Source organism: Onychomys torridus, chromosome 8 (genome assembly GCF_903995425.1).
Source record: "Onychomys torridus chromosome 8, mOncTor1.1, whole genome shotgun sequence".
NCBI lineage: Eukaryota > Metazoa > Chordata > Mammalia > Rodentia > Cricetidae > Onychomys > Onychomys torridus.
The window spans coordinates 46,347,417-46,454,023 of record NC_050450.1 but is presented as its reverse complement, the minus strand read 5'-3'; the positions used below and the strand labels follow the sequence as shown (position 1 = coordinate 46,454,023).

The 106,607-nt window shown below is 47.2% G+C and overlaps 4 protein-coding genes and 3 non-coding genes across 11 annotated transcripts; 4 read left to right on the top strand and 3 right to left on the bottom strand.

Moving 5' to 3' along the window:
- Positions 1–8,787: 8,787 nt before the first annotated feature.
- Positions 8,788–8,892, top strand: LOC118590550. Its single transcript, XR_004945834.1, has one exon. It is a non-coding gene; the product is annotated as a small nucleolar RNA U13 (small nucleolar RNA).
- A 27,668-nt stretch (positions 8,893–36,560) lies between these two features.
- Sh3bp5l (SH3 binding domain protein 5 like) lies at positions 36,561–51,467 on the bottom strand. Of its 2 annotated transcripts, none has more exons than XM_036197822.1 (7): positions 51,373–51,467; positions 50,284–50,913; positions 44,000–44,062; positions 43,726–43,854; positions 40,101–40,262; positions 38,842–39,015; positions 36,561–38,360 (listed from the first exon to the last, which is right to left on the bottom strand). In XM_036197822.1, exons 2-7 carry the CDS (start codon positions 50,464–50,466, stop codon positions 37,893–37,895), a joined length of 1,179 nt encoding a protein of 392 aa, XP_036053715.1. In that variant the 5' UTR covers positions 50,467–50,913; positions 51,373–51,467; the 3' UTR covers positions 36,561–37,892. The 2 variants fall into 2 exon arrangements, with proteins under 2 accessions (XP_036053715.1, XP_036053714.1); XM_036197821.1 differs by having other exon boundaries at positions 51,383–51,467.
- A 7,878-nt stretch (positions 51,468–59,345) lies between these two features.
- Positions 59,346–74,124, top strand: Znf672 (zinc finger protein 672). Of its 3 annotated transcripts, none has more exons than XM_036194907.1 (3): positions 59,346–59,404; positions 69,436–69,475; positions 71,488–74,124. In XM_036194907.1, exon 3 carries the CDS (start codon positions 71,707–71,709, stop codon positions 73,114–73,116), a length of 1,410 nt encoding a protein of 469 aa, XP_036050800.1. In that variant the 5' UTR covers positions 59,346–59,404; positions 69,436–69,475; positions 71,488–71,706; the 3' UTR covers positions 73,117–74,124. The 3 variants fall into 3 exon arrangements, with proteins under 3 accessions (XP_036050800.1, XP_036050801.1, XP_036050802.1); XM_036194908.1 differs by having other exon boundaries at positions 59,379–59,438; XM_036194909.1 differs by lacking the exon at positions 59,346–59,404 and adding an exon at positions 59,455–59,968.
- Znf692 (zinc finger protein 692) lies at positions 74,104–82,415 on the bottom strand. 2 transcript variants are annotated; one of them, XM_036194905.1, is made up of 12 exons: positions 82,227–82,415; positions 81,716–81,903; positions 81,470–81,501; positions 80,639–80,902; positions 80,175–80,223; positions 79,948–80,079; positions 79,424–79,642; positions 79,259–79,336; positions 79,103–79,181; positions 77,957–78,071; positions 75,251–75,350; positions 74,104–75,139 (listed from the first exon to the last, which is right to left on the bottom strand). In XM_036194905.1, the coding sequence occupies exons 2-12, from the start codon at positions 81,889–81,891 to the stop codon at positions 74,770–74,772; spliced, it is 1,614 nt and encodes a 537-aa protein (XP_036050798.1). In that variant the 5' UTR covers positions 81,892–81,903; positions 82,227–82,415; the 3' UTR covers positions 74,104–74,769. The 2 variants fall into 2 exon arrangements, with proteins under 2 accessions (XP_036050798.1, XP_036050799.1); XM_036194906.1 differs by having other exon boundaries at positions 79,424–79,639.
- Positions 82,416–86,456: 4,041 nt separating this feature from the next.
- On the top strand, positions 86,457–86,562 carry Trnal-caa. The gene is made up of 2 exons: positions 86,457–86,494; positions 86,517–86,562. It is a non-coding gene; the product is annotated as a tRNA-Leu (tRNA).
- A 221-nt stretch (positions 86,563–86,783) lies between these two features.
- Trnae-cuc lies at positions 86,784–86,855 on the top strand. The gene has a single exon. It is a non-coding gene; the product is annotated as a tRNA-Glu (tRNA).
- Positions 86,856–96,512: 9,657 nt separating this feature from the next.
- LOC118588664 (L-amino-acid oxidase-like) lies at positions 96,513–103,788 on the bottom strand. Its single transcript, XM_036195229.1, has 6 exons — positions 103,507–103,788; positions 102,947–103,059; positions 102,045–102,246; positions 100,908–100,976; positions 98,985–99,121; positions 96,513–97,575 (listed from the first exon to the last, which is right to left on the bottom strand). The coding sequence occupies exons 1-6, from the start codon at positions 103,786–103,788 to the stop codon at positions 96,744–96,746; spliced, it is 1,635 nt and encodes a 544-aa protein (XP_036051122.1). The 3' UTR covers positions 96,513–96,743.
- Positions 103,789–106,607: the final 2,819 nt, after the last annotated feature.

Here is a 106,607-nt window from a genome sequence, read left to right as displayed (position 1 = left end):
CAATCAACTTACAAGGGAAAGAAGATTCATTAATTGCAGCTCATGGATTCAAAGGTGCCAGTCATTTTGACCCTTTGTGGAAGTTCATGACAAAAGAGGTTTGTTCACCTAATGGCAGCCGGGGAACGACAAGGAAAGAGGAGAGTGTCCTGGTGTCCCCCTCAATGAGCTGACTTCCTTCTCCCAGGCCACTTTCCTAAAGGTTCCAGCATCTCACTCTAGAGCCGCAGGCTGATGACCAGGCCACGGGCTTTTGTGGCTTTTTTTTTTTTTTTTTTAAGATTTATTTATTTATTATGTATACAGCATGTTTGACTGCAGGCCAGAAGAGGGCACCAGATCTCATTACAGATGGTTGTGAGTTACCATGTGGTTGCTGGGAATTGAACTCAGGACCTCTGGAAGAGCAATCAGTGCTCTTAACCTCTGAGCCATCTCTCCAGCCCCCTTGTGGCATATTTGAGATCCAAATCCTAACAGAGTCCCAGATTAAAAAGAGTGGCCCAGCTGGGTGTTGGTGGCGCATGCCTTTAATCCCAGAACTCAGGAGGCAGAGGCAGGTGGATCTCTGTGAGTTCGAGGCCAGCCTGGGCTACAAAGCGAGTTCCAGGAAAAGGTGCAAAGCTACACAGAGAAACCCTGTCTCAGGAAAAAAGAAGAGAGAGAGAGAGGGAGGGAGGGAGGGAGGGAAGGAGGGAGGAGGGAGGGAGGGAGGGAGGGAGGAGGGAGGGAGGGAGGGAGGGAGGGAGGGAGGGAGGGAGGAGGAAGGAAGGAAGAAAGAGTGGCTCTGGGTTTTGTGTTCTTCTCACCTCCCTGGGGTTCTGTAGTCCCCTCAACTCCCCTGCCACAGAATCTGTGTCCCCCCCCCCCACCCCTACTCTCCCTGCAGGGGTCCCCTGCACTCACTTTGAAGCTTAAGGTCTTTGCTGCCACCTCCTATGCATTACCAATAAGGCCCTGCTCTGCTCCAAGCCCTTTACATGCACTAATTTGAGTAATGCCTTAGCACCTGGACAAAATTGAGCCCTAGAAGGGAGAACCGATGCACTCAGAATCAAGACCTCACTCCTGAGAGGTGTCGGAGCTGGGGTAAGATGCCGACCCTTCGCCCCCACTCTGTTCAGCCATCCAGCTCATGTGACACACCTCAGAAGCCAGGGCCTGAACACATCCAAGTTCCTGAGTTAGATACAAGTGTCACCAATTTCTCAGTACCTGGCATTCCTTACCTGAAAATCATCTGAATTAAATCTTTGGGCCTTGCTAGGTTTTTACCACATTTGTTAGGATCCTAAGTCATAACGCAAGGAGTTTCTCTTTGCCTGAGTAGCAATGTAGCACAGGAAGCAAACATTTGCACAGAGCCCTCCTTGATCATAATCTTATTCGTGGCAGCCATAGCCAAATGTGGCTCCTTGGGTTAGCGCCATCACGGTAGGTTATGACACATCTGTCCCTCAGCACAGGGACCACTGTTCAGATGGTCAGCAGCCACATGTGCTGAGCAGCTGCTACTAACCATGGCAGACAGAACACTTACATCCTGTGGAGCCCCGGTGAATAGTGCTGCCTCAAGACAGGCCGGTGTCTCCACTCCACAGACATGCAACTTCTGGCCGAAGCAGAAGCAGCCAGGCTCCCCAGTGGGCCCAAAGCAGGACACACTCCAGGGGCTTCCCGCTCTGAAGCTTGGCTGCCCCGTGACAGCTGCCATGGACTGAAGCAGAGCTGACCATTTCTCAGGAAAAACATCCCTCTTCCCACTCCATCCTGTACCACAGATCAAACATACATGCTACCACACAGCACACACAGCCGCATGGCCTCCTGGCTGACTTACTAGGGACTAGTAAAAAAGAAGGGACACCCAGGCAAGGGACAAAGAAACCATATGCTTTTCCCAGTGGCCACACGGTTTAGAACCCCACAGGGCAAATCAAGTATGCCCTGTGTAGCGTATATGACACAGGTGCTCTGCACTCAACTGTGTATTCCTCCACAACAAGACACACCTCTCTAAGGACCCCAACTGCTGGGAAAGACTTGTAGGAAATTGTTACTGTGAAGGAAGAAGGGAGGGAGATAAATGTTGGGGGAAAGCTATCACAGAAGGACATTCACTCCACAGATCACCTCAGCCCCCAGCAACCTGACCATGAGTCTTACTCTCAGATGCAGAGAAGTCAGGACCTGGCTATGGAGAGGCAGAGATGATCCTGAGATGGGACACGAGGCCTGTTAATCACTTCTTTTTGCAAAAAAAAAAAAAAAAACCCCAAGGTCTCATGTAGCCCAGGCTAACCTCAAACCTGTCAAGGATGACCTTTAACTTCCAGTCCTCCTGTCCCTGCCTTCTGAGAGCTGGGATGACAGACATGTGCCACCATACCCAGGTTATGAGGCACTAGGGATTGAACCCAGCACTTCCTACTTCTTAGGCAAGCCCTCTACCAACTGAGCTACATCTCTAGTCCCTTCCCTGACTTACAACAATCTACTATTAAATCTTTCAGCAGCCTGGCTGACAATTGCTGACATCTTCCAGGGAAGCCAGAGCTCAGAGACACAGTGCCACACAGACAACAGAATGCCGAGCAAACACACCCCCGGCCTCAACCTCTATTCCAGCCTGCCCATCCTGAGAACAGGGCAGCAGTGGGTGGCACTGGCAGACAAGAACCTCAAGAACATCCTGAACACTAGCCAGAGCAGGCCTGAGTTCCCCCAATTCCACACCACAGGACTCAGCTTCCCCCAGGATCAGGCTCCAGCCTCACAGTCCCCTCACCTTCTGGGTCCAGTCAGGGACACTATCCCGAGGAAGGTGGATCCTGGCAATGTTGGAGCAGGTGTGGGAAGAGGCCTTATATAGCAGGTGGCTGTATGCTCCAAAAGCCCAGTTGCCTTCTGGGGAGGGGCCTCCTTGTTAGCCATGCCCCAGCTTAGGGCTGTTAGACAGTGCCCTGCCCAACCATAGTGACTAGGCTACTTAACCCTTGGTCCTTATGTAGGTGGTGTTCTCTCTGAGACCTGCAGGAATTGGAAGTACCTGCCTTTCCCACAGTGTATGAGGAGACACAGTGTGTTCCTGGCATCTTCCAGTGTCTGCCATAGTACACTGACTCACTTCCATAGCCTAGAAATAGTATTCTGCAATAATAGCTTGATAAAACAGTCCACTCCCAGGTCTGGCAAAATCCCCATTTATAGATGAGGATCCCAGCTTCAGATGAAAAATGTAACAGGCTTGCCCATGGCAGGTCATTGGGCAGAGCCAAATAGATCACAGGAGGAGCACACCACTCTGAAAAGAGGTTCAAGTCTCTCTGGCAAATGACTTCACCTGGCTAAGTTTCAGAGTCATCCAGCCAAGACAAAGCTAAACTCACTCTGCAGCAGCATGGGATGATGGGTGGGCCATGAAGGGAAACTTGCCCACAGCAGGCTCTACACAGGGATCAGGGCCCCCATCAGGGATTACTGCCTTCTCTGACAACCAGGGCAGCTTCCTGTGATCAATCTGGGCAGCCAGCATTATTAGAGCCCAGGTCAAGTATACTGAGACCCCATCCCACCCCCTTGTATGATACTGTGGCTCTCCTCAGCTTTCTGTTGTCCTACCAATGTAATACACACACACACACACACACACACACACACACACACACACACACTTCCCTAGACACTCCTGAAGCACCCTCCATATGTCAAGCTGGCTCTAGGCATTTGGGAGGGCCTGTGACCTTTACTCTCCTGTTCTCTAGAGAGGAACGCAGAACACAAGTAAATATGATAAACATGCAAAATAGACGAAAAGATCAGGGTCAATGCATCAACCAAATGGGAGTGCAGGACTGATCTTTAAGTAGAAGCATCAGAACCATCTAGCAGAGAAGACACAACCTGAGTCAAGTTACTAGGCAGAGACTCTGGCCAGTCCTCTTCTCTCTGCCCCACCCTCCTTCCGGCTGTTTGATGAGGGAGGTTCCCTGAACGAGAGCAGTCCCCTGTCTCACAGAATCCTGTTGTTGCCAGCCACACTCCCACTTATGCAACAAAATTAGCTAGCATGGTGCAGGATGGGGTGGTGGATACAGGAGAATGATCAAGGATGAGGGCAGATGAGGAGTCCCAAGCATGTAGCTGCCCCAACTGCACATGGAGGACCTTGAAGTGCCCATGAATTTGTTGGACAGTCTGGAGAAGCCCCATCCAGTGTTAGAATGAAGATGGGTACAGGAAAACTAGATTGACCGAAGCCAAGTCTCCTCAAGAGGCTCAGATACCCAGGTGAGAAAGACAAAAGCAACCAAAAAGATATGGTCTGAATCCAGACTTTGCACCTCATGTCACATACGTTACTTATTAACCTTGTTCACTATCTGAGCTCATTGTGTGAAATCCCAGCAATAGCCCTAATAAAAGAGCTGCTGGTTATTGCTCCTGAAACTCACATGCCATTCCACCATGTTCTCCAAGGCCATCCATCAGGAATGTTGGAGGGGGGTTGAGCCTTTGGAGTTACACAGATGATCTCGACCATACTCCCTCATCGATGTCAACACTGAAGGTAACAGCAACCCCTAGATTCAGATGGGCAGCTCTGTACCACTCATCACCACCTTGGGCTTAGTGCCTTTGATGTCCTGAATAGTATAAATGGGTACCACATTTCCTTGGACAGATGAGGAAACTGAGGCCCAAAGAGGTCTTTCCTCTAAACCTTAAGCCAGTTTTCCCTGCATCCCACAGTAGCACTAAGTCTCTCTATCCAAAGGGTTGGAAACACTTACTCCACTTACTGAGATCCTAGGGGTAACATCTCTGTCATCAGTCACCAGAGGCTATAAGAAGCCACCTCCTAAAGCAGACCCTCAGGCTCAGGCTAACTATCTGGGAAGCCCAAGGGCCCAGAAGAAGCCAGTCCTGGTGAGCAACTCAACTTTCACTGGAGCTAAGAATCCCTGAGTGGCTCAGATGCTGGTTTCATCATTTCTGGTGAAGAGGATGAGGTCATCCATTCTTATACCAGGTTCGGCTGAGGAAAGCCTAGCTGGCTCCCAGAAAGCCATACCAGAATGTAAACCTGGAGCAACTAGGGGAAGTGGTTTCCTCTCAGGGTTTCTCTCAGCCTGCAGCATGGATGCAAGTTCCCCAAAGAGTCCCTTTGTAATAAAGTATCAGGGAAGAGAGACCGGAGCTAGACAAGAGGAGTCATCAAGACTCCTTACCCCTCCTGCTCTGTTTGCTTCTGGGAGCTCTCATTGGCTACCTTATTCCTATAGCTGTAATATTAGAATAGGCTAAAAAATCATCAAAATCACTGCCTTCAATGTTCCCCAGCCTAGAGGACACAGTCACTTCACAGAGGACCCAGGTATGTCCTGAAACATAAGCTTTGCCCATGGTCCATGCTCCTCTTTGAGATAATGGTCCTCAGCTTCCGTTAGTGTCTTCCAAATGAGAAAACATCATCACTCACTCCCTAAATTATTCTAAGAATTAAAGGAGAGCATAGGAACATGGTAAAACACTAAGCGGTGAAGAGCAACTGGCTCACAACCATCTGGAACTCCAGTTCTGGTGGATCCAATGCTGTTCCCTGGCCTCCAAGCACACTGCATACCTGTGATGCACTAACACTTATCTACATAAAAAACATTTTTAATCCAGACAGTGGTGACATACACCTTTAATCCCAGCACTCAGGAGGCAGAGGCAGGTGGATCCTGAGTTCAAGGTCAGCCTGGTCTACAGAGCGAGCTCCAGAACAGCTAGGGCTTCACACAGACACCCTGTCTCAAAAAACTAAAAAAAAAAAAAAAAAAAAAAAAAATTGAAAAAATTGAAAAAATAAGTAAATCTCTTAAAAAAGAAAGAGATCATGGGGAAGACATTTGACATACATACATAGAGGTCATAGGGGCCACAGGAGCAGTGACTAGCTCTGTAGGCAGGAGCTCACACCTGAGACACCCTCCTCAGCCTGGAGAACACACACAGTATAATGATCTGGGTGAAGGCCAGCCTCCTACCAGACAAGCAAGCTGAGAAGCTTCCACACTGTTTGAATCTCTGGTTCTTCACTTGAGAGGAAACCGGAAGCTGCAATATCTGATTGGTTGTAAAGATAAAGAGATTTGGGAGGCTGGGCAGTGGTGGCGCACGCTTGTAATCCCAGCACTCGGGAGGCAGAGGCAGGGGATCTCTGTGAGTTCGAGGCCAGCCTGGTCTACAAAGCGAGTTCCAGGAAAGGTGCAAAGCTACACAGAGAAACCCTGTCTCTAAAAAAAAACCAAGAGAGAGAGAGAGAGAGAGAGAGAGAGAGAGAGAGAGAGAGAGAGAGAGATTTGGGAGTTATCTTTATCATTTCTATAAGTTGTGCCAAAGTGCTCACTGATGTCTTGTCCTTTGCACCAGCCCTTCATATAAAGTAAAGCAGTATCAAAAGCAAAACAAACAAACAAAAAGTAAAGAGTGAAACATGTGATGATCTTTGCACAAGACACAGAAGACTGTAAGGCTGGCCTGAGGAAATTTTCAGAGTGCTGTCAGTGACCCAGGCAAACCCACCAACAGAGCCCTTTCTGGTGAGAGTGTGTCTGGGAGCAAATCAGCCAACCATTGCAGGAAAAATCTCAGCATAATCAAAACCCTTGAAGAAGACTGTACTGACAGCTAGGCTATTATGAGCACACACTGATCTTTCAGAAGGCCCAGATCCCACACCCTTGTTAGGCCAGCTCACAGTCACCCCCAGCCCCAAGGGATTTGACAGCCTCTTCTGGCCTCTTTGGTCTCCTGCACACAAATACCTACACCCACACAGACACACACATACGCATAAATAAAAGTTTGCATTTCGGGGGTGGCAGCTCCCTCCTTCTCTTTCTCTAATCATTAACCTTTATTTTTTTTCCCCACACATCCCCACCACCAAGTTTCAAATTTACTCATTTATTCAACAAGACACTAACAGAAAGCCGAAGAAGACAAATCAATTCCCTGCCCTCCCTAGCTTTTTAAAAATGTAATGAAAACCACTACAAGCAGACTACAGACATGTACAGGTCACTGCAAATTACAGTGTTGTCATAGAGTTAAAATAGAGCAAACACAAGAAGTAACAGGGTCGACTCTGCAGACACATGGAATTCCAGCAAGGAAGACCCTTCTGAGAACTGAGAAGAAAGCAGGCAGGGAATTAGAAAGGCAAGATGGGTCCAAAAAGTCTTGTTGGCTTTGGAACGATGTGTCTTGCTTAAGGAATTGAACCAAGTTTACTGCAAGATTACTGGTTCACGAAAGAAACCAGTTTATGGAGAATTTACAGGGCTATGCTCACACCTTCCTCCTGAGCTCATTTTAATATTCTATGTTCTCCCTCCTCATAAGCAGCTTAGATTATGGGTGAAGAGTATTTGAGCTGCTTGCAACATGCTAGAGCAATTTATGGTCTTTGAGTCAATGTTCCTTCCAAGGTTACAATTTCCTTCTCCATAAAATGATGTGTTGGCATCTTTACATACCAATAATAAGCATACACAGAAGAAAATTTAAGAAATTGTATTCATATGCCACCAAAAAAAAATGATAATATACTTAAGGATAAAGTTTACCAAGTGAGTAAAGAACTCTGTGGTGGTTGATATTGGCTGTCAACTTGACAGGTTCTAGAATCACCTAATAGGCAGGCCTCTGGGCATGTCAGTGAGGGAGTTTATAGACTGAGTTAACTAAGGTGCAAAAGTCAACCCTAAATGTGGCTCTCTCTCTCTCTCTCTCTCTCTCTCTCTCTCTCTCTCTCTCTCTCTCTCTCTCTCTCTCCTTCCTGCCCCTGCTGATGCTTGAAGCAGTCCCCCTATATTTTCTTCTAGAAGCTTCATGTCTTACATATAGTCCTGTGATCCATTTTCTTCTGAGACATTCCAAGCCCCTGCCAGCGTGACTGTCCCATTATGATGGACTGTACCCTTGAACGGTGAGCCAAAAGAGAACCTTTACCTCTTCGGTGGCTTTCGTGAGACATTTGTCACAGTAGTGAAGAAAGTAACTAATCCAGACCCCTATAATACAACTATGAAATACCAATGAAAGAAACTAAAAGAAAGCCCAAGGAATGGGTGACCCTGAGTTGGAGGAGCTGATATTGGTAAGATGCCATGATTCGAAACAACTCCAGATGTGATACAAAATGCAATCCCCATCAAAATACCAATGCAACTTCTCAGAGCTCGAGAAGATAATACTAACATTCATATTCAGGCCTAACAGACTCCAAAAAGCCAAATAAGTCTTGGGCAGAAACAAAGTCTGGAAAAATCAGAGCATTTGATTTTAAAACTTAGGGCAAAGCTATAAAAAACAAAATACTACTAGCATAACTATCAACACATAGATCAATGGAGCATGACTGAAACCTTAGAAATAACTCATGCATCTATCCCTGAAAACTGATCTTCAATACAACTGCTAAAATATGAATTGGAGCAAAGATGATCTCTTCAGTAAGTAGTGATAAGAAAGCTGGATATCCACAGGAAAAATGAAAGGAGGCCTTGTCTGCACTCAATTCAAAGCTACCAATGGTAGCTCCCGGACGTCAGCAAAGGCAACTTCTTACTGCATTTATATATCGTGTGTGTGTGTGTGTGTGTGTGTGTGTGTGTGTGTGTGTGTGTGTGAACTCAGGAAGCAAGAACCTTTACCTGCAGAGCCACCTCACCTACCCAAGCAATGACAAACTTCAAAAGCACAGGAAACAAAAGCAAACAATTGACAAGGGGGATCTTTTCTTTGGTGCATAAGCATGGTGCTTGAATGTTCACACCGTTGAGCGGCATATGTCTCCCACAAACCTTGTTAGCACATCGAAACAATACCAGTCTGATGTAGAAAAAAAAAAAGTAAAAATAAAAGTAAAAGAAGAAAATAAAGACAAAAAATAAAATAAAAAATAAAAGTTTGACTAATGGAATTATTTCAAACAGGAAAACAAAGAATGAGAAGACAGTTTACACAAGTAAAGATGTGTAATTTGTTCATCTGAGAAAGAACTTGTGTCCAGAATATACAGGGACTAAAACAGTGAACAGCTGAAAAAGCAACCCAGCCAAAACCAGGCAAATGACCTGAGTACCCTTTTCACAAAAATGCTATATAAACAGCCATGAAGTATTATTTATAAAACACCACAGCATGGCCAACCAAGGAAATGCAAATCAAAACCACAATGAGACATCGCCTCACCCCAGCTGGCATGGAAGACAACCAATGCTAATAACAAATAACAAAACATGTAAGTAATAAATCAACAAATAATAAGACAGACAGCAAACGCTGCCCACCATGAGGAGATGGAAAATTCACATACATTAATGCATTTAGTATGGAAAACTACATGGAGGTTCCTCAGAAAACAAGAAATAAAACTGCCGTGTAACCCAACTGTCTTGCCCCCGGGTACATCTGCCAAGGAAACAAAATGCCAGGTCGTTCAGACTCATTGCAGCACTGTTCAGCCAGTAGACAGTCCCCAGAGCGGTCACTTATGGATGAGTGGATTAGGAAAAGGTGGTGTATATAAACAATGGAGCCGGGCGTTGGCGGCGCACGCCCGTAATCCCAGCACTTAAGAGGCAGAGCCAGGCAGATCTCTGTGAGTTTGAGGCCAGCCTGGGCTACAGAGTGAGTTCCAGGAAAGGCGCAAAGCTACACAGGGAAACCCTGCCTCGAAAAACAAAAAAACAAAAACAAAAACAAACAAACAAACAAAAACAATAGAATGATAGCCATGAAAAAGAACGGAATTCTGAAGTTTGTGGTAACCTAGGTAGACGGCGTTGTATTAAACAAAAGAAGCACCACATGCTCTCATTCATGCGTGGAGCTTACCAAATTGGTTTCATAGAAATGCAGAGTAGCACAAGGCCACACTGATGTCCGTGATCCATGCTGCCACCCGAGATCATGTTGAGGTCCTTGATCAGGGCTGCCACAGGAGACCATGTTGATGTCCATGATCCACGGTGCACTGGGGACCAGGTTAAGGTCCGTGGCCCATGCTGCAGCCCGAGGCCATGTGAACGTGGTCTGTGCTGCTACTGGAAACCATGTGGAAGTCCACAATCTGTGCTGCTGCTGGCTGTTGTAGGCAAGGAAGCCTCTTTCACAGTGCTTTCAATGACTGCAGACTCAGAGTTGAGAATGAGAGGCATTGAAGATAGCTGTGACAGTCTCTCCCCATCCTACCCCACCCCCCAAAGAGAAACAGTCTAGACAGGAAGCCATTGAAAAGAGTTCTTGAAAATCATGAAAGGGATGCTGAAGTGTCGCTCTTCACAGTTGGTGGCTTCTGGTGAGTGGAGGACTCAGTTATCTTTAAGGGGCTGGCCATGCTCCAGTGAGTATATGAGCAGAAGGCAATATAACTTGGATTTGGCAATTTCTTTTTCTCTTTGGGAGGAAGGCAAAAGAGTGGAAGGCTGAGCCTGGGAAGCAAATGTGGTCAGGGTGCAATTTGTGAAGTTCCCCAAATAACCAATAAAAATATTATGTTGGGCCTAGCGGTGGTAGCACATGCCTTTAATCCCAGCACTCAGGAGGCAGAGGTAGGCAGATCTATAAGTTCAAGGCCAGCCTGGTCTACAGAGTGAGTTCCAGGACAGCCAAGGCTACACAGAGAAACTCTGTCTCGAAAAACAAAACAACAACCACAAAAAATTGTGTTGGGAAAAAATAAATAAATAAAAATAAACATACTGGCTATTTAGGAAAAAATAAAGGAAATACAGAGTAGAATATGTGGTGATATTTTATTTGTGCTTTTATGAAGTTTACTTGGAGATCAGAGAAAATAGCAAGCCATTTTAAGTAAACAAGAAGTCAGGCAGCACATACCCTAATCTCTTAGCAGGCAGGATCTCTGTGTGTTCAAGGCTACACTAGGGAACAGAGCCAAGCGTAGTGACACACGCCTTTAATCCCAGTACCAACCATAGAGGCCTGGAGGTCTGTACAGACGGACCAAAAGTGATAGAGCTGTATAGGAAGAGGAAGTGAGGTAGCTGGGCTAAGATATCGAATGAGAGGGCAGAACAACAAGGCAATAAAGGCATGGGTAGACAGAAGTAACTCTCATTTGGAAGCTGCAGAGTTGGTGAGGTAAGGCTGGCTGGTGGCTTTCCCTATTTCCCTGACCTAAGGCTTTCACCCCTATATTTGGCTCCATGCTTTTTATTTTAATAAGACCATTTAGAAATTCATCTACAAGAATATGGGTAACTGAAGCTAGAAAGGGGGCGAAGGAGGTAAGACTAGATAAGTCAGTTTGTAACTACAAAACTCCAGCTAGGTATCGAATCGGTCCTGGAGCATGGTGGCATTTGGGAATATTGGAGTTCATGATTATTGTATATATCAAAATTGCTAAACAAATGGGTTTTAAAGGTTCCCAAAACAAAGAAATGGTCAGAGCTGAAGAGGTAGCTTCAGTGCTTAAGAGCACTTGCTGTTCTTCCAGAGAACCTGGGTTCAGTTCTCATCAGTGGTATGGTAATACACAACCACTTGTAACTCCATCTCTAGGGCATCTGACCACCCTCTTCTGGCCTCTGAGAGTATCACACGGCAGACAGATACACACAAACACATAAATTAAGTAACAGTAACGAAATAAATAATAAATGTTTGAGTTAATGGGCCTTCCTTTGATTTTTTTTTTTTCCTTCAAGACAGGGTTTCTCTGTGTAGCTTTGGCGCCTTTCCTGGAACTCACTCTGTAGCCCAGGCTGGCCTTGAACTCACAGAGATCTGCCTGACTCTGCCTCCTGAGTACTGGGATTAAAGGCGTGTGCCACTACCACCTGGCTCCTTCCTTTGATTGTTACACTTCATATACATACAGCAAAATCTCAATTTGTACAATAAATATATATAGTTATTATGTGTGAACTGACAATAATAAAGAGGAACAGAAAAAGTAAGATCAAAAAATGTAACTATGAGAGAAAACACATAGTAAATTTATGAAGTGGATTGGAAAACAATCAGTTGGCCACAGACTCCACCAAACCTAACCATTGGGACATGTGAGCTGGGCCCAGGAGTCTAACATCCTTTCATGGTGGGTCAAGAACAGTCTTCCCAGGTGAGGAACTCCCCACTGCCAAGAAGACTGGTCTGCATCCAACTGTCCTCTCACTCATCCTCCACCCAGAAGCCACAGACAGAGGACAGATGACAGCCTGCACTGGCACCTGGCCATACCCCAGAGTCAAGGCATCAGAGGCTCCAGAAGGAAGTGAGGGATGGAGTTCTGGGTTCCATGGGATGGCATATGGGTTCCTGGGGAAGTGGGAAGAAGGGAGAGAAGAATGAAGGCTTCATAGAATGAGATAAAGGCAAGAAAGCCTAGAATGAGCAAGGAGAGACAGAGGATTAAAAGAAAGAAGGGCATGGTGATATTTTATTTGTGCTGAAATGTGATTTTATTTGTATGTTAATAAATAAAGTTGCCTGGGGATCAGAGCTAAAAGAAAGCCATTTAGCAGAAGTCCAGTGGTGGTGGCACACGTCCTTAATCTGATCACATGGCAGGCAGAGTCTCTGTGTGGTCAAGGACACAGCCAAGCAGTGACCCAAACCTTTAATCGCAGTACCAACCATAGAGAACTAGAGGTCTGTATAGACAGGCAGTGATGAAGAAATCATGTGGTTGGGTTTAGAGCCAATGAGAAGTCAGAACAGAAAGGCAATAAAAAGACAAGTCACACAGGAGAAGGTCTCTCTCTCTCAGGGGAAGGATGGCAGTGACTGGTAAGCTAAAGGCTATTTGCTAGTGCTCTGATCTCTTGGGCTTTTAACACTGTATTTGGCTCTGTGTTTCTTATTTAATAAGACCGTTTAGAATTTTGTCTACAGGGTGGCTCTAAGCCCTCCCTCATTTCACCATTTCCATGCCACCCAGGATGGGAGCCACATGGGTACCACATCAGAGGCAGGTACATAGCCTGGTCTGTCTCAGAGCAAGACACTGCCCCCAGCCTCTCTGAGGGTGATGACCAATGATGCTGCTGGTTTTATTAGTCTAGGTATGTTATTCTAACAAATCCAGCATCTCCTTTGACATTTCAATCATTTATTTGTCTCTCTCCTCTGAATCCAAATATGGCCACTGAATTTGGATATTGGCTTTGTGTAGACCATACATGCATGACACTAGCATATAAAGCCTTTCAAAGTTGTTTAGTGAGTTTAAAGGCTCTTGAAATGTTCAGAGAAAAAACAAAGGTAAAATAGATAATAGATAGGTAGATAGATAGATAGACAGACAGACAGATAGATGGATGGATGATAGATAGATAGATAGATATAGATAGATAGATGATAGATAGATAGATAGATAGATAGATAGATAGAGATAGATGATAGAGATAGATAGAGAGAGAGATGATAGATAGATAGATAGATAGATAGATAGATAGATAACATTTAATTTGATCATCTCCAGTTGTGTCTGTTTTCCTACATACAACATAACTTCATTTTTCTTTATGGCTAGAAAAGCCTCAATTGTGTGCATACACCACCTTTTCTTACCCATTCCTTTGCTCTGGACACCTAGGTTGGTTCTGTAAAAAGCTGTTGTGGATAAGCTACAGTAAACACTGATGTGCAGGTAGGTGCCTGTGATGTTGAATTCAGGTCCTTAGGGTAGATATGCAGCAGTGCTATAGATAGATCACATGCATCTACTTTTAGTTATTTGAAGAACCTCCATACTGATCGAGTCAAGTCTGTCTCAAAAAGATAAGTATCACATGTATTCTCTCATTTGTGGATCCTAGATTTTACATAAATCATGTGTGTACACATCACATCAAAGTGGAAAGGAGACTGTCTAGGGAACAGGGCGCCTAAGGAGAGGGGAGAGAAATGAGAGAGGGAGGTAATGGTAAGGATGTCATATGCTCAAAGTACTTCATATACTTTTGTGAAAATGGCCTATGTGTTGGCTAATCACAGTTGTCAGTTTGACTGGATATGACCAAGCCACTGAGCACACCTGTGGGGGGATTTTCTTAGATTATTTCAAGCAGGAAGAGCCACACTAATCAGGGCCTCTTGTGTAGCCCAGAATAAAAGACTTTGCTTTTTGCCTGCTTCTCTTCACTCTTGCTGGCAAATCCATCTACTCTGTTGCTGCTGCATACCTCCACCAATGTTAGAAACATCCTCTTCAGCTCCAAAGTAGACTGAAGTCCGGCATCTCTCTGGGAATCCTCCAGCCTCAGTGTCAGATTGGGAGTGTGGAGACATCTGGCCTCGTGGACTGAGCAATTGCCTCTCCAGCATGAGACAGCCATTGTTGGGCTATCTGGGTCCCACCATATAGCCAACCTAATAAATCCCCTTTTAATATATGTAGCTGAAGTTTTCCTGTGTCCCACCTGGCCACAATCAGGACAAATCTCTCTCACCCAACCCGCTGGTCCTGCAGCCATTCAGACCCAAGTAAACACACAGAGGTTTATATTATTTACAAACTGTACAGCCATTACACTTACTGACTAGCTCTTACACTTAAATTAACCTGTAATTATTATTTACGTTTAGCCACGTGGCTTGATACCTTTTCTCAGTTCTGCCTTCACATCTTGCTTCCTCTGTGTCTGACTGGCGACTCCTGACTCAGCCTTTTCTTCCCAGAATTCTGTTTTGTCTGCTTATCCTTCCTATACTTCCTGCCTGGCTACTGGCCAATCATTTTATTTATCAACTAATCAGAGCAACACAATCATAGCATACAGAGCAATATCACCCATCAAATATATATATTCATTTATATTCATTCTATCAGTTCTGTTCCTTTAGATAAACATGACCAACACACCTTATATAACCCAGTATAATAAAATAATAAAACATTACATTTCCAAATGAAGCCAATATTTTAGAAAGTGGATTCCCTTTCTGAAGCATTAATCTTAGGAATCAATGCACAGACCCCCTGTGAAATAAGCAAACTGCTGAAAACCATTTTGAAACCAGCCAAGCAAAATTCTGTAATGAACACGTATTTATTCAGGACGGAGAGATAGCTTAGTGATTAAGAGCACGTATTGCTCTTACAGAGGACTGGGGTTCCGTTCCCAGCACCCACAACTGTCCTTGACTCCAGTTCCAAAGGGTTCTGACACCTTCTGGCTGCCAAGGGCTCCTGCACACAGATACACTCAAGCATACACACATACACAATAAACCAATTAATTTTTTAAAAATGTTTATTCAAGGAGGTCTGACAAAGCATTATAAGAGCAGCAGTGTCTGTAGCCTTGAGCCTATCCCCACCTCACCCTGGCTCCTTCTCATTCTCTGCATGCTACAAGCCTGACTCCAGATGGGCACAGCCAAGATGGCTGCTGCTTCTCCAGCTCCAACCTAGTTGTGGACCAGAAGATGTAGTCCATCCCACATTGCAGAAGCTGAATTCCAGAGAAGTGCAAACAAGACACTCCCTTCTCCCATGTGCATAACACCTGTGTCCAGAACGATGTGTGGATGAATGAATTAAACACACCAATCAAGAGGCACAGACTAGGGCCAGCAAGACGGCTCAGTGAAGGCCTGGAGAGATGAGTCAGTAGGTAAGAGCACTTGCTACTCTTGCAGAGGATCTGGGTTTGTTTCCCAGTACCTATGTTGGGTGGCTCACATCAGCTGCATCCAATACCCTCTTCTGCCCTCCAGGTACACACATGGTGCACATACATGCATGCATTTAAAACACACTTAAAAATAAATATTTAAGATGGCTCAGCCAGTAAAGGCGCTGACTGCCAAACCTGACAACCTGAGTTCAATCCCTGAGACCCACATACCATGGTGTGTGTGTGTGTGTGTGTGTGTGTGTGTGTGTGTGTGTGTGCATGATAATAGCAGTAATAAAGAAGAGGTCATAAATTTGAGAGGGAGTGGTAACAATACAACCTCTCCACCTAAAAATATTTACATGTTAGTCATGTTTCTATTGCTATGAAAAGACACCATGACCAAGGCAACTCCTATTTTAAAAAGCATTTAACTGGGGGCTTACTTACAGTTGCAGAGATGCAGTCCATTATCATCACAGTGCTGGAGAAGTACCTGAAAGCTACATCCTCATCCACAGGCCAAGAGAGAGACAAAGATGCTGGGGCTGGTGTGGGTTTTTTGAAACCTCAAAGCCCAGCTGTACTCTTCCTCCAACAAGACCACACCTACTCAAACAAGGCCATACCTCCTAATCCTTCTAATCCTCCTCAAATAGGGCCACTCCCTAATGCCTGGGCAATCAAATATATGAGCCTATGGCCACTCTCATTGAAACCACCACATAATCCAACCACATACCTCCTAAAAAGAAATGCATTTGATTCGAACATAAGCATCTCTGTGTACATTGAGGTTGATTCAGCTTTTACCCCATTGTGGTTCCTACAGTGTATCAGAGATTAAGAGCTGCCCCTGCAACTTCCCACACCAACTCCTGCCAACAGCACACCCCCATAGTCCCTACTGATTGTAACAAACAGCTGAAGAGGAGGTTGGGCATTTATTACACTGACAGGTCAGGTCTCCTGGCTTTGGGAACACTGTGCCGATCTAGTTAGATGCCAACTAGCAATATTAAGGAAGATTCTAGAGTCCCGAGAAGAGGCAGGGTGGGGACAGTCTCTGCGGCATGGGAAACTGAAGGAAAACTAGTTTCATTTCTCTCTCTAGGAAGAACAAGGTTCTCCTCCACCCTGCCACCGACTTTAAATGGCCCTTGGCAACTCCTCAAAGGCAGGTTCTTCTTGGAGCAGGAAAAGGACAGGCATTGTCAGAGGTCAAAGGGCAAAGGGACGGAGATTTGGGCAGCATGGGGTGGGGTGGCGGTGGTCCTTAAAAGCCAGCCTGATTTTCAGACCTATGGGCCATAAGCTTTGTTTCTGGAAATGCCCATGAACGTGCCCGTGAACCCACACACACACCCTATTCCCTCACTGGTGTGAGGTGAACAGCCCTCCATTTCCCCCCAAACAAAAACACCTGGCTGTTCTCCACCATGTCATTCTGCAGCATCTCATCTCTAGACATTACACAGCAGTTGACCACAGGGATCACCCTGCAGTAATTTACCAGCACTCAAGAAAATGCAAAGAAAAGCATTTCCCCCCAGATTCAGGCTCTGGTTCACTGCACGGTCTTGGAAACACCGCTGGCCTTCTCTGGACCTCAGACTCTTGATCTGTAAGCTGAAATAATTGTCCCAATGGTTCCTATTGACGCTTTCTGTTTTGAGGGAAGATGTGCACAAATTATAACATTCTACTCCTCTTTCAGGGTGGCCCAGAGCTGAGAATTCACAGCCTTTCACTCTCAGGGACTGTCAGTTCAACAAAAAGTCTGGAGACAGGCTGCGGCTGTCACTTGTGCTGACTGTCCCCTCTGCAGGGGAGGTTGACAGTGGGGCAGGAGTATAGGAAACCTTGCACTCTCTGCTTGCTGTTTTTTCATGTACCAACTCCTGGGAAAAGAGAGATGACTCAGTGGCTGAGTATGTCAGGTGGGTCAAAACTGCCTGTAGCTCCAACCCCGGGGCATCTAACACCTACTTCTGGCCTCTGTGAGTACCTGCCTGTGTATACACACACACACACACACACACACACACACACACACACACACACACACACACGAGAGAGAGAGAGAGAGAGAGAGAGAGACAGAGAGACAGAGAGACAGAGAGAGACAGAGAGAGACAGAGACAGAGACAGAGACAGAGAGACAGAGAGACAGAGAGAGAGAGACAGAAAGACAGAAAGAGACAGAGACAGACAGACAGAGACAGAGACAGAGAGACAGACAGAGACAGACAGAGAGACAGAGACAGACAGAGACAGAGACAGAGAGAGAGGCAGAAAGACAGAAAGAGACAGATAGACAGACAGAGACAGAGACAGAGAGACAGACAGGCAAGCACACAAACACTTAAAAATATATCTTTTTAAAAATTAAGTCTTTACAAAAGTTATCACAATACACATGGACACTCAGTTCCTTTCACTTGTCCTTAGACCTTTGCTCTGCAGCAGGAGTCTGGAGAAGAGAAGACGCTGTGTCCCAGGACTCACCACCCTCCCCCAAGAGCCTTCATGGAGTCATAGGTGTTGGCCTGATCCCTTGGCTTCACATGTCCAGGCTCATCCTCAGGAAGAACCCTCCCCATTCCCTGCCTGAGGACATCACGCCATTACCCAGTGCTCATTCTGAAAGACTGTTTGGAGACAGGTAGCCCCAGACCACTGTCCTTTCAAGGATTTTCCTTTGCCCTCTTTGGCTATCTAAGGACAAGGTGGGTCACTAGCAGCTCTACTGGAGTCACCTGCAGAAGCTCAACCAGGTTCTCACTCTGGACACACTCTGCTCATGGAAACACAAGCTAAACATGTGTGGGCAATATTTCCAGGGTTACAGGAAGGACGTGAGCATCACTAGGTTAGACTGAGAGACCTTCCTTAAACGCTTTATTCCAGACCATCCACCCAGTGAAAGGGGTCAGGCTAGTCTTTATACATAAAAAATCAAGAGTAAGAACTTCAAAAACTAATCAAGATTCTGACTCCAAACTACCACTGACCTGCACACCACAGCCTGAACACTACAGCCCTGCACACCACAGCCTACACACCACAACCCTGCACACCACAACATGAACACCACAGCCCTGCACACCACAGCCTGAACACTACAGCCCTGCACACCACAGCCTGCATACCACATCCCTGCACACCACAACCTGAACACCACAACCCTGCACACCACAACCTGAACACCACAGCCTGACACACAGCCACACCCCTGTACACCAAAACCTGAACACTACAGCCCAAATACCACAACCCTGCACACCACAACCTGAACACCACAACCCTGCACACCACAGCCTGAACACTACATCCCTGCACACCACAGCCTGAACACCACAACCCTGCACACCACAGCCTGAACACTACATCCCTGCACACCATAGCCTGAACACCACAACCCTGCACACCACAGCCTGAACACTACATCCCTGCACACCACAGCCTACACACCACAACCCTGTACACCACAACCCTGCACACCACAACCTGAACACCACATCCATGCACACCACAGCCCGAACACCACAACCCTGCACACCACAACCTGAACACCACAGTCCTGCACACCACAACCTGAACACCATAGCCCTACACACCACAACTGCACACTACAAACTAAACACCACAGCCCTGCACAGTACAAGCTGAACACCACAGCCCTGTATTCTACAAGTTGAATGGTGTTCAGACTGTAGTCAACCTGAATATCACAGCCCTGTACATCATAGCCTACATATCACAGCCTGAACTCCACAGCCTGCACACAACAAACTTGCACACCACAACCCTTGCCCAACACCCATCAACACTACTACATGATGGACAGACACAGCTTGGGTCCTCAAGATTTTCTATAGTGGCCCCAACATATGTGCCAACAACTCATGGCATAGTCCACAGGCTCCTGTAGAGAGCGTAAGAAGCATACCATGCTCCCTAGCCCTCCCACATCTAATTTCTGTATGAGTGGCTCTTGCTTACAGTCAACTGCAAGGACTGACAGAAGAGGTTAATCACTAACTGTATTTCTCTCTAGATTTATAATGTAGTTACTATAGTAACCAAGGGCTCCAGCACAGGGAGAGCCAGACGCCTTTGGAAATTCCCAGAAAGAGCCCTGCAATCTAGTTATAATGCCCTAAGTGAAATGGTGCTTCATCGTGGAAGGGTGTGGTAATGGGTGAGGGTAGGTAAGAGACTGCCAGCTCTCGTGGCATAGGCTGTTCTTGAATGGGTTTTGTTGTCTGTGTCCTGCAATAAACCATCACATAAACACACACAAGGATGCAGCTAGTCCACTAAGCCCTCTAGGGAAGCATCTCAACCAGCTTGCTACACATTTCCAATAAGCTAAGAGGCACGTTAAGACAAACACAATAAAAAACAGCTAAGGACAAAACTGAGGAATCCTTCCACTGAAGGGCTTTCAAAGTCATCCCTTCCTACTGTGTGTGCCTCCACTTGAGACCTCCACATACCTGCTGGCTGCTCCATCCTCCTGAATCGCTCTCATTGTGTATTGTGGGTCAGTGCAGCCCATCGTCGAGCCCAGCCTGGAGGAGGGCAAAGACGTGCTGGGGTGAACTCTGACTGCAGTCTAAGGGGTGAGTCAGTCACATGCACCTATTCCAAGAGGAGGCTTGACTAGGAGGAATGGTTGTAGAGTCAAGCATAGTGTCCCCAGGATCTCCAGCTCAGACTTTCAGAAGCCAGTGCTCAAATACAGTATCAAGAGGCCAACTAAGGGTTCTCACAGTGGTAAACAGCACACCAGAGTTCAGGAGTGGCTCCTTGAGATGTGACTGGATCGTGAGAGCTCTGACCTCACCTATGGGTTAACACATTCTTGAATCCATAACTGAACAAATCGATCATTAGCTGATGAGGCCTTTTTGGAGGAAGTGGGACACTTGGGACATGCTTTTGAAGGGTACACTTTGTCCCTAGCACCCTGTTCTTGCAGTCCTGGTTATGTCCTCGATGGGGCGAGCTTTGCTCAGCCACAGCTTTCACCCCGATGCTCCCCCTCCATAGGCCCAAAACAACAGAGCCAAGTAACTGTGTCTCTGAGACCTTGAGCCAGAGTGTGGCGCCTTTTCTTATTATTATTATTTCTCTCGGGTATTTTGTCATAGTGATAGAAAGCTGATGAACAGAGTATTCAGCATTCCTGTCCCCTGTCCACAAAATGTCATGGCTCACCACTGCCACTGTCAATACTTATAAGGACTTCGAAAATACATTTATCAACCCCTCAAGCCTTCCTGGGGGATGCTCAGACTAGAAGGGTTTCATATTTTGGATTTCTTCCTTTTTTGAAGATTCACATATATGATGAGACACCTTAGAAATGGGACCTGATTCTAAATACAAAATGCCCTTATGTTTCATACACATCTTGTACAATTAGGTACACTTAGGCAGCATTCTGCATTTTTTTCATAATTCTGCATGAAACAGAGATTCATGAACACTGACCCCTGAGAGATCAACTGTGGAATTGAATTTACTACTTGAGGTACCACATCAATGTTTATTGATCACTCTGTGCCCATACTAAATGTTTGGTGTTCTATTGGATTGGCAGAAAACCTATGAAATAGATGTTATCTTGGGAGATACAGTGTCTAATTTATGGTAATTTAATGAGAAAAGGTATTTGAGTGGTAGTTGTTGCTTTCAACTGCAATTGAGCTAGACTTTATGAAAGGCATTTTAGGAGGTGGGAAGAAACAGGGTAGGTAACTTAAGAAACCCGTTGAAAATGTAGACACAACTTTCAGGAAGGTCACTGGTGGTGGGGAAGTCAAGCTTGCTCTAAGATACTACTCCTGATATGGAAACTCTGAGGAAAATAAAATCATGTTTCCGGGAAGCAGAGAACAAGGGGACAACAATGGGGGGGGGCGGGGAGGCAGAGCCAAATTTAAAACAATACAAGGAAATTGAAATTGCAGATTCTAGGGATGGGGTGCCCAAGTCATGTCTGGTGAGAGCATGGAGAAAAGATCTCTGTGATATTCTGGTCTTGAGACACATGCATGACTCACTTTCCTTACAGGTCAAGGGTGTCCACGGAGCAATCATCACCTCAAGCCAGTACCAACCTTATCCTTTGTGTAGTTCAAACTCCTCTTTGAGGATGAGAAGTCAGAGGTTCGGAGAAGATGCAAAGCTTGACTGAAGCAAAGTGAGAATCTACTTGTAACCATCCTTGCAGGCATGAAGATAGCACTAAAGAGTTGCTTATACCCTCCCTTTGGCTCTCAGATTATTGAAATCATGGACCCAAGAAATTAGAGTGTCTCTAGGAGTCTCATGCTAGAAGAAAGAAAAAAAATGAATTCTGGTGCCAGACAGAGTGGGACCTGTCCCCCAGAAGGAGGTTTCACATAGTTCTGACTTGTCAGACCACCTTGCAGGAGCTGAGGCAATAATGGGTCAGTGATGGACGAGACCACACCTTAACCAACACTGCTTAGCTATACACACCCTTTGCCCTTTATTTAAACTTAAGCCTCTTATCAGAATATGATATCTTGACATCTCTGTTATTCCCCATATGGCCACATTGACTGAATATCTTTTCTCTGCTTGTCACTATGATTTGTGTCTTTATTGACCTATTAATGATGGATGATCAATTCTCACTTGTTGGGACTACAGGACCCAGCCTCTGACCCTGGGAACTCTGGTAAAGACTCAGGTGTCCTGATTCTCTCATTTACCTACTTTTTTTGCACCAGCTCCTGTCAACATCAGAAGATCCAGAGATGGTCTAGCGTGACTCTTGCTCCAGATCCACTTCCCAGTTCTGAAAGGAATATCATACTCTCAGATCCAGGCAGAGGCTGGGAGCATGGGACCATGCTCCCAGAGTCAGAGGTCCTCCCTGGGGCACATTGTACGGTCCTGTCTCACTGACGTCAAACTTGGTCTAATGATCTACTTTGCCCAATGAAATCTTAGCAGAACTTATATACAGTATATAAAAGCACAAGTGACAGATTCTCATGCTGTTATAGAATTTGGGGATCACAACCTATGCTCCAAATCAGGTCCGGCTGCCAGTCCTCAATAAGTGAATGAAAAGGGCCCAATTAGAAGTGAAAGGCTGAAAAAGGAGATTTATTCAGTGTGGCCACACTGGAAAGAGGAAGAAAGAGATCTAATGAAGTCCTCAAATCTGTCTTTTTAGGTCCTGAAGTAAAATTAAAATTGAAGTAGAAAGCCAAGGATACGCACACCTAAACAGCCCCTGTCAAGATGTGGTTCTGCCCACCACTGGCCCACTACCATCTGGGCTGCAGTCTCATCCTGTAAGGTGGCCGGCCTGACAAGTGGGTGCCGTGTGAAATATCCTTCTGGGAGATGAGTTCCCGCTCTGGCTGGCACCTTTTGTTTCTCCCAGGATGAAATTCCTAGGGTGATCCCTATTTCTGGGTGGTCTATTGTTTCAGTAGGCTCATAGATTGAGGGACATAAATGTCTCTTTAGAATACCTTCATTTCTGCCAGGCCTCTTACATTGCTCTTTTTTTCTTCTCCATGGCAATCAACAATTCTTTTTTGTTGACATTGTTTGGTAGTTTTTTGTTTGGTTGGTTTTTGTCATTTGTTTGTTTGTTTGTTGAGACAGGATCTCTCTACATAGTGCTATCTGTCCCGGAACTCACTATGTCTACCAGACTGGTCTCGAACTTAGAGATCCGCCCGCCTCTGCCTCCTGAGTGCTGGGATTAAAGGCGTGCGCCACCACCGCCTGGCTTTCAATAATTCTTCATGTAGAATACTTTTTTCCTCCCTTTTTGTTTTTTCATTTTGGTTGGTTGAGGTTTTGAAACAGGATATTACTATCCTGGCTGGCTTGGAATTCACAGTGTAAACCATGCTGGCCTTGAACTTGCAACCATCTTCCTACCTCTGACTCTCATGTGCCAGGATTAGAGGCATACATCACTGTCCTCAGTCTCAAATCTTTCCCCTTAATCTAGGTTGAGATGACATGGGACAGAAATGCAACAAGCTCAGATAACGTGTACAAGAAACAAATCTCTGACGTTGTAACTTCTAGGACCTTGGGATGACTTGTTACAGCAGCTTCACATAACCTATGATGACTGGTACACAGAATAATACAGCTATTGTCTCCCCCTTGCTATCCACGCTGCTGGCAACAGCCATGGAGGGGCCATAGTATTGTATTTGCAAAGGGAAGAGGTGTGTTTCTATATTCAAAAGCCTCCAGACTCAGGCTGCAGACCTGCAGTGAAAGGAGCTAAAAAGCAGAGGCAAAGAACAGCAGCACAGCTGCACTCACCGGTGCGGGGCATAAGCCAAGGGCCTGATGCCCTGGGCTATGAAGGAAGGCTTTTCTTAACAAGGGAGCCCTTTAGACATAGGTTAGTCTAGTGAAGGGAGTCACAGCCAATTTCCTCATCCTTAAGAGAAGTGGACAGAGGAAAAGACATTGGTTGGAAGTCTTAATTGTCGTCCTCCTGAGTGAGGAACGTTGTTGGGACTCACTCCTGATACTATGCAGATAGACACAGGCCAATGAAATGCAGAGCTGTGCTGGTGTCGCACTAGCCTGGACTCACTCACCACTTTTTTTGTTTGTTTGTTTTGTTTTGTTTTGTTTGTTTGTTTTTTCGAGACAAGGTTTCTCTTGTAGTAGTTTGGGTGCCTATCCTGGATCTTGCTCTGTTGACCAGGCTGGCCTCGAACTCACAGAGATCCACCTGGCTCTACCTCCCTAGTGCTGGGCGTGCACCACCACCACCCGGCTCACTCACCACTTTTACAGCTCACAGCAGCCTGACACCCAACAGAACAAGATCTTTTGAGCTGTCTAAGGTCTCCCAAGGACAAGGGACAGGTGGCATCTCTCAAGGACAGACCTGTGTCGTGCAAAGATGGAAGAGGAAATAAGACTCTGCAAACATTCAGTCCCTCTTTATGACACCTTGTCATATGCCTGGCACCAACCAAGCCATCTGAATTTGTTCTTCCTGGACATACGCAATGGCCTGGGGGAAAGAAAAAAAAAAACAAATGAGCCGGAGTGTGAGGGACTGGAAGTGGGAGAACTGAGCTAGATGGTTCTGAACTGACAAGCCTCGGTGTGGCCCGTCACAGAATAAACAAGCAACGGTATGGCTTTCTCCTGGCTTCAGGAGCCCCGAGGGCTTGCCAAACCCATGGAGCTACTTAAAAGAGCCCAGACAGGGGAAGATAAAAGCATGTGATTTTCTTACATGAACTCTAGTTCCAGAATGCCTATGAGTGGGACCAGATGACTGGTATAATTCATTCTGGACCAGTGTTAGCTGCTTCTGCCCCAACTCTGTTCCTATCAAGTGCTTCTGTGGAGCTTCTGATTGACCTGTCAGGGCTGGTCTGAGCCTGAGGCCGGGAAAATGCATGAGACTCAGCTGGGCCCACAAACCACTATGGAAGTCCCATTGTCAAGAGCCTGAAAGATGAAGAGATGGTTGTTGGGTGAGGGAAGCCACCAAACAAAGTCTAGGGAGCCTAAACCCGAGCCTCAGAGAGTGCCGCAGCATAGAGGTCCAGGACCAAAGTGCATCCGAAGGGCTGAATTTGCAAATCACGGTGTGGGGAGTCAGATGGACAGGTAGTGGCAGACAGCCTGATGATGGCCTGTGCCTGGTGATGGCAGGCAGCCTGGTGATGGCCTGTGCGTCACGCAGGACATCACTGAAGGTGACCTGGGGAGGCCATGGTTCTAGGGCAGGGCAGGATTGGCAACACCAGGCTGCTTCCTTGAAGTGACCCATCAAGGAAACTCTGGAGAGAGGATGCAGGTGCCTTGGGGACCTGAAAGGAAAGGCTGAAGGGGAGGTTATTCCAGTTGCCTTACTTCCTGCCCCAAAGCTGTGTTTTCCACTCACTGATTCACATTTCCAGAAAGAGCTTCCCAGCTCCGGTATGAGCGCACACACGGTGAGGTGGAGCAGGGTAGGGTGGGGTGGGGTGGGGAACTCATATATATATATATATAAAGGTAGGGTGGAATAAGAAGGGAAAGACACTGAGGTGTGTGGAGAATATGCTCAAAGTACATTATATACTTGAATGCAAATGACCTTTTGTAAACCAGTATAACAAGAAGCCAGGGGAGTGGAGGAAATGGGGAAATTTCCAGGAACAAAGAATGAGCCTACAAATAAAAACATACATAAAAGGTAGCAGGGCTTGAGGGAATAGCTTGAAGAGGACCTGAGTTTAGTTCCCAGCACCCATGGGGCAGCTCCCAACCACTGTACCTCCAGTCCCAGGAGATCCAGTCCGTTTTCTGGACTCCAAGGACATCAGCACACATGTGGTACACACATATACACACTGTAACATCCATGTGCCCACACATCAGCTCACAAATAAATAAACAAAGAAACAAACCATGTGAAAGGAGTACTCATTGACCTCCGGGTCTCTCTACCAAACTCTAGAATCCCATTTATGTGTCCTAGAGACAGGAGAAAGACTCCAACCACAGGAACAGAGTCAGACCCTCTTGGAACGGAAGGTGGGTGTTCCTCTAAAGTACAGACGTCTCTAAAGTACATCCTTCTCTGAAGGATGCTCTAAAGACGGGCAGGGGAACATGGCAGGTTGTAGAGAAAAGTCATTGGGAAGCAAACTGGTAGTAAATTCATGGCAGATAATCACCTCAAATTGATATATTGGAACCCTAATGTGATAGTATTTGGAGGTAGGGTCCTTGGAAGGTAATTAGGTCATGAAGGTGGAACCATTACAAAAGCAACCCCTGGTGAGCACTCTTCCCGTGGGTAGATACACAACAGGAAGTGGATGGTTCGCAACGTGGAAAAGGCCTCACTATAGACTGTCTGTGCAGGCATCTTGCTCTAGAGTTTCCAGTCTCCCGGGCTGTGAAAAATAAACTTCCATTGCTTGTCACCCTGTTGGTATGGTCAGTCTTCAATGTCAGCTTGACAGGGCTTAGAATCACCTAGGAGACACATCTCTGGATTCCAAAAAATAATCCAGGGAGGTTTTTCTGAACAGGAAAGACCACCATACCCACCTATAGGTTCAGGATGACCCCTATCAGGATAATCTCTTTATTTTAATGAACTCACAAATCAAAGCATCACATGGCTAGATTAAGGCAGCTTCTCAAACAAACCCTTGTCCAGTCCCAAATTCCATGCATCTTGGTGAACATTTTCTATACAGTCAGAATGACCGGTCTGAAGCCATGGACTTCCCATAGGGTTTTACACTTTCATTATCAATTACATCTTTAGGCACAAAGAAAGAAAAAAAAAAAAAAAACTAAGAGGATATAGTACAGGGTGTAACCATGATTACCAACAGTCTATAGTAAGGAGTATAATCATGGTTACCAAAAGAATATAATACTGAGCGTAACTATGGTTACAACTAGGTGGACAATAGAGAGGATTTTTTTCTTATTGGAATTGTTTTGACACAGTGTCTCATCTTGCTAAGTAGCTCAGGCTAGCTCAGAACTCACAAGTCTCCTGCCTCAGTGTCCTGAGTACTAGGTATAAGCAACACCTGGTTTAGGCAGGATCTTGAATGTTCCAACACAAAGAGATGACAAATGTCTAAAATGATATATTGCAACTACCCTAAGTGGACCATTACACATTGCATCAAAGTACTGAATGATGGCCACATGATACAAATTACTAACTATTGTTTTGTGTCCATTAAAAATAAAAATAAGGGGGAGATAGGTCTGGAGAGGTGGCTCAGCAGTTCCCAGCCACCTACACAGTGGCTCACCAACTATCCTTAGCTCCAGTTCCAGGAGCTCCAAGGTCCTCTTCTGGCCTCAAAGGGCACCAGACGTGCACACAGTACACATACATACTTGCAGACCAAACACTCATACACACAAAATAAAAGTAATGAAATCTTTAAAACATGAGAATAAAGATGGGGAGGAGCAAACGCTGTCCTCTGGACATGGTATAGCTGTCACACTCTTCAGCTCACTAGAGTTATGGTCAGGTCCCAAGACCTGCACCAGATCAACAACATCAATCCACAGGTTCTCACTGCACTATGGGCTAAATAAACAAATAAATGAGAGACCATAAAGGGGCAGAAATAAATAGAGAGGACATAAAGGAGGCAGGGGGATGACTATGGGGAAGAAAGGGTGAGTTGTATGTGGATATGATCAATGTGTACTCTGGTTCTAGGAGATTTGATGCCATCTTCTGGCTTCTATGGACAGCTACACACATGTACTGCACATACATACTCTCAAGCACACACATAAAATAAAAAGTTAAAAAATTCCCATTGGTGAAGAGGGCTTCTGCACAGGGCACTGACAAGGGAAAAACAGCTTGCTAGGATGCCACAGGGTCAATATTTATACCTGCTGAGCCCCCTTTAATCTGTGTTACTTCTTTTCACAAGTAGTTAAGACAATGTGCAAAGAGCCATGGGCTTGTTTGGAATTCAGTGCGTAAGTTTATGAGCTGTGAGCTCCCTTCCCTATGAGTCACATCTTCATAATCTGTAAAAATGGTGAGTTTCAACATCAGTTATCTTACCTGGGGGAAATGAGATGTGCCTCACCCCACTCATTTATGAAACAGTCCAGGAAACAATTTGCCAGTGGACCCACATACCTCACAAATGAGACCTGTGAGCCAAACCCAGGAGGAAGTCCAATATCCTCTCCTGATACTGTCAGGACAATCTTCCCATGTGAAGTCCAATCATAGTCAAAGAACCGGAAGAGCTTGCTTTCCTCACATGAGGGTGAACAGCATGCTGAGAAGACCATAAGTACTCACCTCTCCTCCCCAGGAAGTGTGTGCTCCACTGCCAAGGAGCCCAACCTAGACCCACCCTCCAACCCCAGAAGGCGTGGACAGGTAACAGCTGTATTTGCACCTGGCCAGATCCCAGGGTCAAGGCATCAGAAACTCCAGAAGAAAAGTGGAGAGGAGGGCTCTCGGTCCCTTGGGATGCCACAGAGGTTCCCCAGGCGGTGGAAAGAAGGAAGAGAAAAAGGAAGACTTCATAGAGGGAGGTGGGGTGGGGAGCTAGGGAAGAGCACAGAGAGACAGAAGGTGAGAAAGAGGAAGGAGGGCTCTGAGTCCTCTCTTCCTCCTGTGCCTCTGTACCACCCGGTGTTGGAGTCACATGGGCTGAGGCTATCAAAGGCAGGTGAATGAGCCTGGTCTGTCTCCCAGCAACACTACCTTCCTATTGCTCCAATGGTAATGGCAGCAAGAACTCCGATCCGACTGCCTCTGCAGAGGCTGTTACACAGAGAAACCCTTACTCAAAAAAAGAAAAAAGAAAAAGAAAGAAAAAAGAAAAAAGAAAGAAGGGAGAAAAGAGATAAAGGAAGGAAGGAAAGAAAGAAAGAAAGAAAGAAAGAAAGAAAGAAAGAAAGAAAGAAAGAAAGAAAGAAAAAAGAAAGGAAGGAAGGAAGGAAGGAAGGAAGGAAGGAAGGAAGGAAGGAAAGAAGGAAGGGAGAAAGAAAAAACCAAGAAAGAGGAAGGAAGGAAATAAATCTAGAAACTTTACAACAGTTCACTTTGTTGTTTTATTTGGTTTGTCGTAAAGGCAAGAGCTAGAATGGAGAATTGTGGAGGACTAGCAAGTCTAAAAACAATAAATAATAAATAAACAGAAAAACCAATGAGGGCAGAAAACAGGGAGTGACTCTCCTGTACCTGCTCCCCAGGCTTCCAGTACCTTCTGAAGCCCTGGGGATAACTTCCTCTGGACTGAGGTGCTATTTTAGGAACTTCGGGTGAATTATCACCATGTGATGTTGGTGGCATAGGAAGTAGAGAGCTGGTTCTCACATCTGATGTTTGTAGGCCTTCACTTTGATCCAGAACCAGTAAAGCCGCTGATCTGTCCAGAGTTCAGCCTGGCTTCAGCACGACTCCAACCCAATTCAAGGCTTTTTTTTTTTTTTTTTTTTTTTTTTTTCTGGTCTCAAATATGTCCATCTGTCTTGTGTAGAACATGAGTGGACTGTTACAAAGTTATCTATGGTTCAAATGTCCTCAAAAATGCTCATAAGGATGAGAGGAATCTGAAGCACTAGCATGACTACTCCACGGCGGTAAAGGCCCTGTTTGCAAAGGTGGGCTCCATGTGTGCCACGGCAGTGTCAGGAGTCTGTGCACACACTTCTCAAGGGGGGTCAGCTGAGTCTGGGGAAACTGTTTTGACCAACAACCAAACAGCCATCTCTGAACTTACACATTGTGCAGATGAAGAGGTGTTTGTTCAAGAAAATCTTCTAGAACATTGTAAGGGCAGCAAGCACCTCCAGCCCTTCGAGTGAGACCCACTTGCTTTATCCCACGCCCTGGGGCAATGTAAACAACTCCAATCGGGTACAGGCAAGCTTGTGGGGTCCCTGTTCCTGGCGGCTCCCAACTGAGGGCTGTGGTGTGTGCGGTCAGAGCTTTTAGAGCAGAGCCTGGCAGGCTGGGCTACCCACCCTGAGCGAAGAGCAGAGAAAGAACAATTCTTTCTCACAACAGCAAGAAGAACAAATAAAGAAATTCAGTGACCTCCCCCTCCACCTCAGATCCATCTTTGGAATCCTAACCTGAGGTTTAGGTCTAGAGGGCCAGGGGTCTGCATTGCTAACATGTCCTGATCATGGTGTGGTCCTGCCCATCACTGTCTCTTGCAAGGTGATCTGACAGTCCTCAGAACTGTGTGGACTCTTCCAGGAGACAAGCTCCCCATCTCTGCCAACATGAGATTCTTTGGGGGAAATGTCAATTCCTTTTCTAGGCTGCAGACTCTGAATCATGTTTAAGATTTGGGTGGTAAATAGGTCTTCTCTTGTGTTCACTGCACCGTGGGTGTTGGAAGTTCATGCCTGAAAAAGCGCATCCCACACAGCACAGACGTCTCACAGCCCGAGAGTCTTCCAGAGAGCAGCAGTGTTTTCTTCATTATTGAGAGAATGGAATGATAGCTTCTGTAGTCAAACCCACATAGATAAGAACTTACATATTTAGTGCCTTGAATTAGCTCTGTACAAGTGGGGGGTGGAAAGTAAGTTTAATGTGTCTAAACCAATAAAGCTGTTATTTTCTCTATAATGCCAACTCAACAAAGAAAGATAGGAGATTTTTTTTAACCAATGACCACACAACCAGCAGAGGGTGGGGCCTGTCTAAAACTCCATTTATCAGTGATTTCCCTGACACCAGATCCATAAACCTCTTGTCTGTCAACAGCTGAAGAATTCAGTGAGCCCTAGGAACAGCCCCACACCTAGGAACCTAAGGCAAGGCAAGATAAGCGAGGGTAATAAAGCTAGTGTGGCTGTGTACTGGCACCTCTGTGCACCATTTATGCTGTAAGTCACTAGGCGCTTCCCTAAGAAGCCTTCTACAATCTAATCACACATATCCTGGGGCTCACTCCCTTTCTGCTGCTGCGCAGACACACCTTGCATTTTCTTAGATTGTTACTAGAGTGTTTATTTATTTTTAGAGTCCAATCAAGCCTGAACCTGACAGCCTCAACAAGCTAGGCTCTGCCACCCAAACTCAATATGTCATTTAAAAAGACAAACGTGAGGCTAAAGAGATGGCTCAGCAGGAGTGTGTGCTGCTTTTCCAGAGGATGTGAGTTCAGTTCCCAGCGCCCACACAGGGCAGCTCACAATTATTACCTGTAACTTCAGTTCCAGGGGATCTGGCGCCCTCTTCTGGCCTCCTCAAGCACACACAGAAACATATACAGAAACAAAAAAATTTAGATAAGCTAAGTGTACTGGATAGATTCATGTTGATTTGACTCAAGCTAAAATCCTCTGAGAGGAGGGGACCGCAAGTAAGAAAATGCCTCATAAGATGGAGCTGTAGGACATTTTCTTAATTAGTGATTGATGGGAGATGGCCCAGCCATTGTTAATGGGGCCATCCCTGGGTCCTGGGTTCTATAAGAAAGAATGTAGGCTGAGCAAGTCATGAGTTGCAGGTCAGTAAGCAGCATTCCTCCATGGTGGCTACATCAGCTAGGGTCTCCAGGTCCCTCCTATGCTCGAGTTGCTGTCGTGACTCCCTCTGATGATGAACTGTGATGTGGAAGCATAAGCCGAACCAAACGTTTCCTCCTCAAGTTTCTTTGGCCATGGTGTTTCATTACAGCAACTGTTACCCTAACTAAGACACTGAGACAGGATAGAAAGATGGAGAAATGGATAGGGATATGGGGAAGAAAAAGAACCCTTCGCTCTAGAATCTGGTTGAAGCTTCCTAAGACAGAAGCACAATTAACATTTACCATGAAGTAGAAGGCACAGAGTTAATATTCCTCTTATATGAAAGTACTTTCAAGTAAGAGTGCTAAAGAACCACTAACTAGGCTTAAGGCCAGAATATGTATGACCTCAGGTCAGGCAGGTCTCACCACTCCCAGACCATTTCTGGCACTCTCACAAAAAATCTTCCATGTTAACTTCGGGCTGTGTCCTGCTGTAAGTCACTCCGTACAGTGTAAACGTTTTTTTCAGGCTGTGCCTTGCCCCGAGAGGGTAAGTAGCTTTTGATTCCATTCTAGGATGATGCACTGGGCAATGAAGCCATCTGTCCAGCTCTGCCCCCACGGCACAGGCTGAGAAATGACTTATTAGACCTGAGAGCAAAAGGGGTGCCACCTATAAATTTATCAGGATGACTGAGACTGTAGATGCACATAGGTACATTAACATCCTACCAGGAGGGCCAGTGCGATGGCTCGGCAGGTAGACACTGGCCGCCAAGCCCGGAGACCTGTGTTCAGTATACTGGATCCACAAGGTAGAAGGAGACAGCCCACTCCTACAGGTTGCCCTTTGACTCCCTACACAGGCTGTGGCGTGTATGCTGCTTCCCTACCCCACCCCCAACACACACGCACACACACACACACACACACACACACACACACACACACACACACACACACACACACCTCATTCATTCACAGTGCTCTTAGTGCTGAGCCATCTCTTTAGCCCCTGGTTTTGGGTTTTGTTTTGTTTGTTTTAAAGATTTATTTGTTTGTTTGTTTGTTTATTATATATACTGCGTTCTGCCTGCATGTCTGCCTGCAGGCCAGAAGAGGGCACCAGATCTCATTATAGATGGCTGTGAGCCCGTATATGGTTGTTGGGGATTGAACTTAGGACCTCTGGAAGAGCAGCCAATGCTCTTAGCTTCTGAGCCATCTCTCCAGCCCCCTTGTTTTTGGGGTTTTTTTGTTTGTTTTTTTTTTTAAAGATTTATTAATTTATTTTCTATGTATCTAAGTTCCAGTTATGAGCTGTCATGCTGGGATCCAAACTTGGGTCCTCTGCAAGAGTAGCCAGTGCTCTTAACCACTACACCATCTCTCTAGCCAGGGTTTTGTTTTTGTTTTTGTTTCTGTTTTTAGCTGAGGATCGAACCCAGGGACTTGCTAGCAAGCGCTCTACCACTGAGCTAAATTCCCAACCCCTTGTTGTTGTTGTTTTAAAGACGAATTCTCCTGCAGCTCAGGTTGACCTCTAACTCACTATGTAGCCCATGCTGATCTTGAACTCTGATCCCCCTGCTTCAGCTTCAGTACGGGGACCTCACACTCAACCTTAAAGGGATGCCTAAGGACAGACTACAGTCCGGCCACCAAGTAAAGATGTCAAAGATACATGAAGTGTAACTGCAGGTTACAAAACTGTGTGATATGAGCCAAATCGAGGCAATTTTTGCATCTGTAGAGAAAATCTGGAAAGACAGGACCCAAATAAACCACACAAAGACATGGCTTTTTGTGAGGATGAGAGATGGGTCACAGAGGAGACTCACGGGTCTTTCACTCTTTATTTCATTTTGTCCTGTTTGGATTTTTTAAGCAGTTGTTACTGTTGTAATCTGAATTCCTAGTATTTTACTAACGTAAAGGCTTAGACAGATTGTGGGTATAGCTCAATGATGGAGCATGGGGTGTATATCAGTGGTGGGGGTGGGGTGTAGCTCAATAGTAGAACATGAATTCAGTAGGTTCAGTACCTAGTACCACAAAAAAGAATATTCAAATGCCTGCAAAACTATTTCTCTCTCAGCTATATTTTTAATCCAAGGTAGCCAGGAAGTTGGCCCTTTTAGTAGCAATATGTAATTTGAATGTTTTTCAAGGTTTATGGGTGAAAAATATCTGTGGTATTTTTTTCCAACAAGTAAACAGTATCTTCTTGTTTCAAAATAAATATGTCTGTTTTCAAAAGAGTGAAAAGGATAGACTGCAGCCTAGACAGAGCATTCACGAGGCAGCAGGTGAGTCTCCCTTCTCTCAACCCCAGGGCCCTGCTCCTTCAATGCACCCTAGGTCTAGAATGTTCTTTCCTATTTAGGAAAGAAACTCATCTTGACAACCCCTTCCTCCAAGTTATACTTCACTATATCAACTGGATGTTTGTTTGTTCTCATACTGTGTGGTGAGCACTACCTGTCAACCCCAGGGAAGGATACACAGCACCACCAGGCATTGCCTCACACAGAAAGCTGAACCTTCAGCAGCTGCTACTACTCCACGCTGGACTTTCTCTGTCTTCCCAGTTCACACCCCTCCCCGCCCCCATTCTCTGCATGACCACATTCACGACCTTTCATCACCCACCAAACGCCCCACAAGGCCTGGTCTTCACTTCGGTAGACTACCTGAGGTTTGCTACCTAGTCCAGCCCTCTCTCCGCACACAGGAACGGGGAACTGGAAGCCGGGGGACTTGCCCATGTGCCCACAGACCATCAGGGCAGAGTCATGTTCAGAATACAAGAGTGGCTTCTGCTTGTTGCATGTAGAGCCTGATGGACAGCCGGAGAATCGCCTCCTGCTCCAAGTTCCAGTCGTTAAGCTGTCAACTACACACAAGAGAAGAAAATGCAACCCCCCTATCACATTTTCTTCACACACGGGGCAGGTGCCTGGATCAAAACTCCTGACGCTGCAGAGACTCAACAAGCGTCATGGGTAATAGTCACTGTAGCATCCATGCTACACACAGCTGCACTGCGATCACATTTTGAGATTTCCCCCAAAGACTGAAGATTTGACCCTGGGGCTGTGTACTGCTCAATATTGATCCCTTAACCACTGTGAAGATCAAGTCGACTGCTGTAGGTTTGGGCTGCAAGAGGAACACACTGCGGAAAAACGCCTTTACAGATGACCAGGTATACGGTGTGTGCTGAGCACAGGGGAGACCGAAGCCCCAGCCCTTCAGTAGAGAAGACACCATATAGAGCTCACCCCAGGGAACATGTGGAATGACAGTGTGGAAATGAGGAGATCTCACAAATGGGTGTGGGTGCCTGGTCAGAGATAAACTGGTTAAGTAAAAAGCACCGTTTCTTAGCAAAGTGGGAGTGCACCTTTAGGGAGGCTTGCTGTGGGGAGCATCTCAGAAGAACTGGGCTTCTCATTTGTAGGAAACACCACTTTCTGACCTTCCAGGTGTCTGCTCATTTACCTTGTCTGGCACGTGACTAAGCCAAGGGACAAACTGCATGGAAACAACCCAAGCATTCTCCTCTGAGGCTCCAATGCACCAGGAGCCTTAAGGACCCTGCCTGTCCCCAGGGACTGGCTAGCACTTTAAAAGCTCATTCCTGAGAACTATAATTATATTATACTAAGTTTGCTAAGAGTCATTTTAGGTGGTGTTTTTTGTTGTTGTTTTGTTAACATAAAAGAGAATATAATCATACAAACACTCCACTAAACTTAACTATAGTAACTATTTCACTACATCCAGCAGAACATCCCCTGCCACACTTTGAATGTAGACAACCAATTTTTAAGTCTATCTACCCAAAGATGCAAGCCATGTGCTCAAGGTACTCCTGATCAGGGAAGGTGGCCTCAAAGGAAGGCCTGAACAGTGCTTGTCAAAAAACACCCTGAATGCTCAGTTGTGCTGGCTCCTGATGGCCCTGGGTATCCAGTGTCCACTGGATCACTGTTCTGCTTGTCCCTCTCACCTCCGGCCTCCACCCTCCCCTTCCCCTCCATCTAAAGCCCTGCCACACCCGCAATTCTTTCTCTCCTGGGCTGACCCATCGCCTCAATCCAGCTCTAAATGAGCATGCCCCAGCTGTAATGGAGACCAAAACCCTTTGATCATGGCTTTGTTTTTGAGACAGGTTTTTTGAGATAGGCTGGCCTCAAACTTACTATGTAGCTGAAGGTGACTCTGAACTTCTGATTCTCCTTCCTTCCCCTGAATGATGGGATTACAAATGTGGCAACATCTGTTACAAGGCACCAGGGAGTGGCAAGGCTCAGCTCCGGCCCAATCTTCCCCTCCAAGGCTCCTGTGGGCCCGACTAACTGGGTGTTTCACAGGTGTCTCCCACCCTTGTCTAAATAAGCTCAGACCTCTCCCACCTATGACCAGGCATGCTGCAACTCAGGAGTCACTATCTACATGACTATGTTGTGATATCGCAGTGGACAGAAACCACTGTCTGGAAATTCAAGATTCAGTGTCATGCCATAGCTAATAATCCAGTGTTCCTACTTTGATGCCTCCCTTCCTTAACGCTTATGTGCAGACGCAGCCAGGATACTATGTGCCACGCCGGCCCTCTAGAGTCTTAGCCTCAACACTGGCGACTCCAACCCTGCAGGCCGTCTGCAGCAAGCCCACCCCCGGCACTCACTACTGCACAAGACAGCCCTCTGGGTACTGGCTCCCCAGCCTTGCCCAGCTAGCTTGTGTGACCACCCCGAAGCTGGTACCTGTTTCCCTCGTTTCGGGTGGTGTGTACGATCTTGACTTCCTGACTGGCCTCAAGACGCTTCTATGTCGCCCTCACCTCTCTTTCAACAGACAGTAGTCATCACGGTTACATAAACTATTTTATTTAAATAAAACCAACTGACCCTTTCCCACACACACCAGCACATGCACTCGCACACTCGTGTCCTCATGTCTGCTCCTCCTCAACAGCCACCTCAAACCCCACAGGTTCTCATTGTGACCATCCTCAAACCTGAAACCTGGGAGAGCCCGTTCCAGACATGGACGCTCTTCTCCCAGCCCTGGGCAAGCACTCTCCCCATCCTCCTGCTGGGGCAGGAGGTCAGCTCTTCCAAGGCACCCAGATCTGGTGTGGTTTCCCTTCACACAACCCAGGAGCACCAGCACCCAGAGCTGCTCTTTGAGGCTGGGACCCCTCACTTCAGGTCAACTCCTCCCACACAAGAAGGGAGGCTTTGCAGCCATCTTAAAGCGCTCCCCAAAGGTTCCTGGAGTAGGTACTATCTGGTGTGAGGAAGAGTGATTGACAGCGATTGAGCACCAAATTCCCTGATGCCACCCTGAAGGAGGGTGCCAAGCTCCAGTTCAACCTCCACCAAAAAAGCAAGCCCAGAGCCACGCATGAGGGAGCGGGTGGGGATGGCAAGGTCTCGGCCTGGAGAATCTCACATCTCTACCCTCCAGCATAGACCCCATCAGGGGCCTACTAGCACCTTGGCAATGATAAGGGCCCAGCCCAACTGGAGACAAACCACACAGACAGGGGCCATTTGGAGTTGGTCCTAATCGCTGCGTTGATGACAGGGTTTGGCTCCCCGACCTGACACTGAATTACAGACACACAGCATAGCAGCTAAGGTCACAAGGAGTGCATTGACAGAAGGTGGTGTCTTCCAGAGGCACGTGGACATTTACACATTGCTCACAGGCAGGCTAGGACAGAAGGACAAGAGCACAGGCTGCTGGGACTCAGCAGCATATCTAGGGCACCCTGGGGAGCTGCCTTCTGGGCAGACAGTGCCAGGAACCAACAGGTGAGGGCCTGTCCAACCACTTGGGCTAGGACACGTGTTCTCCCGTGACCTTCCTATGTCTTCTAGACCAAGTTCCCTGAGGGGAAAAGCTGGACAGATAGAAGTCGGGACAGAAGAGAAAATCACAGAGACTCAGTGCCAGGAGGACAGAGGAGCCGGGCCAGAGCGCAAGCCTTCTGGGTGGGTAAGGCAAAGAGAGAGCTGCCTCCTGAGAGAGGAACGGAGAGAAAGCTAGGGAGACAGGACTGAGACACAGCTGACCTTGCCCAGGGAAGGCTGCAGACCAGATCTGGGGCAGGCAGGACTCAAGAGAGGAAGAGGCCCATGGGGCCCTGATTGCCCAGAGTAGAAGTCAAGCCAGCACACTGGCCACAAAGCTACAGGCTAACACTGCGCTGGTGCCGGCCCCCTCGGACTCCACCATCACTTCCCCGGCGTCCCCTGCTCTGGGGTCCCAGCTCTTGGCCATCTAGACTGGCATGGTCTGAGAGGCCACGCAGGTGCTCCACTGAGTCACACTTCTGCAGGTCAGAGGCCACGGTGCGCAGGCTTAACAGGCTCAGCGTGTCTGTGTCTGGGCCTGGACCAGGCCCAAGGCTGCTGCCCTCCTCCAGGCCCCCGCCCTCTGCCCCTTCAATCCCACTGTCCCCATCCTCAATGCTCTCAGGACCAGCTTCAGCACCCACAGGAGAGGATCGTCGTGGGCCCAGGGGGTGAGGAGGCAAGCCCCGGCGCCGCGCGTGAATCTGCTCGCTGATCTGCTCCAGGTTACGCAGGGCCACTGAGTAGCGGGTCTTGGCCTGTGCTACCTGCTGCTCCAGCTCCGTCACCTTGGCCTTGTGCTCCTGCGGAGGGGACAAGTGACCTGTAAGATGGCTTCTGAACCCACTCAGCACTCTCCCCTAAGGTCAGGCCTCCTATCCGGGCCCCATGCCCTTGGCACCTCTGAACAGCAATGCTTTCTCCAGCCCAACTACACCCTCCGAATGTCCCTCTTGACCTGAGCCCCACCCAGCCTTTCTCCCAGGGCTTCACCCCACTGGCTCTCCCTCCCCCCTTCCTCTCCATTCTTCCTCTCCATCTGGCTGGTTTGCCCCCATTCCCAGCTTCCATCAATTCTTACTTTCCTCATTTACCTGTGCTTCTTGATCAGTGTTCTCTACCAGCACAAACCGCTCGCCCCAGCCTCCCACTCCTGCAGGGTCATTTTGAGCACATGCTAGAGTATTGGTTGGTCTGGCAAGGTTTCACCCTCATCTGTACCCAGTACTGACCGAAGAAGCACACCCATACTCCCTCTCCCTGCCACTCTCCCCACTTAGCTACCTCCAGGATTTGGCTGAACTGGGCCTTGAGCTCAAAGTAGGGGCGGCTCTTGCCAATGGCCCGTCGAAGGGTCTTCTGCAGGGCCTGGACTCGAGCCTCAGCCTGCTGGCATAGCCGAGTCACACGCTGATGTTCACGTTCACCTCGAAGACGCTCTTCCTCTGCCTCGTTTACCTAGCCCAGGTTGGGATAGGGACACACATCAATGAACTGGCATACATACATCCCTGGGATCAGCCCTAGGCGGCCAATATATGCACATTGATCTGGGGGAACCTGAACAGAGATGCCTGCAAACTGCTCCCCCAACCCCGCTGTCTACAAAGTGAGACGGATAGGAATTCAGGGACAGCTAGAGCTTCTTACCATCTCTTTTGGACACAGATCACAAGCACATGCCTCTAAACACTTCTTCCCCACTGTCTTTGCCTGTCGTCATCTATATGACCTACCACTAAGCTTGGCTGATACCACGGGAGGGTGCTACAGCCAGTTCATTCCCTAAGCATGGCTGAACACCCTCAAGTGCACTGCAGTTGTGCAGCCAAATAATCCTGAGGCATTGCCTGTGAAAGCCAGAGGCGTGCTGGGTTCTCCTAGTTTCCACACCCTCCCTATCTGTGTGTAGCCCAGCACAGCATGTAACCAGGAGGCAGGTGAAGGCTTCAGCTGTCTTGTCTCCCCAAACCAGCCAACCTCATAGGTGCTCCCATCCCTATGGCTACCCAACACACCTACACTCACTCATGAGGCCCACAATTGGACAAAGTGTCTTCTCTATGCATTCCAAAAACTGGAAGACACAGTCACTACCCATGAGCTGATACATGCCACAAACAAGCTGCAGGAGGCAGAATGAGTCCATGCCAGGGTGCCCCCATCCCCAGTCTACTTTAGGAGCCTGGAAATGGTACACAAATAAATCTCCAAGACACACTGGCAGAGCATAAGACCAGCAAAGGGAAACTTCCTGGAAACAGGAACAGGGAGTCACAAGGCTGAACCTAACATGTAAGTACTAAATTCGGAGCCACTGCCTGGAAGAAGCTCATGGATCAACCACACCCAGAGGAAACAGGAGAGCAGAGAAGGCATTCTGCAAGAGAAATGTTATCATGGAAGCACTGCAGGTCAAGCAGGGCAGAGGTAGGACAGGTTCCGCCCGAAATGGAACCAAACTGAGGGAAGGCCAGAGTGGGGAAGTGAGAGGAAGGCGTGAGGAGGGGAGCAGTGAAGGGGACCTCCCAGCAGCCCCTTACCTTACAGGTAGCATGGTTGAGCATCTCCTGCCACGTAGGGTCCAGTCGATTTTTGTCAGCCATGACACCCTGCTCAGCCACAAAGACCATCTCCCGGGCAGCGTTGTGCATGCTCACAGCCCTCTCATAGCGCAATGCCGCCTTCTGTGTCTCCTGCTGGGCCTGTGGGGACACAGCCATCAGGATGGGGAGCCCAGAGGGAGCCCAGTCACCCGTGAGACCCCCCCACCAAGGGGTAAGGACAAGAGAAAGAGGAAGGCCCACTTATGATGTCAGCTTCATTTCCCAAACCACACTAAGGACAGATGCCATCAAATCAACATTTTACAGATGAGAAAAAGAAATGTAGAAATGTTCAGAAGAAAGACACTGCCACATGGTAGCCACATGAAATCTAGCCAGACTCACATACACACAACATAAATAAAAACAAATACTTTAAATAAAAACATTTGCACATATCAGGTTATATGTATAGGATGCTTATCAAATTTACATGAATTCCCTGTTTGAGTTTAATTGCCATCTCCAAGATATGTCATTATATACAGGCACATATTCCAAAATCTGGAAAAAAAATCTAAAATTCTTCTTAGCCCCAAGTTAAGATAAAGACTGTCTCTCAGCTCACTGGCTAAGATCAAACAGCATCTGTTACCAGTTTAACATATCCTCTATTCAAAATTAAGATAAGGGATATTCAACCAATACTAGCCAAGCAAAAACCTGGAAGCAACCCCAAGCTTCCAGGTTTACAAGAAACGGACTAAAAGAGCACGTCTTACAAATGGAAACAGCACAGCTGGCCATGGTCACTCAGAAGACAGAGGCAGGCAGATCTCTGTGAGTTCAAGATTGAGGCCAGCCTGGGCTACATAATAAGATCCAGGACAACCAGGACTACATGGAGAGAACCTGTCTCAAAAACAAAAACAAAACAAGAAAGAAAATAGCTATTGAGCTTATATATAATGTATGAGATGGGGCTAGAGTGTGGCTCAGCAGCAAAACACTTCTTAACAACTGAGCCATTCCTTCACCCCACAAAGCACTTCATCACCAGAAGGTGCTGTCTACAGCTTTGGTATTATGTCACAACACAGTGTAACCGACAAGATGAAAGAACAAAGATAGCACATATTATATGACTCCATTTTTGTAAAATATACAACCAAGTAGTTTTTAAAACAAAAAAAAAGCAAAATACAGAAGTAATAGTAAAGGAAAGAATGCATGTTTAGTTGCTTATAGCACACAAAGAAACAGTTCACAGCAACTAACAAGCTGGCTGGTAAAGCTGGAACAACACACTGGGCACAAACAGGGTTAAGCGGCAACATGAGTCAGGAGTCAGTTCAAGGATTTCAGCTCTTCAAATTCTGCACGTATATACTTAAAAAAAAAAAAAAAAAAAGACTTCTCACACCAGGCGGCGGTGGTGCACGCCTTTAGTCTCCGCACTAGGGAGGCAGAGGCAGGCGGATCTCTGTGAGTTCAAGGCCAGCCTGGTCTACAGAGTGAGTTCCAGGACAGGCTCCAAATCTATACAAAAAAACCCTGCCTCAAAAAAAAAAAAAAAAAAAAAAAAAAAAATTAAAAAAAAATCAAACTTCTCATACAACCCCATCGATCTCCTGCATTTCTCTAAAAACAGGAATAGGTTGCACATTTGACAAAGTGAATGGCATAAATTACCAAGTCAAATATTTTGTTATAGAATAAATGAGATTTATAAATAGTATTATTGTAAAAAGACAACTTACCAAATTTGGCAATGTCAATAAAATTGTACAAACTCAAGAAGAAATACTTGCAAAAATTTCTGAGCAAAGAGTTTGTTCATGTGTTTGCTTTCAAATGAATGTTAATTATCAATTTATATTATCTAAAGCTAAATCTATCATATATGCAAATTTAAGAGATATCTGGAGAGCAGAAAATAGGCTGTTAAGAGGAGTAGGAGGAGAACATCGGCTTTTCCCCTTACTACTATGTCTACATTTTGTTTAATTCACACATAGTTAGACGCTCTCTTGTGTCATCAAATTTAAATCTGGTTCAAAAACAAAACTCAGAAAAAATGAAAGTTACTAAGCAGTGGCTCTCAAATGCGAAATCTAAGTGTAAAATGAGTAGTGATAAAATTTTGTAATGAAATTAGAATTACAGACAATAGTATGGTGATAATATATACCTAAGTGGATAATACCATAATATGTATCTAAGTGTAGATACCATATTGGTCATATATTTTGTGATAAACAAAGATCTATTCCCATTAATAACAATAAATATTAATATAATAAATGACAAAAAAAATACAGTAGAATTATTGAGCCAGGTGTGCTGGCCCACACTTTTAATCCCAGTACTCAGGAGGCAGAGGTAAGCAAATCTCTCTGAGTTTGAGGCCATTCTGGACTACACAGAGAATTCCAGGACAGCTAAAGCTACATAGAGAGACCCTGTCTCAAAAACAAGGGAAGGAGGAAGGAGGGAGGGAAGGAGGGAGGAAGGAAGGGAAGGAAGGAAGGAAGGGAAAGGGGAAGGGGAGGGAAGGATGAGACAGAGAGAAACAAGGAAAAACTGTAGGATGTCAGAGTGGATATCCTAAATACACCCTGAATCCTAACTACTTCAACACAGAAGACATCTAAATATCAGCAGGTGGACTGGTGGGTGTTCTTGTCTGGTATTTCCAAGACCCTGGGTTTGATCCCAGCCCACGGAAACAGAGGAGAGGGGAGGGGAGGGGAGGGGAGGGGAGGGGAGTGAAGAGGAAGAGAAGAGAAGGGAAAGGGAAGCATAGAAAGAATGAAGCCATTAGTGAGACTGAACAAAATTTTCTGGACAAGACCCAGGGCTTCCACACAACCATTTCTTGACCATGAGCCCATTTTCTTACATTTTATGTATTTATATGTGCGTGCATGTGCATGCATGTGTCAGCACAAATGCCACACCATGCATGTGGAGGTCAGAGGACAACACACAGGAGTCCATTCTCTCTTTTTACCATGTGGATCCCAGTGAATGAACTCAGGTCGTCAGGCTTGGCAGGAGGTGCCTTTAGCCATCTCACTGGCCCCATGAACCCATTCCCTACAACTGTAAGAACCTCAACTCACAGGCTATTCAGAGCACGCCCATGCCCTTAAGTATGGTGCTTTATTCTCCATTCCAAACAGAGACTGAAGAGTCCAGAGACAGACCCTGCAGGAAGCCCTCCCTGATTGTAGCTCAGACTGCCCTATCACTTAGTTATGTCAAGTAGACACAGCCTAGAGTCACCTGAAAAGGGAATCTCAGCTGAGGAATTGCCCAGATCAGATTGGCCTGTGGGCATGTCTATAAGGCATTATCTTGGTTGTTAATTGATGTAAAAAGGCCCAGCCCACTACAGGTGGCAAATCCTCTGAGCAGGTGGTCCTGGACTAGCTAGCTGAGTATAAGCCTCCAAGTGAGCCATCAAGGAGAGTTCCTCATGGTTCTGTCCTAGTTCTTGCTTGGGTCTCTGCCCTGACTTCCATCAATGATGACTGTGACCCCAAGTGTAAGTCATATAAACCCTTTCTTCCCCTAAGGTCTTATAGTATTTGTAACAGTAGCAGAAACACAGGCACACCTCCTTCGCCAGTCGGCGCGCCTCATAGTAGGGCCGGGCCTTCTCAATACAGCTCCCCAAGTGAGAGCCCTGTGTGTTGAGCTTTCTTGCAGACTCCTGCAGGATCCTTCGATAAGTGGTCCTGGCCTCCTGGAAGGGAAGATAGAAAGTAGGCATATAGGTCTCAGAACCTCATTTCTCAGATACACCCCTCCTCTACCACTGCTCAATCTAGGGAAACACAGACAGACATCTCCAGACACCGACCCAAGGGTGTGAGGAACGAGGCACTCACATCTAGCTGTAGCTCCACCTGGTTGATCTCCTCACTAGCCTGGTTCAGATGCTCCAGCTCCTCCTGCCAAAGAAGGGTGCAAGTTAGAACAGATGCAAGTAGCCTCAAGTGAACTACACTAGGCAGGGAGGAAAATCAGAGCGAAAGTCCCAGCAGACCGGGGAGTGAAGTGAGTCACTTGGAAAAGGGCTAAGAAATGCAGGAGGGACTGTTCCAACAGCACCCTGCCTGGGCCAGAGGACAGTCTCATGAAATCTTCAGTTCCACGTAACTGAGTAGTCAGACCCCCATTGCAAGGAACCCAGTGCAGGGAATGCAGTGCTACCACACACAGAGCAAGTGTCAGTGAGCCTCACTGGTCACCCAGAATGCACCACTTCCTCTTGATGGGGGGAGGTTCCTAGGAGATGACCAGGAACCAGGGCCAGGAGGGCGACTCAGCACATGCTAACTGCATACTTACTGCTCAGTACTTTCAAAAAAATGTGGAACACAGGGCCTGGAAAGATGGCTCAGGGTTTAGACTACTTGCTGCTCTTGCAGAGGTACCAGGTTCAGTTCCCAGCACCCACATGGTAGTGCACAACCATCTGCAATTCCAGCTCCAGGGGATCCAGTGTCCTCTTCTGGCCTCCAAGGGCACTGCATGAACCTGGTCCACATACATATATGCAGGCAAAACACACACATAAAATAAACAAATCTTTAAAAAGAATGTAGAACACAGCGCACACAGAGGTGGTGACTCATATCAGTGAGCAAAAGGCTCTTGGCAACAGTAAACCTGTGTGGGACCGGTCACATGTGCCCCCTAGGCAGCAGGCTCACCCACCTGAGCAGGAGAAGGCCCAGGGCAAGATGCCTGAAGCACCTCTTCCCAGCAAGAAGGCAAAGGAGAGCAAGTGCTCCAAGGAGACAAGCTGAGAGGCAGGAAGAAAGACCAGTGAGATGGGGTACCATAGGAAGTGCAGAAAATAGAGGCCCAATGGCAAAGCGAGTCCCCAGAGCCTAGGGCCACTCAGTCTGTGACGTAAGATGGCAGGTCTGAGCAATGGAAGGGAAGCTTGGAGGGACCACAGAAACAAGTAAAAGCTATTTACTGTGTTACAAGTGGAAGAAAAGGAAAAGACCCCAAGGAAATGCAGGACACAGAAACACGGGGCTTGTTGAATGAGCAAGACCCAAGGGTTCCAAAAGGTTTTTTGACCGGATCCCATCCAATACAGTACAACTTTTCTTATCTATTTTTTTTTAAACTATGAGTATGGGGGAAGGGGTATGCATGTGAGTGCAGATGTCTGCAGAGGCCAGAGGCATCAAATTCCCCTGGAGTTACAGGTGGTTATGGGTCGCCCAACATGGGTGCTGGGAACTTAACTCAGGTCCCTGTAAGAGCAGTACATGCTCTTAATCACTAAGTCATCTCAGAAGCCCCCAGTGCGATGATCTTGTAGTGGCAAGGAGGAATCTCAGGGGAAGTCACTAGATCTAATAGTCTGAATGTCTCACTGGTCCCTGGGCCCGAGAGGAAAACATGGAATCACCCTAGATCTTTCAGTGATGTGGTAGGGAGCTGGGAAAGTGCTGGCCACAAATCATTCTCCCTTGCCTAAGAAAACACATCTAATCCCAGAGCCTGGTGATCTGAAGATACTCCTTAGAGTGCTGGGCTGTGCCAAGGGCTCTACATCTGGAAATGCCTGGGACTTAGCTACAGGTTCTACAGGGCAGGTGCTCAGCTCCAGGCTGTGACTCCACCAGCCCATGAAGTCTGCCTGCTACCTAGCCATGATAGGCATTAGGCAGGAACACCACCATCTTGCCCCACCTGCACAGATGTGATGTCGGCTACTACCATTCCCCTCATTTGGCCCCTCCAGAAACCCAGTGAGGGGGGGCTGGGCTAGAATGAAAGAGCTCACTTATTTCTATAATACAGACACACGTGCACACTTTGAAAAAATACTGAAAAACTCAAAGTACAGGAAATTGCTCCTATGCATCCAATGAAATAAAAAGAATAATACAATGCAGAGACCTACAGTGGAACTAGGAACAAGGACATGAACCTGTGCACAGCCTACCTCAAAAAGAGCCATGAATCTAGCTGACTGTCCTTGATAGGGCCACTCACAGAACAATGCTGTGAACTCACATGGAATGGTTCATTTTCCAAAGGCTATTTTTTAAAACACTTGATCCTCCTAGCTCAGTATCCCTAGTGCTGAGATTAAAAATGTACACCACCACACTCAGCTATCAGCATCACCTTTAAGAGGTAAAAACAGGGCTGGGCATGATGCCTTGTGCTTTTATCCCAGCACTTGGAAGGCAAAGGCAGACAGGTATCTGTGAGCTCAAATATAGGAACTAGCAAATCAATGGCACACCTTGCAATTAAAAAGAGGGTTGGGGATTTAGCTCAGTGGTAGAGTGCTTGCAAGGCCCTGGGTTCGATCCTCAGCTCAAAAAAAAAGCAATTAAAAAGAAAAAAGTTAACGCTGGGCGGTGGCACATGCCTGTAATCCCAGCACTCGGCAGGCAGAGGCAGGTGGATCTCTGTGAGTTCGAGGCCAGCCTGGTCTATAAAGCGAGTTCCAGGGCAGCCCCCAAAGCTACAGAGAAACCCTGTCTCGAAAAACCAAAAAAAAAAAAAAAAAAAAAAAAAGAAAGAAAGAAAGAAAGAAAGAAAGAAAGAAAGAAAAAGTTAAATACCTGCTGCCAACTAAAGTGATACCCATCCGTAACCCCAACACTTGGAAAGCTGAGGCCAAGAGAGCCTAAATTCAAGGTCAGCCTGAACTATAGGGTAAAGCCTGTCTTAAAAGTTGAAGGCAGGGCTGGAGAGACGGCTCAGCGGTTAAGAGCACTGGCTGCTCTTCCAGGGGTCCTAAGTTCAATTCCCAGCAACCACATGGTGGCTCACAACCATCCTTAATGAGATCTGGTGCCCTCTTCTGGCCTGCAGTCATACATGACATATACATAATAAATAAATAAATCTTTTAAAAAAACATGTTCAAGGCTAGCCTGGTCTACAGAGCAAGTTCTAAGACAGCCAGGGCTACATAGAGAAACCCTGTCTCCACCCCCCCCCAAAAAAAAAGGAAAAGAAAGAAAAGAAAAAGCCTGCTGATAGGTCTAACTAGTGCTCACAAGGCTCAAACAGAACAAAGAGAGCCCCCCGCCCCCCCCATCCCCCAGACAGATGGCCATGGTAAGCAGGGAGGAACAGTCAAGCTGAAGCATCATGGCAAAACACAGTGGGAAGCCACTGAGCACCCTAAGTGCTAAGTGCTGTTGTGGACAGTCAGCAACACATTCCATTTGGCCTGTTCCACCAGGAACTCCTGGCACTCAGCGAAAATGGAATTCAGGGAGGACAGGGTCTGAGTCAGCATGCATCATCTGTCAGAAAGCCAGCAGCCAGCAGGAGGATGACCTTCTTGGGGCACTCTGGGTGCATTCCCAGAATGCCAGGCCACTGAGTCAAAGCATGGGTGCTTGACTACAATGTTTCTGCTCCACCCTTGGATGCTCCTGGTCCTCTTCTGCAAACCACCAGAGGCCCAGGCCGATGATGAGTAAATAGGGCCAGGGTAAGGATGACTGTACTTTGAGAGTTAAACCCACAACACTTGAAAATGAGGACACGGGGTTGCAAAGTCACCCTGAAGAATTGGGGGTAAAGCAAGTGTGTCTACATATCTTTAAAAAAATGCATCCATAAAAAGGAAGTAGAGCCAAGCATGGCAGCACCACACCTATAATCCCAGCACTCAGGATGCAGAGGCAGAAGGATCAGGATTTCAAAGTCAGCATGAGCTATATAGTGAGTTCAAGACCATCCTAGACTACATGAAACCCTAACTCATTTAAAATAAAAATAAAAATAAGTAGCAGAGAAAACCAGAGTGGGAGCCTAGCACCAACCCACTTCTGTCCACTAAGACCCTCTTTCCAAAAGCTGGAGGACGTGAGGAACTCCAATGATCCAATGAAACCTTGACGGAGACAGCCTTTTCTGAAGAGGTAAACACATACTACGGGCGGGTATGGGCTAGTCTCCAGTCTACTTCCAGAGATATCCCACCAGATGACGCACATGAGGTACCTGCCTGTCAGCCATGGAAACACAGCCCCACATTAGGGAGCCTCACCCTGAGGATAGGCATTTCCAAAAAATTTTAAAAATTCCAAACCAGATCAGAGGCCTGCCTCTGGGCCGCCCCTTGCCTAGTGGACTAGTCAGCCCTGGGTGTGCTTTCATTTCACATCTTACCCTATTCAGCAGAGTAAATGAAATGTTTTTTAAAACTCCCTAGTGGATTTTGATGGATCTGTTAACGGAGACACATTAAATGCGTTGAGAATCTAGAAAAACAGACACTTCCCTGAAAGAGCTGAAGCACATTTTCAAGACATGTGATACAGACCACTATCAACACTCAAACTCCAAACACATATATCTCATCTCCTCAGCACCCAGAAGAATACAAATACAGAAGGGCAGAATGTTGTGGCCTCCACCTCAAAACTGTGGTATTCCTCACATCAGGCTGCTTTTTCCATATGGTGAGCTCTAAATCCCTGGTGAGGCTGAAGAGCTGACCTGTCTGTGCCTGTGTCATTAAACGAGGCAGACTGGAAGAAGACCTTCCCTCCCTGTGCAGTCTACCACAGTCTGCCAAGTAGACAGCTTATACAGCTTAGCAAGAGAAACGAGGGTCTGGTTTGTCCCTCTAGTACCACACTGCAAGCTCACTGGAGGCAAAGTAGACCTTATGCATCCTCAGGGCATTCCAACACTCCCAGAGCTCATCAGTCAGAACAGTGATGGCAGGAATTTCCCATCAGCACCATGACTACTATAACACAGAACTTCGGTTTTTATTTTCTCTGACTCTGCTTACGTAGAGACTCTGGTGGCACCTCCTGGGCAGTGCAGCACACGTGTGTCTCTTCTTTCTACTGCCTTGGCCTACATGAGTGCTACAAAGGTACACAGAGCAAGAGGCTGGTGGAAGAAGCCAGGAGGGGAGGCTTTTCCAGGGCAGGACAGGGGATATTTCAGGAAGGTATAAGAAGTGCATTATATGCCCTTCCCCTCAAGGAACAGAGAGAGCGCCTTCTTAACCATTTTTAAACTCTACCAAAGAAACGAGCAAATGTATTTGTAAAAGAGAAGAACTCTAGGCTTCTGTAGACAGTGAATGGGAGCTGTGCAACCCAGACAAGTCAGACCCCTCACTTTACAAACTGAAGCTCAAAAAAGTTAACCTCTTAAAAAAAAATCATAACATCATGGGGCTGACGTGGCTTGAATATCTATCCTGATGTTTTGGTTTTTTGGTTTTTTTTTTAATGTATTTTCTCAGTGGAGGACAAGTCTTTAGAATGAGCAAGAGAAGCTGAGTTGTTTTCAATTCAGCACCAAGAAGCACAGCAGAAATAAATTACTGACTCATGCCAGAAAAGAATAGCTCACCAATGCTCCATTAGCCCAAGAGGAGCCTCACACACACACACACACACACACACACACACACACACCCTCAGCCCAACACACCAGGAGCAGCTTTGCTTTCTTTGCAATTCATTGGCATTACCCAGTAAGGTTTGTTGACAGAGAGGCCCAAGAATTCGAGCTCTAGGATGCTCTGGCTATCTCCAGAAGGAGATAAATCACTTCTCCAAATAACAGAACTTCAGAGATGCAACCTAAATAAATAGTATATTTGGGCCCCAAAGACACAGGCACATGCTGGCCATTATCTGCCCGAGAAACTTCGCCTTGGACAGTAGCCTGAAACACTACAGATAATTCAGCTTTACCTAGCCAGCCATCTCTCCTCCACAATCCCAGTCTCCCTCACAGCCACTTCCCTGCTGTCTCTTACACAACCATCTCCCTGTCTTACCAACTAAACTGCTGAGAAGGCAGGAAAAGTGAAGAGATCCCCCCACACACACACACACACACACACACTCAGCCTCAAAACTGCCTCCCAATCTCACTCACCTCCTCTTGCCTCCAGTACATGCAAACTATCTGGGTGACCAGCCCCTCTGCTTATTCAGAAAGAAGAACCATGGTTCTGTGCCCTAAAGTGTACCATCATCCAGCATACCTCAAGCACCCTGGCAGGGTCCCCACTCTGCCATGGGCACTTGTCACGATAAACCGCAATGTTCTGTGGGCATACGTGTTTCCTTCTCCCTCCCAGTCCACTGAGAGTCTGAAAATCTGGGCTTCCCTCCCATCCTCCCACCCGGTGTCTCACCTGTATCCTAGGGTCCAGTTCTTCCTCCTCTCTAGGGGACAATTTGGTCTCACTGCTGTTGCCCCCATCTCCTCCAGGCTCCTCTGCGACGGGACTCCTAGGGACTTCATCCTCTACCATCTCGGGCCGCAGTTCCCCCTGTGGAGTCTCTCGGCCCCCCGGAGTCTTTTTGAAATCAGCCATGCTGGCTGGAAGAGGGCAGAGCCCTATGCACAAGAGAGGGCTGACATGCTGGGACCAGGGCCCCAGCTTGAGGCTTCCTGGGCTTTGGATGTCAAAGAGAAGGGTTTCTCTTCTGAAAGGCAGGGGAAAAAAAAAAAAAAAAAAAGTGGGCACAGGAGGAGCCTCACCCTCGGTTAGAGGCTGAGAGTCGAAGTGTTGGTGAGGTCCCTATAACTAAAGCCTCGTCTGTGCAAAAGTTCTTCACACCCCACCACAGGGAGGAGTCCACCAAGAGACCCCAGCAACAACAGCCCCAAATCAAGGAGCAAAGGGGGCCTGGATCCTGGGCCGAGGCCTTCGAAGAGGAGCACCATTCGGGAGGGTGGAGGCAAGCGCCTCCGGGCTGTGGTGGCAGATGGAGAGAAAGCTGAAGTCCGAGCAGAGGCTAAGAGATGAGCCTCTGGGGAGCTGCAGGAGAAACAAAGGCCAAGTTAGATATGATGTCAGCATCAGAACCTTGGCCAGCAGCCTTTTCCAAGTCCGGGGTCTCCCATAGACACCACTCTACCAACAACACGCATTTGTGTGTCCGACCAGTCCCCACCTCAACTTCTTCCCTCGGGCCTCAGGGACTTTAGGTCCGACGCTGCCCCCGTCCCTGTCCCTCACCCAGCCCCTCCCTAGTCAGCACTCTCCAGACTTCCCTCTGAGCCCCCACCCTCTCATCCACACTCTCTTTCTATTCAGCGGGTCCCCCACCACCCTCTCCCGCTTAGCGACTCTCCTTCTAACCCTCAACCTCGCCTCACCAGTCCTGCGGACCATCTGAGCCCCCAGGCTCCAACCCCACACTCTTCCGCAGTCCCAAGGTCTGAGTCCCAGCCATCCCATGTAACCAAGAGCAAAAATTCCCCTTCCCGGCTTTACCTCAGTTTACCTTGTTGTGCGGGGAGCATCTAGGGAGCAAACAATCTTCCCCCTCCCTCCCCGCAACAAGACTGTCCAACCAAGAACGCCCCGGCGGCAAGGAAACGGAAATACGCCATCACGTAGCAACGCTATCCCTCCCATCCTCGCTGACAAGCCTTGCCCTGTGCAGGCTCAACGCCCGGAGGGCTGGGCTTCAGCGTCCGTACAAGATGGCGCCGCTCTATGTCAACGTTGCCTTTCCTAGCTTCCGGCTCACCCCCACCAAGTCTAAGTGAAATGAATGCGTGAATAATAGATTCCTAGGAAAGCCACAGCGCGTGATGGAGACTTATGGTCCCTCCCGACGAGGGAAGTGCTCGCAGTAGTGTCGTCAGAGAGAGCGGCCATCTTGCTTTACGGCATAGAGACGGTGGCTGTGGACAGTCATTTCCAGGCGGGAACTGGTGTTGTGGACTTCCGGTTTCAGTGGCCTCCGCTCTTTCGGATTTGGGGATTGCTATTAAAAACAAAAGTCGTTGTCCAAAGGTGCTTTCTCTCGATTCAGTGAAACCGGCGGACTCTGGGTCAGGAGAGGTGAGCGAGCCTCTCCCGATGCCTGTAGCCGGTGCCGTCGCTCCCGCTAGGCAGCGAGCCTCACTGGACGCCAGCTGCGCCGTGAACGTCGAGGATCCCAGAGTTTGCTCGCGTTCAGGAGGAGGACGAGGAGGCTCGAACTTCGCCCAGTGCATCACTCCCTACTCCGTAAATGGGTGGTCTGGATGCCCCTGCTACTTAGGCAAGAAGGGCCCGAGGCTAAGAGTTGCAAGGTGGGGTGTTTGGTTGGTACGCTAACCTGACTGCATCAGCCCGGACAAGCTTTTCCCTGCAGAGGAAGCCCGCACCTGGGCCGAGTTCCCTTTGGGTTCTGTCAAACACAGCCCGTGTTTGGTAAAGCGGTTAAGAAAGGAGTCTGTTTCGTCAAGAGCTGCATTCCTGTTTGTGTAAGGGTCTTTAGGTATTTTAAGGGGAATGTGAATGAGGAGGGAGAACGGGGGTTCTGTAGTCAGAGAAGTGAGAGGGATTACAGAGCTGATCACTGTCGATGCTCTAAGGCCAGCGTGTTTGCAGTCGGCAGTGACGTTAGGATTCTGCGCCGTGTTAAAATGTATTCCGTGGTTTGCTAAAGAATGATAAGGAAGACTATATATAAGGATTGTAGAACGAGATATAGGGGCCAGTACACAGTGGGGGAGAGATCGGACTCACCACAGCGTGAACAAAGGGAAATGTGTATATATATTTTATATATATACTTTCCTAGTAACTACATTGCAAAGATATGTATGGCCCTTGGTTCTTTGAGAAGTACACTCCTAAAGTGTAAGAAATATGAACACTACCATAAAGGAACAAAGGAAGGATTCAAAATTCTAGGCCCTTTTTAGTAAGTCTTTAAGAAAAGTAAATTGGGAACCTGTTATTGGCAACCAGGTGTTGCCCAAAATGAACAGTGCGTTTTTCTGGCAGCATTGAGCTTTCTCAAACAGGCATTTCAGTGGAATGTAAAGGGCTGGGCCATCCTAGGGTCAGGACTATTGGTGCTAGAGTCATGGTAGGATTTGGTGTTCTCTCTCTCTCTCTCTCTCTCTCTCAAGACAGTGTTTCTCTGTGTAGCCCGGGATGTCCTAGAACTCACTCTGTCAACCAAGCTGCCTTTGAACTCACAGAGATCCGCCCGCCTCTGCCTCCCAAGTGCTGGGATCAAAGGAGTGCGCCACCACCGCCTGGACAGATTTGGTTATCTCTAAAGTACAGAAGTTTGGACAGAAGCTGCCAAGAGTTCTTCAGTTCTCAATTCTCTCCTTCCATTCTAACCTTGTAAGTAACAGCTTAAGAATTGGGAATGTAGGCTGGAGAGATAGCTCAGAGGTTAAGAGCACTGACAGCTCTTACAGAGATCCTGAGTTCAATTCCCAGCAACCACATACATGGTGGCTCACAACCATCTGTAATGAGATCTGGCGCCCTCTTCTGTATACATAATAAATAAATAAATCTTAAAAAAAAAAAAAAAAGAGTTGGGGATGTAATCTGCTGATGGAGATTTGCTTAGCGTGCCCGAGACCCTTGATTCAACCCTACCACCACCACACCCCTTCAGAAGTAAAATGTAAAAAGGTACGGACTGGGAGACAGCTCCGCAGTTAAAATGCCCCTTCTGCCAAACTTGACAACCTGAGTTCGATCCCTGGGACCCAAACGGTGGAGGAGAAAACTGACTGCATGAGTCAGCACATTCGAGCATATATATATATATATACACACACATGTAAAGAACTGAATTAGTCGTACACACCTGTAATCCCAGCACTGGAGCAGACTAAAGCAGGAAGATTGCCACATTGGGCAACACTGTGATACTGTCTCCAGAAAAAAGTAAAAATGGCATGTGGGAATACAGCTCAGTGGTACAGCACTTGTCTACTGTGGAAGGCTGTAAGTTCTGAGTTCAGTCCCTAGCACTACAAAAGTTGGAAGATTTAGGGGGCTGGAGAGATGTCTCAGAGGTTAAGAGCACTGACTGCTCTTCCAGAGGTCCTGAGTTCAATTCCCAGCACCCACATGGTGGCTCACAACCATCTGTAATGAGATCTGGCACCCTCTTCTGTATACACAATAAATAAATAATTTTTTTTTTTAAAGTTTTAGTTTTAAAGTTCTTTTCAGGTTTTGTTTATTTTATGTGTAGGAGTATTTTGCCTGCATGTATGTATCGGTACCGCATGCATGCCTGGTGCCCTCAGAGGTCAAACGAGGACATTGGCTCTTCTAGAACTGGAGGTAGGGATGTGGTGGGTACAAATTCAGGTCCTCTACAATGGCTCTTAACCACTGAGCCATTGCTCCAGCCCAAGAAAAAGTAGTTGTTATTTGTTATTATTTTATTTGTTGTTGTTGTTTGACACAGGGTCTCACTTTGTAGCTATGGCTGTCCTGGAACTCACAGATCGGCCTGCCTCTGCCCCCTCCCCAAGTGCTGGGATTAAAGGCGTGAGCTACAACACCTGGCCAAAAAAAAAAAAAAAAACCACTAGTTTTTAATGAAGATATTTTAGGGTACATTGTGAGGGAAATAAAAGATGACAACAGGAGTCTGGGCTGATAAAGGCATTAATGTGCTAGCCTGACAACTTGATTTGTTCTTTGAGAGAACTCCAATTCCCAGAAGCCACATGTGGCTCACAACTATCTATAACTCCAGTTCTAGGGGATCTGACACCCTTTTCTGGTCTCTGAGGGCACTGAGTGCATGTGGTACACATGCATATAGACATAAAAAAAATTTTTTTTTTTTTGAGCTGAGGATCAAACCCTGGGCCTTGCGCTTGCTAGGCAAGCGCTCTACCACTGAGCTAAATCCCCAACCCGACATAAATTTTTAAAAATTAAAAAAAATAAATAAAGTTTAAAAGCATTGCTGGGTGGTCACTCAGGAGACAGGCGGATCTCTGTGAGTTCGAGGCCAGCCTGGTCTGCAGAGCGAAATCCAGAAAAGGCACAAAGCTACACAGAGAAACCCTGTCTTGAAAAACCAAAAGAAAATAAAAAAGCATTAAAGAGAGAAGGGCGGGCATAACTGTGTCAGGCCCGAGACAGCAAAAAGGACCCTAGAGGGCTAGCAGCAGCAGTAGCAGGTTGTTGGGAATTTTTTGAGATGGTTTCACTGTACTCCAGGCCTGGAACTGCCATGATCCTCTGCCTCAGCTGTGTAAGCACTGGTATATACATTAGTTTGGGACACAATTCTCCCCCTAACTTTATTATTCGCTTAATTTCATCCTTAAAAACTAAGACATCATGAACTAGTGAAGTTTGTTTCCAAAAGGACTGATCTTTGAATACCTTACCAGCGTTACATCATCACATTGTACCAAATTCATGGCACTTACCTACCTGATTTATTGATGGTTCTTCACAGTTGGTTTACTTACAAAAGTATTAGAAAAGAATTAGTCTTTCTGTTGGAATAAGTGTTTGACACCTTGAAGTTGACTAAACCCTGTAAGCAGCAGGAACCCCAATCATTTTCTATTATTATTATCTAAGAGCTGGAGAGATGGCTCTTCCAGAATGAATTCAGTTCCTTAGTGACCCATGTCAGGAAGCTCACAATTACAGCTTTAGGGGAGTCAGTGCACATACTCATACCCACACACATAGACATAGTTAAAAATAAATGTTTTCCTTTAAATGACTCCTATCTAACTTAATTTTTAAAAGATAATTGTCAAGCCATTAGAATCACTTGTATTGTTGATGTTATTTGTAAATTTTTGCTTCTTTAATTTCCTGAAAACTATTTTGATGTGCTTTCCCATTAATAACGAGATTAATTGAAACTATTCTGTAAAAAACTGAGGTCTGCAATTGAGGATGTCGTTAACCCAGTCTTTCTGTTCTAGTTCTAAATTGTTAGGTTTCACTTTGCTGTGCTTGGTCCTTCCCACCACGAAAAATAATTAGAAGCAGGAGGCAGACACTTGTTTCGCATGTGGAACTGAAATTGAAACACATAATGGAAAACATATTTAGTGATATAGTAACATGATGAATGAAACTAGATTTCACCCTTACACAGTAGTAACAGCAAGCCTTCTGCATTCACAGCTCATGTGATGCAGCTGGTTTTCTGCCATCCCCAGTGAGGGGTGCTCACACTCTTGGGTATGGGATAGGGCATGTGATGTTCTATTTATATTCCATTAGCCAGCCATCTGCAGACACCTTGGCACCAGTAAAAACTTCTGAAAAGTTGAGCATGTAGCTCTGTGATAGAGCACTGCCAAGTATATTTAAGGGTCTGGGTTCCCATCTCAGCCTACTAGGAAAGAGGGATCCCATGATTTGTTAACTCTCCCAAAATCTTTACCCACTCCACTTCCTACAACTCTTGCCCTGCTCCACTCAGCATGCTCAATGGCTAGTATCTAGCCTTTTGTCTTCTCTGGTCCACATCAGACAAGAACTATCATTTGGGGTCACCCAGTAAATACACAACACTAGCAAAAAAGGGAAGGTGTCCAATTTTGATGATTGCTGCTAGCATATATAAACAAGTTTTGCATAATGATTCAAATTATGCAGCACTCTGTTCAGAGTCTTAAAATCATTGGACAGGTCCCAGATTTGCAATCACTAATGAAGCATAGTGGGATATTTGAACACCTAATAAATAATATCTGGTTCAGTGAAAGTAGTTTCAGTTCTCAGGTGTGGTGATATTTGTTGTACCCTAATAAAATTTGCCTGAGGATCAGAGGACAGAATGAGTCACTAGATTAAACATAGAGGTCAGGCAGTGGTGGCACACACCTTTAGTCCCAGAGATCTCACACCTTTGCTAGCAGTATTTTGGGAAGCACACAGGCCTTTAATCCCAGCACTAGGAAGGAGGAAAGTATAGAAGGCGTGCGGAGACAGGAACTAAAGGACTGCCTTTTCAGCTGGACCCCATTCGGCTGAGGACTCAGAGGCTTTCAAACGGGATTTGTGGAGTTGGCAAGGTGAGATGTGGCAATGGCTTGTTCCTTTGTCTCTCTGATCTTTCAGCATTTACCCCACCATCTGGCTCTGGATTTTTATTTTATAAGACCATTTTAAAACTCGAGCAATGGCCGGGCCATGGTGGCACACACCTTTGATCCCAGCACTCGGGAGGCAGAGGCAGGCAATCTCTGTGAGTTCGAGGCCAGCCTGGTCTAAAGAGCAAGATTCAGGACAGGCATCAAAACTACACGGAGGAACCCTGTCTCGAAAAAGAAAGGAAAGAAAGAAAGGAAAGAAAGAAAGAAAGAAAGAATATTCAGTCTTAGGGGCTGGGGATTTAGCTCAGTGGTAGAGTGCTTGCCTAGCAAACCCAAGGCCCTGGGTTCGATCCTCAGCTCAAAAAAAACAAAAAACAAAAAACAAAAAACCTCGAGCAACACTCAGGTGTTCATCAGATTTTGGTTCTAACTTTACTCTTAATTGTGCTTCATGCTTGAAACTAGTTACTCAAATGTAGCTGCTGGCATGAATAAGGTTTGATCCTAAGGTGAGTGATATGCATATCCAGGAAGATAAAACCTATAAAAGTCAAAAATGATCAAATTTTCCTTTGACTTGAATGTCAGATTGCAGCTCTGCATTCCATTGGAAAAATGGCAGGTAATGTGGTAACTGAAAAGAGACAAGGTGTACCAAAATGAAGTTTTCCAGATCTGCTTTTCCTTATAATACAACCCTTGATAAGCACCTAATTTGGCAGTGTGTCTTTGCATACAATGCCTTTCAAGTCATAGTCTTAGGAAACTTGCACGAATTCCCTGCAAATTAAGCAGAGTGCCTCAAGAAAAATGTAGTCATCTGTCTGTCCATTTTTTGCTGAACAGCCATCCTTCATATGCAGTTTGTCTCTGGAGTTCTGTTTAATCTTTACTAACTTTGCTGTGGCAGAGGTAGGTAGATCTCTTGTGAGTTTGGAGCCACACTGGTCTACATTGCCAGTTCCAGGCAAGCCAGGGCTACATACTGAGATCATCCCCAAACAAAACCTACCTGTTCTGCAATCATAGGTTAAAACCTCAATAATCGCTGCTTTTCACTCAAGTTACTACAAGCATATGTAACATCCGGTGGTGCCAGTTACACTGTACCTAAAAGATAACACCCTAGAAACGACCATAAAATTGAACCCATACTTACATACAAAGTCATATTTTTATTTTGTGTGACATTTCAATCTTTGTTGTCTAAAGAGTAAACTGTGAAGTCGTTACAAAATAAGTCACACAGGAGAACAACTTTTAAGCTACACTTTTGTCATTTCAACACAGGGTTTTTCCTAGTTTCATGTCTGATCCTGTAGTAAAACACCCTGACAAAGAGCAACTAAATGGAGCAAGATTTTATTTTAGCGTACAACTCTAGGTTATAGTCCGCTATTGCAGAGGAGTCACAGCATCAGCTGGTTGACCCACATCCAGCTATGAATAGAGGAAATGGATGCCTCTTGCTTTCTCTTAGTCGCCTCTCAACACTTGTACAGTGCAGAAACTCAATTCATGAAATGGTGAAAATGTCTCACAGGTTTGCCCACGGGTCAACCCAATCCATGTAATTCCTAGTTGAGACTGTCTTCTCTGGTTATGTTACATCCCATCGAACTGACAAAACTAACCATCACACAGTCTCAGGTAGCCTATGCTGGCTAGGAATTGCGGAGGCAAGGGATGACTGAATTCTGATCGTCCTGCGTCCACTTGTGGTGTGCTTGGATTTTCAAGTCTGCGTACCACCAGTCCGTTTTATGTGGTGCTGGTAAATAAACTCCCGGCCTTGGCTAGTCTGCCAGCTGAGCTAATTCCCCAGCAGGTTTACGTTTGGGGATTGAGCCGCGTTTCTAGGCGTCCCAGGCTGCGTGCATCCGCGGGTTGGACGCCCTTGCTCTGCAGTGTTGGGAGCCTTCTCCACTCACCCTAGTCTCAACCTGAGGCAGCTGGCCAGCAGAACAGTTGTACCGCTGTCCCTGTTAGTGCTCTTGGGCAGATCATTAATCTATGGGGAAGATTAATCAAGATAGTGGACATCCGGTCTGGCCTCATCGTATAGGAAGACACTACCCTGGGAGCGGATTAGGGCGATTGGCCTCCCTCGGGTGACCTACTCGGGCCCTGACCCGTCTCCAGGTGGCCCTGGGGATGGCGCCCTTTCCTCTGAGTGGCAGGAAGGGGCCCACGTGTGGACATCCAATAGGGGAGGCAGGTTAGTTGAGCATAGCAGGAGGGTGACCCCATCGCCAGGTCGGCGATCTACGTGAACTTCCAACTCAGCCAGGTCAGGTCAATAGTGCGCTTGCGCGGGATCGTTGCACCAAGCAACCAGCCACAGCGAAGTGGTGACCCTGCGGGCAGAGCAGGCCAATCAGCACGCTGTCTTCTGGCCCCGCCCCACGCTGCACCCGCCCCTTCCTCCGCACGCCGAGCCCAGCACCGTCCGCAGGCGCGTTGAGGTGAGCGCGGCTCGGAGCGGCCCTCCGACCACTGGTGAGGGGGCACTGAGGGCCTCAAGGCCGGGCGGGCGGGGCCGCGACCCTCGACGGCCGCCGTCTCCCGTCAACCCGGGGTCGAGCGGCCGGACCGGAGGGCGACGGACGGCGCAGGCGCGGCGGGCCAGTGCGCCTGCGCAGGCCGCTTAGGACGGCGGTGCTGTCCGGCCGCGCGCCCGTGAAGTCGTCCGCCCGACGGAGCGGGTCACGGGCCGCCGACAGCCTCGGGCCTGCAGGGACGGCCTCGGGAGCCCCAGAGGAAGCGGGTGCTGCGCGCCGTGTTGCCATAGTGCCTCCGCGCCCCGCAGTTTCGCGTCACTCGGGGGTCACGGGCGCACGCCTGTGGCTAAGGAAGGGCCGCGTGCGCCTCCGCGGTGGGAAAGGGTTCTGGGGGCCGAACGGGAACGCCACAAAGGCAGCAATGGGATAGGATAGCAGTCGGCCGGTAGGCCCCCGAGTCAGGGTCGGCCTAAATAAGGACAGCCCTGAAGAGTTAAGTCGCGAGTGCCGCACGACTTGAGTTCTCAGGTTAATGACTGCTTTGACCTTTCTCTTTTCGTAGAAAACGATCATGGTTTCCTGAATTGAGTTATCCCAGGCTGTAGGTACAGGTAACCCAAGCCCTGTCCTCAAGGTCGCATAATTAGTCATGGGAGAAGCAGCATTTGGATGCTTGCCTTTCTGCTCCCTCCAAGCAGGTTTGTCAACATAAAACGAAACTCCCCAAAAGGTAACCTGAGATGTAGGCAGGCTACAGCAGAATTGGGGAGATACCTGCTGTAAGTTTTAGATGCTATGTGATTATAGTCTTAGCTTTCAGGTTAGTGGAAGCTAATGGTATAGTTAATGTCTTTCAAAGGCTGTTAGATACAGAGGTGAGAGATAAATGACTATTAAGGATGATTGGAGATGTCGGGGCAATGGTGGTGCATGCCTTTAATCCCAGTACTCTGGATCTCTGAGTCAGAGGTCAGCCTAGTCTACAGAGCGAATTTCAAGTGGAGGGGGGGGGGAGCCAAGATAAATTATCATCCCTACCAGTCTTTCAGCCTCAGAGTAACAGTTGGTTTTTTTGTTTGTTAAAAAACTAAAACCATAAGAAACAAGTTCCTGTATCATGTTACTAGCCACCGTGATCCAGGTAACAAATTGAGGACAGCTTTCAGCCACGTGAGACCTTGTCTCCAAAACCAGTCTGACCTAATGTAAAGGTAGCAGATGAGAAAAACCTGTAAGCAGAGGGGATGAGAAGACTCGTTTTAAGATGTATTCTTATTTATGTGTTTGGATATATATATGCATGAACTCTCTCCTGGAAGTCAGAAGAAAGCATCAAGTCCCCTGGAGCTACAGTTAAAGGCATGTGATCTACCCTATGTGGGTACTCAGAACCAACCAAAGTTTGCTCTTTTGTAAAGAAGAGCAGGCTCTCTTAAAATCACTGAGCCATCTTACCCATGCTATAGGTTTTAGATACTATCTGGTGACATACTTAGCTTCTAAGTTAGCAGAAGATAATAGTCTCCTAAATTGATAGATTCTAAAGGATCTTAGGTCAGATGCAGAGGTGGGTGACAAATAGCTGTTACAAGACCAAAGATGACACAAGATGATTTGGGCTCTCCATCTGCTGCATTCCAAGTCGTCATATTCATGCAAGTTCTACTCACTTTGCATATGTGTGGCTTTTCCAGGGAACTTCATAGGTTTCAATCCCAACTCAGTTATCCAGTGGAAAGTGGCAGGACCATAGAGAACAGATTTGGAAGACCTGGATACTAGACTAATACAGCTACTTGCCACAAAACACATTTTAGTCTGTATGTTGGTGATCCCTTAAGATTTGATCACCTTTTAATGTCATAATTGGATTTGTGTAAGTCATTTGAGTGATATTCACAGTAACAAGGCCTCATATTCTGGACTCATCCCACTGTTAATTGACACATGATTACACATCTTTTTTTTTTTACATGTTATTTATGTCCAATTCATTGATAGTCCCCGAGAAGGTACAAGAGAACTACTAGTCTCTTCTCTCTTGTTTCTAGCCTTCAGTTTTGCCCATTTGTTAGAGAAACAGAGGATAAGCTCTTGCTGTCTATATTTTTTCCCTACCTACATACTAATCTCTATCCTTCCCAGATCTAACAATGGGTTTGTGCTTGGATCATGATCAGACTTGGTTCTTGAGGCAGAAGCATGTGTCACTCCTGTTTTGCCAGCTCCTTGACTATGTCACTCTGCCGTAAACCTTTCTACTCACCGTATTGTCCATGAGGAATGGGGAACTGGCCTCTGCCTGATTTCAGGGGTCAAGGTCACAGAGCAGTGTCTCTCAGCTTCCTAGGGTAGGAAGAACCCAGCAGAAGAGTCACTTTCCCTGGAGAGAGCCACAGTCCACATTACTGCCCCTAGTTGCTGTGCCGTAATTTGAGTTCCATTTCCTGGGCCAGGGCCCTGAGATTAATGTAGCTGAATCTTGGGTGAAGTGTTATTCCTAATTATTATCAATAAAAATTCAGGAATCAGATATCAGGGTAAGAATCTGAAGGATCAGAGAAGCCACCAGGCCTCTCCTACCTGCTCTGGTCCTTCCTCCAAAACGGCTAAGATCCCTCTCTGCCCTGCCTTACTACTAGTACTTTCTGTCTACAGTCCTCCAAAACCTCTGTGGTTAATTTTGGTCATTTAGTGGCTATCTCTGCCCTCAGACTCCAAGCAACTTTGTCAGAACACTATTAGAATATCACAGAATTTTTCTCCTTTTTTTGTCTAAAAAAAACTAAATTAACATAGTAAAACTATATATAATAAGTACAATAACTATATACAAATATATACAGGTTAGAATTACATTAAAAATGTCTAGTCCATTTGAATTTGACAAATTCAGAGAATATGCTCCATTATTCTATTTTGGTGAGTCCAAAGTGTTGTACCTAATTTGCTTTCTATCCTAACTTGTATTACCAAACCAAAACTATCTTTTTATGTCTCAACTTTATACACTTTACACCTCTTTTGTCAGTTTCTTTTCTGAATTTGGTAATAAGAAAAACTATAACTATCTAGTCTTAACTACTGAACTGCATTTCTTTATTATCCTAAATAGTTTATAATAATAACTTTCAAGGACTAGAAATTTACATTTCTCCACCTAGCCATATCACTTCCTGTCTCAGCCTCTCTAGTGCTAGGATTAAAGGTGTGTGTGCCTCCTAAGTGCTAGGATTAAAGATATGTGCCACCATTGCCTGGCCTCTATGGCTAGCTAGTGGCTGGCCTTGCCCTCTGATCTTCAGGTAAGCTTTATTTGTTAGAACATTCACAAAATAACACCACAGCCTCCTAGTGGGCTGACACCTTGAACTTCAGTTGCTACCTGCTGCTCCTCATGGCCACTGGCAGTTCTTTTTGTAAACTGAAGTCTCTTGCTTTTGGGATATTTGTTAATTTCTCCCCCCAAAAAAAATTACTGCAAGCTCTTTGCCAGTGTTCGGTTTCATTCCATAATGAGGAAATTTCAGCATTAGTAAAATTCCTGCTAATTGATGAACTCTTAGTTTTCGTTTCAGAATCAACTCAGAAACCTTTACTTCACGGGTCTTTAATTTTTTACTCTGTGTGGTAAAAATATCTTTTCTAAGATACTCTCTTCTCTCTGCATTTGAATTCCAGGAGGGGAATGCATAGAAGGTAAAATAACCAGAATACAGTCAAGGAGTGGATCCAGATGATCCACATGTGCATCCTGTAATTTCTTTGCTACCAAAGCCAGTTCTCTCTCAGCCTCAGCTGATAATCTTCTTGGACTATTTAAGTCATTATTACCTTGTAAGGTTTGGAATAAATTACTTAGTTCTTGAGTTGTCAATCCAATTGTGGGCCATGGCCAGTTAATATCGCCCAGCAATTTTTGAAGATCATTAAGAGCTCATAATTGATTTCTCCTGATTTGTGCTTTCTGTGGTTGGGTTTTTTATAAACTTATCTTATATCCTAGGTAACTAATAGAATCTCCTCTTTGTACTGTTTCAGGAGCAACAAGGCAAAATTGTCTTTACTTCTTCATTTCATCTAAGGTATCTGCATCTGAATCAGCTAGTAAGATATCACCCATATAATGGTAAATTATAGGTTGAAGAAACAGCCATTTCTAGTGGCTGTTGTGCAAAATATTGACACAAGGTAGGACTATTTAACATTCCTTGTGGGAGAATTTTCCACAGATATCTTTTAGCAGGCTGGGAATTATTGTAAGTAGGTACTGTGAAGGCAAATGTTTCTGTCCTGATCTTGCAAAGATATAGTAAAAAAAAAAAAAAAGCAATCTTTTTTTTTTTTTTAATCTTAAAGACATCTTATGATGAAACAGATGTCTCTTTTTTTTGGATTGTTTGTTTTTTGTTTTTTAAGATTTATTTATTTATTATGTATATAGAAGAGGGCACCAGATCTCATTACAGATGGTTGTGAGCCACCATGTGGCTGCTGGGAATTGAACTCAGGACCTCCGGAAGAGCAGTCGGTACTTTTTAACCTCTGAGCCCTCTCTCCAGCCCAATTTTTTTTTAAAGATTTATTTATTTATTATTTATATAGTGTTCTGTCTGCATGTATGCCTGCAGGCCAGAAGAGGTTACCAGGTCTCATTATAGATGGTTGTGAGTCACCATGTGGGTGCTGGGAATTGGAACTCGGGACCTCTGAAGAGCAGCCTGTGCTCTTAACCCCTGAGCTCTTCAACTCAAATAAAGCAACCTTTTAAATTACTAACTATAATAGACTGTCCTTTAGGAAATAGAAAAAGAGGGGAATTCCAGGCTGTAAAGAGCCCATTGGCTAAATCACCTTATTCATAGCTCTTGGATCTGTTACCATTCTCCATTTTGCAGATTTCGTTTTAATAACAAATATAGGAGAATTACAAAGACTGGTGGATTCTTCAATATGTTGAGCATTTAGCTGTTCCTTTACCAACTTCTAAGGCCTGTAATTCTGATGTAAAAGGCCATTGTTCCACCCAGACAGGTTTATTATCAGTTACCCATTTTAAAGGTAGGGCTTTTGATACCTTTGAAAGATCAGCAGCCATTGTGCCTTATTTATGTACAATCTGAATGGTCAGTGACTATTCTTTATAATGCCTTTTAATATTTTCCCCAGAAACAGGTTAGTTTATGGTTTGTTTCTGAGACTGGAGGAATGTTAATCTGGGTATTCCATTGCTGTAACAGTCATGTCCCATAAATTCTTTGCTGTGTTAGCCACATATGGCTTTAACTTTCCTTGTCTTTCCAGCCCTATACATTCAACCCATCTTGTGCTTTGTTTTACTTGAGATAGAGTTCCAGTTCCTAAAAGCTGAACATTTACCTCCTGAAGTGGCCTATTTGGATGCCAAGATCTTGGTGCAATTGTTGTTACATTTGTCCCTGTGTCTGCCAAACTTTCAATTACAATGCCATTTATTCATGTTTTTAACATTGGTCTTTGCTCATTTATAGAAGTTTGCCAAAATATTTGCTTTATGGTTTCTCCTGAAAATTTTGTTTTATCTTCTAAAGCTGTTCTATCATTCAGAGCAGTATAGTTTTTCATAACAGGCATTAAGTCTTCTAGTTGCTCTCTGGAGGAATGACAGGGAATGACTGAACCACATTTGATACAGGGGACTTCAAGAGGCCCCTAATGGCAAAGGGTTTTATCTTGCCTGTCCTGTGTTGATCTGCATTTATTGGTCCAGTGTCAGCCTTTGCCACACCTTCTGCATATTCTAGAAGGCTAGAGCCTTCTGTTGAGAATCTCTATAGAAAAAAACATTGTTCCTAGGAACTTCTTGCCTGCAATCCCTTTTCGGATGACCTGGTTTACCACAATTAAAACATTTAACCTTTTGATTTTCCTTAAAGTTTTTAGAAGTCACTTCTCCTATATCCAAGTATCATCATAAGCATAAGATATCACTGTATTCAGTGATAATCAGCTGTATTTTCTAATCCATTCATCTGTGGATACTAATCTTGCCTTTTAAGGCCTGATCACCCTTTTACATTCTGAATTAGCAATTTCAAAAGAACTGTTCAATTAATATTCTTCTAACTTCTGGATCTGATGACATTCTATTTACAGCTGAAGTCAATCTTTATTTAAAAAAAACAAAACTGGTGAAGGCTTCTTTGGGGCCTTGTATAATTTTAGTAAATGGCTCAATTCTCTTTCCTGATTGTTCACTCTTATCCTAAGCATTCAAAGCTGCTGTACAGCACAGGGATAAATGTAACCTGTCTTTACACATCAGCATAATGGCCCTCCCCAAGGATTTGATCTTAGGAAATCTCATAACCTTTAACCCTTCCTTGCTATTTGATGGCCCTAGCTTCATCTCTCCACCATGTAGTCCACTGTAACTGAAGACCAGATTCCAATATTGCTGTAGCTAAATCCTTCCAGTCTTAAGGAATAATTCTGTTCCAAGTGGACCATGAATTTAACATCTGCTACACAAAAGGTGAATGCGTACCATGAAACTATTGCTTCCTTAAATCTCTTCAATCTAACATTGCTATAGGTTCCCAGTTAACTTCTGAATAGCCTTGGGGGTGCCTATCATTTGGTGTTCATTCTTGAATGATAACTGGATAAATTAAGGTTATTTTCTAATAACCTTGGTCCGCTCCTCTTCTGTTTCATGATGCCAGAGTATCGTAACTTCTGCTTTAAACTCCTCTGTCGCTGTGTGAATATTTTTCTTAATTCCATTAGTCTGTCTTTATAGAGACTTTATCTTATCGGTAAATTTTTTGTATTTGGCACTGATATCAAACAACTTTTTAGGAATAAAATAAGAATCGCTAAAGTGATAATTGACATTATGTCAATCCCAGCTAAGTTAATTAATTATTCCTTCATTTAATTGTTCAATTTTCAGACCATTCATTGTGGAACTATACAGAGACCTAACTCCATGCATCATAATGTTTCCCATTTTTATCTTTGGGGGAAAATACCTCTTCTCTCCTTTTTAAATTTTTTTTATAACCATTTCCACCCTTTAAGAATTCCCAGGTGTCTCCCCAGTTCTGCGGACGGTGACAGTGAAGTGTGAGGCTGGCTCAAGCTGTGTAGCATACCTGAACACAGGCAGTCCATAACTTGGCTGAGTGCAGCTGCAGCTGCTTCCACATAGTTGTGAGCTGAGAGTATGTGGTAATTGCAACAATAGAAGCCAGAGCTGGTGTCCAGGCAGCTGACCTAGTGTGACAGTAGTCACCTGAGGAGGGGGTCCAGGAGAAGCCCTCAACCCATGGGGAAAGGAGTCAAGGAGCCAGCATCTCAAAGGCGAACACAGGGGAACTTGTGGAAGCAGTACATGTGACGGGCAGGGAATGAGAGCACAGAGCTGCCTGAAGCCAGAGCCAGCTGGTAGTGGGCTGCTAACTCCAGCAGCATTTGGAGCCCAGGCACCTGTGGAGTACGGGGCCTATGGAGACTGTTGTAGACAGTTGTTAAAGTTTTTTTGTGTGTGTATGAAATGCTAGGGATTGCATACCAGGGCCTTATGCATACGATATAACAACCTAGTTAGATCTCTATCCCTAAACCTTGTTGATGAGATTTTCCATATCACTTTCATGCTAAAACTTTTAATAAGTGCATTTGAGCATCATAACACTTTCAAATGCCTTGTAGCTACATGCAGCTCTTAGAAAGCACAGCTCTGAGCAGTTACCCTGAGCTTCATTCGTATACTTAAACTCTGGCTTCGAGATAGATATCATCTATGACTCCTAACTTGGATCTCTCAGCCTACCCCCAAAGTATATTGGTATGGCAGAACAAACCTAGGGAAACTCTCCATTCTGACTGGATTTGTACAGTGGACTGTTAATAAATGTACTAAATTGTGATTAATTTTCATACTCCTCACTTGCAGTTATAAGGTATGCTTGAAAGATACTAAAATAGTATTCAGCAGATAGGACTTGTTGCTCATCCTATGTAATTACCCTTTTACCATTTTTACAAAGCAAAACATATTTGTTATATAACACTTCAAGACTCACCTCAGCTGGCAGGAAGACAGCCACCCCCACCTGATATAGTTTCACTCAGTCTTGGACTAGCCAGCCAGGGTCCTCAAGGCCTGCCTTGCAGTGCTGGGCAGGTGGGCTTCATTATGATAAAGAAATAAGTGGTTGAGAAATGATGGAGATAGGGAAGCAGAATGGTTCATACACTGTGGAAAGATGCAGAAAGGAAGAAATAACGATGGTGAAGAGTGGGCAGATGTTTGAGGCCTGCTTGCTACCTGGGGCCATGGTGAAGACAGTGAGGAGTAATCTGAGGGGGCACATCTGCTCAGCACCCAGGGCCATGGTGATGTCCAGGCCGGGCTGCTGCCAATGGTCGTGTCTGGGTCCCCAGTCTTACAGAAGCCAGGGTCAGTGTTGATGTCCATAGCCCTGTTGCCATTGAGTAACATGTTGATTCCAGTGGGCTGGGCCACCTGGAGCAGTGTTTAGGTCCATAGGCCACGTTGTCACTGGGACCGTGCCAATCTGGGTGGCCTTTACCACCACCTAGGGTCATGGTGACAACTAGACTTCAGGTGCTGCCAAGGACCATGTCTGGATCCATGTTCCTACCACAGCCGAGGTCTGTAGGGATGTCCATGGCCCATGTTCCCACCTATGGTATACAGGGGCCATGCTGCTGCCAGAGCCATCCTGATCTGAGTGGCTGGGGCTACCACTTGGAGCTAGGATGTCAACCAGGCCTAGCTGCTTCCTGGAGCCATGTCTAGGTCCATGGCCCAGCTACAGCTGGGGTCTGTTGAAGTCTGTGACCTAGGTTGCCACTTGGGCCTACACAGTGCCTTTGGCTTCATTGGAGTTGGGGACCACGTCACAGCAGGGGCCATACAGATATAGGTGGCCTGTGTTGTCCCCCAGGGCCATAGTGTCATCTGGTTCCAGGCTACTGCTGAGGGCCATGTCTGGGTCTATGTCCCTACTGCAACCAGGGTCTGTGCTGATGTCCGATGCTCCCCATCAAAGGCCATGCAGACACCTGAGATCAAGGGCCTTGTTGGTGTCTATGGGCCATACTGCCTCTGGGGCAGTGGTAACATCCAGACCCAGCTGCTGCCAAAGACCATGTTAGGATCTGTGGTCCTACCTCGGCTGTGGTCTATCCTGAAGTCCAGGTCCTGTAATGCCACCAAAGGTCACATAGAGGCCCAGGGATGAGGCCACAACCTGAGGCCTTGGTGGTGTCTGGCGGCCACCTGAGTGGCCATTCCTTCCACCCAGAGCCAGGATGTTGATATCTGTGGCCTGTGTCGCCTCAGGAGGGCTTAGGGACTGTTTGAGATGAAATCAGAGGGCCATGCTGAGCCAGCCCCACCCTTCAGTGGCCATGGAAAAGTTAGCCTTGCCCCTCGCTGGACACTACAAGAGAGCACTTGGGAGAGATGGCCCACACCCCTCACCCAAGACAGGTGGCCCCAGTGACCCAGACTGACTAGCTCAGTTACCACCCAGGCCCACAGCTGGGCTTTGGGTTGGCCTACCCTAGCATCTACCCCATTTAGGACCTGCTGGAGCTTGTGGAAGGACTGACCCTGTGGGATGACAGCCACAGGGTCTCCAAGAACATTGCTAGTAAAGCTGATGGGACAGGGGTATACTACGGCACGTCGAAGCCCCCAGTGCCACCAGGATGGACGAAGAGAGATTGGAGAGGCAGGAAAAAGGAAAAGAAAGAAGTTCTTCTGTTTCATTTCTGCTGTTGTTTACGCTTACTTTGTTTTTTCTTTTGTGGGGGGGTGCAGCAGGTGTAAGAAGATGTGGAGGAACTAGGAGGTGAGCAGAATTGGGGTGCATGGTGCGATAAAGAAGCTAAAAATAAATTTTAAAAAAGACTCACTCTCAGATCAGTGATATTTAGATGATTTCTAAGTGTTCTAAGCATTATGATTTTTTTTACAGGTTTCTACCCCAGGAACTTTGGCTCATGTAATGGGATGAGGTAAGGAAGAGATGTGAAAGGGCCAGGCAGCAAGCTTACAACCTCCACTCGTGTCTGTTACACTGAAGAGATGGAATGTTGGGTTTTTTCTTCATCTGCCTTTTGTATGCATGTATGTGTTGTGCATTTAGGTTTCTTTCCTTGGACATGTTCCCTGGGAAGCACTGGCCTAGGAGAGGATGAGCTCCCAGAAGCATGGACTGAGAGATACCAGCCTCTCAGAGTCAGAGTACTACTCTTGGACATTTGAAACCAGGCACTGGATTTTAGTTTCATGAAGCCAAATATTCCTTTAAATGACCAGCACTTGGGAGGTGGAGGCAGGCCAGCCAAGGTAACATAATGAGACCCTAGCTCAAAAATAAAATCAAGAGGTGGCTCAGCAGTTAAGAGTACATACTGCTCTTTCATGAGATCCAAGTTGTTTCCAGCACCCACTTCAAATGTCTCAGAACTACCTGTCACTCCAGTTCCAGAAGATCTGATACCCTCTTCTAGTCTCTGTGGGTACCTGCACTCTCGTGCATATATCCTTACATAGACACATGCATACACATAAAAATGAGATAAATATTTAAGTTTAAAATAGAAGCAAGACCCCTGGAGGATTCAGAGTTAACTACTCTGAAGTCTGCTCTGTGGCTGCAAAAGTGCTTTTCAGGGTTTAAAAACCATCTTTGAGGTGTCTGGGGTCTAGACTAGAACGGGGAACCTACATGAAGTGAAGTGGTATCTCAGGTAAGATGAGTAGCAAATGATGCTTGTGGCGCTAGTCTTTGGTTTTGGTTTTTAAGATTTATGTATCTATTATGTGTACAGTGCTCTGCCTGCATGTATGCCTGCACACCAGAAGAGGGCACCAGATCTCACTACAGATAGTTGTGAGTCACCATGTTGGTGCTGGGAATTAAACCTAGGACCTCTGGAAGGGTAGCCAGTGCTATTAACTGCTGAGCCATCTCTCCAACCTATTTTGATGTTTTAAAAATAACTAAGAAATACCTTCCTCCTCCTGGGTATGGTGATACACCCTTTTAATCCCAGCACTGGGAAAGCAGAGGCAGGTGGTTCTCTGGGCGTTGTGGTGCATCCCTGAAATCCCATCACTCTGGAGGCAGAGGCAGGTTCAGTCATCTCTGTAAGTTTGAGGACAGCCTGGTCTACATATCAGGACAGCCAGAAGTACACAGACAGACCATGCCTCAAAAGTCATAAAAAAAGAAAAAAAAAAAGTCCTTCCTTCAGAAAAAAGACACAAGAACAAAAAGAACATCCCTGGTGATACTTCCACCCATCATGGAGAACCTGCAGATACTGAGTTCTCCCAGGTGTGCTGTTGGCCAAGCATCATCTGCTTGACTCCACTTACATACAGATGTAGAGGCCCAGTCAGGGTTTCTTTCAAGCCAGCCCTTCTGGGCGTTAAGGATAGATTTCCGTTTCCCACAAGAAAATGACTGTTGGCCATTTTGTTTGCTTTTCTTCAGTGATCAAAGAGCGCTCTTAACTAGAGTTGTGTGGTGCTCCATTCCTATAAAAACAGGCTGGCTGACCGCTCACCTGGTTGACTTTACTAGTGACTACTCCCTCAAGTGAGGTATGATCCTTAGGTCACTATGGCTGTGTCACCCATTGAATTGGCAACTGTCCAAACCTATTTTCTGGTAGATAGGGGCTAGCCACCCCCACACCTGGGATGCATTAGGAAGTGACCAAGGAGGGATGCCAGGCAATGAGAACTCCCTAGGAGCTTAAATCACCAGAAAACAGGTTGGACACTTTCTCTCTCCAACAATGTTGAGTGTTCCTAGTTCTGGCAAGGAACTCCACACACTCCTTGGAATTCTAACTGCTTGTTTTCTGGACAGCTGTGATCTGCCCCTCTTGCCTTTCCAAGCATTACAGAGAAACCCTTCTGAATTTCTGGGTCTCATGGCTTTTCTCCCTTGAGAACTAGACTAGTTAATATGTTACAAGCCTAGAGAGTTCAAGGTGCTTTTTTGTGTCCCCAGCCAGAGTTGTTGCAGCCAGTGCTGAACTCAGGGTGACCTCCCTGCAGGGATCACAATGATGAGTCCAGCTGCTGCCTGCCGTTGGAACAGCAGGGACATCTGCTCTTGAAAGAAGAAACCCAAGAATCTGCAGACCAGTTTTCAAGGCCACAGCCTTTTCCCCTCTGGTACTTTCCAGACCTTAAAACTAGAAATTACTGACTGGGAAAGGTGGACATCATGTTCACAGCGCCTGGCGTGGCGGCGGTGGGGGGAAGGCCTTATTCCTGCAGTGAGTGTGGCAAAAGCTTTCGGTACAGTGCAGTGCTGCTGCGCCACGAACGTGCCCATGGTGGTGACAAACGTTTCCGCTGTCTAGAGTGTGGTGAACGCTGTGCTCGAGCCTCAGACTTGCGTGCACACAGGCGGACCCATGCTGGCCAGACCCTCTACGTCTGCAGTGAGTGTGGCCAGAGCTTCAGTCACAACAGCCTGCTGGACCTACACTTGGGGACACACCGAAGGCGTAGTAGCCACACCCGCCCTTGCCGCCTCTGTGGCCGTCGCTTCCCTCACATCCCTGCACTACTGCTGCATCGGGTCCGTCAGCACCCACCTGAGAAGCCCCACCGCTGCCCTCTGTGTGCCCGCTCCTTTCGGCAGAGTGCTCTTCCTTTTCATCTGGCACGGGTGCACCCCCCAGAGACCACCACTGCCACTGCTCCTTCCCCCAGCCCGCTGCACCACTGTACACAGTGCCCACGGGCCTTCCATAGCAGTGCTGGGCTGCGGAACCATTCCCGCATCCACGTCGTCCTCAGCCTCAGCGACCCTGGCGCCGAGGCCCACCAATGTGGTGTGTGTGGTAAGAGTTTCAGCAAGAGTTCCACGCTCACACGACACCTCCAGAGGCACTCCGGGGAGAAGCCCTACAAGTGCCCTGAGTGTGGCAAGGGCTTCCTGGAGAGTGCCACGCTGGTACGGCACCAGCGAACGCACACTGGAGAAAAGCCATATGCATGTAGCGACTGCGGTCGCTGCTTTAGCGAGAGCTCCACACTGCTGCGCCATCAGCGCAGCCACCAGGGTGAACGGCCCCACGTGTGCCCTACTTGCGGCAAGGGCTTTGGACAGCGATATGACCTTGTGGTGCACCAGCGCAGCCACACGGGGGAGAGGCCTTTCCCATGCCCAGAGTGCGGCCGGGGCTTCACAGACCGCTCAGACCTCACCAAACACCTGCGCACACACACTGGGGAAAAGCCTTATCACTGTGAGCTGTGTGGCAAGCGATTCACCTGCATCTCCAACCTCAATGTGCATTTACGCAATCATGCCGGCCATAAACCACATAAGTGCCCAGAGTGTGGCAAGTCCTTCAGTGTTGCTTCCAAGCTTGCACTGCACAGAAAAACACACCTAGGTGAGAGGACAGCAGAGTGCACGGAGTGTGGCAAATTCTTTAGCCATGGCCGATCTCTGTCACAGCACCAGCGTTCCCATAGACGTGCTAGAGCAGCTGCAATAGCAGCCACTACCACCACTGCTGTAGTCACTGAGGTGACAGTAGGTCCTCCCCTTGCCCTCACAGGGCCAACCCAACAGGAGAGATCAGGGCTCTTAGTGTCTCCATTTCAGGAAACTTGCTAAGAGGGCCCCATAAGGTGGCTGGAGGAAAAGGGCAGTTCAGATGGTTTGGAAACCAGACCTACTACTGTTGCATTGTTGCTAGGTACTCACCTAGGTTGCCTTGTCTAAACCAAGATCCCTAACAGCTCTTCCATCATCCATCCTTGTATTCCCTAGCTCAAAGTCCCAGGAGTCAAGGTACCAGTACCACAGCCCTATGCAAGACAGACCAGGTGTTTGTGTTCTATTGCTCCCACTCTGCTCTCCTTTGTTGGTGTTGGGCCTGAGCTCTTCTTTCTTGGCTCTTCAGGCAATGTATTTGGTCAATTAGGTCTCTTGTTTCTTATCTGCCTATTAATCTCTACTGCTTTCTCTTGCTTGAGACGTAGTTGCAGAGGTGAAACATAGGCCATATGGAAGGGTGGAATGGCTCCCTTCACTAAAGGACCAAGATCTGTAGCAAATTACCCCCAGCAAGAAGAGGGAAAACACAAAAGTAGGCAGTCATCAGCCTGGCCATCCACATATGCCCTTTTACAAGATGCCTCTTAGGGCCAGCAAAATGGTTCAGCAGGTAAAGGCACCAGCTAACAACCTGAATTTGATCCCTTGAACCCACACATGTACCATCCATGGCACATGTGCACACACAAAGAACTAATCCTCCCCTCCCCTGACAAATGGCTCTTAGGACAATTTTCTCTAGCCAGGTAAGAAATGTTTGCCTTAGGATACAGCCCAAGACTGTAAAGTCCATAAAGCCCAGTGACACCATGTGAAACAGAATGTTCTTTCCAGATGAAGCTTCAAGGCATGAGGAAACATTCCTAGGAGTCCTGAACAAGGGCAGGATGTAAAGCCTGGAGTTGGTCAATGACTGCTTATAGCTGGTAAAATTGCTATTTGTTTCGGTTTGTGACACCAAGAACCCCTATGTCAAAATGAGTTCCAAGTTCTCATCCCTTTTGGTGGTGGTTTCTTCATTGCTGTGACAAATGCCTGAGAAAATCAACTTAAAGATTTATTTTGGCTCGTGGTTTCAGTAGTGTCATTCCGTTGTCAGCTGGTTCCACTTCTGTGAGCTTGAAGCAAAGCCAAAAGGCATGGGAGGCCACCCACTTCAGGGCAAGGAAATATGGGAAGTATACAGGAACAAGATTACCCTTCAAGGCATTTCCCCAGGACTGTGGCCTCACTACCTAATAGGCCTTCAGCTATGAACTTATCAAAGGACTAACTCCTTGACAAGTCATGATCTACAGTCCAGTTACCTGTCAAAAACCCATCCACTATTAACTAGTTCAGCCGTTTTGCTGCAGGGCTTGGTTCTACACCAGAAGGCCAGACTGCATGGCCCACCACAGGCAAATGCTAGACAAGAGAAGGTCATCTGTCTGCCTCCTGGACCAGCCTGCTCCTAGACCAAGGCAGATGTTATACTCTACAGGAAAGGTCTAGAAAGAAGTTGAGCTTGTGAGCAAGGTTGTCTTATACTACATTCTGGCATAGCTAACATCCTGTTGTCAAAAGATTCCCAGATTGTTAAGTCTGTAGCACCAAAGCATATGTTCTGCCTACACTTGTATAAAATACCATTTATTGTGTCCTTGAGGAAGGCTAAAACAAGGTATCTGGAGCCCAGTTGTGCCATACCTTTAACTTCACTCCTAATACCTAGTTCCTGGGGACCACCGTCTGACTTCTCTCTGCATCCCTAGGGTCTACCACGCCAGGTTGTGAAGAACTGGCTGTTGAGGGGGCAAGATTAGAGTCAGAAGAGGAAAATAGGCCAGCCCCCTCAGGAGATTGCAAGGGTTCAGTGGCAGAGACGCTGGGACTAGACTCAAAAAAGCCAGGTGACTCGTGTGCAGGGAGCAGAGTTGGGTGGCTTTTGCTGCAGTGAGCTGCCACACTGTCTGGCTTCTCAAAGCGTTTGCCACAAAATTCACAGGGAAAGCGCAGGGCAGCTGCCGTCTCTGCATGCTTGCGTCGGTGCCAGTTTAGAGAGGCCTTCTGACGGCAAGTGAACCCACATATCTCACACCTGCAGCCAGAAACAGGAAGAAGCCTTGGTCCACCTTCACCTCCCTGGAGGTTCTGCTGCCCACTTCCTGGCTGCCAGATACCAGCTCCCTCCCTGGCCCCTGGCACTCACTGTAGGGGCTTCTCTCCTGTGTGGATTCGTCTGTGGATGACAAGGTTGCTGCTAGTGCGGAAAGAGCGAGCACAGAATTCACAGATGTAGTCCCGGGTATCTGTAGGCACACAAGGAACATTCAGTCATCTTCAGGCTTTAGCCCACCATCCCCAACAGAAGGTGAGTACTGGGGCTCAGGAGTTTTGGGTCCTCGTAAGCATCTGGACATTCTGTACCTGACTGGTCCTGAAAACTAAGTGAGATAGGCATCTAAAATTACACTCACGTCTCCTTAAGTCCCTAGCTCCAACTGTCTCCTAGGACACAGGCAGCTGGGTGGTGGTGGTGCACACCTTTAATCCCAGCACTGGGGAGGCAGAGCCAGGCGGATCTCTGTGAGTTCGAGGCCAGCCTGGACTACCAAGTGAGTTCCAGGAAAGGCGCAAGGCTACACAAGGAAACCCTGTCTCCAAAAAAACAAGAACAAAAAAACAAAAAAAAAAAACTAAAGGAAATGACAAGATTTTGGGGATTTAGCTCAGTGGTAGACCGCTTGCCTAGCAAGCGCAAGGCCCTGGGTTCAATCCTCAGCTCCACATACCAAAAAAAAAAAAAAAAAAAAAAGACACAGTCATACCTCCCCTGTCTGGGGCCTTGGGCTGCATCTTTGTGGAAGGAGTAAAGAATAGGGAGCTGGATGGAGCCTTGTGTGGATAGGAAGTACCAAGTAGCAACCACATACAAGCCTGGAGTCCAAAGTTGGGGTTTCAGTCCAAGCTTCAAGGATACCCCTAAAACCAGAAATCCTGCCACTCCCAGTACCTGGCAAGTAGCCAGTCTTCCTTTTACTGAACCTACTAACTCCAACAGCACTTGCTGTCACCATCATTACTGATCAACAGCTCTCAAGCTGCCTCTCCTATGCCACTAAAGCTAAATGCCTACAGCAGAAACACTGTCCTTGCTTCTTGTGGTGCCCTTCAGGCTGTCTCAGCCCTCTGGAGACCTGGCCATCCTCACACCACAAGCTTTGGCTTCAAGTCCTCTACTCCATCTGCTATCTTACCCCTGTCTCCTCATCACTTCATCCTCCACTCTGCTCAGACATCACCATGCACCATACCACCTCAAACATTTCAAGCATCCTGGCTCCAACCAGATCTTCCTGCCTTGTCTAGTGTGGCAGTCTGATGATTCCAGGCCACCATTCATTGACCCTACTACCTTTTCACAGCCCCTTCCCCTCTCAGCCCCATTTTCATAGCTGTCTTTATGGCTGTCTTTCACATTACCAATCTGTCCTGTCCCTTAGTAGTACTTGGTTGGTGAAAGTCCAACTCAGGCCAACCTAACCCCTGGTCTCTGTAAGATGGAGCATGAATACTCAACCTTCCCCATGGTCTTTCCTCTCATTGATGGGCTCTGCCATGGTCACTGCCCAGAATCCTGAAGAGCATCATCTGCTCTCTCCAACACTCCTGGTGCCATTCTTTGCCCCCCAAATCCAGCAGTTATTTAGTACCCCCTGCCCATATATATAACTATGTAGATGCCTTCACATGTCTCTCAGAATTCACCTCTTCTCATCAAAGTCAGTAAGCCTTCCTTTCCCACTCTGCACCTTAAGCTTTTAGCCTTCTGTATGAGACCTCACTCCTCTGCTCATCTGCATAGCAGAACTCCAGCATCTCCCACTTCCTCAGCCCTGCTTGCCTTGAACACACTCCACTCTGTCATCCCCAGAGTAGTCTTGTCACACTGTCCTATTATCTAGTCCCCTCTCCTTCCTTGGCCTGCAGCTTTTGTCAACCTGTTCTTCCTCCTTCCTGGAGCAGTTTCTGCACTTGCTTTCTCAAGTGCCACTTTCTTTGCGTCCCGTGTATGTGTGTGTGTGTGTGTGTCTGTGTGTGTGTGTGTGTGTGTGTACGTCCGTGTGTGTGTGTGTCCCGCTGTGCCCTCGGCCTACCCTCTGAAGGCAGGTGTACCATGTACCTCCCTCCCTTTCTGCAGGCACACTACCCATGCTCATGACAGATTTCTGCTCACGTTAAAAATCCCATACTCACATCTTGACATCTAATTAACATGTATTAACTCAGATTCCTACCCACCAGCCCCTTCCTTGCTTTCAGGGGCTCATCACCATTTACGCAGCTGCCCAGGCTGGTATTGTCTCTCTCCCTGCCGGTCCCACCTGTGGCTTACCCATCCTTCTCTTACCCCCTTTGCACTCTCATAGGCGCCTCAGCCACTGCTCACCAGCTAGATGGCAAACCCAGGCCATCACCATCAGTGTATACCCACCTCTACTCATCTACAATCTCTGATCCTCCACATAGCTGCTACAGCCATCAGTCAGCTATCTTACTACCTTGGAAGACCTCACAATGGTCTCATCCCAAAGTAGAAGCCACATGATCCGTACTATGGCCTTGGATGCCTCCTCCCCATTCCTGGAACACATAGATTCTTCCCACATGTGCTGCTCTGTGTTCGCTCACGTCTAACTGCAAGGCTTTGACTACAGAAGCAGCTGCCTTTCCTGCTCTCCACCCTCCCCTTCTCTCCCATGTCTTCATGGCCCTGCATGACTAACCATTTCACGAGGGTCAGGCTCCTCAGAACCTAGTAACAATCTCAAGCAGGCAGGGGCTAATAAGGCACACAGGGACTAAGGGATTCAGCCCTCCCTCCCCAGGGGAGCTGAGGGCTTCCAGCACTCACCACTGTGCAGCTTCACATGTTCCTTCAGATGCTTTTTAAAGTTGAAGGACTTCCCACAAGCTGGCTCGGGGCAGCAGAATGACTTCTGGTGGATGTGCTGGTACTTCTTGTGGTGCTAAGAATGGGTGACGGATGAGAGAGAAGAGGCAAGATCACGGCTGCCTCCCCAGGGAGACTGACTTGAGCAGGGTGAGCAGGCAGGCTCCTCTTCCACCCTTGTTTCCCCACCACAGTTCTGTCATTGTCTGGGCCACCATCCTGTCCCACCCCCATGCCCTCAGCAGCACAACTAACCTCCCACTCTGACCACTAACTGCCCTCACCTGTCCCCTCTGGATGCCCACCAACTCACTTCCTTACACACCATCATTGCAATGTCTACAGAGGTCCCTGTACAAAATGCCATTCCAAGTGACACTTGTGGTTTATCCTACCTTGTCTGTCAGGGACAGAAATGTAGTTGAAGTGAATATGATGACCCACAATAGTATGTGCTGCAGTCCCTGGCTACTGCTATTTATACATTACCATTGTTAGGTTTTCTCCTAAATCTGCTTTGGAAATACACAGGCCTCATAGGCTCTCAAAGTAGAGCACTATTGAGGGAAAAGGGTTCTTTTGGGTTTTCTTGTTTGTTTTTCTATTTTCTTTTTTCAGTTTGGGTTTCTGATCCAGGACCTGGCATATGACAGCCAGGTACTCTACCATGGAGTTACACTACCATCTGGCAGATGGTGCTTTGAACTAAACTTCCCAATGAGCAAGTCCTTCTTATGTGATCTAGTCACATCCTAGGTCATGCATTCTTGGATGCCTCTTGCATTCTAATCCTGTGTTCCCATAGTTAATGGCAGCAGTTGCTGCAGTCTCCTACATAAAAGGCTAACCTGCAGATGTCCTTCTCAGATCCATCCTGTCCACCTACACCTCACCATCTCTCTGGCCCTCCCTATACTTGGGGCCAGAGGCTCTTACCAACTGGAGCACTGGCCTTACCCTCTACACCAAAAGCTGTGTATGCTGCCTTGCACATGCTAAACAATTGCATTACAACTAAGCTATATTTATACCACAGCCTAGGGGTGCCTTCCCCTGTCCCCATCCCCAACCCCAGTGGTCACACAAGCCTCAACTTGTGTCCCTCACATTCAAATACTGCCGGTTGGAGAAGATCCTTCCACAGCCAGGGAAGTCACAGGGCATCAGCTCTCTTTTGGCAGCTTTCCTGTGGGGAGAATGGGAGAACTCTTGTCTACTCTACCTTACTCCTGACTCCCCAGAGTCCCATGGCCCCAGTCCTACCTAATTCTCCTGAGCCCAATCTGAGCAGTGTCCTCATCCCAGGTTGGGTTTGGAGCAGACTGGGCCTGACTCCCAGGACTGTGGGTAGCAAAGAAGTAGCCAAGGGCCTCAAGAGTGACACATTCCAGGACATCCCTGCCCTCTCTGTCTCAGCCATCAGGTTACCTGTCCAGAGATTCGGTCATTTGCAGCTCTACAGAGGCCTGGGGGGTTCTGCTGAGTTCCAGCTGCACCTCAGCATCTGATGTCAGCACAGCTGTGGAACCCAAAGAGGCAAGAACAGCACAAGGGGTGGGGAAAGTTGCAGGTGCTGGCGGGATCTCTCCCTCCTTAGGTGTGTGAGTAACAGGGGATGGAGGCGGCTTAGGGACATCTGGTTCACTGCTGGAAAGAGAAGCAGGAGGAGAGGGCATTATCCCTCTGAGCAATCAGTCCTAACCAAGTCCTACCCCTAAATGGGAAAAAATCCCAACTCCCACAGCAGGCTCTCACGCTCTCAGCATCCCTCAGAGCCTGACTTCATCCCTCTTCCACATTTCCCAATTCAAAGCCTACAGTTCACTTTCCCCAACATCTGCCCTGCCCACCCTACATGTCCATCCCTCCAGCTGACACATCTCTGAATTAAAGGTGCTAGCTGCCTCCCCCTTTCTCAATCTGTTCAGCATCCTCCCTCAATCCCAACTGGCTCATCTGGGGAGGAGCTGTAGGTCCATGGGCTGGCATCACTGAGCAGCTCTTCATCCTCATCCTCATCCTCTTCTTCCACATCCTGTTCCTCTCCTGGGGGTGGGAAGGTCTCCAATGGGGATTCTACTCCCCTGCAAGCTCAAGAAAGACAATCCTGAGAAACTGCCACACACCCCACCCCACCCCCCAGTGCAGGTCTGTCCCGTCCCTCACCTCCCATTCTCACCTGGACAGCCTGGTTTCTTGAGTTCTTTTATGCTGCTCACATTCCAAACCTGTTAGCAGACGCAGGTCATAAGAGAAGGAGGCCTGTGCTCAAAGATTGAGAACAGTTTCTTCCCAGTGGTAACCTGGTTTACTAGGTGGTACTTTCTACAAATGCATTCTCTTTTAAACCTTATTCCTAGTTTCTGTCAAAGTTAGTATACCATCACACTACAGCTTTGCTTCCTACACCTAACAATGCATGTGAGGACAGACTTCCTTGTTAGCATAAAAGGGTCATTATTAGTAACTCCAGCACTTGGGAGGTAGAGGACCAGGACTTCAAGGCTACTTGGCTACATGAGACCCTATGTCAACCAATAGATTAATTAACAAATAAGACAATCATCTTTATAAACCAGTTCTAAGCTAAAGAACACTGGAAAGCTCTTTTCTTTCTCCACAACCCTTTTTTTTTCTACTCACCTTCAGGCTCCTGCTTCCTCCTGGCCTCTGAGCACCAGGTTCTCTCAGTTGTGTGTGTAAGGGGGTGCTGCTTAGGCACCTCTGAAGGTGTAGGAATCAAAGAAGGTTCCCAGGAGAATGTGTGGCCTGCTGAGCACTCCCACACAAGCTCCCCATCTCCACCTCCAGGCCCCCGAAGCCCAGGCACTAGGCTGCACTCCCGGCTGTGTCTATGAGACAGGAGCACCAGGTACTGCAGACCCTTGTGTGGCAGCGGCTCTGGACCTGAAGGTAAGATGATGCAGTCATGCAAGGCTGGAAACCCCTCTCTCTCAGAAAGCCACTCAGAGCATCCTAATCCTCTAAAGCCCATAAAAATAACCTCATTCCAAATCTTGCTTATCATTTTTAAAGTGTTCTTTTTTAAAAATACCTTATTTTTAATTATCTTTATGTGTGTGTGGGGGGGGAGGTTGCACATGAATACAGATGTTCCTGGAAGCCAGAGGTGTTTGATCTCCCTGCAGCTGTAGTTACAGGCAGTTGTCAGCCCCCTGCCATGAGTGCTGGAAATATACCTGGGTCCTCTGCCAGAGCAGCACCCGCTCTTAACCACTCAAGCATTTCTCCAGTTCCTGGAGAGTTTGGGTATTGTTTGGTTTTTGCTCTTGTTGTTTTGGTTTGGCCTAGACACACGCCCCAAGGTCCTGAGACAAAGCTCCCTTCCCAAAGGCTGCTGTGCCAGGCTATTTAAGGCTCGTCCTCTTCCCAAACACATGAAAGGCCTCTGATCCTTCTCTTGGCGCCTAAGTTTCTGGGAGCCGCCACTACCTGTTCCCATCTTTTACCTACCTGCACAGAGGACACATCCTGAAGAAGTGTACCTGCCAAAGAAGAGCTTGAGGTCAGCTCAGAACCCAGGAAGCCAACCACCCTCACTCGGGCACTCACACACTTAGGGGCTAACCCTACGGACCTCCCATTCGCTGGGCTGTGAGGGGAGGGGCAGCCTGCCCTGCCCAAAAAGACGTCGGAGGCTATAGGAACAAGTTGGGGCCTCTGCCTAGGTGCCCACCCCAGTCCCTCCTGGCCCCTAACCGGTCCAACAGGAACTTGGCGAGCTGTGAATGCAGGGAGAAGCCCAGCCGCTCCTTGAGGAGGCACCACTGCTCCATGTGGCCGCCCAGGCGGATGCGGCACTTGCTGCGGCGCGCGTCCAGCTGCCTACGCTTCTCCCGCCGCCGACGGGATGCATCTGCCACCGGAGAGGCCATGCGCGCCCGGGCCTGTGGGAGGACGTAGTGCCGTCGGGGCATGCCGGGCAGACACAGCCTCAGCTCCAGATGCACTGACTGGGAACCAGACCACACAGCTTCCAAAGCACTCGAGGCTCTCGGATCCAGCCACCTACTCTTAGAGCCAGGGTGGGCACTCCGGGTACGGAAGTCACAGGCAGGGGCAAGAGACCTCCACTGGGAAACTTATCCTCCTTGTCCATGGGTGGTGGGGTCTGCGTGCAGCCGCGCCTCGGCCTCTTCACTGCTTTCAATGCAGGGGAGGCCCACCCAGCACTGCCTGGGCACCAGGCTGGCCCACGCCAGGGTCTTACCTGCGCACCCCAACCCGCCTTCGCCTAGACTGCGCGTGCGCCTCCCGGTCCCGCGTGCTCCCTCCGAGAGCCGCGGGAAGACCGGGGCCCACCGCGCGCGCGCCGCTGCTGTTTCTCCTTTAAGAAGAAACCGTCCCCCTTGGCGTCCGACGCAGCAGCCCGGACTTGCAGCGGGAGGCCAGGGGCCTGCGCCTGCGCTCCGTGCGCCCCACGCACAGCCTGCCGGGAATTGTAGTTAGCCCTAGTACTGTATGATTGTCAGGGGATCCTACTGTAAATGCTCCTTTCTCTACTAGCATCTCTGCCTCTTAATTGCCACCAAACACACGCGAGCTGCAGTATCCGTCGCCAGAAGTCAACTAGAGCCCTTTGTGAAGCGCTAGACCACCCTCCAAGCTGCAGCCCATAACCTGCTACTATCAACATTCCTTCAGGAAGTGACCCAGATTCTATGCAGACTTTCACTTCGCGTTATCTACAAATGGCTCTGATGGAGTTATTTCCATCAAGCAAACGCAACGGGGCTTTCCAAGGTCAATTTTTTTTTGTTTTTATTTTTTGTTTTGCTTGAGACAAAGTTTCATGTTGTCTAGGCTGTTCTCCAACTTCCTATGTAGCCAAGGTGACTTTGAACTCCTGCCTCTACATCTGAAGTGCAGGATTACAGGCCTGCACCTCTGCGTTGCTAAATGAAGTGCCCATCCTGCTTCCTCTCTGCCCTAGACTGCAGGAGACTTTTAACTCTCCCTCCTCTGCTACTGCGTTCCTTTCACTTTCTCCTCAGCTCCGCTCTCTGACTTCACCTACTCCTGGTCTCCCCCCTCCTCGCTGGCTTTTCTTCTCCTTTGGATCCTTCTGTTACCAAAGGATGGAGTGTTCCAGGCTCAGGCCCTGGCAAGCCTCTGTTTTAGATATGCTCTTTGGGGGTGATCTAATCAGGCCACCCATTGATGGCCCCGGGTTTATGTTTCTGGCTACCCTCTTTGGATTCCAGACTCCTTTGACTGCCTAGTTGGCCTTCCATGATTAACTGAGTTAATACACTTCATGCTTACAAAGAATGTAGGGTAGTGCCTGATACAATAGCAACCATGATCAGCTGCAGGAGTGAGCTCAAACCTCACTCCAAGCCACCTGCACTATTGACTGCTTTTCTATGGCAAATCACTACAAACTTGACAGCTCACAGCTGCAGAAATTCACTCCTTACAGTTTTGGAGGTCAGAAGGCCAGCACCAAAGTGCTGACAGGGCCACATGTCAAGTGAGAGCCCGAGGGGAGAATTTTCTCCTCGCCTTCTGTATCTTCAGCATCCCCTGACTTCCAACCATGTCTCTTCAGTTTTGTACTCCAAGGTCACATGGCCTCCTTTTAGGGCAAGCTTTCCTTTGTCTCTTCCAAACACAGAATCCACTTGGGTAACCCATCTCAATGCTTCAAACAATTCTCTGCGAAGTGTTTGCTACTGAAAGCAGTTTTCACGGATTCCGGTAGTTAGAACATGGATGTTTGGGGAGACTTGTTTCGGTGTACAAGACCCTCATTGTAGACTGTGAGGTAGCTCATCGAGGAAAGTCTGGAGGCCTCAGTTTAATCCCTAGAACCTACATAAGAGTAACAGGGGAAAATGGACTCCACAAAGTTGTCCTCAGGCCTCCACAGACATGAGCCATAGCACACGTGCCCACACATGTTACATACATACAAAACATTAGTTTTTATTTCCAAAGATGATCACCACATGTGGTGATGCACACCTTAATCCAAGCACCTAGGAGGTGGAGGTAAATGGCTCTCTGTGAGTTGCAGGCCAGCCTGATCTAACATATCAAGTTCTAGACCAACCAGAGCTATAGAGTGACACCCTGTCTCCAAAAATGTTAAAGGACTGTCTTCGTGGAGCAGGAAGAGTGACTTGGGAGTTCAAAGTGCTCTTGCAGAAGACCAGAGTTGGCCCCATGCACTCATCAGACAGATCACTACCACTCATAGCTAGCTCAGGAGCCCCAACACTCTCTTCTGGTCTCTGAGGGCACCAGCACTTCTGTCCACAAACCCACACCCAGACACATACCCATACAATGTTTTGTTTGTTTTTAAAGATTTATTTATTATGTATACAGCATGTATGACTGCAGGACAGAAGAGGGCACCAGATATCGTTACAGATGGTTGTGAGCCACCATGTGGTTGCTGGGAATTGAACTCAGGACCTCTGGAAGAGCAGTCAGTGCTCTTAACATCTTAGCCATCTCTCCACCCCCCAACATATAACTTTTTTAATTAAGTTTTTTTTTTTAATCTCCTACAGCCAGGTATGGTCACCAGTCACAGTGATGCACACCATTAATCCCAGCACTGGGGATACAGAGGCAGGAGGATCTCTATGAGTTCAAGACAAGCCCTATATGCATAGTGAGTTCCAGGATATCCAGGGTTATGTAGAGAGACCCCGTCTCAATAATAATAATAATAATAATAATAATAATAATAATAATAATGAAATTTTTTTTATCTGGAATTTTAAAAAAAAGTTTTGTCTGGTGGTAGCAGAGCACACTTTTAATTCCAGCACTGGGGAGGCAGAGGCAGTAGGATCTCTGTGAGTTCGAGGCCAGCCTGGTTTGAAAAGCTAGTTCCAGGACAGCAAGGCTATATAGAGAAACGTTGTCTCTAAAAACAAAACAAGCAAAAAAGACAGCTTCAAAGAAGAAGCAGTAACGTCAAGCATTACTTATCACATACCATGAGGACATGAACTCACCGGAATCTGCAAGCAGTCTCTTTACCATGTATTTACTTATTCGTCCACTAATTTGGGTACATGGGTTACTTTTTAAAATCTCTTCAAACTCTCTTCAGTGTGGTTTTAGTGTCCTACAGATCCATCATTAACCAACTGTTAGTTAAATTCCTCTGAGCCCTTTATTTGACTAGGCCTAGACCTTAACCCCCAACTGAATCTGGCATTAGCCACCCTCCTGGATTAATCCATGGAGAACTCCCTCACCCTAGAGATAGCTTTCTGTCACTTTCAGGTTCCTCACCCCTCACCTTTGATGTCTACGTCTTTGGCTTGGCTTTTGGAAGAATTCCATAGGGTCTGTTTAGTGGGAATTCCCTTGCCCTTGACATCTGCTCTTAAGAACTTTTCCACCTGCCGGAGGTGGTGGAGGCAGAGGCAGGCAAATCTCTGTGAGTCTGAGGCCTGTCTGGTCTACAGAGCTAGTTCCAGGACAGCTAGGGCTGTTAAATAGAGAAACTCTGTCTCGGGAAGGAACAATAAAAATAAAAATAAAGAACATTTCACTCTCGCAGGCCACCATTTCCCTGGCTACAAGCCCCGGCTGTCTTTGTTAGCGTTATTAGAGAGAATCTCTTTCTCTCTGCTTCTGCGATAGTCTGAACAGAATAATCTTCCTCTCCATTTGAACAAGGGCAGGATGCTTTGCCTTAGCATCATTCGCTAATTGAGTAAAATGTCTATGTACATAAAACTCATGATTGAATGGGTTATGTGTTAGTGTTTTGCTTCATTTCGTTTTTGAAGCAAGGTCTCACGTTTCCAGAACTCACTGTACAGCTGAGGATAGTAACTTTGAACCAATCCCACTGCCTCCACCTGAGTAATGGGATTGTTGGCTACATCCTGTCTGTGTATATTAGTTTTTGAAGAATATTTTTTCAAAAGGATATTGTTTTAATGAGATCTTCCCCAGCAGTGACCCCTCTACCTTTCATAGGCTAGTGTGGTTTTGTTGGTGGTAGTTTCTTGTTGTGATGGTGGTGGTGGTTTTGGGGGGCTGGTGGTGGTTTTGGGGGGCTGGTGGTGGTGGTTTTCTCGCAGGTGGAATAGCTATACTGATTATCTCCCTCGTCAGCTCACCAGGGCAAAGGGAAGTGTTGGGGTTGCGTGGAGGGAGAAGTGGGGGGAGTGGAGCGACCCTCACCTAACCCAGGTCGCTCAGAGGGAAGCACTGAGCTCCCAGTCTGTCTGGTCTCCGGTTGTATCCCGATCGCTGGCTGCGTTTGCTGGGGAACAAGGGTGAGAGCTGGGTCTGCTGCCGCCACTCCATGCCGCCTGCGTCTCTTCCGGCACAGCGTTTCTCGGCCTACAGGCGGCGACAGCGTGCAGCTCACTGTTGGGCTCGGGAGCCAGCTGGGAGGGACAGTGTAGATGACGCATAGCTCAGGCTTCAGGAGAAGCAGAAAGAGGAGAGGTTCTCAAGTGTCAGGATGGCCGAGTGGTCTAAGGCGCCAGACTCAAGGCAACAGCCTTCCCTACGGGCGTTCTGGTCTCCGAATGGAGGCGTGGGTTCGAATCCCACTTCTGACACATGCCTTTTTTTCTTTCGTGTGCTATTATTTTTTTTTTCAAAATTTTCTTCCGCTCTGGAGCCGGTCCCTCCCTTGTAAGATTTTCTTAGCTGCAGGCGTTGTCGGGTCCTGCAGTGAGTCGCCAGGTTGCCTAGTCGCCAATTCCCTGGCCTAACTGTAGTTGCTCGTCACCCGTTTCATCACCTAGTGTAGTGGCGCTAGAGACACGCTAGCATGCCTTCCCTGGTGGTCTAGTGGTTAGGATTCGGCGCTCTCACCGCCGCGGCCCGGGTTCGATTCCCGGTCAGGGAAGTTCTTGTTTTCTTCCTTATTTTGCAAAAGTTCCCACTATTTAGGAAAAGTCAAACTAAATAACTTCACTTAAGAAAAAAAAATGAAATCGGGTTCACTAACTTTCTGTTTTAACAGAACCGTACTGAGGTTGTGAACAGCAAACAAGTCAGCCAGGCATTGACTCTGAAATACAGTGTATTCAGACCAAACCAAGGCAGCACACCGCACCCCCAACCCCCCCCTCCCCGACTCCCATCCCCATCCCCATCCCCATCCCCTTGCTGCACCCTGGGTAGCCCCACAGCAGCTCTCCGCCAGCGTTTGCCTTTCTAGTTAGAAAATAAATAGAAATAATTCAAACAGTGCTGCGAACACTGGTGTTCTCTTTACCTAGAGTCAACGCTGGTCAATATTTTGTCACATTCTTTGCTTCTCTGAGGATAGATTATTGAAGATAGATAGACAAACAGATGGTAGACAGATAAATGATAGGTAGACAGATGATAGATTATTTATAGACAGATGACAGACAAACAGAAGATAGATGATGGATGAATGGATGGATGGATGGATGGATGGATGGATAGATAGATAGACAGACAGACAAATAGACAGATAGATAGATAGATAGACAGACAGACAAATAGACAGATATGATGCATGAACAGATCACTTAGCAAATGAATGATAGCTAAATGAGAAATGAATAATAAAATAAATAAAATGAGTCAGGCGGTGGTGGTGCTTGGAGTTGGGTGAATCTGAGTACGAGGTCAGCCTGGTCTACAGTTCCAGAATGGCCAGGGCTACACAAAGAAACCCTGCCTCGAAAAACCAAAAAATTTAATTAATTAAATGATAAATGAATAATAGTTAAATGACAGGTGATTGGCAGATAATAAAAAGATCGATCGATAGATAGATGATAGATAGATAGATAGACAGACAGATGATAGCTAGGTAAATATCCACAGGTGTCCATCTCCCCGTCCTACCATTTGAAAGCTGCATACTGCTACTTCACACAGACACCTAAGAACATTGACATTAGCATGTCCTCCTACATTGTTTGTGATTTCAGTGAAAAAACTTGAGTCAAAACCAGGCCACATTCAAGCTCGTCCTGGCCGTGTACAGAGCGCCCTCTACAGGGCTCATGCTTTTCATTCTAGGACTTCCCACTGCCTGTGGGAAAGAATTCATAGGAACAAGTGAAAGTATTTAGAAGGCATTTATGTTCTAAGTATCAGGCTCCTTTTCTGCCCTCGGCGCTGGAGTTCAGTCCCAAAGCCTCCCAGGTAGCAGGCCTGTGCTTCTCGGTGAGCTGTGTCTCCAGGCCTCACGTGGTAAGTTCGTAACATCGTTAACCTCTTCCTAAGATCCGGAGTCTCTACGAGTATTCATTTCTCCCTAGGCACCTTCTCCAGCTCACCAGATTTGCGTTGTGTATACTCTGTGTGCCCAGGACTGTGCGAACTATGACAGACCAGTGCTGTCTTTTCTACCGGGGTTCAATATGACAAGGGAGATGCCATTACATTTTTTCAATTACTTTTAACTATGTGTGTGCACGTGCACACGCATGGGTATGTACGTGTGAGGGCGAGAGCCCCCTGGAGCTATTGTGAGCCACCTGACACGGCTGCTGTGCTGGCAAATTAACTCTGCAACTTGTGAGCCGTCTTCCCAGCCCCAGAAACATCATTTTAAAAAATGAAAAAAAAAAAAAAAAAAAAACCGTTTGTCAGCAATCCCTTCGGAGTCAACACTGTCCTGAAATGAAAAGTGGTCAAGGTCACAGTGTGCTTATCAACGCCACTGCTTTCAGTTAGCCGATTATATAAGATTTTGAAGCTCAGCTCTGACCCCTTTGTGTACGGAGTAAAAATCCAGGGGGTCCCTGGAGTGAGCTTGCTTGCTTGCTCTAACATAGCTATGTACCCTTCTGTAACATTAGAACTGTCTTGCCAAGGTACCTTCAAACCCACTTATTTTCTTTACTTTGGGGGGTGGGGGAAGAGCAGACACTAGGGCAGTTGAGATAGGGTTTCTTTGTGTAGCTTTGGCTGTTCCAGAACTAGCTCTGTAGTCCAGGCTGGCCTAGCCTGGACCTCGAACACACAGAGATCGTCCTGGCTCTGCCTCCCGAGTGCTGGGATCAAAGGCGTGCGCCAACACCGCCTGGCTGTTTGTGTTCTCTTGAAATTCATTCAGGAGCTTATTTATGACTTCTTTCATTTCTTCAAACATACTTATAATCACTAATTTTTTTTAACTGGTACTCCATCTACTTCATTCTACCTGGAATCAGAAACACAGCTGCTCTGTGTGTGCTGTGTGCCACACCAGGCAGGGCCTCACCCAAGGCACAGGGCACAAGACAGAACAGGCAAGCTTAGGCCAGCAGGTGAATCTCTATGAGTTCGAGACCAGCCTGGGCTACCAAATGAGTTCAGGAAAGGCTCAACGCTACACAGAGAAACCCTATCTTGAAAAACCAAAAAAAAAAAAAAAAAAAAAAAGGACACAGTGAAAATAATATTTAACTCAATACAATATATAAAGGGGGGAATTCAACAAAGAGATAGCAATGCTGAAGAAAAAACAAACAGAAATACTGGAACTGAAAACCACAATAAATTAAACAAGTGCTTTTAGGAAGCCTCACCACTAGAAAGGATCAAGGACAGGAGAGCTGGAAGATGGGGTAGAAGAACCGGAAGTGGAAGCAGTGCTTTCTAGATGGACGGACACTGAAAAGACAAACCTGAGACTCATGGCCATGGAAGGAGCAGAATTCCATCAAACAGCATCTTTAATAACACTCCAATATAATCATAGGGAAATTTTCCCAAATTAGGGAGTGTGGCAATTCAGATACAAGAGGCCTTTAGGAGATCACCTGACTAGCCTAGAAAAGAGTAAGACTGAAAACAGAAGATCTGCTGAATAAGGTGGCACACAGCTTTAATCCCAGTGCTCAAGAGGTGGAGACAGCTGGATCTCTGTTGAAGGCCAACCTGGTCTACATCATAGTGAGTTTCAAGCCAGCCAGGGCTACAGAGTGAGCCCCCTATCTCAAAAAAAAAAAAAAAAGAGTTTGCTAACTAAATATCAAAACTTCAAAGAATTAACAACAGTGCTTCTCAAGCTACTACACAAAACAGAAGGGAAGCTTCAAGCTCTGTTTGATAGGCCACTATTGCCCTGATGCTAAAACCAGACAAATGCACAGATACTGTAGACCAGCCTCTCTGGTGGAGATAGATGCAAAACTCCTCAGCAACATTATCGGGGACCATGGGGGCCCAGCCCCTCTATAGTCCCCTCCCAGAGTCCGGGAAGAATCTACACCCAGCTGATGATTAATCTGTGATAAAATGAAATGAATCTGTATACACGACACTCCTTAGTCCATACACTTTATTCTCTGAGTCAGTTCTCTCTCTACACAGCTTCTGTTCTGCTCTCGTGCCTAGCCCATTTCTTTCCTGATTTCTCTCTACATTCATCTGCTGTCCCCTCTAAGTTCTATCTTCATTCTCTTATCTTAGTTCTGCCCCATCTGGGTTCTCATCCATCTAGTTCTTTCCCATCTTAGCTCATAGTTTTTTAAACTTTATTTTATGTGCATTGGTGTGAAGGTGTCAGATCCCCTGGAACTGGAGTTACAGACAGTTGTGAGCTGCCATGTGGGTGCTGGGAATTGAACCAGGGTCCTCTAAAAAACAGCCAGAGCTCTTAACCACTGTGCCATCTCTCCAGCCCTTCTTCTTGCTCATCTTGTTCTTTCTCATCTTGTTCTTCCCCCTCTGGCTCTCCATCTTCCATCTCATTCCTCTAGCACTCTCTTCTAGTCCTTCAATCTAGTTCCTCTCCAGTTCTTACCCATCTAGTTCGTCCATTCTCTTTTCTCTTTTCCATTTTGTCCTCAAGTCCTCTCTCTCCAATTCCTCCTCTGAATCTCCTTATACTCCTCAGTTCTTTGTTCTCAATGCTGGAGGCATTACTAAACCTGATTTCAAATTATACTGTAGTGTAATTTGATATAATATACAGAGCCATAGTAACAAAACAGCATGGGACTGAAACAAACAAAAACCAGCTCTTTATATAAGGAACAGAATAGAAGACCTAGATAGAAACCACACACCTCATTTTTCACAAAGATGCCAAAGTCTGTACTGGAGAAAGACAGTCTCTTTAATGAATGGTACTTCAAAAACTGGGTGTTACCTGTAGAAGAAACTAGACCCCCTACCTCTCACCCTACACAAAAATCAACTCCAAATGAAATAAAGCCCTTAATTTAAGACATCAAATTCTGAAAATAGAGGAAAAGGTAAAGAAAACATTTCAAGGCTTAGACAGAAATACGGACTTTCTAAACAGGACTCCAGTTGCTCAGGGAATAAGGCCAGCAATTGACAAATGGAACCTCGTGAAATTGGAAAGCTTCTCTACAGTCAGCCAGCTTACAAAATGTGAGAAAATCTTGCCAGCTATATGTTTGAGAGAGGATCAATATCTAGAATATACAACGAATTTAAAAAAAAAAAAAACTGAACAAGAAAACAAACAACTCAATTTTTAGAAATGGGCTAACAGCTGAACAGAGAGTTCTCAAAAGAAGAAATACAAACAGCCAATAAATGTTTTTAAAAGTGTTCAACGTCCTTAGCCATCAGGGAAATGCAAATTAAAACTACTTGGAGATCTCCCCCCAGTCAGAATGGCTATCAAGAAAATAATACAGCAGATAATGACACAAATGTGGGGAGACAGCCATTATTACTCATTGCTAGTGGGGGTGTAAGCCACTACAATGTGGAGATTTCCCAAAAATCTGAGTGGACCTTAGGAAGGCAGCTCCCTGTCCTCAGATTGAAAATTCCTTATTTCCAAACTGAGCAGTGGTGGCGCACACCTTTAATCCCAGCACTCCAGAGGCAGAGGCAGACAGATCTCTGTGAGTTCGAGGCCAGCCTGGTCTACAGAGTGAGTTCCAAGACAGGCTCCAAATGCTACAGAGAGAAACCCTGTATTGAAAAACAGAAAACAAAAAACAAAAAAACCAAAAAAATCCCTATTTCCCTCTTTAGTAGTCTATTCATGTAGTTCTGTGATAATTCCATAGTACATGTAATGCATTCTGACGACTCCCTGGCCCTTTCTTCCCTCCTTCCCACCCCTATTGCCACCCCAAGTCTCTTTCCCATCCAAGCCTTTCTGTTTTATTGTTACCCCTGAATTTAACTAGGGCTGAGGGGCCATGGGTTTCAAAGCGCTCACTGGAGCCTGTTGGGTTTACCAGTAGCTGCACAACTGAAGACAATTCTGCCCCACCCCCAGAATCCTGCAGTAGCCCCATAGTTCAACAGGAAGAGGTAAAGCTACATGGCCCCGCTCTTACCTATGACTGACGTCTGGTGCAGGCCCAGCCTTACACATTCCCCTGGCAATCAGCACTGCTGCTTTGAGGTCATGGTTGCAGTGGTCATGCTCAGAAGAGGGAATTCCACAGCCCTTCTCCCTGTCTTGTGATCTGACATTCTTTCTGCTTCCTCTTCTGCACTGTTCTCTTTGCATTGTTATGAGTGGGGTCAATGTTCTGTTTAAACTGAGCATTCAACCATCACTTAATCTCAGCATCATGAGCAGCCATGTGTCTCTGCCTTCACCACCATCATTATGACGATTCTCTAAGACTGAGAGTAGCATTTGTCTATGAATGTGAGTATAAGTACATAGAAGGCAGCTTGGCATTATGTTGATTTAGCTAAACAGTAGTAGTAAGTCCCATCTAGGACATAACACCTCCTTGGCCATAGGTTTTTAACTGGGTTTACAATGCCAGACATGAATTCCCTCTTGTGGAACAGGCCTCAAAACCTATCAGAGAGTGTTTGGTTTGCCCGGTAATGGTCATGCCACTATTGCATTAGTAGGCGTGTCCTACCTGGAAGGTTGGTAGTTTAGTCCATGCGGCTCTCAGCTGGGTGAGACCATTGATGCTTTTCTTCTCCTGGCAGCCTACATTGCACCTTCCTGCATTATGAAAACTGGCCAGCAGATTTGATTTCTCAGTTCCAGTTTGATGTCTCTGTAACTTTTCTTGAGTGCGTGTGATGTCTTCAACAACAGGATCTTGTCAATTAGTTCTGGCGGGCACCCAAGAGGAATAACAAGAAGCTGTATTGTGAGAGGCCTCCCTGAACAACAGCACATGTGGTCATGTCTGCTGGAGATTATCTTGATTGCTTTAATTGATGTGGAAAAGACCCAGTATGAAACTCCCTAGTTTGGGGCCCTGAACTCTATAAGAATAGAGAAAGCTGGTAAGCACAAATCATGCATTCATGTATTCTCTTGTTGCTCTTTTATTTTTAAGATTTTTTAAAATTATTTATTTTTTAATTTTTAGATTTATTTATTTTATTTGTATGAGTGTTTTGTCTCCATGTATGTAGGTAGGTAGATAGGTAGGTATGTCCACCATGTGCATTCCTGATGCCATCAGAGGACAAAAGAAGGAATTGGATCCACTGAAGCTGGAGTTATAGATGGTTGTGAGCCACCATGTGGGTGCTGGGAACAGAACACCATCCTGTGCAAGAACAACCACTGGGGCCATGTCTCCAGCCCCATGTTGTATTGTTTTGGGGTGTGTGTGTGTGTGTGTGTGTGTGTGTGTGTGTGTGTGTGTTCTTGAATGTATGCGCACATGTATGTGCAGGTGCCCAAAGAAGCTAGAAGAGTGCTGGCCCTCGGGCTGGAGCTCCAGGTATTTATGAGCTGCTTTACATGGTTCCTGGCAAGCAAACTCTGGTCTTCATGAGTAAGCAGCAAGTGCTCTTAACCACTGAGCCTTCTCTCCAGGCCATGTCTCAGCTCATGCCTGGGACTAGCTGCTCAAGTTCCTGCCTGGACTCCCCTGCAATGATGAACTGTGACTTAGACTTCTGAGCTAAAGTACCCTCTCTTCCTTAAGCTGCTTTGACCCAACTATCAAAGTGGGAGGACACAGCTCACTGCTCTCTGCAAGGAGAGAGAGAATACAGCAGTGGATGAGTCAGTCCTGGGAAAAATGATCTGTGGCCCAAGTGTCTCTACACATGCCTGTGGGTGTGCTGTGGAGGTGAGGGCCTGACTGGTTTTGGCTGGGGCTCTTTGTTAGGGAGCTGGTGAACAACTCCAGGGGATAAAATAATGCCTATCCTGCCCATAGCTAGTAATCTCTCTCTCTCTCTCTCTCTCTCTCTCTCTCTCTCTCTCTCTCTCTCTCTCTCTCTCTCTCCCTCCCTCCCTCCCTCCCTCCCTCCTTCCCTCCCTCTCCCTCTCCCTCCCTCCTTCCCTCCCTCTCCCTCTCCCTCTCCTTCTCCCCCTCTCTCCTTCTCTCCCTCTTCCTTAATCTCTAAAGAAAATTTTATCATGGAACTCACTCTGTATACCAGGCTGGCCTCAAACTCAGAGATCCACCTGCCTCTGCCTCCCAAGTGCTGGGATTAAAGGCGTGTGCCACCACTGCCCAATCTTATTCAGCAGATTCTTGACAATACCTTGTTGCCTTTGGTTTTGAACTGTCACCTCACTACATAGCCACCTGATCTCTTCCTGTGACCCTCAGGGTGACTAACTCACAACCCCAAGAGTTCCCTTCAGGACAAAATTCAGGCCAAGTCACTACCAAATGATGGGCTCCTCTAGAACACATCTATCTCTACGCCCTTCATCTTGTTATCTCTCTGATTAAAAGGCATCATCAGCATCAACTCTGCCATCTCTACACTCCTCCTCTTGGGTCTATAGGACACGTAGGTCTGGGGACAGGGAGGGGTAAGGCCCAGAAGTCAGAATGCAGCCCTGTGCCTTCTGAGACATTGTATTCATCAAACACTTAACCTACTCATTGTGGCAGGTCCCCAATGTGAGTCACTAGTTATATGAGCACCAAGAAGAATAAGACAGAGCCAAGGATTTGGAATGGCAGCTATATGGTTCTGGTAAGAATGAAGATATTCTGCAGAGAGGCTCTTGTATCCTCCCTTTGGCCAATAGACTATTGAAACAATGGACCCCAAGGAATTAAAAGTCTCCTACAGGGAGAGGGGAAAGCCAAAGCCTGGTGCCAGGCAGAGAGGGGGCTTGTCTTCCAGGAAGAGCTGAGACATTGATGGGTCAGTGTGGGCAGGGCCACACCTTGACAGGATTGCTTAGTTATTAAAACTTGGTACCTTCTATTTACACTTATGTAAGCAACCCTGAAGATGGACTGACTTTGTTCTTCCTAGTGTGGCTGCACTGACTACATCTCCTTCCTCTGCGTTAAGCTATGATTATCCTCTGAACCTGGAGTTACAGGTGTGTGTGTGTGTGTGTGTGTGTGTGTGTGTGTGTGTGTGTGTGTGTGAGAGAGAGAGAGAGAGAGAGAGAGAGAGAGAGAGAGAGAGAGGAAGGGAGGGTATGTTCCAAGGTCATGTGCAGAGGTCAGAGGACAACTTGTGAGTCAGTTCTCTCCAACCTTTTGGGACCTGGTGATTGAACTCAAGTCATCAGGCTCTGTGATCAGTGCCTTAACCTGTTGAGGCATCTTGCTGGCCCCATTCTTTATCTCCTTAAACAGTATATTGAGAATGGGTGGACGAGTCTGACTTATTGGGGCTTCCAGGGCCCAAGTCTTGACCCTGAAAATCCCAGAAACAACACTACTAGAATTTGTCCACTGAGGCTGTTGGAACAACACAGGACAGCATGGAGCACATTGTTGGCCACAGTAGACTCAAGTAACCAACATCTCAACTTCCCTTAAAATTCAGTCATGGAGCTGGACAGTGGTGGTGCACGCGTTTAATCCCAGCACTCTGGAGACAGAGACAGGTGAATCTCTGTGAGTTTGGGACAAGCCTGGTCTACAGAGGAAGTTCCAGGACAGCAAGGCTACACAAAGAAATCTTGCTTTAAAAAAAAAAAAAATTCAGTCATGGAAGGCAGAGAACCGGAGAAGAGGAGGGGAGAGTGGTGGTTTGAATGAAAACAACCTCCATAGGCTCCTATGTTTGAACACTTGATTTTCCAGTGGGTGGAACTGTTTGGGAAGCACTAGGAGGAGTGGTCTTATTACTTCAGTGGGCTCTGAGGTCTCAAAAGCCAACGCCACTTCCAGTTAGCTTTCCCTCCCTCCTACTTTTAGGTAAGGATGCGAGCTCTTAGATACTGCTCCAGCGCCACACCTGCCTGTCTGCCACCATGATTACTTACCACACCCTCTGAAACTGTAAGCCACCAATAAATTCCTTTTTCTGTAAGCCACCTTGGTCATGGTGTCTTCATAGCAGTACAAAGGTAAGCCAGAGAGTTAGGGCTAGATAAAGGATAAAAGAAGAGGCCTGAGAAAGGCAAGGGTTCCTGCCCTTGGGACTCAACTCTAAAATTATTTAGATGACTCTAGAATGTCGTGAAACTCTTAGGCTCAGACGCTAAAGATACCTGTCACCAAGCCAGTGGTCTGAGCTCCATCCCTGGAACCCTCATGGTAGAAGGAGACTCCCCAATGTTATGCTCTGACCTCCATGCCTCAAACCACACACACACACACACACACACACACACACACACACACACACTGAATAAATAAAATTTAAGTTTAAAAATTTGTAAATAAAAATAAAACAGTGATAGGTGAATTCAACTGTTGCTTTATTGTTTTTATCCCGGGCCACAAGTTCTTCCTGAGCTACTGTCATAAATACAGGGGTCATGCGCGGTCTGTTACCCTGGGGATCCGGTCATGGGTCTTGGGTCAAATCTCTGAGCAAAGGTGAAGACAGGTGAGAGTGGGTTTTGCATCATCTCCCGATGGACAAGCTTGTTTGGAGTCACCCCAGTTCCTGAGGCCCATATGGCTGTTTACAGCTCACTTTTGTAGAAGTGTTCCTTTGTGTTTCTGGGGTTCCTTGTCAAAGCCAAGTCCACAGCCTCCTGAATGTTCTTTGCCACCCTGAGCCCTGACTTAATAGCAGTGTCAATCCAGCCATGGGGCATATCTGTGTGCTCACCTGCGAAAAAGACGGGCCCTTCCGGCTGGCTGAGTTCCTGGGCATAGTCCACGTATTGGTAAGGGGTGAAGAAGGCAAAGCCACCCATGGAATAGGGGTCCTGGCTCCAGTTCTTGACTGTGAAGTAGGGACAGATGGTACGGAGTTCCTCTTTGTTGTGATTGTGAATAGCAGCAAGGTCATCCAGAACAATGTCCACTACCCGATTGTGGTCCAGGGCTGTGAAGAACACGGAGTCATCATCCAGGGTATAAGACGCAAGGATGACACCTGCACCATTGGGGAAGATGTGGTTGGGATAGTAGATGAAGCGGGAAGGCCGGTCAGTGCTAGACTTTCCACTAAAAATGCCATCTCGTTCCCAGAAACGATGTGTGCAGGCCAGGATCACTTTGGTGGCACTATTATAGTGGACAGAGCGCAGAGCATCCTGCTTGTTTAGAGAGAGAGATGGCTGGAATCGGAGGAGCCGGGCAGCCTTGGCAGTGATGGCTACCACCACAAAATCTGCAGTCAGCCGTGCCCTGGGCTGCAGAGGGTCAGGTGTCCTGTAGGTCACGTGGACACAGTCTCCAGACATCTCCACTTCCTCTGCTGGTGAGTAGAACCAGACGGTCCCTGGGAGGAGCGAATTGTGTAGGGCCTGGGGGAGCTGGTCAAAGCCCCCCACGATTTCATCAAACCTGAGAGTGAACCAGGTGAGGAAGATGAGTGGTTTGATGGCTAGGGCCTTTGGAGGACAGTCTGTTGGAACTGGACAGTGGCTCAGTCCCTTCACAGGTATGTGCCAGCCGTGTTTTAAAGGGACAAACAGTTGGCAAAGAACCAAAGGCAAGAGTGTCCGTTAGCGCCAGGGAACTAGAGAAAGGTACTGCTTTGAAGTGACCAAATCAGAAACATGCACCTACTCTGAGCTAATACAACCCCCTCCTCTTGGTCACTTACCTCCTGTGGCCACCCAGGATGCCTGGTCATAAGCTGACAAACACCCAGAATTGAACTTGTGTTCCTCCTGCCTCCACCTCCCAGGTTCTAAAATTATAGGCGTTTGCTGCTCCTCCCAGTCTTATGTGGTGCTAGGGATGGAACCCAGGACTTCTTGCGTGCTAGACAAGGAGTCTAGCAACTAAGTCAGAACCCCAGCCCTGGTCCAGGGCTCCTACAGCCCCTTCTGTAATGCCCTCAGGGGCTGCTCAAGGAAAGCAGGTAAACACTGCAGAGCTGTGTTTCTTAGTCAGTCCTAAAACTTCCTTTCCTCCCATGCGCCCTAAAGGCAGTTCTTGGCTTAGATTCAAATTGATAAGAAGGGCAGGAGTCCATGCCAGAAGGCCAGAATGTCTAACTAAACCAATGCCCAGGCTTCACTTCAGCTTCCTGGAGCCTGTTCTGTTGCTGTTCACAAAACCAGTTCGTCTTTATCTTTTTGTTGTTGTTTTTTGAGACAAGTTGGGTCTGGAACTTCAGCTCCTCCCACCCTACCTCGGGAGTGCTAGCATTACAGGTGTGCACCACCTTGCCTGGCGCCCTTTTATCTTTATAGCTACAGATCACAGTGACCAATGGCGACTGGAGTCTCAGGGCATCCTTCTAGTTGCTAGACTGCTTGTCCTGGGTTCCATCCCTAGCACCACATAAGTCTTCCTGGGCTGAAAGATGACAAGTGTCCCTTGAAGCAGGGCCGAGGCCACAGTCCCTGTCACAGAACAGATGAGGCTCACACTCTCTTGGCAGACCTTTAGTCTATCAAGAGGTTCTCAGAGTGGGGTGGCCAAGTAAGCAGTATATCAGAAGGCATGTCTCAGGGTTCCACCTTAAGTGTTTAACACCCCCATCCACTCCAGTGACTCTGGGATTTCTTGGAGTCAGGATTCCTTCCTTTTACCTTTCTTCTCTCCCCCTGCTTTTTTGAGATTGGCCTTAAACTCCTCAGAGATCCACCTGCCTCTGCCTTCTGAGTACTAGGATTAAAGGTGTGTGCAGCACCACACCCAGCTTCCCATTTTGGAGGAAGTTCCCCTGGTTTCCTAGTCCCTCCTTTCACTTCTAGCCTCATCAGTACCTAGTGACTCCCTGCCCCTGCCCCACTTCTCACCGGGGCTCTTGGAAGAAGGAGATGATGCCACGCAGGGTCTCTGTGAAGGCCTCGTAGTAGCCAGAGTCTGTGTTCAACAAATCACCGATCATCTGCACGGCCCCACGGCTCAGGTTCCCCACCTTGATCAAGTACTCCTGTCCTCGTGCGTGAGGAAATAAGGCAAGTGGATGAGAATGTATAAGGAGCTAATGTGAGCCTCGCTTCCTACCCAGGGACAGCAAGGAACAGACCTGGACAGGGTAGAAGGGCCAGTATATACCCTCTGGGCCCCAAGACTGCCTTGTACCATGTCCAGACATGATCCCTTTGGTCCCCTGTATAGGGAAAATAGCTAACACTAGGTATAGTTTTCAGCCTACACATTCCCAGACTTTCATTCATATAATCCTCTAAATAATGGCAAGGATTCCTGCTTTGCAGATGGGAAAACTGAGGCCCAGACTCCGTGTCTGCCCATGTGGACCCAGCCTGGCTTCTCTAGAAGACTAGGCTAGAAAGAATCTGAGGACCCAAAACCTTCTCATCCTATCCTGACCTCCCACCCCTGCCCCATCACCCGCTGACCCAGCCGCTCCATCAGCAAGTGACCTCAGAGCTGGCTTATGGGGCACCTGTGACCCTGATTGTGCCCTGTGCCTTTTGTCTCTGTTCCTTGTCTTAGATAAAGCCAGCATGGACATTCCAGCCAGGTGGCTGGAATGGCTTCACTAGTTAGAGTGGGTGACCATGCAGTTTGCCTGGGGCTGTGCTGCTCCCTTTACTAGCACGGCACGGCTAGAGGCCAGGCACGGAAAGGGCCTTCTGGGATGTCCAGACACCGCCAGGTGGGTACAATGGCACTATTCAACACACTTGTTTAAACCAGAGGTTAAACCATGGGGACATGACATCCTAGTAACAGCAACACCAGGGTGCCCGAAGACACCCTGGGTCTGTTAGGACCTTCAACATCAAGGTTCAAAGCAGTTATCTCTGCCCCAAGTCTGAGGGCGTGTTCACTGGGTGTGGGTCCTGGCGATCTCTGATTTGTGGCTGTTCTCTAATCTCTTTCTTCACCAAGGCCTTGAGTAAGCAGTGGTCAGACCACACATGGCCACGGGCTTTGATCCACCCAACCTCTGAAGCAAGCTGCCCACAGAGGCAAACCACAGCCTACTTAGAAGGGTCAGGGCCTGGAAGTGACTATGAGCTTCTCTCTCAGAATCAGCTGAAGAATACCTACCACCCTCCCCTCCCCAGGCCCATGGGTGAGCTGGCCCCAGCACCCACGAGCCAACAGCCTCCACTCGGGCCACATCTGGAATCTTCCTTGTGTTCCTGTATCTGCAAGTGCTGGGTATTGAACCCAGGGCCTCACACATGACAGATCAGCTCTTACACCAGTGGGTTGTACCGAAGGCCCAGGCTTTTCTGCTTTTCACTGTCATCATGTGTTACAAAAGATGTTTTCATCAGTGGTGACCCACATATAACAGTAGTTCCCAGGGAGTGTGTCGCCAAGTGACACTGTAGCCATCTTGGCGTGTAAACGCTGTGATTTTTGCACAACTATATAATCATCTAAAGACACGTTCTGAGACATTAACCCCTTGTTAAGCAACACACACCTACATAAGGCTTTCCCCTACCTCCATCTGTCTTTGACTCTGTGGGTATTATGGATGACTCCCTTGATACAGCAAGGTGGCATAAGTAGCCTTGATTGCCCTCCATGGAGTGGTCTCTGTCTAGTTTCTGCCTCCCCCCCCCCCCCACCCCCTCCCTCCCCCCTCTCCCCCCTCTCTCCCTCCCTCCTTCCCCTGATGGAGCTTGCATTCTCTCAGGGCAAACAGTTAAGCGAGACAAGTAAAGAGCAGCACAATATGCCCCAGAGAGCAGCCCTGCCGGGGTGGCCTCAGGGCGGAAGATCTCAGAACTGACCTTGGTGGAGAAGGAGTCATACTTCTCCAGGACCTCACGGCAGCTGCTGTTCTTGAGTTCTTCCACAATCTCCGGAGGGGAGAAGACAGGGAGGGCATGGTGAAGGTCAGCCCACAAAGATTGTCAAAGCCGGCCCATCCATCAACATGCTCCACACTCGTTCACTTGTTCAGCAGTGTGTGTGTGTGTGTGTGTGTGTGTGTGTGTGTGTGTGTGTGACTTTATATGAATCCTGGGTTCCAAAACTGTGTCCTAAATTTGGGATGATGAGAATTTTATCTCTTCTTGAATGGACACCAGGTATACAAAGGTAGGTATCCAGACTCCCCGGTGAGCCTTGAGGTTATATGTGGGAAGTCTACCTTTGACAAGAATGATATGTTGAGGACATTTCTGTGGACTTCTAAGCCACTGTGAAATACGAAGGTGCCAGAGGCTGGCCCCACAGAGCTGCTGAGAGAGGCTGGGTATGCTGACCCCAAGTGAGCCACAGCAAGATAACACTAGGCAGAGACCCCCTGGGAGTGCTCTCTGTTCCCACTGAGCTCAGTTGTCACAGTGAAGTCCTTCCAGGTCATGGGTCAGAGAAGACAAAGGCATTGTCCCAGCTGGGCCAGGTAGAAAAGGTGGGCAGGCAGTGGAGGCAGAGCTCAAACTGTCCATCATTACAACTGTCCAGAGCGGACACTGGTCCTATCCTGGCACCATCTGATCATTTTAACCCTTCCTGTCACCTAATCCTCACAGCAGCCCGGGCACAAGAGGCTCTGGGAATAATGGAGAAGAGGGAAGAGAGCCAGCAAGTATTTCACCTGGAGGCACACAGCACATTCAAACCTAGAGCTTGTAGGGTTCTGTCTGTGATGAACCTGGTCTCACCACGATGGTTTCGTGGCACATGTCTGTACATGTACAGATGCCTGGGGTCTGAGAATGTACTGACTGCAGAGCCAGTGGCTGACACAGGACAGTCATGAGAGGGAGTGGAGGCCAATAACGGTCAATCTGGTGGAGGCTTCCTGCACTCAAGGATCTGGGGTCCACTAAAGCTCCTCCCTGGGGAATCAGAGGAGCTCGAAGGGGATCATGCAGGATGGCCCCAAGGGAAGAGGTGAGCAGCTCTCCACTCAGCCTTACCTTCCTCAGCGACTTATCAAAGAGCTGTTCTGCCGTCTTCCCCACCTCATCAGCTCTTACTTCATAACCCAGCAGGCCAGGGTCAGCCTGCACTGCCCCCGAGCGCTGCCGAACTCCATTCACCAGCACCCAGGTCTGGTTGTTGCAGGGACAGAATTCCTTTAACATCAGCCCAAATTTCCTGATGAGCTCATGAGAAAGCCTGTGAAGGGAGTCAGAGACTTGAGGCTCTGAGAGCCAAACAGCCCTTCGTGCTTCCTCTGGATTCACCAAGACCACCCCTGGCCTTTCTCCATGAACGGGATGCTAGGCACCCCGGTCATCACACTAGAGTAGAACTGGAGTTCCAAGGGGGACCTGGACTTCCTGCTGGAGGCCCTCTATGGTGGCTGAGCTCTCTGCCACTTTGTGTAGAACCTGCCGCCTTCACATTTTCAAGTGTGAGCATTCTAGTTCCTGGAGGCACAGTGAGAGGTGGTGTGCCCAGTGTGTCTGTAGAGCCGTCCTTCCTGGAGGCTGTGTTCAGCACTCCCGAACTTCTCCAAACTTCTCATCCCTCCAGAAAGCATCTCCTGGAAGGATACCCAGCTCCCTATCATTTGCAAACTCAGTAGACTGCTTTTGACTTTCCAGCAGGTTTATCTTGGACCACCTATCATCTGTGATGTCCTCAACTCATCCTCCTTGGCAGTCAAACCTAGCACAGTTAGCTCCATATGTGGATTAAATTCTGAGGCTGGGAGATGTTCCTGGGCTGCCCTGGGACTGGGAAATCAGTTAAGTCAGACCCTAACCCCTGGGCTTCTAGGAAAGAACTCCATCCACTGTCCTCTGCATTGGCCTCTTGGTGTGATAGATCTCATCCTGGCCTTCCTCCTTTGCTATGCTGTTCTCAGGAGTACCTGTGGTTGATAGGGATCCTCATGGCACCCAGCTCTATGTACCAGTGTGCTCCAGGAACTCTGTGGGTTTCAATTCTGCCACCTACACGCCCTGAGGCCTCCAGAACAGTCACCTGCAAAGACAAACAGCTCTTTAATGAACTCAGTGGGACTTGTCACATACCCTCCATACAGCATCCTCCTCCCCTGTGGCAGACCCAGATTTACCTCCCTCCCTAGTCTTCCTAATCCTCTTTCCCTCTCTCCCTCTCTTCCTTCTTCCTTCCTTCCTTCCTTCCTTCCTTCCTTCCTTCCTTCCTTCCTTCCACAGTGCTGGAGATGGAAACCACAGGCCATTACTCACTCTATCACTGAGCTACAGCCCTAGCTTCATCCTGCCTCTTTCTGAAAGTTGCTCTTTGTTACTGGGTAAGCTCACCTGCTCTCCTACCCCAGCTACCCTAGAGCCCTAGAGCTTCATTTTGGCCCCAGCTCCTCAGGGATGTCCATAGCTTGGTCTTCTCCCTCCCTGTTTAGAGCTCAATCTTCCCACAGAGATTCTCCCCTGCCCCATCGCATACCTGGTGGCCAGCATCCTGCAAGATCTTGGCAGTGGTGAGCCCAGCCATGCCTGCCCCGATCACCACCACTTGTTTCCTCTCTGCTGTCTGCCCCAGGCCATTTCGAGCCAGCTGCAGCAGTTCCTCATACTGGGGATCCTCAAAGCACTTGACAAGCTGGCTGTTGAAGGCCTGGGTGTCCAAGCTCAGCATGGACAGAAGGGTGAGAGCCAGCCAGCTTGGGAACATAGCTGTGGAGGTGGCAGTTAGGCAAATGGCTAGGGATGAAGGAGGACTGGCCATACCCCTTGATCTGAAGATTTATCACTGGACCTGTGATGCAACATACCAGGCACTCCCCTACCCAAGAGAGCCTTAGTCATAGGCCTTCCAAGTTTACCTGCCACTCATCCTGCTAGTCCACAAATGCCCCTCAGGTCCCAAAGCCTCTCACTCAGGGAATGACACATGTGTGTGTCTAAGATGTCTTCCCTCCCTCTGTCAGTGGGACTGCCATCCTCACAAATGAGAAAGACCTGCCCACCACATTGGATTTCCCCATTTCCACCACCCTTTGGGGTGGCTAGACTGTCTACTGCAATGAGAAGACCCTTACCTCAGTACCACTGTGGGAGACAGAAGATTGGAAACCTGAAACTTTATGTCATAGGGCAACAGTCCCCAAGATATGTGTTATAGGTCACCAGGTTCATGAGACCCAAAGGATCATCACAAGGTTGCCTCTCAGAGATGAGCATGGTTCCTTGAAGTTAGAGTTTGCCCAGTGGTGAGCCTGTGCTTTCACACTTCTGACGTGCTTCCGTCAATTCTGGCTCCGCTGTGGAAGAGACAGGCCACACCTTCCCTCTGGGAGCCCATCAAAGGTGTGTTTTTTTTGTGGTAGTTGAGCTCTTGGTTTCAAAGCTATCATCTGTGTTACAGGACAAATTGGGTTTTCCCAACATTCCTATGTTGAGGCTGTAACCCACCAGATCTCATACATAATTCGACACCATTTAGGGGTGGTGGCCTTTGTTAAAATGAAGCTATGAGGGATGGTCCTCCCTCAATGTGACATCCTCATGAGAAGTGGAAGTATGTAGGCCGTGGAACTGAAAGGTGAACTGTTACTGCCTCCTTCCTAACTGCGTCCTAGATACTTCTCCTGATGTCCACAGGTGAGTGCCCCTCTCATCCCTCAGCAAAGAAGGTCCTTTTTGCAGCAGACAGAGACCATTACAGGAAGCTACAACTTGTGAAAATAAAGAGAACAACTGATTGTAGGGTACCCAGCCCCAGCTGATACATCTACAACACAATCCCTACAACGAAGGCTCACAGAACATCAAGAAAGAGGGGGTAGAAAGACTGTACCGGCCCAAGGACCAGGATGGCTACTTTGTCTCTTTATAAAAGACAGGAAGTAGGGGTAGGAAGGAGAAGGTGGGTCTGGGATGGTAGGAGGAGGAGTTAGGAGGACTACATTGTATGAAATTCTCAAAAGAGTAACCCTAACATTGGTTTTGTTTTGTTTTGTTTTGTTTTGGTTTGGTTTGGTTTTTTAAGAAAGAGAAAATGTGAACACTAAGAGAAACACCGGGGATGCCCACACAGAAAGGTCATGATGGGAAACCTTCAGAGACCAAGGCCCACCAGCAAGACCTTCGTTGAGACGTCCATCTATGAGACATACCATACTCTATAGTATTTTCTTACACACTTTGAGCTGACTTATCCGGGTCGTTCCTCTGCATCTTTCCCCATGTTGGTGAACAGATCGATTGGGGACCTTTCTCCAGCAATGTAGTTTACCACTGAAATACTCAGCAGCTTTACAGAAAATGGAAGCAGAGGGATTGGCACCTATGTATGACTGATGGCTCTCTCACCCGATTCCGCCCATCACCGTGTCCCTGTGTTCCTGTTCAGTACTTGTACTTGGTACGTTAGCTAATCGCTCAACCTGTCTTATCCAGCGCGAGTCAGAAGTCAGTTCTGTCAGAACAATCAGAGCTTGGCTCCAAGGAGTTCTCAGAACAGTTGAGAGATATGAGTGTGGAGGAATGAACAGAGGGAAAGGTGGTGGGTAAAGGAGTGGGTGAGTAGACGGAGGGAAGGACACACAGACAGAGGTTGTCCTCCGGCCTCTGCAATAATCACAGACACCGGGCCTGGGGCCAGGGTTTCGTCTGGACATGTCGTTGCTCATCCTTCGACTCAGCTTTGCAACCTACTTTTGTCTGCTATCCCCAGGGCTGCCTGACTCCAGACTCGACTCCCTGTGAACCTGTGCACCAGGCAGGCTGCCTGACTCCAGACTCCCTGTGAACCTGTGCACCAGGCAGGCTGCCTGACTCCAGACTCCCTGTGAACCTGTGCACCAGGCATCTGGCTTTCTAATTATTATCAAGGAATGAACACACTCATGTGTTGTGAACACACAAACACGCACACACACAAACACATACACACAAACACACACACATTCACTCACACACACACAAACACACACATGCACACACACATTCACTCACACACGCACACACTAATGCTCACACTTACAAATACACACACAAACACACACACAAACTAATGCTCACACACACATACACACACACACACACACATACACACACACACACACACACACACACACACCACCATCACCATGACCAGAATCCAGCCTTTTCCCACCCCCTGGGTTCCCAATCTCTTCTTTCTTTAAGGAATGGAACTGGGACTAAGGAAGTGGATTCTACCTTTGAAACCGGAAGTCCTGGGTTTTACCTCTTCGTTCCCTTGTGATGCACTTATTTATGTTTATTCGCTGTACGTGTGAGCATGATTCAGTATGATGCTGTAACACACACAGATGGTATGCACCCATCACCTTAGCTGTGTTGCTGTATTGCTGGAAAATGGTGCTTGAAATTCCCAGGAACCATCCCTTTAAAGAGGCTGGACCCTCTGGGAAACAGCACTTCCAGGAGCCGTTTTTCCCTGAGTGGAGCAGTTTGCACTGACCTGCTCTCACTTTCCTGTCAGGCGCCCTGCCCTGGAGAGGGTGCCAGACAGGGTGACTCCAGAGCGCAGCAGTGGAGAATAAAGTATCTTTGAGCTTC

Bases quoted from the DNA above. Each gene is read 5' to 3' on its own strand.
- Znf672 (XM_036194907.1), top strand. From the start codon at position 71,707: ATGTTCACAGCGCCTGGCGTGGCGGCGGTGGGGGGAAGGCCTTATTCC.
- LOC118588664 (XM_036195229.1), bottom strand. From the start codon at position 103,788: ATGGCCAGTCCTCCTTCATCCCTAGCCATTTGCCTAACTGCCACCTCC. The intron at 103,060-103,506 runs GTATGCGATGGG...TTGTCTTTGCAG, and splicing joins TGCAGGATGCTGGCCACCAG to GTGACTGTTCTGGAGGCCTC. The intron at 102,247-102,946 runs GTACTCCTGAGA...CTCCCTTCACAG, and splicing joins AGGATCCCTATCAACCACAG to GCTTTCTCATGAGCTCATCA.
- Sh3bp5l (XM_036197822.1), bottom strand. From the start codon at position 50,466: ATGGCTGATTTCAAAAAGACTCCGGGGGGCCGAGAGACTCCACAGGGG. The intron at 44,063-50,283 runs GTGAGACACCGG...CTTCTTTGGCAG, and splicing joins AACTGGACCCTAGGATACAG to GAGGAGCTGGAGCATCTGAA. The intron at 40,263-43,725 runs GTGTGCCTGTGT...GTGTCCCCACAG, and splicing joins CGCGCCGACTGGCGAAGGAG to GCCCAGCAGGAGACACAGAA.
- Znf692 (XM_036194905.1), bottom strand. From the start codon at position 81,891: ATGGCCTCTCCGGTGGCAGATGCATCCCGTCGGCGGCGGGAGAAGCGT. The intron at 81,502-81,715 runs GTTAGGGGCCAG...CTTCTTTGGCAG, and splicing joins GCCAAGTTCCTGTTGGACCG to GTACACTTCTTCAGGATGTG. The intron at 78,072-79,102 runs GTGAGGGACACA...ACCCATTCTTAG, and splicing joins CCAACCGGCAGTATTTGAAT to CACCACAAGAAGTACCAGCA.